Genomic DNA, 141,118 nt, shown 5'->3' with positions numbered 1-141,118 from the left:
ATGAGGCTGCTTGTGACTCTGCTTTTGCTGCTGCTGAGATTTTTGCTAATTAGTTAGTGACCCGAACACTTGCTCCCAAAGTGGTAAACTTACCTGCAAGCCCTGCTAAGACTGTAAAGTTCAAAACAATATCTTTAGCTTTCAAAGCCACTGCTCAAACTATTAAAACTGAGGACAACTGAAGGAAAACTGATGCATCCTTTATTCCTGTTGAGAAAGCTGCACTATTTTGCAAAAATATGGCATTAGGGCTGTGGTTTAGCAGTGGGTTTGCCTGTGCTAGATTTATGGTTGAACTCTATAAAGGTCTCTTCCAACCTTAATAATTCTATGAGGTTGGAATTAGATAATTTTTATGGTCCGTTCCACTATGATTATATGAAAAATAATTTAAAAGTTCAGTAAGATGAGAAATAATTGAGAAAAAATGTGGTCTTTTTCTTAACATCTTTTTCAAAAACAGTCCTAAAATGGGCAAGGTCATAACACAGTGTTAAAGAATGTAAATTTATTTCTGTCAATTTCAAATGATCATAGCACAAGTGGATGCAATCTACATGAGCCTGAGAATCCCTTGGGCCACCCACTGCACACTATTCTGTGGAAATTGTAACTACTACATTTTGGCTGAACTTCTTTATTTGGATGAACTTCTTTACTCACTTTTTATCCTCCTCTGAGTAAATTCGTTCTCTGAAACCTGGAAAGCAGTCATGGGTATGAAGCCAGTTTAGCTGGTATCTGTAGAAGATACTGCTGAAAATGTTTACTGATAAAGATCTTCTGATTAGCCAAGTGAGCCAGAAAAAGAAGGGCTAATCTTGCATACAGCACAGGAAAACACATTATATACTGCAAGTTAAATACTAAAAACATAAATAAAATCTCTTTAGATTACTTCATGAATGACTATATAAAACACAGATCCTTTTATGAATTCTTGTAGAGTCAAGTGATATTGATGCACTTGCACAATTTTTTTGCTTTTCCATGGCACATAAATAGCTCTTTGTTACTTACTCGGCCTTTGTTCCCTGCCCTCAATACCACTTGATTTCAAGAGGGGATTCTACATCAAGAACAAACAGGATCTCTACCAGCCTTTGAAATGGAAATGTAGAATTCTCAGTGTGAAATTGTAAAAGTCCTTGATATGCAATCTGCTTGACTGCAGACTGCATCTGAGAAGTGCCTGTGTTGGGAACCCTGGTGCCATATATACTGCCATAAAACAGCTCACTTCTACCACTGGTCTCTGCTGTAACAACTCACCATGTGTTTTAAAATAAGTGTTTTGCTCTGATGGTATAGATATGTGAGATTTATTTTAAGACAGCCATCTGGGAATTAAGTATTTATTGCATTTAATTATTCTGAATATTCATGAAATCTAGGTAAACACATTAAGGCAATAATATGCACTTAAAAATGTGTGAAACATCTTTTGGCCTCTCTGTGAACTCACTAGAGCAGGACTGATAGACAAAAGCATATTATTTCTTTTGTCCTATAAATTGTCCTGAGGAAGGTTTATTCCTATAAAACTATGAGTGCTTGCCAATGTTTTCAACTTAGGGATGAAAAAAGCAACAAAAATATGAACTAAAATTATAAAATCATTGCCTTTTTTTTTTTCCCTTGAAGACACTAAGGATATTCAGGAAAGAGGCATACCAAGGATCTTTGTGGATCAAATCCATAAAAGGATCTTTACACTGCAGGACTGGTCAGTATGGCCACACTGATGACCACCACAACCACAACCTATTTAAAGTCCTGTTTTAGCTTACAAAGGTGCTTTCTTTGCAGACTGAGGCACCAAGCAGCTTCATGCTCTCAAGACCAGCATGCTGCCCCTCAGCAGTCACAGCAGGAAGCAATTAATGACTTCTCAGAAAATGAGGTGCCTTCAGAGACGGCAGCTGCTGACTTGGAGCTTCAAGGCTATTACAGCAGGGGAGAAAGGCCTAAACCATAACTCAGCACCAGAAACAGTGTATGTCCTTAAACCAAAAATCTTTGACTTAATTCCAAATGTTACACTGAGATATAATCATTCTTTCTGTCCCTGTTAATTACTGGTTTTACGACAAGCTCACATTTCTAAGCAGCTCTGCAGATGAAGGTTGCAAAGAGGTATTAGACACACTTTTCACATTGTGCCAAAAAGAATAACTGCTGCTGGGCAAAAAGCCTGAAGGACTCGTTTGACATCCCAATTTTAACCAGGGTTTAAAGTTTTTGTGGCTAGAAAGAAGTATAATGTGCCAATACAGCAAATTAGCCTCGAAGACATTGGAGGACATAACATGAATTTTTACATTTTCCCTATTCAATTTTGCCCTACATCTAAATATAAAAGAAGTCCCATGCTGAGGGGGGAAAATATACAAAAAACCACAATGAATCGATCAAAATAAAAATTTTGGTTTTTAATGTTGAAAAGTTTTTTTTTTTTTTAATTTCCATATTATGATACGAAATAATTTAACGATAGAAATTTTGATTTATGCGAGACTAAGGTTTCGAACCAGGAGGAGGCAGGGGCTTGGCCGGGGGACAGGGGCCAGGCGGGACAGTCCGCGCTTCCAGCAGGTGCCGCCAGGGGGCGATGCGAGACAGGGGAGCGCTGCGGGCTTAGCTCGGGAATGAATATCTGAGAATGGGAAACGAGTGAGTTCTGAAGGGTTCCCACCCGAAAGTAATGATTGAAATGCATTTTAAAGTCTTTTATATAATGGCCTAGAATATAAACTTGTCATAACATTTTCGGACTTTGACAAACTGATCAACAATATTTTGTTTGGTTTTGCTTTTCCCATAAAAGTAAAGATAAATTGACAGGATGCCTGATTGGCTATCTATCAGCTTGGATTATCTACAAAATCAATCTGCTTTCAAAGACAGAGTTCATCTCAGAGAGTTAGTCCTTGTTTTTAACTCGTGCATCAGGAGTTCTGCATGTCACAGATCACAGAATAAGCTGAGTCGAAAGGGACCCTCAAGGATCATCAAGTCCAAGCCCTGGCTCAGCACAGGACACCCCAAGAGTCACATCATGTGACACATCAATGCCTGAGAACATTGTCTAAATGGTTCTTGAACTCTGTAATCTTGGTGCTGTGACCATTTCCCTGGGGAGTCTGTACCAGTGCCTAACCATCTTCTGGGTAAAGAACCATTTTCTAACATCCAACCTAAACCTTCCCTGACACAACTTGATTCCATTTTCTTCAGTCCTGTCACCACAGAGAAGAAATAAGTCCCTGCCCTTCCTTTTTCCCTCATGAGGAAGTTTAACTGCAGTGAGGTCTCCCCTCAGTCTCCTCTCCTCCAGGCTGAACAGACCAAGTGACCTCAGCTGCTCCTCATATAGCTTCCTCCTCAAGGATGCTATCTAGTGCTTTAATCTCTTTTTTATATTGTGGCACCCAAAACTGCCTCCAGCACTTGAGAAGAGGCCACCCCAGTGCAGAGCAGAGTATGACAATCTCCTGCCTTGCCTGGCTGGTGATGCTGTGCCTGATGCACCCCAGGACACATTCACCATTTACATGGTGTCGTGATTTGGCTAGTACCCCAGGGTTTTCAAGGTCTATTAGTACAACTAATAAATTGTCATTAATTGTTTTCTTGTTTTTTTCCTGTCATTCATATTACTCTATTAAAATGTTCTGGTTCTTCTGGGAACAACAGGTTGCATACTTTTGTCAATAAACCTACAACACAGACATTTTTCATTAAAAGTGTCAGTCAGTTGCACAGAAAGTGAGTGATTACTTGTAATTGATTTGGTCAACTCCTTCTGGGAAATATGACAGCAATTGTTTAAACAACAATTTCAATTTTAGAGACTGTATGTCAAGCCTTAGTGTTTTTCTCTGGAGATTACGTTTACTGGCAGAAAAAAAGAGTACTTAGATCACTTGAGATCTAATTATCTCTAGAAGCATTGAAATTCCTTTATAGTAAGTTAACAGCAAAAAAAGTCAACTGGTAATGATATTTGAGGACATGTTCCCATCTGATGTCACTTCTAGAAAGGGCACTGAATACATTTGGGAGAAAAAAACCCAAACAAGTTCTAAGGTAAATAACCATACATAATATGTGGAGTCACTGGTGGATGTAAGCATCAGGAGTTTAAACACTTTCTTATTGCTCTTTATAGGATAATCAAAGCACAGGAGGCTCTCCACTTGTACTGTAGATACAAGTTAATGTTGCAGTACATAAATTAACAAAAAGTCAAGAGTTCCATAAAAAAAAATAAGACTTCCATTACTCTTAAGTTGTTATAGCAGTCATGTAATAGTAAGTTATAACCATAGTAAATAGAATATCTAATTAATTTAGAAAATTCATTTAGATATTTACATTATATTTCCAGGCACAGTTTGCTAATAATAAAAGTATCCAGTATTCAACACTATCCATTTAAATATTTATATTAATGTATTTTAGGAATGTCTTGGGAATGGTCCTGTAACATGTAATTCCAATTCTTTATTTCCAGCATGGGTTATTTGTAAACTACAGTTTGTGGTTGCTATATTGATTGACTTCTTAAGCCCACAAAATACTTTCCAGAACATGTAGTCTGCCTGTTCATCCCCACAAAATAGACATGCACACGCCCATATTAATTTGTTTCTAATATTTGATTTTCAGAAAAAATCACTGATAATGAGACTTATCCTGAATGATTGTCCTGAAGGAAATGTGGAATACAGCATAAGATAGTAGACAAAACAGTGCAATCTAAACTCCAAGCTAGTAATACAAACAGAAATTAAGGATAGTGGTAAAGTTTGGGATTGTCTTGTTTGGCTGATTATTTGGTTTTGTGCAGGGAAGGTTAGAAAATACAGTAAGTGAAAATAAAAAATAAAAGATGCTCTTGAATGAAGGAAAATATTTTCCAACTGCCAGGGAATGGAAACTTCCTTTTGTTCTCAGTCTTTATATGGCCTAAGTTGTTTGTAACTAACTTGACATGAACACTCAAAAGACAACAATTTTGAAACAGCAAAACCATAGGTGAGAGGACATAATGAAGCCTATTTACAGCTCTAAATCTTTTGATTTTGTATTTCAACAACTGGGGTCTTCTCCTTCATTGTGTTGGGAGACTTGCAATATATGAAAATGAATGATGTCCTCTTCTTGTGTCCTCTTTGAAGGCTTTGAAGATCAGTCCCAATGAAGTGAACAGTATAAAGAGATATCACCAAAGGCATGGGTGATTTTTAAACATCAAATCACAGAAGATGAAACTATCTGTAAAAGAAACATAGTACAAAGAGATGAAAACTCCTTATTGGAAGTCATGCACTGCATGATGGATATGCACAAGCTTACCCAATATTGTTACAGAGATTTCTAGCAAACTGCTATCTCTTTAGAAAATACATTTTAGAATTTCCAGTAGCTGGAAGGAAGCCTCAACATGGAGTTGCTCTTAACAGAGGTGCATCCTTCAGAAGAGTGAGGGATTTTTTAAGCAAGAAAAATGCACATGGGTTTGTACAAAATATTAATGGTACAAAAGAGATAATGACGTGATTAATGCTTCAATATGGGTTATACTTCTGGAAATGTAATCTGATTTGTTCTTGAAACAACCATACTGAGGCTTTTTTTTTTTTTTTTTAATATGATCATTATACTGACATAGATTTTCAGTTCACCTTTTCAGTTTGGTTTTTTGTTTGTTTGCCTTTTTACCTTGTTTTCTATTTGCTCTCATAATAATCAGTGTCCCCTGCTCAGTATTAAAAACTTTTCTGGATCAACAGTTAATTAAGTCAAAATCAGATTTAGTACTGAAATAACCTAGACTTTAAATCATGGCTCAATGTGGAGCAAATAATGGATAAATGTAGGAAATGGGAATTATCTCAGTTGTAAGGGCTTCATTTGAAAGATAATATCTAAAAGTATCTAATTTATGTGAGATTTAATGTTTGGATGGACTCAATAAGAAGTGTACCTCTACTATTAATTTTGTGCAAAGTTATGGAGTGCACATATGCTGTGCTGCACCATTAGTAGTTTTGCTAGATCTTACTCTCATTTGTTTGCCTTTTTCACCAGTTTTTGGAAACTATTCTCTTTTTATCAAGCAGGGTTACCTTTGACACCTCTGGCAATCTATTTGAAGGAAGACATGGCTATGAAAGACTGTATTAAAAGACAGATTCAACTTTTCTCAATGTAAAACTTTGGTGTGTACCTGTATCTACTGAATCTGGGATGGATAGCCAGCCTTAAAACTCAAAATTAGGAAAATCAAAATAATTGACATCTTGTAAACCGGTGTAAACTTTTATTTGGAGGTGAAAGGTGAATAAGATAACCATTTGGGGACTATGATTACAACCATTTGGGGACTATGATTACTAAATACGGAATGATATTCCAGTCTGCAGGTCTCAGTGCTTCGTCCCAAAGCTGAAAGGTCCACAAGTCCTCCAGTTACCCCGATCTAATTTCTCCTATAGGTTTGCCCTTCCCGTGCTCCAGATTGTGAACCAGTAATTGCTTCCAAGGTTGAGCTTTTCCAGAGGTGGGTGCACTAGTGTGATTTGCCAAATGATCAACAGGTTTGTATCTTATTCCCATTTCTTAGTACCAAAAGTTCAAATTTTTTTTTCCACTTTCTGAGACCAAAACTGCCAATCTTGTGGAGACAGGGTTTTTCCTAGCAGTGATTCTCTGTGTGGTTCTAGGATCTGGTTGTCTTACCCTCATCTTTTCCTCCAGGCATATGAATTCTTGTCAGGTGGTTTTCAAAATAACTTGGCTATTGAAGGATTAGCATTCAATATCTGTTACATAGCGTTCTTCCATACAAAGCATAATTTGGCAAAGAATTTGAATTTTCTTTCTGTCTTCAATTGGCTGATTTATGCGTATTTTTTATTTTGGAGTTTAATTACTAAAATTCTCAAGATTTAAATTTGCTGAATTATTAAGTAATATTGCAGGGCAATGCAGTTTTTTATGGTCTGTCCATTAAAACAACATGATGGCAGTTTTATCAATGTTTTAAATAATTATTCATACTGAGACCCAAATAGCTAGCTATTAATGTGAACAATTCTGTCATACTGAAGCAAGGATATTGATGGCTGTGTATTTGTCGGAGTGCAGAACAAAATTTTATGGAACCATTTTTATACAAGGCACTTTCCCCTTCAGCAGGATTTTAGTTGAAGTTTTGTTCTATTATTTATTTGCATAATGTAATAATCTGTTGCAGTGCAATTAAAAAGACAGATTGGATTGAACCTATATTTGGAAAAATAGGATATATCACTTTCTACTGCTGTAAAAATTCTGTTTAATTACCACGGAAATTGGCAGCACTTACCTTTCTACCTAAATTACTGTAGCCAACTAAAGCGCAATGTTTCCATACCTGTAAAATGTTCAGTATAATCAGGAAGGAGCAAGCTGTGCTTTAGGGTTTTCAGACTCTCCTACAGATATAGCTGAATGCACTCACAAATAAAATCTATACCAGTATCAAAGTAGCAGATTACAGAACTGGCAAGAGTTTCAGATTTGTTAAAAGAGAACACAGCTATTCAACAATTAAGAGTTGAATCCATTACTTTCTTGTTCTGAAAACAAATCTGTTATTTTAATGTTCAGTGTGCTCAGTAGAGGCAGGCTGTGGTCTGCATGTGTTTACATAAGAGAAAGCAAGAGGAAGACTCGCTAAGCACAGAAACATTAAAGCTCACATGTTCTCAACAGCTGCACAAGATAGAAAATTGTCAGAAGATGGGAATTAGTCTAGCAATGTCACCTGCCTGAAAGCCCAGGGTGCATGGTTTTAATGTCATAGTCAAATTGCTGCATATGCTGCTGTCTCAGTGATTGTTGTGGACATGCAGCCTGTTCCACAAGCACCCTTCATCTTTCAAATGATTTTAATGAAATTAATAAGAACTTTCTGCTCAGGAAATCCTACAGAGTTTCAATGGGATTACTTTCAAGACAAGAGACTTCTTTGTTGAGAAAGGCTGGCAATCGTTGTGATGAAGAATTAATTTGGAGCAAAAAGATGGGAAAAGAGGGATAATATTTCTTTCCAAAAAATAGTAAAAGAGAAGGAATTGATTGTCTTCCACTTTCATTTGTTTAATTTCTGTGTTCACCACTCTGATTCCACATGCATTTACTGCCTAAGAGTTAAGGGGGATGAGTGCATTAGTGAAAAACAAATAGACTTAACTAACATGGTAGACCTCAGTGACAGGTATGGTTTCCTACATACACAGGATGTCGGAGCCTAAACAGAAATTAAGTAGAAGTTAAGGATAAAATCTAGTTGCATTAATTGCATATGGTGAGACTGCCTATATTTACAGGTGACTAGGGCCATTTTGTGCACTTAGTATATCATGGGACTGTGAGAAAGGACAGATATATAGGCAATGTGCAGCCCTTTGATAAGACTTTAAGTTAAACTAAAGTTTGTTCCTATGTTAGTTGGCTTAAATCCAGCTTCAGTTTAAGCTCACGTGAAAGTGAGCTTAAACTGGAGGATTGATTCAGCAGGCTCAAACAGACAGCTATTGCAATTTGGGATGCCTTAGGGCGTTTCAGACATATGCATGTTTCTGGCAGATGTGACACAGGACAAACAGGATGTCTACACTGTTTTGGAGCATCTGGATACCATGCACTGGGCCCGAGAATATCTCAAACTAAATGCCATTTATAGATAACTGAATTTGAAGCTTATTGTCCCACTAAAGCTTTGAAAACAATCACCCAAAATAATGTATTGTAATATAGCAAAAGAAGGCCACACTTAACCCAGGAATTTTCATGTGAATTGCTCTACAATAAAAACCGGATTTTGTTAACAGATGGATCATTTTCCCATTGTTATTTTATGTTGCTCCAAATCATGTTCCCTTCAATTTCAGGGTACTTTACAGTCCTCATTGCCAATGAAAACTCACAAATATCAAGTAAGATCGTTTTGCACTGCCCAGTTCTGCACAGCAGGGTGCTTCACATAGCTAACAGATCAACATTTGCCCACATGCTATTCCACCAGACAGGGATGGAAACAACTTTATGAGATTCCTTTGAGCTCACTAAACAGAATGTTTTAATCTACTGTCATTTGTACTTTCATTCTCAGCACTGATGATGTGGAAATTAATGACCCATACACAGAGCTGAAGCAAAGGCTGGTGGTTGCTGCAAGAGCCCCTGAACACTGGAGCACTTTTGCCACTTGCAGTATTTGAGGGAAAAGGGGTAAACAGTTACATTCCAAAGGAGGCCGCACAGAAAAGAACTTTAGCATAAAGTCTATGACTCCATGTCTTAACATGGACCTCACCTTAGCTAATTCAGTTTGTGTTTCCTTTGGGCTTCCATTTACGTGATTAGGGAGATTTTGAATGTCATTTTAGCCAGATCCTCCCATCACTTAGAATATTATAAATGGAGCATGACTTCTGACCAACTAACTTGGTGGTGCAAAATAAGCAAAAACAAGGAGAGAAATCAAATAATTCTAGATTGCCTGCATGCCTTCTATCCATTTACTCTGCCATTAAATCCCCTCTGATTTTGTTTTTTCTTCTAGTTTGCAATCTCTCAGTTAAAGAATTCATTTTGGCCTTGCTTGTTATTCTTAGGCTCTTGGAATAATCTAAAACAACTGACTTAAGTATTGTATAAATTAATTGGTTTATAATCCAGTTCCACTGAGTAATTTTCATTAATGTAAATATTTTATACAAATTAAGTGTTCTTCCCTTATAAGGTTTGAGATTTACAGTTCTAAATTACTTCAGATTTACCCAGCAGGATACTTAATAATAATAATAATACAAGAAGAATGGAAATCTATGAGTTTTCAGAGTTAAAATAGGTAAATAAAGAACATTGAAGGTTGAGAAAATAATGGGAAATATTAAATTGAAAAAATCAATACTAATAGTGTGACACTTTTGAAGAGGTGCTAAGTGTATACAAACATTTATAGGGCGAAATATGTACTATAGAGAAAGCTTTATAACAGTGCCAAGCTGGAAAGCACAGGACAAAGGTTGTGAGTGTATGGAGACAAATCCAGTTATGGTGAAAGAAAAAAAAATTAGAAAGTGTTATAATCTCACTTTTTTTTAGGAAACACAGCAAAACCTTAAACAGAAAAGATTCCACATTTCATCTAAGAATCACAGTGCTTTGTACTAACAAATATTAATCCATGCCACTCCCAACATGCATTGCAGGAGTCTGAAGAAAAACAGTAAATCAAATCAAAAGAACCTCAGAAGTTAAAAATCATACTGACTCAAAAAAAAGATGCCAAAGAAAAGAAAATGCCAGGGACTCTGGATTCCTTCAGGAACTTCTTTGCTGTTTTGTTTGTTTGTTTGTTTTTGTTTTTTGGTTTGGATTGGTTTGTTTTTTTGTTGTTGTTTTTTAGTCTGAAAGATGACCAGATATTATGCTAATGGAGTATAAAACTACATTAAGAGTTATTTTCAAAATAGTAGCAGTGAGAATGGCTAAACAAAATGAAAATCTGATTATCTGAACTTTCACAAAGGTTGCTGTTTCTGCCACATCAAAAACAAAACAAAACAAGTCAAGCATGTACTAGAAAACTCTCGAATATCTTGTAGGGGAAAATTCCTTGACAGACTTTAGGACTGAGAGCATGACCTTAAGAGCCAAATTTCAAAGGGCTTTCAGCTTTGGCTGTAAATTGAGTATGTTGCCTGCAGGCACAAACAGGATCTATGCTTGCAGATAAGATTTTGCAATGTTCTCAGATCACTGCTGGGTGAGTCACTCACTCGCATGCAGTAGATCTGCAAGAGACCATTAAGGGCTCTTGTAAAGTTGCTATGACAAGTCATTTCCTTCTCTAATTCAAGCATTTCTGCAACAGACCATGCTAATCTATGAACAGCTTATAGCATTAACATGTTCAGGAATGTCCCACCCTCTACATCCAGCAAAACACTGTTTTCTATCAGCAAGGGCAGATGGCATTAAGCACTGAGTTTATTCCACCAGCAGGCTCATAGCTTTGCGCTACTGGGAAAGTAATGTCATTATATAGTTCTAATGACAACTTTAATTTCACTGTGACTCTATTTTCAACTTACATCTTTCATTGTAGTTTCCCCAACCCTTTTTCTTTTTTTCTCCTGGTCTTTCATGCTGGTCCTTCTCTCTCTTTCTGCAAAAATCCTAGCTCCTGCTCCAGCCAAAAGTACCTGCTCTGAGTCTGCAAGAGGCTGCAGATTTTACTGTGCTTTCTGGCATCCTAATACTGAGGGTTTATTTTCAAAAGTAGTTGATCTGGAAGAATTCAAACTCTTTATTCAGCTTTCTTAAATAGAAACTTCAAATTTCAATTTCCTGCTGTTATGGACAAGCACTACAAGATAACTGGCACACTCGCCATTAGCTGGAGAGGAAGGGTGCATGAACAGAAGTTGGAATGCTTTATTCACAGAGGATATTCTTTCTTGTGATAACAAAGTGGCTCCTTTAATTAGTCTTGGAAGGCTTCAGCCATCACCTAGAACAGATGCAAGAAGGTAGCCTGAGATATTCAGCAGTGGGTGGCAGCAATGTGTGCAAAGGAGACACAAAGAAGATGTGCAGAGCATGAATACACAGCACTTCCTAAAAAGCATGCCCCACCAAAGTTTCCTGAAATATACTTAAACACCCCAAAAATCAACTATCTTTTCTGAAAAGTCTCATCACCACCTTTTAACATCTACACTGTGTGTTGCTCTGAATAAGCACTCAAAGGGAGCTCTGAGTAAGTACTTGGAGAGAGCTCTGAATGGCCACACCCTTTCTCCTCCTAGTAGCAACCTTCTTCTATACCCACCAAAGTTAGTCAAGTCACTTACACAGTGATCAAAACTAACACAAGAACCCCAGTGTGTTTTGTTGCACTAAAGGAGCTGCCACTATCACTTTAAATAACCAAATTCAGGCGGAGTTTTGTTTCAAGCCTCCAGCAACCACTGCCAAATCCATGCGGCAGAAAAAACCTCTCAATTCAAGCACATCTAGCCTCCTTGCCTTTCCTTTATCCTTCTTTCCTGCAACTCAACACATAGATCCTGTTTTCTTTGTATTCAGCCTTGTATCAAAATGCATTGAGAAATCACTGTGTAGCTATAATGAATTTTTTCTTCTCTTGCCCTCAAAAGACATGCTCAGGGTGCAGTGAGGGCTGAGTGCTCCTCAAGTGTTATAAATGCATGAAACAATGCCAAAACCTTAGAATTAAGAGGAAATCTTAGCTAGAAGCACAATGCAAAAATGACGGAAGTGTAGAAAAAAATCATCAAGTATCTGTGTTTCTGTGTTGAAGCAGACCTAATCATTACTACAGTATCTGTAAATTTTTTTTAATTAGCAAAGAAAAAGATTTTTTTCACAAGTTATTACACATAACATATCCAAATATGCTAGTGGTTTTTGTTTTTAAGCTAACACACAGCCCCACAAATTTTTCTCTTTTTTTTTATCACAATGGAAGATTTAATATGGAACAGAAACATCATCAGTAGACAGAGGGGAAGAGGAGGCTGCTATGACTTTTACTAAATCACACAGACACAGCACACATAGCAAAGTGTACAGCCAGTGTTTAATGAGTATGCAGCACTGGCCAAACACTGTCCTCCTTGGTGGAAAAAGTGTGAATTTTATGGCCAGTTCAAAAGTTCAGAGGTCCTTTTGGCTCACCGGACCCTGTGCAGCTGCCTGCTTGCTTTCTTCAGAGGGCTGTGGGTTTCTGTTCTTTGTATTTATCAGACACAGGTTGAATGGTCAATGGCAAGGAAGGTTTTATTGTTATACATTATTTATATATTGTAGGCATTATTTCTGACACATATAATGGAGAATTAAATTGTTTGCTGTATACTTGTATAGTGTCTGACTAGGAATATGAGGCACTATGCTGCTATGCTGAAGCAAAGGTCTAAAGCAGTGGAAATATTTCTTCACAGTATTTCTGCCACCATCATGTCATTATTGCTAGATAGACCTGCTATTGCTCCTGCTGGTAATGTCCAACTCAGTACATGCTTAAGAGTGGGTCTAATGATTTGTAGCTAGATCAGGGGCCACAGGCACTTGCATACAGACTGATGATGTTTCCTGTACTGTGCACTTTGTTGGGCAGAGCTCATTACCAAAGGAGAAAAGCTCCAGCCCTGCTGGGTGGGCAGGGATACTGTTCTGGTTTCCTGGGACCAGCTTCCTATTGCAGGCATCTTGCATCTAGAGAGCACACAGGATTTAAAATGGTGAATGGCTTAATTTATCCTTTGAGTAAATAATAAAGTTCCACAGTTTAAAACTCATATTGCTGACTCTTGGTTTTTTCCCGTTGAAAAAAATAGCAAGGAAAGGAATTCACTGTGCTCAGACCCATTGACTAGACTGAAAAGCAGCTAAGCTAATATTGCAGCACCATGTCCTCAGGTCCATCAGACTTGTTAAATACCATCTGAAGGTCTGCTCAGGAGCACTGAGAGCAGTAGCCTTTACAACTATCTGTTCCCACTGAAAATAACTGAAAAATATTTTGCAGCCTAGGCAGGAAAAAAAAAGTAGGGATATGAATGAAATTAACTCTGACTTGTCTAGCAGTAATTTAGTAATTCTAAAGAATAAGAATTTCTCTCAAAATTATTTTCCACTGTCCCCCCCTAGTCTGACTCAAACATTCATTAGCTAAATAACTGCTTTAGATTTAGTGTTTTGTCCTGAAAATCTAGGAAACTTTAGACTTTGTGTTTTTTTGGCCTCCAACTTTGTACAGACTAATTCAGTCCAATAATCTTCAAAATACTTTAAGTAACTCTTATTGACCACAGAGTAAGCTATATTTTCATGTAAAATTAGTTTCATTTTCCTGACTTTAATAAAATCATTTAAAGCAACCTTCAGTAATGTAGTGAAAACAGGTCTGTTGATTGATTTCCTGTAATTCAAGTTATCAACTGTCACACATGTGGAGAGGGAAAAAGATTACAGTAAAGAAAAATGCTTGATCAGGAGGAATACATCTAAGATTCAACAAGCAGAGTATCACTTTTACAAAGCACATCTATCCACAATTCTTCAATTGACTGTAAAGAATTAATAAACTTTTTCAAAATGCAGTTTCAGCCTTTTAAAAAGGAATTACTCAGTGAGCCACTTTGCCACTATACTGCAAACCTCTTGCTGCTTTGGTGCCTGCAGACACATTTTTCTGTCTGATTTTATGCTTTTCTCTTCTCCCTCACTTCAGCAGACCACCAGACCACAACCACAGGCACAATGGTGAAATGTTCCTATGATGTGGTTTCTGAAATTTGTCTCAGTTTTTTTTTTCTTGGCAAAGGCTTATTAATTTCCATGCGCTGAACCAATCCTGTTCCCAGTAAATGATAGCTGTGTGAATACATGTGAGTGCTGAATTTGGCTATTTGTGCTCAGCTGGCTTCACAACTACTTTTTCTGACTCAGCACTCATTCTGCAAATAAATTCAAATTCTACTAAGTAGGGTTGCCACTTAGCAAATATTTTTTATTAGCAAATGGATTTATTCCTACTACTTTGTTTCTGTTTTCTTTTTCTCTGACATTTAAAATCAAATCCTCATTTTTAAGAACTGTCTAAAATCTTCACTAGATTAAATTTTCAGGTGTAAGTAACATATTGTTCAATCTCAACCGAGCTCAGTTGTGCCTGGTGCCTACTGTAAGCAATTTAAAGAGTTACTTACAAGATAACAGTCTTTCAAAAGGAAAACAAATTCTAAACATATCCTTTACAGAATGCAGACACTGGCAGATGTACAAAGGCTATATGATAAAAATGATTGGGAGGTCCTTGCTGTAGCCCTGCTACAGAAGACTCAGTGCTGGGGTTGGACTGGGGTGCTCCTGTGATGTCAAACAGAAGAGGTCCCAGGGCAGATGCACTGGTGGCACTCCACTGCCACCAGCCTCCAGGTAAAAAAAATCCTCTAACTGCTCTCTGTCCTTTGAGCCCAACCATCCAACTACTTTTTAGCCAATTATCTCCACCCATTCACAGTGTAATGACTCAACTTATTTCCATGAAGTTTAAAGGAGACTCTGCTGGAAGACTTGCTAAAAGTCAAGGTAAATGGTACCCACTGCTGTCAGCTTGGTAAGGTATGATTGATCAATCCCCAGAAAATCCATGCTGTCTGTTGCCAGTCACTTCCTTCTTCACCTGTCCCAAAATGTTCTTCAAGAAAACTTGCTCCATGGTCTTCCCTGGGATCAGCATGCTGGAGACTACTCTAACTGGTAGAAATTGTTCCAACTTGCATATAAAATGGATTGTATTTAATGTCTTTCTCTACTAGTAATATATTTGAAACCTTCAGAGTGGATACAACATTAATTAATCACTGAATTTCATTTTAAGTTGGTGTCTTCAAGAGCTCCATTCATTAAATTCTACTTCTTTCATAAGATTTTTGTCCATTGCTTGACAGCAGATTTTAAGGCTTAGTTTATAAAATCCCATCAAAGCTACTGAAATCTATAACCATAGATGAAGAAAGCTTTTTTTTTTCCCCAGGAGATAAGTGATGATCATAATTAATTCATTTGAATTCCATATAAAACAATGCCTTTATTTTCATTCATTATTAGAATGATACATTTATTTTTACACTCTTAATTGTCTGTTGTTAAAGAGCCCTGAGTTATGGTTTGAAAAGTTAAACACAAAAAAGGTTAGAAAATACATTGCTTTGTGTATTAAACCTGTGTTTGGGGTTGTCATGGTTTGACACTGGCACAATGCCAGTGCCCCCATGAAAATGTGATCCCTCCCTTGAATGCTGTGAAGTGGAATCTAGAATAGAGCAAAGCAGGCCCAAGCTTAATAACAGAAAAAAACTTTATTAAACTACTACTACAAAAGAAAAGAGAAAACTAAAGAAGGGAAAAAAAAACCACAAAAAGACCCAAATGAAAACCTTGCAAAACATTCCTCCCCCCACCACCCGACTCCAACAAACCACAGTGAGACACAATATGGACCCCAATCAGGTTTCCACCCTCCAAACAATCGATACTCAGTCCATCGAGGGAACAGAGTCTCTCCTGTGCCACAGACCCCCCAAGAAAACACAGCTTCACATCCTGTGTTTCCATGTCACACATGGCACCGCCCGGAGAAAAAGTTTGCCATGGTGACCCTTCTCCTTTCCATGCACAGTGCTCTCACCACTAAATGCATGGATGGACAGACTGTTTTTAGAATTTTTCCTTTCAAGGATGCCCTGCCAGGAGGGGAGAAAACAACAGTTCAGTTTTTCATTGTTTGGGACCACAGTCCCCCCCCATTTTCCCCTGGGGCCGAGGGCTCAAGAACAGAGATCTTCTTCTCTTCTCTTTCCTTTCCAGGACAGGGGGCACTACCACAAACCCCCTAACCTTTTCTCCGTTCACTCCACTTTTGTCTTTTTTCCCAGCTGAAGCAGGTCTCTTGACTCACTGGCATCCTCCCAAAACACAGTCCCTCTTGAAGGAGAGAAGATTGGTTCAGGTTGTGGCTAACACGGAAAAGTCCAGCCAAAAGCCACTCCTTGTGCTCCTCCCATCCAGAATTCCTCCTTCCAACATCCCAGGGTCCAAGGTGTCCCTCTTCCTCTCTTTCAAACCGAGGAGGGGAAAGGAAAATTCACAAAGCTTTCATTTCTCAAGGAAGGGTTAAAAGTCCAAACTCCCAGGGATGGCTCGATGCCCGGATATCCAGCAACTCCCACACAACTGGGCACCTTGCAGCAGCTCCCCCCGCTCCTCCTTCCTCGCGGTGGAATTGCTGACAGGACAGGACCGCCGCCGTCTCTTTCTCCCCCTTGGGAGAGAAACCCCGGGGTGGGGGGGAGGCGGGGAATGGAGACATCCCAGATTTCTTCCACCCTTCCATCTGCAGGGGCCAGCCCGGTTCCAGTCCTTCCACCACCCTTGGGGCCTACCTTTCAGGCCATGGGGCTTCCCCTCCCCCACCCAGCTCGTGGCTGGGCGGGGGAAGGTCTGCACTGCACGCTGACCGGAACCAAAGAGAGCGAGTTCCCCTGGGAATTCTGCTTTCAACCCCTCTGTGTTCTCAGAGGCGTGTCTACTTTCAATTGGTCAATATCTAAATTGACCTCTTCCTTCCGGAAAAAATTCCCTTTCCGTGTCAAACCACGACAGGGGTACATGCCCAATCCTAGGATATGAGTGCCCACTAACATGTTCAAAAGTTGGTATTGCAAGAAAAGTTCACTTGACAATCCATAATCCCAACTCAGAAAACACATATTTTTTTTAAGCACATTGCTTCTTGTTTTCTCCTATTATTTTTCTTTTGTGATTGTAAACTGACAGGGACTGTTCTTTCTGTGTTTAGACAGCACCTGGGCACTGCAGCCCTGGTGAGTGACTGAGGCTCCTGGCAAGAGTGAAAGACAAGGATCTGTAACATATATCTAGTTGCTAGGTTCTAAGACACTTCCAGGTTGTGTGTCACTGCCAAAAACAGCTTTACCATAACCTTATTTCCTTCTTTCCCTTCTCCATACACATGTACTTTAATATGATGAAATGGGGATAGCAATCACCTGGTTTGTTTGGGAGACAATTAACAAGAACTCAGCTTTTCTTCTCTCTGTTCCTGCTGTCTATATCATACTCCAGGGAAACACAGAAAATTTGGGGGTACTGAAGCAGATATGGAGATAGAGATAATTCCAGTCTTGACTGTGTGTATTTTGGTATTGCATATTGATTCCATTAGAAAGAATAACTATTTTTTGCCTTGGCTTTTGAATAAGCCCAGCCACAGAGTTTCACAGTCTGTGAATATTTCAGCTTGCTATCATAGTCTTTTCTTGTGGCCCATGTGCTAAAGAAGATCAATGGCAGTATGAAGAATTTATATCTCAGCAGAGGCTTACCAAAATTTAACAGGACAAAAAAGAAATATTTCATCAACTATAAGTACTCCTCCTTTCAAAATCCTCCTGCAAATTTTATATATATATATATATAGATTCTTGTAGAAAAAATTGCAAGAATGCTATTAATGCAAAGTGTACAAAAGCCAAGATTTAGCTGAGTTTCAAGATATTAAAAGGGATGTAACTCTCAATTACATCTCTAAAGGCTATCTGCAGAGGTATCAGCCAACAAAACTGAGGATGTGCTTTAAGAACTGTGTCCAGTTTTCAGCTCCACAACTCAAAACAGACATGCACAGACTTGGGAAGATCCACGTGAGGGCCATAAAGATGATTCAGTTCCTGGAGAATCTGACTTACAAGGAAAACTGAAGGAATTAATTTCTCTCATGAGAAGACTCATGTGACCTCATCACAATTTTCTAGTACTTAAAGGGCAGTTAAAAAGCCAACAGAAGGTCACTTCACAAGGACACAAATGGAGAGGACAAGGGACAGTGGGCTCAAGCTTCATAAGAACAGGTTTCATCTTGATATAAGAAGTAAATTTTTCACTGTGAGAACAATCCGTAATTGGAACAATCTCCCAGTCATGCGATAGTCTCCATCATTGTAGGTTTTAAGATACCATTGGAAAGGGTACTAGATAACGTCATTAGGGCTCCCTTTCACATGAAAGTTTGAACCAGATGAACTTTCTGTCTTTTCCAACTACGACCAATCTACTACTTTTTGTTAGCATTTGGACATGCATTATTAATCAGTTTACTTTTGATGGATTCTTTTTTGTTTGGTTGCCTTTTGTTTTGTTCTGGGGAGGAGTGTTTTATTGGGATTTTTTGTTGTGGTTTTCTTTTTTATTTATTTATTCAAGAATTTCATCCAAGCCTGAAATTTAGAAGCAGATGGGACAAATTCCCATTTGCTTGCCAGAACATGATAACATCAGAGATCTCTCAAAAATGTTTTATTATCTCCTTCATCTTATTCTCCTTACAATTCTCCTGGATTGTAAATCAAATTTGATAAATTATTTGAGGATTTGGTTTTGACATGAACAATTGTCTTCTGCCATGGCTCCAATTTATAGTCAACACTGAACAAATGGCATATCTGCCTCACACTGTGATTTTTTGGCTGTCTAAAATAGCAGAATTATCAGTGTTGCAATGACCTCTTTTTTCCGTGAGAAGGATCATGATGACGTTTTTTAATAAACTAAATTGGCAGAGATAAGAAATTGGAAAAAAATTCTACAGTTGAGAAATCACATTAAAATGAGAGGAAAGGATTATAAATATCAGCCAACAAAATGTAATTTGTGGATCAGCTTGCATAGATTGTGTACTATCTTCATTTGATGTAACTTTAAAACACAAATACGGAACATAAATCCCAAGGATCTAAAAAGACAGTAAATTCTAGTTATCAAAAAAAAAAAAAACAAAAAAACCAAAAAACCAAAAAAACAAAACAAAAAAAAAAAAAAAAAACAAAAAAAACACTCCAGAGGATATTCTGACTTATTCCTAAAGGCTGGAAAAATTGGGAAAAATTGTAAATTGTATCCTGAGGTTAGAAGTAACTGTCAAAAAAAAAAAAAAAAAAAAAAAAGAAAATAATTACAGACAGAGAAAAGATCTTGTGTAACTTAAGCCAAGAACCCATTAATACTTGGGTATTCATAGTTAGGATATATATGCCAAGAAGAAAATTAGTAGTTCCAAGATATGTGAAGTAATTTCTTCAATAGCTCATTAAAAGTATTAATATACCATGACCACCTTGTTATACAAACTTACCAGTCAAATATTGAAATTTTAATAAGACAATTTGGCTAATAGGTTGAGAATTTTTAGACTACTTTCAAGAAGTAGAAAAGCATTACTAAATTAAGTTCAACGAAGAACAACAGAAATGGTCAGAATGTTTGGACTAATTATAAGATACAATTAAAAGTGTTGAATATCTCAAACTTAGCACGGGGCTAACTGAAGGGCAATGTAACTGGTTTTAAAGAAATGTCACAGACATTTCTTTAAAAATGTTAACCTCAATATGATATAAAGTAAAACTAGAAAAAACTGAGGAAGTATCACTAAAAATTAAGAATAAGCATTTTCTGGTTTTCTTTATGAAAAATTAAGGCAATTGCATTCCATAGGGCTATTTGGTACATGAATCATCATTGTAAAAGTTCAGATGTATTGTATGAATCAGTTGGCTACTTCCTTATTTAAAAAAAAGGTTTTTTTTGTGGAAAGGAAGCAAAAATTCATGATATTGTGATCACTGAAAAAGTAATATTTCCAATAGCTCAAGAAACAAGTCAAGAAAGAGTTTCTCACTGCTGCTGTAGTTACCACTTACTATAACAGTGAACAAGTGTTTTGGAGAATGAGGGTAAGCCATGACATTCTACTGAATACCTGGATAAGGTTGCTATGGAAAGAAATTCTGACCAACACAGCCATGGTCTCACGGCCAGTACCAAAACCTCCCTGAAATTACTGGAGTCTTTCCATGGACTTAAATAGACTCTGACATTTGCCAGAGTGAAGTGAACTTATGGATAGCACCCAAAGTTCAAGAAAGCCCAGAGGACAAGGTCCTTGTCCTTTCTATGCCTAACTGAGGGAAAGGAACAAAAAAAAAAGGGGAAAAAAAATTATAACAGTAAGGAAGGAGGGCAGGCAGAGGCATAAAGGGGAATAGGAACTCTGGGCTATGTACCTCTTGGAAAAACTGATGGGGAAGGGAAGAGACATGATCAAAGGAAGCTGGGTCAAGGAAGAAGGAGGAAGATGAACCTGGCACAGCAGAGGGAAATTAATAACACAGTTGGAAGCACCTTCATGGGCCTCTGATTAAAGCTGCAAGGGTTCAACATCCTCCAAGTACCTCTCCCACTTTGTTATTCTTACTGCAAATTCCAAGAAAACTGAAAGCAAAAAAGCAAAGAAGACAAAGAGGAAAGCTTTTGCACTGGTGGCAAGAAGCACGTATACTAGTAATGACAAAAAGAGAGAATGCAAATCACAGACCAATAAAATACAGTTTCTTGCATTCAGAATTTAACACTGAAGAGAAGGTTGTAGCTCAGAAAAAAACTTTGTGGTTAAAGTAAAAGACACATAATCCAAAAAGATCATTATCTACAGGTCTGGTAAAAATGGTCCTCTATTACTCATGAGCATGCATGAAGCAGAATGGGTGGCCTTAGAAAAGGATTATGAGATGGGAAAAAAAAGAACACCCACATCAGAAAACTGATGAAATCCATAATAAGACTAAGCCTACATTAAAAATATTTTAACCTAAGACTGCACTAAGAGAGCCTTAAAATTTTTCATCCTGGGAGATGGTAAGCAGACCAACTTTGACAATTGATGAAAACACAGTTCCTCACCCAGGCACAGGTCATAGTCCAGATGGCAGGTGCTTCTCAGAGCTTTCACCAGCAGTGACTTGAGTGAAAGGGTTTTGCCTCTCTTCCCCTGCCAGCCAGTCCAAGCACTAATATTTATTCAAATGGGATAAACAGTAGAAACAATTTTTGGAAGAAAAAAAAATTCAGTTTATTAAGACTATGGAAACTCAATGCTAGATATTTAAAAGCATAATCAAGCCACTTAAGTCCAGCCATAACATTTAGATTCTATTTAATCCTAATGTATTTTTGTAACTGATTTTTGATGAATCAGCCTTCTAATTTTTTTAATGTAAACTGTTCTTTAGACTTATATGCAAATACTATCCTTTGTAAACTGAAATGTTGGCATATATTCCTACCACAGTTTACAAGTAGCCTAACTATTTATCCTTCAGATTATTCCTGGATTTTTTGACTGTAAATAGCATTCAATGAAAAGAAAGTGCTACCTTTTGGTATATGCATACAATAAACACTTAGAGATCACAAAAATTCCCTCTGTTAACATTCTTGCAAGAAGGCTAATCTGAACCTGATGGGTTAGCTCAATTTTGTTCTGACTGTTTGCTTAATATATGCATTAAGAACAGTTTGGGAAATTATTTACATTATATGAGCTACTTCAAAGACTCCTAGAGTTTGTCAAAAGTCATGTCATTTTGCAATGTTCCTAGTTGATGAAAATGGTATTCTTACCTCCAGCTGAAGTGAGACACCTGAATAGCACAAAATTCAAAAGAGGCAACAAAGCAATCTTTTAAAGGCTTGCTGATCTCCTATAACAAGTCTGTTCTAGAAAAAGGGAAAGAACCTTTCATTTTCTCATGTGCCCTGCCTGCTACAGCAGTATGTACTTCCTAAACTTCAATACACTTGCTTCTATCTATTCCCATAAAAGCTTCCAAGCTTACATGTTTGCCCTTGCATACAGACATTTCCATCCCTGTCCGCTAAACTGGAGTAGTCAAAAAAGTCAGAGAGGCTACAGAAAACAAAAGTCACACTCTGTGTTAACAGGATAAACAGGGAGACAACGATTTGGCATAGCTTTAAATATACTGGAGTATCAAAAAAAGGTCTGTTAGAGCAAAAAGTCTCTAACATCACCTTTTAAGAGGACCAGAAATTCAAACTTTATCTTGCATCACCTCAGATTTCCAAGTGATCTTCCCACACTCTACATTGTGGGTGACAGTGAGAATGGTAATTTCAGTGAAATGTCGATAACGTTCATTCTGAATTTTGGTGCAGTCTATAATCACAAGTTCCTACAGCGGCTTTCAGGTCTACTTAACATCATTTATGTATTTTTCAAAGTAAAGAATCACAAAACACTTCCTTTGAGTATAACATCCTGCTCAACATACAGAAATACATGAACCCCTCCAACAACACATTGCTACATTAGGCACCACTCTGCAGGTCCAACATCACATCACACAATTTTTAGCTAGTACATTCTATATAAACACTCTGAAATATCACATTTGAAATTTAAACATACACGATATGGCATCATGAGATAATATACTATACTGTGTCTCTATCTAACATAATGTAACACAAAGCCAAAGCAATGCTTTATTTTTCTCATCAGGCAATTACATCTTGCTCAAACAGGCACTATACATAGCTAGGATTTAAGGAGTGAGACATTTTGAAGAGTTCAGACAAAGCTCTATACAATACTAAAATTTAGATAACAACTGTAACAAGGTTTACCTGGGGACATTTTTAGCTCATTCCCACATATGTTCCTTAAATGTACTTTGTCCCTTGGTGGTGCAGAAACAAATTAACAACATGGGAAATCTACTAAGGAAAACAGAAGGTGTACATTAATTTCACACCTAATTATTAACTAATTTGCTCAGGCTCTGTCAGTGTAATCAGCACTTGAACAGCTTCACTTGTTCCCAATGAGCCTCTGCAGTGCCTGCGTTTAAAATTCCAGTGGGGCACAGTTGCAGCAGGAAGAATAGTAATGACTGTAGGGAATTTGGGCCTGGTTTGTGTACTCTTTTCATGGGACCAGCACTACATTCCTTTATAGTACCAAGAATGACTAGGATGTAGAGCAGATAGATGTAATTTTTTTCTGGTAGATGTGCTACATTAGCATAAGACTGAAGGGGAGGATGATGCAGGTGAAGTAGCTCCATTGGTTTTGTATTGCTACAAAATTGTAACAGTAGTAAGACAAAGTCTGTGGTATTCACCCTGAAAAAACTATTTAAGACAAATAAATCTGCATGATGTACTATGAACCAAGGTTTTTGTGCTTTGATACAAACAGTATGTAGTGTTGGGATATGACAGGTTCAACTAGCATTAAATAAAACACAAATCACCTTTGACAGACAGATGATGTGAAAGGCTGAGAGGAATTTTTCTACATGCTGCCTTTTTTGCAGATAAAACTTCTAAACATACAGCATAGTTCCTTATATGTTTGATCCAGATTGTCATTCATTTCCTTCTGTACCCCATGCAGGTTTTAATTTGCTGTAACATCTGTCTGATAAAAAGTCTTACATTTATACAAAATAAGTGAAAAATTGAAAAAAAAAATATGCTTATATAAAGATACAAACATCTTCTACATCTTATCCTTATTATGTTATCCTAGGTAACAGAAATCGATAAATAATCTAGAAAATTGATATATAACCTATTGACCTGGAAAAAGAGGCACGTGTGAAAAATGGAAGGCATTTAGGACCAGATTAGGAAGGTCTGAGACTAAAAATTAGGATGCAGCCTCCTGTTTGGCTCTTTACACTTCAGAGTCACAGTGCCCACTGACAGTATCTAACTCAGCTTTAGAAATGGGGAATTCAAAACAAACCTGCTTCTAGAACTTTTTAGTGGCTGAGAAGCAGGCTAGGCTGAGTAGGGCTTTCCTCTTCTGCTGAAGATTTGTGAAGTAGGTAGTGATTTGCCAAAGAAGGAGGGAAATCCAACAAGTGGGAAATTGACTCTGGAGAGACACTTGGGTAGGAGTGAGTTGTGAGACTGTTTCTATTGTCAGGACTGATCATCCATTTTATATTAAACAGTGACTGGACTTAATAAAAAGAAAAGTACCAACACTCCCACATCAGTACTTAACCACAATGCTACAGTCAAGCTTCATAGTTGTGTAAGATTGCAAGGAATTTGTAATTCCTTTGGGAGAGGAATGCTTTCCTTCCCTTCCTTTCCCTTCTCTGTGGAGCTTACAAAATGGAAAGCTGAGAGAGGAAGGTTTGCCTAAAAAATGCAATTTCAATGGTTCCTTTTGGCTCTTAGGTCTATTCTGGAATTAAATCAACAAAATGAGAGCCATGCAGTCTATTTCTGCAGAGGCCAGCTCATCTCACTAACCTTAGGATCATATCATAGAACAACAGAAAATTTATTTAGTCCCTAGATTTACTCTCTTAGCTAAGTATTAAATCATTGATGGATAGGAATTGGGATGTAATGGTTAACATGCAAAAAAAAAAAAAAATAATCTGCATGGGGTAAGTAATAGAAAGAATAAACAGTTCTGGTCTGCAAATTGAGATTCTTGGCATTTATTGCCTTCAGAAATAATTGAGAATGTGCAATAACACTCAGGAGTGATCTTCAAGTAACCTTTGAGGCAAAACATTACAAATATAAACTAATTTTAAAAGACAAGTATAAAAACCATAAAATCCTAGCAGAGCTTATTTACAGTTTTATAACAAGATCTATGCTTCTATAAAACTTTGTGGAATTGCACCTAATTTACCACAGGTTATTTCTTGAATAAAAATTAAGAAGGGAGTAATAATTTCTCTATATTTTTATATTATTTTCATCACAGTAGGTAACCTACCTATACCAAATCTGTTTTGTAATATTATGTTTATTGTGTTGAGTTATATGCAATATAATACACATCAATACCATATGGTGCATAAACAGTAAAATAAAGAGTATGAAACACAATGGCATTACAATTATTTAGTGCAATAAACACTATAAAGCATCAGAGTAGCTAGCAAAATTATTCTAAAAACTAAGCAGGTATTTTTAAAGTGTTCTGAGAGCTTTGCCAAAAACTACTCATCAGTGAGTATATCCTCCTTCCTCCTTAAAACTGGGATTGAATATTCCATTGGTGTATTTTGATAGATCCATCAGAATAAATCAAGTTAATCAACCAAAGCAGCCTAGAGTCTACATCCACATTAATTTTTTCCTCCACCTCCTGCATTATTCTCCAATGCCAGCTCCAGAACCTCATTTAATCAGAAAAGAGTGCACTAAAAAGGAATCAGACTTTAAAATAATAATTATCACATTCTTAGCATACTTTTCATATTACAGAGTGCTCCAAGGATTCCAAGCAGAATAATCAGTCTCCAATCAAATCACAAGTCCACAAAGCCCATCTGACAGATTACAAAGGGATGAATATTACACTCAGCCTTATCAAAACAGAATATGCTCCCATTTGCTTCAACTGTAAAGCCAATTATGAAGTTCCATCCCCCATCAAGAGTTACTTTTACTCCAGAATCACAGCTCTTTCCACTTCAGTAGCACTGACTTGCACACTACACGTCTGGTATAGTAAACAAGGCCATTCACAAGTCCGGAAAAAAGACACCTTCTGAATCAAGAGATCTGAGTCATCTTGTGAATTCAAATAAACTAGATTGATGGATCAAGGCCAGTTGTCTGAGGTTCAACAAGGCCAAGTGCCATGTTGTGCCTTTGGCTTACAACAACCCAGCACTACAGCTGTATGATAAAATATACATTACAAAATTTGTAACAGTCAGTGAACAGGTGTATCAAAATACAGAAGTGTTTGTCTTATTCCTCAGTGAAAGAAATTCATCTGACAAAATCATATCTCTATTGGAATTCCACTGACATCATGAGGGCACTAAAAAAATACCAGTGAAAATATTAAATATTCTTCTTGTTACATGGAGATTATTTTTCATGTCAGAGAAATATACTTGCAGATTTACTGAATCAAATTCATCCTTAACAATAATATTCACGGAAATTATATTGAGATGATGGTGGCATATTGACTTCAATAATGCAAAACTATGACAGTTTTTTTTTAAAATAAATTAGATTAATTATCTTAAGGAACGTGTGTCACCAATAAGATTACATTGCACAACAGATTCTGTTACACAACAATCTTGAAATAAATTTTTTATTAAAAGACCATATTTTGTGTATGAAGGCATTCAGGACTGGTGTTTTTCTTCATCCATTTTTCTTTCAGACACTGTATTTGTTCACAGAATCGCTAAAAACTTTTCTCAGATGTAAAATTCTGTTAGGATCACAGACACTATCTAAGCGAAATAAAAGAAAAAAGTAAAAACAAGTGTTTTCTGTAATTTAAATAAACAGTGTTGTTACCAAGCAATGCTTTGACTATGTCTTTAAAACATCACTTTGAGGAAGAGGTTGCAGTTTGCTAGGACACAAAACATTTGAAAAACAAAGCACAGTTCATGTTACTGAAAGTACAGAAAGGAATAAAGCATGGCAAAGGATGGGCCAAATTCTGTCTTCCTGAGCCTGTCTTACAAAGAGTACAGCTTCAAGTGAACAGCAAAGGGCACAATTTGCTTGCTTACTTTTCAAGCATTTTACAACATTCCAAAAATGAACAGAACAAAGTTATCTGTGTGTCACATCTGGTCAGATTAATCTGTACTTGTAGAAGAGATTCTTACAAGAAGACTATAACTTATATTAACAAGAGAATATAAAACAGCAGCTTACACAGCAAATTCTCCAGTATTTGACTCCCTGCAAATATTAAGATTACAGACAGAACTGGGTTGATGATCCAGGAAGGAAACTGTATTGTGTTTGGTGCTGGGATTCAGAAGTATATCAGGATAAGCCATTGGGTAAGGAGAGCAGTAGTTTATCTGGACTGGTAAAATTTCCATAAGACAAATGGGAAACAGGAAAGAGAAGGTGGGGTCACTCAACACTTAAACCACAAGTAACAAAAACACTTTTGCTAGTAATTAGGCTTTGTAGTTAGTGCTAGGCTTTGTAGTAATAATGGTGTAATAAAGGAAGTGATACCAATGACATATTTTAGGGAAATCTAAGAGGGAGCAGAAATGCAAAGAGGAATACCAGCCAGTATCTGCAAAAGAATACCACATCAGCAGCTCAGAGAAGCTGATGAATGAATTCTGAAATGTCAATGTGACAAGCACAGGAATGAATGATGATCTTGAGAGGAAATCTTAAGGAAGTTACTTTAACAATACTTTACTAAGGATGAACATAAGTTGAGCAATTATGAAAATATTCAACTTCAGGATATCAAAGTACTGTTTTGAGGGGTAGCACAACAGTCATTGGTAAAGACAGGAAGAAAGACGGACAATTCTAAGGCACGGAAATATTAATATACAACTACTAAAAGGGCCACCAGGTTTTCCAAGCAAACTCCTTAAGAAGGACAGTGTAATAAATTCTGTCAGTATAATTTAAAATTGTAGCTTTTGTGTTCCATGCCTATTTAGGAATGGAGATTACTTTAAGGAAAAAAAAAATTTCTTCCTTACTTTTCTCTTGTGATGAAGCATGCAGATCTGAGGCATGCAAGGATTAGGGAGTTCATTTGGACAAGTGAAAACTCAAAAGGAAGCCCTGTTCTGCACTTTCTTTAGAAGCATGGCCATTGGCAGGTATGCAACTGACAGAGTCACAGAATAAGGATAGAAAGGACCACTGGAAGTCATCTGGTCTAACCTCCAAGCTCAAGTCAGGTCATCCTAGACCAAATGGCAGAGGATTGTGTCCAGATGGTTCTTGAACATCTTCAGTGGAATAGACTCCACAACCTCTCAGGGCAACTGGTTCCAGTGCATGGCCACCTGCACAGTAAAGAAGTTCTTCCTCATATTCAGGTGGAATTTTCTGTCCATCAGTTTCTGCCCATTGCCTCATCCTGTTGCTTGGCACCACCCAGCAGAGCCTGGCTCTATTGTCTTGACACCCCCCTTGAGATACTGACAGACATTGATGAGGTGCCTTCTCATCTATCTCTTCTTGAGGCTGAGCAGGCCCAGCTCCCTCGGCCTTTCCTCTTGAAAGAGATGTTCCAGTCCCCTCATCATCTTCATAGCCTTCTGCTGGATCTGATACAGGAGCTCCATGACTCTCTTGTACTGAGGAGACCTGCATCAAAGTAGCATTTCTGGGACAGCAGTACTGGTACTTGAGCCCTTGTCCTGGATGCATTGTGAGAGCAGCCCTGGAGCTGACAGAAGACTTGCAGGCAAAACAATCACCTGACATAATGCAGTTCTGTTAGCAAAAGACAAAGGGGAGGAAAGCCCTGCTGCAGAGACGTCTTTGTGGGCTTCCATGATCATCCATTTAAATTGGAGTGGGATCTACAACTACCTGACCAGGCAACTGCTAATGAAAGGAGACAAAAGTTCTCTAAATTATTTAATATTTTTAATGTTGATGCAACTACCTTGCCTCAGTAGCAGAAGCATTTCACAACAATGCATTTTACCACATCTGAAGCAAAAGGAGAAATGTTAAAGTTTATTTTTTAATTGAAACCCTGCAATGCTGAGATAGTTTGCCTGCTTGACTCCAGCAATGATTTTAAACGATTAAGGTCAATGAAGAAATGGAACTGAAAGAAACCCTACAGATAGGCTATAATCTTCCTTCAGAGATCACACATAACATTTGTAGTGTTTTGAACTGCTAATGTAGTGTCCCCAAATGAGGTTACAGTTCACTTCAGAAAAAGCATACAATACAGGCTTCAATGAAGACAATGAAATGGATAATTTTAACTACAAGCAATGGTAAATTTTTAATTAAAATATTTAATACTTTAGGAATCCACCTTTAGTTTATGAATTTCTACCAAACAAAAGAATAAGCAATTCTAACACTCCAGGTCAACATAGTTTCTTCATATTTTCTAGTGATATTGTATATACTGTGTCTACAACAACAATATCTATGTCATCAAATTTTGATTTAAACATATTATTAATATCCATAAATACAAATACATTTACATTGAAAGAAATGCTGTATTATTGGTCAATAGGTTCAAAAGTCAGACATTCTTGCAAGTCCTGAATATTGCTGCCACCTTCAGGAAAAACACAATAAAAAAGGACCAAAATATTAATTAGAAAAGAAATGGAAAATAAAGTCAAGATCTATGATGCCATTTGGTTATTATGTTGTGAGATTAATTTTCATAATGGCATATAAAGATAATTTTATTATCCTCAATTTCCAATAAAGACCTAATTCTGATGCTAAGAGATCTGCCTAAGGCCAGTCAGAGCTAATAATACATGTCCTTGGCTCCTTGAAGTTTCACAAAAAGAAAGTTGTGGATCAAAAAATTATTTTATTGGCATTTGGATATTTACATTGTCATTGAGGCTTATTTTGTCTTTGATTCTTTGAGGTAGTTACTTAGCATTGTGATATAAACTTTATCACCTCATTTCCAGCAGCTCCTTTTACAACTGCAAGCAGAGCATCTATTGAAAACTGCATCATAAAGTACAGATGGAAAAATCGGTACCTCTAAATTCACTGAGTTACATTTTTAATCAATAACATTCTTGATTGTTATTGGACAGGCTGGTTCAGAGCTGGTGCTTTACAATGTTATGCGAGAGTCCTATCGATTTCCTGTCAGTCTTTCACTTTTCAGAAAAAAAAGAGATCAGGAACAGCAGAGATCTTCAGTCTTTTTGAAATGTCAGCATAACTGAAGCTTAATCACCAAATAAGCAAACTGACCCAGTTTAGTTTTTTGATTCCTGTAATAGTTTACATGCATCTCATACCAGCTTAGCTCTCAACAGAACGTACAAAGTCATCTGATATAACTTTAGACCTGTCAGGACACTTTACATTTTCCCTGTTACGGAACTGATATGAATTCTGTTTGCATGTGTTTTAACTCAAAACTCCTAAGTGCAGCTGATCGCATCAGTGCTCCAGCCTGCAACCCTCGTGACCATTTACCCGCTAGTTCCTCAGTGTTTGTTTTAACAGAAACATCTATCCAGGGGTTAGTAGTTCCCCAGAGTGCACACGGAGGAAAGGACAGATGGTCTCCAAAACAGAAAATTTCCTTTGGAGATTACTTAAAACGATTTTCCCATCAGCTGTAATATTTTAAGCAGTTTCCTTTTTGATATCTATGATTAGATTATGATCTAATGATGTCTTAAAACATGTTCATTGTTTCTCCTAATTTTGGAAACTGCCATAAATGTGATGTGAGAGGGCAACAAATGCCACAACATTCATACAAGGGTTGATGATCTTTTATTTGGAGTTTCAAGAACTTCTCAGGGGAGGTCAGTGTGCAGAAAGGTGGTGATTTCTTGTTCTACCTCCAGACCAGAATTCAAACTTATTTCTCCTTTACTAACTTATTTATTCCTTTTCATATCTTAGTCCCAGTTTTGGAAACTCTAAAGTGAGGACACCATGGCTCCTTCTGATCTTGATTTAGCTCTGAAATGGGAGTATAGAAAGCTGCTTTTGTTTTGGTTTGGTTGGGTTTGTTGGTCAAGTGAAGTTTGCCTTCCCTTTTTGTTCTTTGGTATATAGTCCTTTAAAAACTGTATCAGCCAAGGAAAGGCTGATAAACTGAAATTTCAATAGATACTGGCTATGCTAAATTTTTTAATCATTTAAGATACTAACCTCCAATTTCTTTAGAAGGTCCTACATATAGAGTTGGTGAAAGTCATAGCTAAAGAGTCTTGGATAAACTAGCTACATAAAATAAAAATTTCTCCAAACTTTTATGTGTCATTCCAAAAAAAAAAAGAGTGGTCTTGTTGTAAGTTAGAGTGAAAGAGAAAACTCAGAAAGAGCAGAAAGAGGGAAGAGAAATTATGTCCCAGTTGTAATGACCCTGGCACCAACATAAGCTGTTTCCACTACTACCACCAGCTTGTAAAGAAGATCCTTCGTTTTTCACAGTTTTCTTTTTTTCTGGTCTGCCACATTGAAGACATTTTAGGAACATTTTAAATTTATGGAAATTTGCCATAAAATGATTTTTAGGACATGTTGAAGGTATGGGGAGAAAAGCATATCAATTAAACTCCTCTATAATACTTAAATTACTCACGTTCCTATAATGTTTCACAGTTTGAAACTCTGCTTACCTTATATGCTACACACTTTAAGAATTTGTGTATTGTTTCCTTTAAGTTTCTAAAATTACAGAAGTCAGCACTGTGACTTTCTAACAATGCTGAGATCTTATGAAGACTGTGCCTTCCTGAACTGGGGTTAGGAGCCAGGCTTTCCTGTTTGTACAACCGAGGGAGAACATCTCAATACCAAGGAGAAGGAATTCCTAGAGTGAGTGGAATTTCACCAGTGTGAAATCCATACAAACAATTTCACAATGATTGCAAACTCTCTCACATGACAGACAGCCATCCATGCAAACATACTGTACTTCAAAATGGTGTTCTTCAACTAGAGTATCACCCTCGGAGTGGTATCATCCTCTGCCTGGATGCATCCTAACAATCATGGCCAACGGCATCTCAGGTCTGCCAGCTTTGGTCACAAGAAAGGGCTCCAAGTTCCAATGGCTGCAAAATGTGGCTAAAGAAGCTGGATACAATACAGAAGGTGGGAGAGGGTAGAAAGAAATGGAAGGATTTCAGAACATGGGACATCTTTCAGTGATGCCACTACAAGTGCAATTTTCTTACAAGGTTTTTTAGAGAAGACTTGTTAAAGTGGAGGCTGTTTCAGTAAGGATTATTAATGCACTGATTTTTTTCTATTCCTTATTAGCTATGAAACTGAGATGCTGTCACTTGAATCAGCACTTGTGAAGTGATAAAGGAATTTGAATAGAAGTGTTGCACCACTGCACCTCTCTGCTGGTATGAGGACAGAAAAGCAAACCATTCTGTTGCCTGTGAAAGAAGAGCTTGGCATGGGTGTGGAATAAGCTGCTGTAACGTGCATCCCATTCCAAACAATGCACTTAGAAGATGGAGAGACTGCATGGCCAAGCTACCGGGACTCTGGTCAGTTTACTGGAGTTCCTTTGCAAGCAGTAGTAAACAGACAATTTTTCCTATTTTATTTTGCAGGTACCTAAGTGTACTGGCCACATCCAAGCACTGAAGAGCTCACTGCTAAAGCTATCACAGAAAGTTTGCTGCAACTGATCAAAATCCAGTTTCTGAGAACCAGCAGTAAGGGAGGTTTGTGTTTCTCCTGAATCGTCCCTTTTCAATAGAAATGCTGCAGTTTACAAGCTTAATTCTAACTGTGCAAGTGGATCCCCACAACTAAGTAGAGCTCTGTTAACCAGGGAGTACAGGTCCAGTTAAAGGAACAAGTCTTCATGGAAGGTTAGCATTACATGGAAGATTCACATTTAAAGGAAACATCATCATGGATGATTAGCATCACCTAACATCAGAATCATTAGAAAAATGTAGGAGGCAAGGATAATAATGCACTATGCAACACCTTGAAAAACATCATTATGAGTGTTTATGGTAAGTAAATTCTGGTTTATTGTAGCTGACCTAATAGAAATTATTTAATATCAAACTGCTTTTGCTGTTTTCGTGTTTTGCGTTTATTTGTTGGAGAGAAAAAGATACTATTTGATATTTTTTTAGTATCTCCTTCATCACAGGAGGGAATGGAGAGTCAAAGAGTACTGAAAAACTCCTTGCCTTTCATTATTTTATTTACTGAGTCAACCTGCTCCCACGCTGATGTAAACTGGGAATAACGGCATGACTGTATTCCTTTGATTTCAGCGGCAAACCTGGGGGCCACCACGCCGGGCTGAACAGCGGGGAGCCTGAAGCCGGGAAGCGCTGAGTGCTCCCGAGCTCTGCCCGGGTTGCCTGTATCGGCAAACAAGCCCCGGCTGCCGGCGGAGCGGCTGTCCCCGGCCGGAGCGGCTGTCCCCGGGCTCCCCCCGGGCTGTCCCCGGCCGGAGCGGCTGTCCCCGGGCTCTCCCCGGCCGGAGCGGCTGTCCCCGGGCTGTCCCCGGGCTGTCCCCGGGCTGTCCCCGGGCTGTCCCCGGGCTGTCCCCGGCCGGAGCCCTCACGGCGGCCCCACCACAGCACCGCCACCGCGGGCGGGCGGGGCGCGGGCGGCCCGCGCGGCCTCTCGCGATGTTTCCAACGCCCGGCGAGACTCGGCGGCGGCGGCGGCGGCGCGGTTGCCAAGGGCCGCGGCCGCCCCAGGTGAAGGGCGGCGGGCCGGGCGGCGGGAGGTGCGCGCAGGGACCGGGGGTGCGCGCAGGGACCGGGGATGCGCGCAGGGACCGGGGGTGCGCGCAGGGACCGGGGATGCGGGCAGGGACCGGGGATGCGGGCAGGGACCGGGGGTGCGGCATCCCGGGCCGTGGGCAGCAGGGCGGGGATGAGCGGCTGCGTGGGGCGAGCGCGTCCGAGGTGCCCGGGCAGAGCTCGCCCGCGCTGTGTGCGCTGAGGGAAGCAGCTGGGCAGGAGTAGGCTCTGCCGACGCTTGCGGACAGACCGGCTGCTCTCCCGGTGCGCGGGCTGCCCCAGGAGTCCCGCTTGCCGCCCCGCCGGAGAACGGGCGGTAAAGCGCCGGCAGGGGCAGGGATCCTCGCACGGCTCCTTCTGGGAGCTGCTCTCCTCGGCTGGTTGCTAAAATTGCCTCCCTGCCCAGGCGAAGGTTTGCGTAAGGATAAATGCTGGCAACAACAGGCCGCTTATGAATCGTTGCCTGAGTTGTGGGGCAGGATTCACATTTGCGATGGTGTCGGGACCTTGAAAAGACTGCCCAAACTGGGCTTTGGGTAAAGATGTAATTTAGTGTTGCCTGGAAACCGAATGGGGGCTCTGCCTGCTGGGAAATAACCCCCAAAGCAACAACCACCAAACAAGCAAGCACAGCAAACCGCAAACCTTTACAAATGAAATGTAAGATATGTATCTTTGTTAGTGATTACGTGTAAGTCAGTAAGACTTCTCCAGGGAAACTGGAGGTGAAGCTGCGATAGTCTCATGATTTCTCTCTATGAATAACCTGAGCAGGGCTTTGCACTGACTGCCAGCAAGCATGTGGATACCTTTAACTTCTAAAAAATCCTAGTTATACCAAAATACTTGGTGATTTTTTTTTTCCCCCCAGGGGTTTAGGATATTGTCTAATGTTTATATAGACCTAAAAGTGCATTGACTTTGAGTATCTTGAGATTCTGTAAGAAAAAGAGGGCTGCAAATCAGTGATTCAAGATTATTGCAAGGGATTTTGGGTGTTTTGTTTGTTTTCTCTAAGTTTAGTTTAATGAAATTTCTGGTAAAATGATTGAGTTAATATTGAATAATGATAGATCAAAGTAAAATGTTCAGCAACTGTGCTGGTTACCACAGAAGAGTGTTACCTTGATGAACTATTACCTTCCATAAAAGATAACTCTTCCAGCTGGTGCTATATGGCACTTTTTTTTTTTCCTCTGGTTGATGCTATTTGATTCTTAAACAGTAATTTGCTGTATTGTCTCTTCCAGGCATATATAGCTTCCAGGTGTATATTGTTTATTCACAGGTGTTTAGAGAGTCTTTAATTTTTAATTCAGAAAAGTCAAATATCTGTAAGTAATTTTTCCTTACATAGGCTAGAAATATATAAGCTAAAACTGCCACTGAGGTTTGAAAGTCTTCCATGGCATGTAAAGATTTTTAAGACATTGATTAATCAAGATCGAAAATGAGCTTGTGTATTTTTTTGCAGCTCTTGAAAATTTAATTATTTGTCTTTCTTCTGGACTTGGTAGATGTTTCCAGTTTCTCACTGTTTCTTCTCCTCCTCCCAGTTTTTCCCAGCAGTTTCCATTTAATTTGACAGAACTCTGTCAGGTCGCTGCTGTTAATTAGCACAGGGCAATTAAACTATTATGATAATTCCACCTGGCCCTTGCAAAAGCTGACAGCACTTTCAGTCATGGGCACAGTAATAGCTCTGAGTAGAGAAATTCTAAAGTCAGAACTGGGTGGTAATAGTGGACGAGAAGCAAGTGAGAGACTATTTATAAAGCTTTCTTATCAATATACAGTCATTACATCTGTTAAACCTATCCTCTTTTTTATTTTTTTAGCTTACCTTGTGGTCTTGTACCTCTGTCATGGGCAAGTACAAATAGGAATGTTCAAGCTTTTCTTAATATAATACCTCCTTTAAGAATATTATGCTACAATGTCAGGAGTTTTAGTGAAACTGATTTGATAGTTTTATTTTCAGTTTGTCTTAAGATCAGCTCTACCAAATATTTCTTATGATTGTGTCTTTTGATAGAAAATCCTGTTGATAATGGTAAAAAGTGGCAATTTAAGGGATTTGTGCTTTTCTTAGCATCTTTAGAAAAACAAGACTATGAGAGTTTCTTATTCTTTTATTTGTTTTCCACAGATGTCTCATTTTACCAGTGAAGATGAAGCTCTATTACAGTCTATGCTTAGACAGTTGCTGCAGAGTGTGAAGGAAAAAATCACTGGAGCCCCATCAGTAGAATGTGCAGAGGAAATTCTTTTGCATTTGGAGGAAACAGATGAGAATTTTCACAAGTAAAAATATTTTTGGCTATTTTTAGTCTTTTGAAGAAGTTGGTGTGTCTTAAACTGTACTGTTCCTGGGAAATGTCTGCTTTATATTGCTTTATGAATGTGTGTGTATTTATACATATATAGATATTCCTGTCACTAATCAACTTTCAGATGATGCTAATTCAAATAATAAAATTATAGTTGCCATTTTCTTGATTTCCTTTTTTCCCATCCACTCTTGCTAATATATTTTTGCCATAGTAGTAATTCATGAGCTGTTTGTGAGAGAGGAATTTACAAAGCTCTGATGCATATGCACATGTAATGTACTAAATGCACATGTGAAAAGGAGCTAGAAGAAGTAGTCACTGAAGACTCTTGGTATATTTGACACCTGCTAGACAGCATACTCTTGTTTTACAAAATAGAGTACTTTTTCAGAGGACCATTTGGCTTCTATATGTGATTGTTCTCTCTAGCCTATATTGCTGAACATGTCTATCTTATCTATCTATTCCAATAATTCTTTTAATGATTTATGTTTTAAGTAAAACAGAAATGTATCCCCATCACACTTCTGTTAAATAAGATTTGACAGTGTGACCTCACATGCAATCTAGATTTCCAGATCCCACATTCCTCTTTTGTTTCCATGATGCTATAACTTGATTATTTCTTTACTACATGGGAGATTTTTAGTACACAGTTTATCACAAGCCAAGACAATATCAGGCTGAAATAACCTGAGGACATTTTAATAAGAAACAGCTCTGTGACCTGATTTCTGAGAAAGCTGGTTCCCTATCAGTTTTTTTCAGAAGTGGCACTATTTACATTCTCTTAAATTGACCTAGGTTTTAGCATTCCTTTGTCAGTGGTAGGAACTAGGTAAAAGTAAGTATGTGAAATAGAACTGGGGTTTATCTAAAATTTCACTCTAATTTTAAAATCTTGACACTTGCACGTGTTCTGGAGATTCTTTGAAAAGCATTTTAGCTCAGGTTTAGTTTTTATTACAAATGTATTGAATTATACTGTTGCTTGTACACGTGCGAATTTTGAGTTGTAGGTTGCTGTTTGACAAGCATGAGAGCAAAATAATTTGTTTGTACACATATCAAAGTTGCAAGACATGTAATTCTGAAAGAAAAAATATTTAGAGAAAACATATACAATAAATCTCAGACAAAAAAATTTTGAATATATTTCTGTCATTTTTTTCTGAGAACCTAACAGGATACCCAGGGTTAAGGAGTAAGGTCTGTAAGTGGTTGAAGCAATGCCTATATAGCTTTTGCTTTTACAGCAGTGAAACCTTGACATCCATTACTCTTTCTTGTATGTTAGAAAATCTGTGATCCTAAAGATACTTTCTTTTCATGAGAACACTTTTAATTTACATTTAATGGAGAATCGAGTGATCTTTAAATTCAGAACATGAGGGTTACTATCTGGTTCTGGGAGGTATTCTTGTCTTGTTTGCGACCCATGGCAGTACAGACTGGTTTTTAGAGAGGTCATATGGTCATTTATAACTGAGACCATTAAAAAACTTTCTCCTTAACCTATCCATCCAGAGTGCAAGCTCTATTATCAGTAGTGTGTGCTTTTAGACTGTCCAGTGCTCTAGTTCAGCTCAGCATTTTGAGCAGTACTGTTTCTACCTCATGCTTATTTTGATGCAGTAATTTTACCAGTTTTTGAGACCTTGCTTTACCCTTTGTTCCCACTTGGATGTAGAAAAGACAGAAAACCAGGACCCTTAGAAAACTAATAAAAAGGAAAATTGAATCAAGTACAAAACTTCTGTGCACCAGTAGGCAACAGGATTTTAAACTGCATTAAGTAGCATGTTTTCTGTTACATTAGAGGTATTTTTAACACCCGAGTGGATTCCTTTATAAGTCCTTCCAGGTCAGTCTGGATTGATTCTGCTTGTGAAGAAGTAGTATTGTGTTTGCTGAAATGCATAATTGTTACAAAACATTATAAGGTGGAAGAATAATGCAGAAGATGAAGACTAGAACCTCTGACATAAAAGTAGTGGTGTGAATAGTGATGTGGCTACTGTATATTTCAGAGTGAAGGAGTCACTGCAAAAACATATACCCTGGAAGTGTTGCCCTTGTAAAACAGAGGGGAGACAGTTTTATGAAAGCTTTCATGCAGTGGAGAGTTGTGTGCAATTTCACAAATGAAAACCAAAATAAACATATTTCTTGAGATGTATTTCTATTACCTTCACTGAGAACAAGAACGAAGTGTAGGGGAAAAGAAAAATACTGATATACCTGATGGAGCCTGAGGTAGGCAATCCAGTGAGGAAGCATCTATCATGATATAATTTTGTGTGCTTTGTTGTTTGATTTTTGGGTTTTTTAATCCAAGTTATTGTTGATTTCTCGATTTTCTGTGGGTCAGGGTGACCCTGAGATTGTAAAGGGTCTTTTCTCCCTAGCCCAACACAGCCAAAGAAGGAGCCTGGAATGTGTCCAATTGCATTTTCAAGGTTGTTTATTTCTTCTTATCTATAACATTCTTTCTCTGACCTGCCAAGCTCCATCCAAAAAGGAAGCCATGACCATCTGCCCCCGAGCCTCGGGCGGCTCCCACCTTATATACTTGTGTGCTATGTTTACAATTTATTACCAATTCCCATCACCCATGTTAGACTGTGAATCTCTGCCTTAAACCAATAGAAAAGTGTTGCCATCACACCAAGACATGGAGGACAAGACGAAGGAGAAGAAGGCTAGGACATGCCCAAATTCCTTCATCTTTTATCTCCTGAATTATATTCTAAAAATCCCAAAATTTTACTTTTCCACCATGTGTTAGTTCAAATATCACACTACTAAAACACTTGTGGCTTGTAATTCCTCATACAAAATTGTCTATGGAAAAAGCTGTCTAAAATTGACGCCACAGATGTTTTTGACTTCATGCTAGGGTCTCTGAGACCCCTGCCAGAGTCTGGAGACAGCCAGGGCAGCCAGAGGGATGTCCTGGGCTCAAACAAGTTAACATGAAGTAGTTGCACATCTACTTTTGAATCAATGAAAATAAAATTACGCATGTATTGTTACTATATTATTACTTTTTTCTATGTTGCTGTTTGCCTTGCCCTTTTTACAAATCACAAAACTAGCCAAAAAGAAAAGTTGATTTATTCTGAGCACTACTCTAGCAATTTCTATAGCTAATATGAATTTGGAGAACCCAGGGAGAGTCTTTAGTTTGAGAGCTCCCTCTGATTATTCTATTCTGTTAGCAAGTGTCTGTGGGTATCTGATCATAAGACTGCAAACTGGTGGTGAATCCCTGAATTTTATATGGTTCTGTAATCACAGATGGCTATTTTATCAGTTTAACTGAGATCTGTGTATTGTTATAACACATAGAATTTCATAGGCCATAGGTGTCCTCATATGCTCTAATTTATAAACTGTATTTTTGCTGTATTTCCTCATTTTGTTTGTATAATGCATAAATAATATTACCAGACAGTTTATGCTACAAGGAATATTTCTTCTGGAATTTGAAATTTCTTGATACTCTTTGTTTTTTGTCTATGAAACCTTTACCTTTTTTCTGAGTGGATTTTTATGTTTAGAAGCAGCACAAAGTGAAAATGTGCATTTGGTAAACTAGCCATTGTTTTATTTCTTCTGTTTGGTATTGGTTGTCCCTACAGTATGCCGATACTGACCATACTGAAGAAAATAAAATTGTAATGTGTTATTTTACGCTCCTGAAGTTTATTTCTATGCAAGTCATAAACTCTTAACTCAGAGTAACAAATCTAGTGGGAGAAAAGATAGTGGTTGTTGATATAATGTCGAAAATGCTTCATGGTGAATTCAAAGAGATACAACATTTTAATTTTGAATATTTCTTTCAGCTATGAGTTTGTGAAATACCTTAGACAATACATAAGAAATACTGTGGGACCTGTGATTGAAGAAGAAACAGAAAAATGTACCTCTGCTCAAAGTCAGGGTGAAATATCTGGCTATGACACACTTGTCCAACATGTTACTAAGAAGGCCCGTGAATCAAAAGAGTGAGTATATACCTGTAATTCACACCTCTGTTTCTTCTATGTCTTTGTCTTCCTTTTGCTTTTCCATAATATGTTCTGCAAAAATAAGTTCTGAACCAATAACCATTTTGAACCTGTAACAGAAATTAGTGCTAAGAAATTCAGGTATTGCCACCTTACGTTGCAATTTTTCATGCTTTGTCTCACCCTGAAATTAAGGTTGAGAACAATTGCATAAAAAAATAGGTAGAAAATATGTGAAGATTTTAGCATCGGTGGTCATTTTTATGTGTTGCAAAATAAGAAAATAGGAAAATCGATGTTAGGATGAACATTTTTTAGACTATGCTCTCTGTAAAATTTTGTTTCAAGGATCAGGACCTTAGGGTTTTGTGCATATCAAGATTGGTAGAAGAACCAACAATGAACTAAATATGTATCTTATATTTTTAATGTGACATGTAGGATGATATTAAAGCACAATATAATATTCTGTATGTTTAATAACTGTAAAATCAATAATTGTAGCATTAAAAATAAATAAAAATAAAAAAAGAATTTGAAATAAAACATCAATGCTTTACAGTAGGATGCTTTTCTGGAGCATATTTTTTTTAATTGCTTCCCTATGGATATTATTTTTCAGTTTATGGAAATCAGAAAAACCTGTGTTTTGTTGAAAAAAAAATATTTTGTGTGCATGACCTATACTCAAGATCTTGAATCAGGATGATATGTTCAGTTCTACTGGTTCTGCTCAAGGTTTATAGCAAAAGAAAAATTGGATATTAAACTACAAGAAACAAACAGTAAAAAGGATGAGAACTGGCTTGTTTTCTCAGGGACAGATTCTCCTTTTTGGTGAACTAATGTTGTTCTTTCTTAAGAACATCCCAAAATAGAATTATGATAGTGGTATTTCATTGAATGGTTCTGGAAGAGAAAAAAAAGGAGTTTTGTTGTGATTTTAAAACATCATTAACTGAAATATGTAAGGTACATATATGCTTCCTTGCTCAGTTTGGATTTGGTATTAATTAATTTCTGTAAATTCAATGAGTTCAAGTCCAATTAGCATCATGTCATATTCAGTTATTCATGATGTAACGATTTCTTTTTTTTACATAGTGATGTTTATGTTCTTATATATTAAAATCATCTTTACTTTGAAGATACAGAGAAATGATACATGCCTTGAAGAATGTCATGATGGTTGTGGTAGAATCTTTGATTAACAAGTTTGAAGAAGATCGGATGCATGATAAGGAGCTGGCTAGTAAAGCAAAGAAAGAACGTCAGAGTGGCTATTACACAGACAACTGTTCTGACAGTGACTCCTCCTTCAACCAAGTACAATGGGTTTTCTCTCTCTGTTATGAAATAAGCATGATACTGCAAAATTGTTAACTCTCTGACAGTGGAATGGCCCTGGAGAAAGATCAATTTTTGCCATCTTTGTTATATCTTAAACCCAAATTATTTGCTTTTCTTTCAGTTTTAAGTACTAAGCTTATACTAGGTACCTTAAGGATCTATGCTAGATATGATGCCCATGTGCTCCAAAGTACCTATCCAAGTGTGGTATGGAAAGATAAAATCATTACATCATCTAACTTTTGTGATTTTACTTTAGAAGCCAAATAACATACAGTTCATTTCCAGACTACTGTACTTGGCTACATTTCTTGCTGAATAAATTATTATAAGGGTTCTTTTGAAGATACAGAAAACTTTGAAGTAAAGCAAGCAAAATATGTCATAGTGATTATTGCAAGCTTAACTTTGGGCAAACAGCAGAAAACATTTGGATTGTTGACTTTACAGTAAAATTAGTATAAATTTTGAAGTCCTAATTATTAAAAGTTAATTAGGTATCAGAAAGACTGATGATTTTAACCTTCTGCTGTTCAGTTTAATAAAATATACTAATGATCATTTTATAATGTGTATTACAGAGTTATGCATTCATGAGTCAAGAACAATTGCAGCTGCTTGCAGAAAAGCTTGACCCTAGTCAGCCCAAGGAAGTAAGTTTAAAAACAGAAATGAAATGTTTATACAAATGAATGTTTATGGCATATTGTAGAGTAGCCTGTATGTACGTAAGAGTTCCTATGTACCTAACTGGAAACTTGTCTTTGTTGGTTCATTTATCTTTCCTTCAATGCAGAAACTACTCTGCAGTGCAGTATTTCATTGTTTGTAACCATCTGGTTCAAAAACTAGTATTGCAACAAGTATATATTTTTTTAAGAGATCTGTGTGCTATAGATTGGTATTTTTAGTTAAAAAAAAAAGTTGTTCCATGATAAATAAAGCTACTGAACATTATTTATCCTGTATTCATGTCCCTTGCCCTTCTTGGTAACTTTTGTGTTGCCCTTTGAATTACACCTGTCAAAGAGAGAGATGCCTGCCAACAACCTGCTGCCAAATGGAAAATATAAATCCAAGTTAGATTTGTTGTCATGTCAGTGGCAGTACTAATTTGTGTCTCTAACCAACAACCAGCATCAGCTGCTGGTATTTTTGAAGGTTGGAGAAATACCAGTTTGAGTGTGCTGTCTTGATAAGACTTGTTAGGGCTTGTCTGGCAGGCATGGAACAGACATGGTAGGTAGAAGATGGTGCTAACCATTTTTTTATTAGAAAACCAGGTAAAAAGTCTGATGTTATTAAATGTTATTAAAGTGTCCTACTGTTTCTTTCAGTAAGATGAAATAAATTGTTAGAGGTAACAGTTGTCTATGAATTGAAAAAAAAGTTACTTGAAATGACTTAGAATGCTGACAAAAATTCAGCAGTATAACACAATGTCTAATGACTGTATCTGCTTCTCCTAGCTGAGAGCTTTAGAGAGCTATATTCCCCAGTTTCAAAATATTTGATTACAGGCAAAAAATAGAATATAAATCTTGCATCCAGTATTGAAAACCCATTTAAAATGGTTTTATTACTTCTTTGAATGCACATATTTTCCCCATTCAGTAATGTAGTGTTTTGTCTAAATAGCCATAAAAAATTTAGCAGGAGATAAGTATTTGTTATTCCTTATCTGTTCTACAGCCAGGTTCTGTTCCTTCCTGTCCTCCCTCCCTCTAACTTGTAAATTACGTATTTCAGAGGCTGCTGTGAATGGATTTTTGGTGTTTATCTTTTTGACTGCTCTAGGTTCGCCAAGAAGCTTTGCAGATGCTGTGCTTGGCCCCTGTCTCTGATATCCTAAACTCTGAGAGTTGGCCAAGTCTGAGTAAGCATCTGACAATCTCTCTGGCAGATCCTGATGCAACATTCAGTGTAAGGGAATGTTTTGTATCTATTTATCAGATTTGTATCTGAAGAAAGGGCTACGAAAGAGGTTTAAGAAGTTACACCTCTTACCTATTATAAGTAGTCCAGCAGGGTTCAAGACATTTTATTACTTATCTGTGAATCACATAAACTATTTTTTGAAGTAACAGAAATACAGGATTCCAGTAAATTTTGGTTTAAAGGACTGCAACAGGCTTTCAATAGGATTTTGAGACACCAAAGTAGTCATTTGCATTTCTTTTAATGTCAATGAAGACATTTTAATTTCTTTTAGCATAAATGCACGTAAAAAGAATGGACAAAACTGCTCTGTACACGTTAATATTTCCTGTTCAAATCAGGTTTATGCCCCATGATGATGAGTAAATGGTACATAGTAATATGACACAGACAGTGATGAGGAAAGAAATTACAGATGCTTAAATGGCTTTTAGATTATTTATTATGTCAATTAAACTTGCTTGCTTCTTCAAAATTTAAAGTGATTACCACATAAACAGGAAAGTTGCCCCAGCTGCTGTCATATATTTCTCTTTCACCTGAGTTCTAAAATTTCTTTTAAAACAGTGGTAATTACAAGTTACTGATTCTTAACGGAAAAGTAATGTTCCTTGCTCTGCTTTGTAACTCAGTGAGGCTTTGCACTGGTACTGTAGTTCAAGTATTTGAATAAAATTTCCTTTGAACTGGAGATGTCTGTGATCAGAAACTATATTTTTATAAAACATACTTAACATCTGCACAGATGTCTAGATTAATAATATGTATATTAAGAATAAATTATATATTGATTATTTTGCAATTATGATACACAGTTAATGCCTACTTAATACTTTGATTGCTTTTTTCACTCTTAGGAGAAAATTCTTAGGTTCTATGCAAAAACCTTTTCTTCTTCTCCATTTAATATGACAAGAGAAGTCTATACAAGTTTAGGTATGTGCATTTAATTACATTTCAAACTTCATGGGTCATGTACTTTTTGAAAAACTAAATTTTATATTGAAGACTGTATAGGACAGTCTGTTTTGTCACTGTTGTCATGGAGGCAAAGTGTTTTTTGTTGGGTTTCTCTTTTTTTTTTAGCAAGACACTTGGAGTCGTACTTTCTTTCTGGAGAATATTCTCTTCATATTTCAGCTGGTCTGGATGTATCTAACACAGATGTAAATCGTTTACTTAAAAAGGTATAAAGAACTTTCTGTACCTTTTCTGTCAGTACTGAAACATTATGCATTAATTATTTTTTAATTTCAATAATTTATGTTTTTAGGTTCGTCTTTTAAATGAGTACCAAAAGGAAGCACCATCTTCCTGGATTCGACATCCAGAAAAGTATGTCACCTTCAAAACCCTGTAACCGTTTCTTAATTTAATAATTTTTGACATAAAATAAGATACATGTAATTTTAGCAAAGGCTTGATGATAGGATTCACAGTGGCTGGTCAGCAACAACAGGGGAAATAAAAGTAGAGGGTAGGAAAAGTAAAATGAGGAAGTTGCTTAGTAGTCATATTAAAATGCTTACTTAGCTTTTGGAGTGTTCTAAGTACTTTTGAACAAATAAGAATTTGGATGCAAGTGTAGCAAGTGTAATACACTTAGAAGATGTAATTACTTAGGAGAGTATAGATGCATATTAGTTTTATTTGTGGTGTTACAAACAATGCCCACACTAGAGCAAGTTAAAGATAATGCTTTATGATTTATCTGAACAAGGTTTTATGAGGAGATTGTTCTTGGGTATTACTGGTGGAAGGACTTAAGTGGTATTTTTCTTTCCCGTCCATTTTTTCGTATTTGTGTCATAAGGTACATGGAAGAAGTAGTGGAGAGTACCTTGTCACTTTTGTCATTAAAACAGAAGCTTAATCATCCTGCCTCTCCAGATTTCTTGAGTCCAATGCACTTCTTGGCTCTGCTAGATATCAAAGCAATGTGGTTTAAGAAGTGGACGGTAAGCAAATAACCTGCAACCCAACAACACATAACTTGTTCATGTCAGACATTTATTTTGAAAAGTTATGGTTCTGACATCATGGTCCTATTGTGTCCTATAACAGCCTATACTGAGAACTGTAATTAAGGAAGTGTAGTGGTTTTTTTAGACTTCTATGTGCACTGCTTTTCAGTATTACTCTCCACCTCAATTTCTGTTCAGTTACTTGTTTTCATGAAATTTAGGAGCATTTTCTGTGCTTTGTGTCTTCACTCCCTTTGGAAGAATTGACTAACAGCCATCAAAAGATGCAAGTATTTTTTTGGAAGAAGTGATGAGCATGGAAGAATACATATATATTACACATTACACACAATTTGCTAACTTCAGTGGACATCAGAACTTCTTCCAACCTACCATATATAAATTTAGGATTTATTTGGCAATTTCAAATTGCATAGTTTAGCATTTCAGTGTACTTAATGGTTTTCTTTTTTAACTACATATTCTACTACACTTTTTTCTAATGATGTAGGGTTTTTTGTCATAAATGTACTGCAAACAAAAGTCTCAGTTGAGTATAATACTGGCTTACTCAAGCTGGAGTTCAATACATTGAATATATACTGTATATGGGATCTCTACTAGAACAGAGTCAGAGATAATTTCTACTTTTTAATTAAAAACCAGAACATTTCTTTGTAGTTGACATTACATCTTCTTTGTCATTCAAGCATGCATATTACAGCAGAAGAGTGGTATTTAGGCTTCTGGAAAATAAGTATAAATCCTTGGTAAGTACTTCTATTAATATACTTTATTGATTATATATGTAATAATAGTCTGTAAATAAAATTTATTGATGGAACACAGGGTAATGGCTGAAAGAGGGTAGATTTAGATTAGATACTAGGAGGAACTTATTTTTTCTGTTAAGGGTTGTGAGACATTGGAAAAGATTGCCCAGAGAAGTTGTGGATGCCTCTCCCCTGGAAGTGTTCAAGGCCAGGTTGAATGGGGGTGCAGATGTCCCTGCCTATGTCCCTGTTCCATTACATTGTTTGGAACTAAATGATCTTTAAGGTCCCTTTCAGCCCAGGCCATTCTACGATTCTATGAATTACCAAGGCAAGTTTACTTGCAACTAGTCTTTTTTTGCACATAGTGGTTTGGACAATTTTTTTTTTTTTTTGGTAGCTATTCCATGTTCTTCAGCTAGATAAGCCTTTTGAATTTTTGATTTTTTTTTTTAATTTCTCTTTGCTTAAATGGATTAATAAATGCAAAGAAGCATATATGGCCAGCTCTTTGTAAGGGGAATTTGGATATTTTATTGCAGGTGTTTACTTAGGATTGTAAGTTGTTAATTTTTTATGTATCATATTTAGAATTATTTCCAAAAAAGCATAAAAATGACAAATGGTGCATGATAAATACGATAAATATGCTGAGCTAAATTGGGATTTCTGTTGAAAAGAGGCTAAAAGAACTGCCATTGGGTTCTCTGAAGAATAAAGTGTTCAATTCAGCAAGATAAATCAAACCGGGAAAATGCATTTAGTAATACTGATATTAATGCTATCATATATTTTCTATGGGCAGATTTCTTTACTAGGGTAGAATTTTCATTGTTCCTAATAAGACCACTGTAGATGTGAGATCCGTTAATATAAACAGGACTTGGCTATGTTTTATAAAATCTTGTCATACAAATGAAATCAAATGTAAAATATATGGGACCAATAAAATCTTAAGATGGAGAAAAAGGCACAGGCAACTATAAGAGTCCTTTATCTTTTCTATCTGTGTGCATAGAACAGGACATAGAATAAAGCATGATCTGTGCAGCAAAGAGTTTGTAATAGAAAGTCCATAAGCAGGGTAGTCTAATCTAATTTATAAGCAAGGGTAAACATCAGATTAAGGTTGGGGTTTTTTTAATTGTGTATATCTGCATATTTACACTTGTGAATAAATTGTGGCAACTCCAAGCTGTAATAAATCTAATTAATCTTTTCAGATCATAAGAAAATAGAAGCAATTAACTCTATCTCACCTGAAACCAGGACAATGTGCTTTATGTTTCCTTGCTACAACAATGCTTATAGCTTTTAAATTTTTATATAACTTGATTAAACTATAAAAGTAAAGTGCTATGACAATGATACACCACCAGGAACAGTAATAGTACTGACAGCACCCGGCAACCAAACCTACAGTTTAGTAAGTGTATTCAAGACAAAGGTTTTCACATGTGGAAATTTAAAATCTTCTGTAGTAGTGACAATAGGGCATCCACAGATTGCTGTTGACTTCTCAAAACACTTCCATGTTCTCTGTATTGTTTTTCATAGACTGTCTTTATGTGTATAGAACTGGTTTTGTGGTAATGTAATAATAATGGTGATATATTTTAATAGCCTTATAAAATTTTGCCTGCCCTTGGTTAATATATCCAAAGCACTGAAAAATTAAGCCATTTAAGTGAAGTGGATATTTAAGTTTTTGTGTTAAGGGACAGTACTTGGATACAAGAGAGAATGTGTTTATTGTGAAATATCAGATTTATTACTTCGTGTTTTATTCCACAGATTAATGCAGCAGTCCAGCAATGTCTTGATTATTTTGAATTTTGCAAGGCAGCAGTTAATAAAAATTCCAAAGTCGTTGACTTTGCCCAGCAGCATTGTAGTGAGTATCTTTGCTTGTCTCAGATTATATGTTTATACAGCCACATTCTTTAGGGTTTTGAGCATGCTACCTCAAGAGAGAGACATTCTATCTATTCTCTTCCCCAAATGTTGTATGACTGTATTTTTAGAGAAAATTAATAGCAGCAGTTAATTACTTAAGCTGTCTTTATATCCAAAATTATCTGCTTGTATTGCAGGAAGCAGCTAGGTACTGTAAACTAAACTACAAGAGTAAAGTTCTATTCTAAATTTTTTGCTTTACTGTTATAGGTGATATGCAGAATTTTTCTTACACTGGACCAGAATTACAGTACATCTATTTTGTTCATTCACTGTGCCTCTTAGGAAGACTGTTGATCTATAAGGAAGGCCAGAAACTCTTTCCAGTACAGCTGAAAAATGAAAAAGGTAGGGGGAGAATTGAGGAAAATGGAACCTGCTCAGAAAAACTGTATCTATTCTTGATATATATTTATATATTTTCACTGAAATATTGTGGATATTGAAGAACAATACTTTGTTCACCAATTCTGAGCCTGGAAACTTTCATAAACGTAGTGTGTGTGTGTATATCTATAAACGAGCATCTACACACAGTTCTTTATTCTTTGATTAATGTAGTTGAATGGATTGCTTATGTGTTTTACTTTTAATACATTAATTTTGTGTCAAAGGACAGTTGGATCAGTGTGCAAGTGAATCAGTTTTTCTAGGTGTGAGTAATAGCTTCAGTCAAACCATTTGATGTAATTGGTTGGGAGAGAGACATGCAGGGGCCAAAACTGTTTTTCAGGTGTGAAAGAAAAAAATCAGTATTTCAGGCTAAATGCAAATTGAAAACAAGTGCTCTGAGTTTAATTTGTTAATTAAGATAAAATAAAAGTAGAAGGAAAGTTTCATAGCTGTGGAACAGAGGTGTTAGTAGGGACACAAGATATGAGATGGAAAAGTTCTTTAAGACAGAGAAATCTATATGGTGCAGGGTTGACAAGCAGAAGTGTGTGAGGGCAATTGTAGCGTTCCATTGCTTTAGTGTCTCTGTTAATTTGTTGTAGAATTCCAAACGTTACTGGATACTCATTCTGTGACTTGTCTTTTGTCCCTTTGGTTAGAGGATCAAGATTTGATAGATCCAGTGTAGAACAGCTGTGAGTAAGAAATGTCTACTAATAAAGTGCTTTTGTCATTTATACATTACCTGAGTAACACCCACCCAGCAGAGATCCGAGGATAGTAGTTGCTTATTACTTTCCCATAAAATGTAATAATCTTGCCATTTCTTTTCTTAATAGTGTCCTTCTCAGCTTCATATATGGCAACTCTTTCCTCACAAATTGGCTGATTAATTTACATAACTACATTAAACTTGGAGCAATTTTTCCCATCTTGCATTTAGCTACATTTGTTACTTTTGTTTCAGACCTGAAAAAGAGTTGTGTGACACTTTATCTCTTTTCCAGTTGTTTCACTTAATCTAATAGTAAGGTAATGCTTTTTTTCTACAGCCAGTATTTTCAAATTTTGGCTTCTGTTTGTTACAGTGAAAGACATTGTAAAATTTCAATTGGCTAAATTGAGAGCAAGATCAAGTCTTATAAGTTGATCTTGAAATACTTAGTACTGAGTCACAAGGACGTGTATGTCCTTTGCTTTATAACTTGTATATAATTGATTTCCTCTATACAGCAAAGCATTCTTTATATATATTTACAAAATCCATTTTTTATTTGGAAAATTAAACTTAGTCTTTAATTTACAAAGTGCTTTTTTTTTTTTTTTCTTAATAGATACTGTATCCATAACTGATATCTTGGTATTATTTGTTCAACTTATTTATTACTGTCCAAGTTACCCAAAGACAGCTTTGGCAGCACATACAGGTAAATGTTTTTTTTATCTTATACGCTAATGTGTTTACTTACAATGAGGCATACAATAACTTCTTTTGCTATTTTTAATTTGTGTCTGTTATTAGCATAGTTTTTCTCTTCCCTTCCATGCTTACCCTTTCTTCCACTCTCTATGTTGAATCAGGACTTAACAAAATTAATAATAATTCAGAAGCAACTATATAAATCATATAGATATTTGTATAAGTTAAAATATAAATAAATATTTCTTATGTTCACCAGAAAATTATTCTCCAGAAAGTCTTGTTATGGAGATTCTGCAGATTTTTTGTGATCAAATAGGATGTGCTGCTGTGTGTTTGTATACGGACAGAGTGATAGATGCCCTGCTTCATCCTGTTCAAAGTTTACTGAATGGCACAGAGGTTTGTCATAATTTTCCAAATTATTTTTATATGTATAGAATATTATACTTTTCCCATATTTTCTATATAGAAGGTTTATTTACTCACATAGTATGGTAGCTTCTGTGGTATTTTATACATTGCCTATCATAGTGTTCATTGAATCATTTAGTCCATTACTATATTGGTCTGACACGGAAGTCTTGTGAATAGTAACAAAACTTATGCTGTAGTGAGACTGTTTCCTTGGAAAAAAACACACTTTTAAATTTTTTTCTTTGGTTTTGGCTTTTTTCTGTGGTCACTTGCCTATTTCCTCAATGAATATTTTCTCTACTTTATATTTGAAAGGCAATCCACTTTTATTTTTTAATTAAACTGGCAACTTGTAAGTTAGGTGTTCTCAATAACTAGAGTAAATAAAGGGGTTTTTGTCTTCTTTATTTTTTGGTTTTTTTTCCTTGTAAGAATTTTTATAAGGATTATGAAAGTATTGGGAATTAGTGCCCTTTGTGATGAAGATTTCTGTGTAATGACATTTGAACATAAGCTGTTAACTTACTGTGTTTAAGACATTAATAAATCATCAGAAAGGTGACCTTCAAATTCTGCATACCTAAGACAGACTTGAAAAAACAGCTTTCACAAAACCATTGAACTTAAAGCTTCCTTTTTTCCCCTCTTCCAAATAGGTGTATATAAACTGCCTTGAAACCACTTTACTTGATGTAGCTGATATTTTGGCAAGGATTGCTGCTTCAGAAGATGGTCTTTCTCTTCTTCTTTATGTCAAAACCGAAAAAAATGCCAAAGACAGGTAATAGTGCATTAATGTATGGCATTAGTGAGCAGTTCAGTGAATTACATTGTTCTTATGAGACTCATTTGCTCATCTTTCATTTACCTATAACGTGATACATTTTGGTTTTGTTTGAGTAAAATATCTGATTATAAATTTAGTGTTTTATAGAATGTATGAGAGAGATCTTTATGTGTAGAACCAGGTAAAATGACAATGTAAAGAAATACTAATAATAAGGGAGATTTTCATGTTTTCCTTCTTTTCCTAATTAATGTGAGAGCTTTCCTTTCTCTGAATATAGTTCCATTATATTTGTAGTGTTATGTTTCAGACCAAAGGCCTCTCTTCTTCAACTTATTTTGTTTGATTTTAGAGTAAGTATTTAAACTAACCAAATTTATTGAAAGAATGGATTTAATGTAGCATTCATATTTCAGTAAACCTAGTAGAGACAGATCTTGTATAAGAAGCTGCCATGTGTAACACTACCTAACTTAGGATCAGTGTGTTCCTGTGAGAGGAATATAGTTAGCTGATGCTAAAACTTGTAACAGCAGTGAAACTGATATGAGCCTTAGAAAATAGCTAAGCCGCAGGTCATGAAAATGTTTGGAATGTACGTCTTCTAAGTGGAGAAATCTCCGAATTGTCTTCCCAACTGGACTCCTATAAAACATAGAGTCTGTGTAGTTCATGGTCCTATGGGTTGTGTGGAAGGCAATGGATATATTTTTGCATTGCATAGAACTATTTGCCAAGGTGACATCACTTGCTGTAAGTTTCTTCTGACTGGTGTTACAAGTTGTAATATAGTTTGTCCCTGCATAATGGGTCTTAATCTTTTTCCATAGCTTCTTTCCCCCTACAAAATTTAAATAAGTTTAGTCAGAGGATTTGTTTCAAGGCATACTATGAAACAAAATTTTAAATGTATTATTTTATTTTCAGTCCTACAGCTGCTCATGTACTTGTTCAGTTCACAAAGAAACTTCTTCGTGATGACATTTCTCTTTTATCTGGATCTGAGTTAATGCCAGTTAAAGGAGCTTTTGTTTTTGTATGCCGTCAAATGTACAAAACTTGTGAAGGCTTACAGATGCTAATTCCTTATGGCTTGCATGAATCTATTGCAGAGGCCTGGAGAAAGGTAAACTTTGCTTTTGGATTGGGAAAAATCTTACTGTGAGATGTTCAGCTTGTGTAGTAGTTGTTCTTATAGATTAATTTTTTTTAAGTAGTTAAATAGTATTTGAAAATGTTATAAACATGAAGTTCTACTTGCAAATTTTCCTTCTGAACGTGAACCTAGAAGAAATTTAATTTGAGACTTATATGCTTAAGATTAAAACAGGAACTATTGATGCATTGGTAGACCTGTCATTCATTGTCCTTGATGGTCAAAGTCACTCAATATCATGATAACCACTGACCATCACAGATCTTGCCTTCACTCTTGGTCAGGATATTTTAAAAGAAAATACTCCTGAGATGTGTTGTTATTAATTTTTTAGTTAAACTGATTTGTGTCAGGTGGGTGGTACAGAGAAAAAAAATAGCAGATTGCAATTATTTGTTCAATTCCTTTTGCCCCATAGATCCTGCCCTATAGGTCCCCTGTGCCCCATAGATCCTGTCTGTCCCATGGATCCTGAAATCCTTCCTCAAATAGTGAGGTGACATTGAAATATTCTCAAGAAACCATAGTGAAAAGTGCCAGGCAGGAGTTTTTGTCTTACCTGTGTACATGGATTTGTTATGAAGTTTGGATTCTGTACTTTAACTTCAGTTTGATTTCTGATACAGTGTTTTTTCTATGTGAAGGAAAGAGCTTGGATCCAACAGTTCTTTGTATTTTGCTTTCTCTTATGACAGAATGGGTAAGATGGGAAGGAACCACAGTGGGTCTACTGGTCCAACCTCCCTACTCAAGCAGGATAATCCTATAGCACATGGCACAGGATTATGTCCAGAGGGTTCTTGAGTATCTCCAGTGGGGAGACTCCACAGCCTCTCTGGGGAATCTGGTCTAGTGCTTGTTCACTTGCACAGTAAAGAACTTTGTCATGTTCAGGTGGAACTTTTTGTACATCAGTTTCTGCCCATTGCCTCTTGTCCTGTTGCTTGTCACCACTGAGAAGAGCCTGAGTTCCTCCTTTTGACACTCTCTTTTCAGATACTGACAGATATTGATGAGGTCCCCTCTCAGTTGTGTCTTCTCAAGACTGAACACACCCATCTCTCTCAGCCTTGCTTCATAAATGATGATGCTTCAGTCACTTATCATCATTTCTGTTTTCATTGTTCTGAAAGTCACATACAGTGTGAAAATCCTTGTGTATTGTAAAAAATTACTTAAGATAGAGAAATGATGGCAGATCTTGCAAATGCAGTTTTTAAAAAGTTCACAGGGAAGCGAATTCCAACATTTGAATCATTAAAATAACATGAGCACAATTAAGGTAAAGGTAGCATGCAAATCTTCAACTTTGGCTTCCAGCTTAACTGCAAGCATATTTAAACTGTAGGAGTTAGGACTTGTAGTGGAAAACCAAAGTCCAGCTGTGTTACTCATTTTACCCTGAAAAATGGGACTATCTTTTTGTATCTTAGAGAAGGATCAGATCAAGCTGGAACAAAGAATGGACTAAAAGAATAAATTTGTTTTTTTTCTGGAGGTGTGGGAAAATGAATGCAAGGGAAAAAGAATGGAAAATTTTTTCTTCCTTCTTCTTGTATGTTTGTACTGTATGCTTTTATTATTATGAGGTATTTTAAAAATACAGTCACAATGTAAACTAAGGCAGAAAAATACCAGAAAGGAGTACATGAATAGAAGGTACTTAAATCACCAATTTGAGGGTATTTCTCACTGTTTCATATATTAATATTGCCACAAAGCCATCTATTGTCTTGAAAATAAAATATATTATTACTGAAAATCATATCACAGTAAATTCTGTTTCTCATCAAAGAATATTGATTTTGAAACTTATGTTATTTCTTGCATTGAAAACTTGAGGATTTTTATTGAATAAGGGAGTTTAGTTCACTTGATCCATACTGTAATTTACATAACTCAGCAATCTTTTTTTTGATGCTTTCCTATTGTGTAACTTGTCGGTCTCTTTCCAACTAGCCTGTTACTCTATTTAATCTTTATCACAGGCAGTGTTGAAAGCTTTTGATGGACTGAAAGCTTTTTTCCAGTTCTTTCCTCTAAAAAACAGCATTTAAACTTTTTACAAAAGACCTCTTTCCACATTAAAATCCCTTATTATGGTATAGAACATAATTTAGACAAATTGTCTTGATATGTACAAGATAAGTAGCCTGAATGTGTTGATTGAAAACAAAGTTTACCCTACAAAATGCTACTTCTTCACTTATATAGTCAAATTTAAACTGATGCAGAATCAACCTATTCTTGACTTCAAGAATCAACAAGCTATTACAGGAAAGTCAACTCCATCATCTTACTACTTTTAAAATTATTTTCTGGCATTTTTCCATTTTAAAACACCTGAAATTTATAAAATATATAGTCTAGCAAAAACAGTGGACTATGGCGGATTCTATCCAAGGAGTAGTGTCAATTTTTCGATGTTGGAACTGGTAATTTGCATCCTTTTCTTTTACATGTCTCCTGGAGTTTTAAGACTGATGGAGAAAGAAATTACTTTTTTTCTTGGCAGATTCTGATAAAATTCTGAGGCAGAATTTATAAATATCATAATAAAAGGGGAACAACAGATCCAGTATGTTTGACTAGTTCAATAGAATAATCTTTTGTTGATTTTTTACATCACATTTATAAAGTAGTAAATTAATAACTTCTCACTTTTATTTCAATGGTGTAATTTTCTTTTTATCCCATAAACTTAAAACAACTGAAATAATTATTTTTTGAATATGCATTCTTTCATGCCTGTTATTTCCAAATATAATATAAATGATGAAATATAAAAATATTTATATATTTATGTCTGTAACTCCAATGACATCCATACCAATATAGATAAATTTATATAATTTATAAATAAATAAAACAAAAAGTGGCAGAATTAATCAATAAGTTTGGCATAGTGATTCCAGAGGCTGTTATTTTTATTACTTTTGACAGAAATTGAATAAAGGGCTGTGTTACAATTTTTCCAATTTTCCCTTTTTTCATTTTTTTTCTTTTAATGTTTTTTGATTTGGGAGTCTCCACTTGGAAAATAAAGAGGTTCATTTAAGAATTCTAATTTAAAAAAAATTAAATTGTACTAGCTTTAAAATTGTTTATACCCAAGGAAGAAGTAAAAAATAAACTTTTCTGGAATAAAAACAATATAAAGGAATAGTGTGTTCTGTACCGAAGACTGGACTATAACTAAATAACTGTGGTTTTTTCTTTTGTATATAACAAGAGAATGAGGAAGATATCTTGTTTTAAAATGCTGTAAATAAACATTAAGGAGGTGTTTATTTATTTTTGTTTTACAGACAAGTTTGATTTCAGAAAGAGTACCTACTCCTGTAACTGATGCAGACTCCTCTTCATCAATAAGTCAAGAATCAAAATCCAGGTAACTTGATACTTCATTTATGCACGCATATAAGTGTGAACAAACACTGCTGCTTTAACGACAATTGAGACATCTTGTAATCCCATTACTTTCTTGTAGTTTGATTCCAGCTGGCAACTAAAAACTGCACAGCCATTTGCATCCCAATAGCATGGAGAGGCAAATCAGGAGAAAAAAAAAATATGGGTTGAGATACGAACAGTCTAATAATTTAAACAAAGTAAAGTATAGTAATACTAATAATAGTAATGCTATGAATGGTAATAATAACATTAATAGTAATGAAAAGGAGAGAGAGAAGCAGCACACAAGAGAAACAAGTGACACACAACTCAGTTGATCATCATCCTCTGACTGATGCCCAGCTCATCTCTTAACAATGATTTTTGGCCAGCTTTTTGGCCAACTCCCTGCAGTACTAAGCATGACTTCCAGTGCTATGGAATATCCTCTTGGCCAGTTTGGATCAGCTCTCCTGGTTGTGCTCTCTTACAGTTTCTTGTGTAACTGCTCACTTGCGCAGCATGGGAAACTGGGAAGTTCTTGACTTTGATAAGTGCTACTTGGCAGCAACTAAAATATTAGTATGTTTACCAAGATTATTCTCATCCTAAATCCAAAAAACAGCACTTTGCCAGCTGCTTAGAAGAAAACACACTCTATCCTAGCCAAACCCAGGACAGTCTTTTTTGCCAAAAGGATAGAGGTAGAGAAACTATCCTAGCATAGGTCTCAGTTGAGCTATAAAATTCTTCCTGACCTTTGATAACTTTCTTGGCTTAGAGAATGGTGTCTGATCTATGTAAAATTGACTTACAGTTTATTCTCTCTGACTAAAGAATTTGAGGTTTGAGAGAAATGTGAATTAGAAAACACAGAGAAAATAGCTGTCTATCTTATGCCTTTGATGTGGTGCTAATTTAAAATGCTGTTCTGCTGAATCATATTTACACCTTCAAAATATAATGTAGCAAGATTGGCAACATTTTGGCTGATACCAATTACAAGGTATCCTTCCTTTTTTACTGAAACTTAATGTCACTTCTTAGAATTTATATTCATTAAGATGAGAAATACACAAGTTGGCAGTCTGAAAATTCAGGACAATGTTGATTTTCCATTTACTGCTCTTAGTAGGTGAAGCTGTTGTATAAATATAGCACCTTTATGCGTAATTCTATACCAATTTCTTGCAGAAACCTTTAGCTCCTCAAATGTGAGTCCCTCGTTTTACATTCTTGAGAAATTCTGTGCCTGTTTTGCCAACATGTAACTGCCACGTTAATATCTTAAGATGGCATAGAGTCAGATTGTAAGTTATACATATGTTTAAGGATATCACAGGTCTTTTGGGTTCTGTCTTCTGTGCTCCTAACTAACCTTAGTTTTGCCACGCTGAGTTTGAATGTTGACACAAGATGCAGTCTAGTATATTATCTTTTTTCCCAAGTGCTTTTTTCAGTCTAACATAAGCTAATAAATTAAGCATAGACTCCAATGAGTAAAGTACTGTTGTTTTTCAAAGTTAGGAATTGTACTTTTTCTTTTTTCCCATGCTATTTTGCAAACAGTTTTTAATTACTATTTTGTTACTCTTGCAGCTTATTATGGGAAGAGACTTTGTTAGATGCCTTGTTAAGTTTTTCTACAACACCCAAAGGGCTATTTCTGCTTCATAGTACAGATGCCATGAATGACTGCGTAAACTTTATGTTTAACAGTTTATCAAAAAAAATCCAGGTAAGCATTGGGGTCTTCATAGTTCACTTTTTACTGTAAAATTTGAAATGCTAGAAAAAAAAAATTAGACATTTTTGTTAGGTCATGTTGAAATCTAAATATGCTAGACAAAGGTTGAAATATAAAAAAACTCAGATAATGTGCATTTTTAGGACAAAAAAAGTAATGTCAAAGGCACCCTACTGAATGTGTACAAAAACATTGTATAATACTAATGGTTTTATTTGCTCATATTGCATGTCTCAACCACAGTATGTTGTGTTTAAATTTTTATAAGATATTTATTTGATAAAGATGTTTGGTTAGGAATCTGACCCTGGTATGTCTATAGAGGATAATATCTATGAACTGTTCAAGTCTAAAGGTAAAGTGGATTAAATTCTGTAAACAAGTGTAAGAAAGATCAATATTTAAGAGATCATTTTAGAGTTTCATGTCTTCTGAACAACTAACACTGCATTTTTATACTTCTTATCAACAGACAAATGAATATGAAGATTTTGGTAATAGAATCATTGTTACACAAATGGCAACAACACCAATGGCTGCAGTGGCTCTGCAGAATTCAGGTAAATTGAAGGATGATGTTTTATGAATAATTGCATGCTGTAGTCCTTCATTTTGGAAACAGACAGTGAGAAAGATGTTAGAAAAAGATCAACTGTGTAAAATAATTACACAGTATTAACAAAAACTCCTAAATGTTTGTTAATTATTTCTTGATGGAAATGAATTCTCTCCAGCTTTCAAGTCATTCATTAATCTTGATGCAGCACTATAGGGTTTGTTTTATTTTTTTCTTCTGATATTATGCAAAATCTTTACTTTGCTCACTAGTTTGGATTTCCAGAAATTTCCTGTGTGTGAAAGCATCTGTACTGTTTAAAAATAAGTTTGCAGGAGCTTCTTATTTGTCTACAGACCAGAATTAATAACTGTTTATGTCTGTAATGTTTTTTGAACATTTCTTTGGTTACTGACTGCTCAAAGGGTGAGGAGCTGCAAGGGCCTGACTGTCATTGGTGCAGTTACACATTAGTGAGATATAAAAGAGATTGTGGTGCAAGAAGAATTGTCAATTCAGATGAAATCAATCTCAGATAACCCAACTGTTGTCATATCATCAACAGTCCAGCCATTCTATTAAAACTAGAATCTCATCAATAAAATGAAGGTAATGTCTTAGGCTGCTAAGGAAGTCCATGAGGTACAAAAGTTGCACATAGTCTCTCTGAGAATCTAGAAGTGGCTGGTGTGACTAAAAGACTGGCAAAAGACTAAAAGGCAGGCAAATTCTGTCAGTCAAGGAAACTGATCCATTTCTTAGTTAGTTACTATTTATGCCTCTGGGATTTTTCACAAAGCAGGGAGCAGATCCACTGACGAGTTGCCCATCTGTCCTGTTGTAAGGTTTTCAGTCAAATTGCTTCTTATGGCCCTTTTATGCCCTTTGGCGTCAGAGACAAATGATATACCAAAAAAAAGCAGCATTGATTTTCAAACCCAATTTGAAGATTTCAGATTTAGATGGCTCTTTCCCCTTCTATTTAAATACTTAATGTTTTACATTTTAACAATTTAAATTCAGCTGGTAATGCTTCTCTTAACGTTGGGGTTTTTCTTGTCCTTTTCACTGTGGTATGGTATAATTTATTAATGAGTTATAGTGAATCTATATTTTTAGAACCACAGAGACAATACTAGCTAAGCCTTGATCCATTGCAGTTAACTTTTTAAAGAAGGTCAGAAGCTCATTTACATAGAAGATATATAAATGTAATCCTACTCTAGTGTAATAGTCTTTGGAAACCATTGTTGCAGACTGTAGATTGAACATAAGCAGACTGCTCTAGAAAGGTAGTTTTGCCTGAAGGATTGAGAATAGCAGGGATAGTAACTAAGAAAATCTGTGTTGTGAAATTTCAGCTTTCAGTATAGAGAATTCTGCAAATCTTGCTTAGAATAGTGCTGTAAAATATTTTTAATATAAAACTCATGATTAGAACAAACATTTGTTTTAGGCTTCATAAAGGCACTTGTGACTGAATTATGGGCTCTTTTGGAGTGTGGTAAAGATGATTTGAGAATAACCGAACCGAAATCTACTCCAGTTGACCCTATTGACCAAAGTTGTCAGAAGGTGAGAAATTATTTAATCCTATGGTTTTGTATGAAAAGAAACAGTGCTGTGGTTCAGACAGGATGATGCATACCTTTCTGTAAACTTTTACTACAGCTATACCTGCTTCTTGGCACATGTGTCAAAAATTGGTATAATACACTAGTTAAATGATGACTGATACAGGATTCTTCTGTTGCATGACAGTTCACAATGCCAAGGATTAACTATGAAATAATCAATAAAAATCATGACAAAACCAAGTCTTAAGTGTTGGCCATCAGTTTATGTCCAGATTACTGTAATAAAATCAGGAAGGGTAACATTTTAGATTATTCTTTGTCTCAAGATTTTAGAATTAAGTGGTAGTTTTCAAAATTGTATGTACAATTTGATATATAATAGATATTTCAGACACTATTGCCCTTTTAGATTATAGAGATGCCTGCCAGGGTATGCAGTCTTGTTTTGGACAGGTCTGTTTATGTTAAGTTCAGCCTGTAAATGGCAAATAATTGCTAACACTTACTTGGTTGCACTTAACTGATTAATATCCCCTGTTGTCCCTCCTTCTTTTCTTTCTCTAGTCATTTTTGTTTCTGGTAAACTTGCTCACTTACCCAGCAGTTTTTGAGCTCCTGAGTAAACGACATATACCAAATAAACCCATGTACTCATTCCGTGAAGTACCCACAGATATAATTGTAAGTATTTTGAAGGAAAAATAATTCTGTGGAGACATTTTTACCTGAGAAAGTGTTATTGTTATAAAAGAGTAAGTTTTTTTCCTATTGAAAGATTTTTAATTTTTCTGCATTTTGTATTATATACAGCATGAGGGCAGTATATGCACATATCACTTCATCTAAATTTTCATTTTGAAATCTTAAAAGGTAATATAGATTTTGATGCCTAATTTAAAGATCATCTTTCCTTACTTGTGTTAGAATTGTGTTTTTTCACAGAAAAAAGTAATATAAATAATCACGTTTGTATGTGCATACAGTTACATATGGGAGAATATGTGTACTTGTACTTTATACAGCATTGCTCTATCACACTATCTGTGGATTTAAAAAGAATAAAAGAAAAAAGCCAAGACAATGAAAATACAAAAGTGCCATACCTCAGGCAATTTTTTCAATAGGACACATAATTCACACAAAGGGAAAAATCAGTAATTGGAAAGCTACTGATTAAGACATAGTTCTGAGAAATAGCTTCACCATTTCTGTATTTAGTATTATTTTGTATTCAATCATTCTACTGCAGTCAATTACAGCTTTTTTCTCATCTACAAAGCACAAACAATTTATGACCTTGTGTGGCAGTTAAAATCGGATTCTTTTTCTAATGAGTTAGCACTTTAAATTGCTTTTATGTTGAAGTGTTTGTCTAGCACAGGCTCCGGATTGGTGATATTTTAAGTTGTTTAGACAGATTTTATCATAATAGTATATGTTATGTTTGGAAGGGATTTTTGAGTTCTTTTTTGCAATATGGTTTGATGATTTCAAGAGGAAATTGCATGATAAATTTCATTTTTCCAATCTACTCAATGCTAGTGTGTTTACTGATGGATAGCTTTGTTCAGTTATCATTTTTTTTAAGGAATTTGGAGTAAGATAGATGTGTGCTGAAGATGGTAAGTATTTGAGAGAACTCAAATTGTGGTAGAGCTCAAGAATGATTTTTGCAACTTTTGAAAGCCAGTGTTACTTTAGCTTTAGAGGTGCTTGAGTATTTTTATGAAATTTTCTAGGTTTCTAGAAACGCCATACTGATACAATTGTTCAAAGTTCCCCGAGGAGATGTTTTGGATGAGATTGTCTCACTTAACTGCTGTTCAGCAGTGTGTTTTGTAAGCCTAGCCATCCAGTATACACCTAGCTGTGTAAGATAGGCATCCAAGATTATGTATTTAACAGAAAGGAAATAGTCAGATCCTCTAATGTTAATTCATTGTATAATGGCTGAGTCTAAATACTCAGAAAACTTCTGAAGTTAAGAAGAGATACATGTTTTTGGGCAGTGATTCCAGAAAGCAAACTGTAGTAGATTTTGACTGGATATGACTACAAGAAGCAAAGTAAAAGCAACTTCTGTGCCACTAGAAGATGTGATTGGAAGACTTAACTTATTTGTGTGCCTTATTTTTTCTCTATTTCTGAATTGTGTCACATTGCCACAGAATGTCACTTGTTTATGCTAAACTATATTTGCTAATGCACAGAATTTAATAATTTTTGTATAGCCTTTCTTGAATACCCAGGATTTAAACATTTCTACCTCCTTTATATTTTTATCTGACTTGCTGTATCATTGACTGAACAGATTATCAGTTGATAACAACTGATAATTTTGACAGTTGATAACTTTTGCAACTTTTAATTGTAGACTAATCAGATTTTAATTTGTGCTCTTAGAAAAGCTTTTCTTAATACATGCAAGATTTCTCTTTACTGTGTTTGACATGTAAAATTATTTTAGAGAATGGAACACATAATTGAGGGCTTTCTGCCTGCCTCCAGTCTTAGAGGGTTTCTGCAGTGTATATATTCAGGGGAATCTAATTCAGAAGGTACCCTCTAGACCTGTAGCTTTGAAAGACATTAGAACAGGTGATTTTCTTCAGTGATTCTGGTGAATCTTAGATGGTTTGTCTTAGGTATGCAAAGTAGATGACATCTGACCTGTAATATTTAAGCTATGCTCTGTAGCTGAGCAGTGCAGATCTATCCACACATTTTTTGGATGTAATCTTATGTTAGACCTTGTTCATTATCTTCCTTCCTAAAAACCAAAATTAGAGCTTACACTCCTTTCTCAGTAGTCCTCTCACTGTGCCTGCTCTTTGTACTCTTTGCAGCTCCAGGCTTTGATTTATAAATAAGAGAAGGAAGTTGGTGCCAGAGAAATATCCCTTAGCATTTAAGCGTTTGTATGTAAAAATATCTGAAAAATCTTAATTCCCAAACAAATCAATCGCTTGCATTATCAATTTTATGAACGGCCTTGAGGTCCAAGTTGAGTTTTTTAATTGAGAATTTTATTGTAAATATACTATGTGGAAAAAGCTGCCTCCTCCACTGCCCCAAAAAATCTAATAGGAAAAGTATGTATTTTAAATAAGAGTACATTTTATAAAGACAGTTTACTATGAAAAGTTCTAGACTTTTTTTTATTATTGTGAGTTTTACTCATGACTTTTACTTTTCTCTGTTGAAAACCGGAGCTTTTGTTGATTTCATTGAAGTATAAGTCTTAACTTTCCCTTCGTATCTTATTGAAATGACTCATTGATCTAATTAGGTGAATGATAACTCCCTCTTCTGTCTCTGAAACTGTATTTCTAAAATGTGGAGAAAATAAAACTTTGTATTTAATTCAGATGAAATAAAGCTCATAAGGATTTTTTAATCTGTTTCTTGTGACCATAGCACAGCAATCTCTCTCTGACATGATAACATCAGTGAATGTTTTTGTTCATTCCTTAGTTTTTTTTAATAAAATAATTTTTTTCAGAAGCAGTTTGCAAATGCAGTGAGCCAGAGGGGAAGATAATTGGGTTGTCTTTGTGGAAGAAGTGGGAAGCAGCCACAAGTCATTGTCTGTTACATGAGATGCTCCAAGATGAAAGGTGTATGCCTCAACATCTGAGCCAAGCCTTGTTAAACCAAGACTAAATGGCTGTGTCTCGAAGCATGTAGTACTAACCAGTGTGAGAAAAGGTTATTATTCTAAAAGAGTTGCTATTCTCTTCATTAAAATAGTCATGTACACACTTCAAACATACAAAAAACATTTTAATTTTTTTTTGTGGCTTAATACTGAAGAACTAGGATAGTCGATATGCAAGGATACTTTTGTATGTTTATATTCTTAATAGATTTCTTTTTCTAACCTTCTATGTGGTTAGGAAACTTTTGCCATTTTTGCATACAGTTTTGCTGTTGACTTTTGTGAGGAAAACACCTCCTGTTACAGAAATAATTTTAGTGTGTGTTTTAATAATAGCTTTCATTCAACAGTAGATATCCCTGTGAAACTATGATGTGCATAAATTATAAAAGCCTATATGGTTTTTCTCTTTCTTTGACAGGATATCATTGACAGGCTTATAATTTTGAACTCAGAAGCTAAAATTCATTCCTTATTCAATTATGAACAATCCCATATATTTGGTCTGAGGTAAGATGCATTTTTTTTTATTCTCCGGTCACATTAACTAAATAGGGTATAATATGCTTGGATGTGTTACTTCTGACAAGATAACATTGTTTGGGTTTTATTATGTATGAAGGTGAAATTCCCCCCTTTTTTACCATAAGAAGATTGAATGAAAAATGACCTACCAAATGAGAACAATGATGTATCTAATCTTATTATCTGTAAATGGATATATTGTAATATGAGAAGCATGGATAGAAACTGCATGTTATTTTGCCTACTTGACTGTAAAAAACAAGTTGTACACCAAAAATACTAAAATTATTTTTTCTATGTTTATGTAATTTTGGTTTATGTAGTCTCCCTATACTTTAAATTGTTTTTTAAGTATTTGTTTAATTATCACCTATTTCATAAAAAATTAGCATTTGATTCCAAATATTTCTAGGAACTAAAGGTACAGTTAAAAGATGCTCACACTGTTATACTCATGTATTGTAATATTCAGTGCTTTATAATTTTAACATAGAAATTAGTTTCTGCATTTTTATTCTGTTTTCCAAGGATGACTATATAAATCCTTGAATTCACTTTTTTTTTAGGAACTTATTTTAGACAATTGATATAAATATCTATTGGATTGTACTTCATGATATGAAAAACTTTGATTTGTTTTTTTGATTGCCTTGCTTAAGCAAGATATAGCCCAACTGATTAGTTCTGAAATACTAGCTTTTTGCAGCCATATTTGTATTTTAATATCACAGTAAAATTATTTCAAACTATATATGAATAACCAAAACAAGTGGTAGAATTTGTTGATAAGGATGAGCATAGAGCAGATGAACAATGGCAGAGATTGGAGTTGGGAGATACATGATTTTGACATACAAATCAAAAGTTATAAATGCTGCTTTGGAGAAAATCACTAGTTTGTATAGGAATGAGAAGTCTTAAGATGAAATTTGAAAAATAAAATATTGTTCTTCATTTGGGATTAGACTGACTCCATAGAAAACTTGATAGAACATCCATTGATTTAATTAGGATCAAGAGAAAATGAGATGTTTTATGGTTTAAAATAAAGGGTGGTTGGGCACTGGAGCAGGCTCCCCAGGGAAGTGATAAAAGCACCAAGCGTGGCAGAGTTCAAAAAAGCATTTGGACAGCACTCACAAGCACGTGGTGTGATTCTTGGGGTGTCCTTGGGGTGCAGGGCCAGGAGTTGGACTAGATCCTGAGGGGTTCCTTCTAACTCAGGATTTACAGTATTAGGACTTGCAAGTAACCATGGCCTATGTTACCTGAACATTGGGGGTACACAATTCCTTTCAAAGTTCCACGATCTTTCCTGTGAATGCTACAGACTGCAGACATCCATGTTCTCTAAAATGAATCTTACCTCGTAGTTTATTTGCTCCTTGACCAAATTCCATCAAGAAATCTAAGTTCAGCGGAGTTAGACCAAATAATATTAGATGCTTAACAGATCTGAAAATGTGGAAATTATATATTATAAGCAAAATATTATAATATAAGCAAATTATCTAATTTATCTTTGCTGTTACATAAAAATTAAATATCTAGGTGATAATTGCAGCATTGAAAAACAGTATGATTTTGTGAACCAATTGTCTTGAAACATTACTGCTGGACTTAATACCAATAGTACAGCCAAACCCACATTCTTATAATTGTTCACAGGTCTACACAGCCATACACTATGTGTGGCCCACCCAGAGTTGAGTGCTGAACTTCAGATCTGTTTAACTTACAGGTTATACTGTGAGGTCCTGATTTTCTTGTTCAAAACAGTTACACATTTGCTTGTTAAACAACTTCTGCAATTTAGAATTACAATTTTCTTCATGTGTATACTAAGCTTTAGTGTCTTAAATTATTTTGGTTATCAGCTGTATTATTGTATATAAAGCATAAAATACATAGGTATTTTCATAATCTGTTTAATCCAAAATGCACAGGTGTGTATTTTTATATTTTAGTGTTATTATTGCATTTTCTAGTGGATAGTTTTCTTAATTTTGAATAAGTATGAATTCTGAATTAGAATTTTGAAGCACAGTCTCTGTCCTTCAACTCTGCTGTCAACTTCACTTTTCAAGCTTAGCCACTGTAAAGTGGTGAGCATGCATTAGAAAGCAAAGGGAAAACATAGAGAAGCTAGATATGGTGTTATTATGATATGTTATGATATTAGCCAATATCTCTTAGTCTTTAAAGAATACTCCCTATGGTTCATATATATTCCTATAGATTAGGGTTTGTGTGGTCAAGGGTGAAATATTCAGTTCCACCTCAAGCTCTAGCTAATTTTAATACTGTGGTTCCTTTGGTTTTCTTCTTGTTGTTATTGTTTGGTTTTGTTAGGGGGTTTTGTTTGTTTGGGTTTTCATTTTGGTTTGGTTTTTGGGTTTTTTTGTTTGTTTGTTTTTAAGTTCTTGGAAGTATCTTGGCCTAGGATGGTTCTTTAGTAGTTTTGGACAATTGTCCAGTATTCCATTAATTGAATTTATTATGTGTTTCTGTGATGAGATTTTTTTCACTTGAAGGTCCTTTTAAGCTAACTGGAGGAATAAAAAGGTGTTATTATAATTATTATTATTATTATTTATTTATTAATAAATAAATTCAGACCAGTAATTAAAGCAATATTTTGTAAGATACTAAACAGAGAGTATTTTCTTAGTTTAATGATCAGCTTTATTTCTCTGATACAAGTATACCCATCATCTGATTTTAAAAGATACTGCATTTGAGAAATAACACATTTCTTAAAATGTGACACTAGAAGTCTTCACCACCTTCCTGTTAAGGCCAAGCTCTGAATAGCTCTCTAACTCTAACTTATATTAATAAAGGAATCTTTCATATTAATGGTATTATATATTATCAACAATTTTTTTCTAGTATTTCAGTACAGTAAATGCATTCATGGGTTTTGAGTTTTTACAGCCTGCTAAGAAAATATATGCATTATATATATATATATATTTATATATATATATATATGTTTATTTATGTATATATAGTATATATATATATATATATATATAATATATTTATATATTTTCAAAGTCTTTGCCTGAAGCATTATTCAGGCATCTATATATTGCTGTTCTCTCTATTCAGAAAACAGGTTTTCTGTGAATGTTACTGACACTGTTTTGTTAGTGTGGCAGAGTAAAAATTTCTAGCTTTGATAATTAGGTTCCTGTCTAAATAGTATCAATACCCCAAAATAAATTAGAAGATACTCAATTAGTGTTGTCTTGACTGAAAAACAGAAGGAGAAACAACATTACTGGAATATGTGTAGACTGTGGGCAGTAGAAGAGGATAAGAGTTGGTGGCTTTGCAAAAATTCCCTTTACTTAATCGTACTTTTGTAACACACTATTCCTGGAATCTCTTTTTTGTGGATATATGGTAAAATGGCAGTAAGGGGCATTTAAATACTTTAAAGAGGAAAATTAGACCTTTTCTTTCTTTGGCTATCTTATTTTTTCCCCAGTGGCTTATTTTGAGCATAAGTCAATACAACTCCTAAATATTGTGAAGTCAAAAATCTTTTGTATGTACATTCTGAATCAGAAAGACCTTTGTTAGCTCCATGCATGAGGTGCCTCCTGCTAATGAGCATCAAGTGACAAGAAGAGCACTCTGTTAAAGCATTTTTGCCTTCTGCAGGGAAATACCTGGAAAATTCTGAGGGTAAACCCTTTTCCTTTAGATATGCAAATTGTGACTGTTTAATTTTAAAGATTCAATATTTTTGCCTATCATTAGAGATATTTGAAGATAACCCATTTGTTAGAAGTGTAATTTGAACTGCAATGGAAAATAGATTTATTTTAGGCTTCTGTAAGGCAAGGCTCAAAACCCAGTATTTGTTACAATGCTCTGTGTGAATAAATGCATTTCCGTTTCTGTGGAATTATAGAAAATTGTAAATATTAGTCTAAGTCATATGCTCATCTGAATCAGCCTCAGGATTGTAAAGCTACTGCCTGCTGCAAATAGAAAAATAATATTGGCTTGTTATTTTCAGGTTTGTGTAATAAAGATTTTGACATTGTTAGGTCACATTTTCTTGGTTATATAAAATACAATGGTGAATCTGTTTTTGTTTATGTTTCCTTGCTTACCAAGTAAGTGCAGAGAATAATAAAAATACATTGTATCTATTTCTGTTGCCCTATAAAACTAGCAGAGAAAGATTTAGGAGAGAAAATTTAAATTTTTAAATGGCTTATATTATACTGACAGCAAAAGCAATCAGCATCTTTAAATTTGCCTTAAAGCAGTACATATCTGTCAAAATTTCATCTAAAGCACTCCAGTGAAGTTCAGGTGAATGAATTAAATGAAAAAATGTGATAGGCAAAGGATAACTTTGGGAATTTAGGAAATACAAATAATAAACACCCCTTCATTCTTCTCCATTACTTTTGTCAACTGTATTGTAAACACCCCCCTTATATAATTGCATTTTAATAGTGAGGTAGCCTCAGCCTATGAAATAGGTCATTACTTAATTCCATGTACTTGCATTATGTGTATTGTTAATTAAGAGAATGTGTGATTTCAATGATTGCAACAATGCTGTTTATATTTAGTCTCTCTTTTCCTTTTTCTTTATTTAAAAAGCATTATGAGTAGCAGAATCCAAAGGTAAAAGGGGACAGGGTCTGGATTAGCAGTGGCTACTAGTGATGGGGATTTGCAACAGGATTATGTGAGAATGCTTCCACCTTATCTGTGATCATGTAGTTACTAATTCAATTTTTTGCTAACATATACTTTAATAGAAGTTTGTTAGGTTTATTCATTTAAAACAAGTAATTATTAATCAAATAAGAAGAGTAGATTCTGTGATCAGATGTCACTTGTTTGTTGACCTTTTTTTTCTTTACTTAACTGAGGGAAATTAAAACTTCACTTTCTGAGTCCTCTAGGCTGGCAGGTGATGCTCATGAAAATATTTTTGTTTAGCTGAGAAAACTGTTTATCATTAGCAATTACATTACATGTCATTTGTAGGTATGCTGGGTAGTTGAAATGGTGTAGGTGCTCTTTTGAAAATCTTTTCCTGTGGAAAATATTGTAAGGAATATATTAGTCTCTGAGTTTTCTTTCTGGGAGAAACATGACTGCCCTGAGGTAGTAGCTTCCAGAGTCCCAGGCACCAAAAGTGTAACTCCTGTATCCAGAAAATTGTATTTTTTTTCAAACCACACATTGCCCTCAGTGGAACAATTAGAAGACTCAATCTTTTAGCTAGACCAAGTGCAGAGGCATGTTCTGTCTGCTCATTGCTAATGCCTTTTGTTCAGTTTCCAAAGGCAGTGTGCAAAGCTTTGCTTGGCTGAAGCTTCCAGATGCCCTTTGAGTTTCAACACTGAGTGAATTTTGACTTCTTTAGGGTATTTTTATTAACCATTGCCTCTGTCTACCGGTCTGGCACTTGATAGTAATTGCCATTCACTATTCGGATCTACATTCTCATTGAAGCTTACTCAAAGCATAGTAAAGAATAAATCAAATTGTTATGGTAAGTTCTGATGTTAAATATTTTGAGACTGTCCCCTATGATGATACTGGAATTGTTTAATGCAAGTTTGGCTTTGGATTTCACTTTTGTTGTACATAGTCATTTAGTGAAAAGAAAGTCCTGCTACAGCAAAGAGGTTCCAGATTTTGTTTTATTGCTCTTCAGTTTTCATTATTTATTCCTGAGAGATAAAAAAAAGTATCTTACACTGTCCCACAGCTGAGCTCTCTGTGAATGTCATGCTATTTATTTTGCACTGGCCTGATTCAGCCATGTGTATATCTGTAGAAGGCAGTAACCACAAGCCAAAAGAAATCCTTTTCCTAAAGACTAATTTAGTCCTCTATTTCAGCATCATGTCGCTGTCTATAGCAGAGATGTAAGCATTTTGTGTTTAGTTGGCCATTTTATGCTGCATGCAAACATCTATTACTGATATTGTAGTACAGTTTACTTTGGATGAGTTGATTTCTTTTTTTCTATATAGTGGAAATTTTGTGCTGCTTATAGCATAAGATTTTATCTTGTTTCTCTGGACTGTGTAGAGATTGGGGTTATGTTTTTTAATAGCACCCCACATGGGGGGCTGTATTTTGAATTTTGGGACAAAAAGAGTCTTGATAGCACAGCATGTTTCCACTGACATTGTGCAAGCAATGGCTCAGCAACAGGGCTTTCTTTTTTATTAACATTACCCAGCAAGTAGGCTAGGAATGTACAAGAGGTTGGAAATGAAAACAGCTGGGACAGCTGACCTGAACTGACCAGAGGAATGTTTTATACCCTATAGCATCCCTCTCAGTAATAAAAACTGAGGGGCTTGGAGGTTGGTCTTGCAGGTCTCATTAGTTGGAGACTGGCCAGGCATGAGCAGCGAGGGAGTGAGCAGCAGGGTTGGGTGCTTAGTTGCTGACTGGTGTCAACCCATCACAGACTGTTACCGCTGCTGTGTTCAAGAATAGTATCTTGCATCTTTCACCACCACCTGAACATTAGCTAGCAGATATTCCTGAAGTGAGGACAGAACATCAGAGTGGCCTTGGAAAGAGCATATATTATGACAGGAAGGAAGAATAGTGTATGGCGGTGTAGTGGGAACTGCAGAAAAATAGAATTGGGTTTACTATAATAAAGGTCCTGTTCGAGAGAAACGTGGTTTGACATTGGGAAAAAGAACAATGAACATACTCTTTTGTGCTATTAAAAGGAACTCCTAGAAAAAATATTGAGATGTTAATAAGTTATCCCCATAATATGTGTTTTTAGCAACTCTGAGTAAATCACGGGCAGTTTATTATATTATTTTCAGCCAATAAAATTTAGAGAGACAGCATAAAAATTAGCAAGATTTATTTACTAAGTGATTTATACCTCATAAGGGACCTTTTGTTGTGTCATAATTAAGTAAGTCATTATGATTCCACATACCAAAACCAAGGAGATAGCCTGTGGAACAAAATACTAGTCAGAATGCTTTCTTTTATATTAGGGATTTCTGCAATGAAATGTTGTGAAATTGTAGTTGAAGGGGTAGAATCCAGGAGCACCTTTCAAGAAAAACGGATAGGGCAGGAAATGCAGAATTCAGAACAAAATTACTTATTCCTAGCATATTTTCACAACTGTGATATTTATTTTGATATTTCTGAATTTATTTGAAATTACCTTTCTGTAAAGGACTGCCTTCAGATAATCTTTTATTTTATATGCATTGCAGTTTGTTCCTGGGTGTATGGTATATCTTACTGGTAGTGAACACAGAATTATATAATCAGAATTGAAAGGGAGATGGAAGATTCTATAGTACAATTGCTCTCCTCAAAGTGGGCTCAACTAAAGAGCATTACTAAGGGCTGTGTCCAGTCTGGCTTGGAATATTGCCAAGGCTGGTGATCCTGCAGCATCTTTGGGCAGTTTGTACCACTGTTTTACCACCATCATAGTATATTTCAATTCATGCCCTTTGCATCTAGTCCTTTCACTGGGTATCACTGAGAAGAGTCTGACTCAATTTTCAAACCATCCTGTTTGATGTTTATACACATTGACAGGACCCAGGCTGAGCAGTCATAGCTCTCTCAGCTTTTCCCTACGTCAGATGGCCCAAGCCTTAATCGTCCTCTTGACCTTTTGCTGGACCTGCTCCAGTGCATCCATGTCATGCTGTTACTGGGGAGCTCAGAACTAGACCCAGCACTCCAGGTATGACTTTACCAGAACCAGCAGAAGGGCAGGGTTACCTCCCTCAAGCGACTTTTGGCAGCACTCTTCATTACACAGCCCAGGATGGTGTTGGCCCTCACAGGCATGTTTCTGGCTCGTGTTCAAACTGTTGACCATCAGGATCCCCAGGTTCTTGTCTGCAAAGCTGATTTCTGACTGATTGATCCCCAGCCTGTACTGTTGCATTGGATTCTTCCCAAGTACAAGAACCTCATCAAAGTGTATCTTCCAATTTTCAGCATTATTCAGGTTGGGAATTCTGTCTTCTGCTTTCTAAAGAAAATTTAAAAACATATCTCAAAAATATATGCTTTAATCTTATTGTGTTATATCTGTAATGTTTTATAGATTCTCATAAGCATGTACTTCTTATAGATGAGATATTGAAATAGGGAGTATGATCCAATTCTTATGTTCCAAAAACAAACAAAAAAAGAAGAAAAACTCCATAGCTGTATTCAAACATGGTTACAAATATACTTACTATAAAATGTATTTTTCTATTTTTTTTTTTTTTAAATTGGAACCTTTAGTCTGCACATTTATGACTTTGGAAGGTAATTAATGGAATATTACAATTAACCAAATAACCTGTACGTCAGTAATAGCATTTTTAATGTATTTTTCTATATAGGTGGAAATTTCATTTGAATGCCCAAGCAGCAGCTGCTCACACTAGATCTTGTATATTTCATCATTTATTTTACCACTATTCCATCTACCTAATTTTATTTGCTCATGGTTGGTCGGTCTTGGTTTCTTTTTTTTCACTCTGTCTTGCCTACAAGAAGAGATGATGTCATAAAGCATTCTTAGATACTAGTCTTCTCCCAAGTGGTTTTAAGCTGCTAGAAACAGGTCTTTGCCATTTATTGTACTTCACAGAAAGAATTATCCATCTTCATAATGGTTTCAGTGCTCTTTTCTGGGTTTTTTTCTTCTAAATAATAAAAATTATAGTTGAACTGGCATTTCTTCTTCGATTTAGAAACGTACTGAGAACAAATTGATGTCACAAAATAGTTAATGTAAAAGAAATGAAGCTGAAGAGATCAAATTGTTTAAAAAACAACAGGAAAAAACTGAGACGTATTCTCATCTTGGCTATTTAATCCTTGGCCACAACTGTATGAATTTGCAGATATTAAATTATTGAGAGAATGGCTTATGAATTTTTGCTATTGTCAATAGAAACATATTAGGAATTACACGGACGAAAATAAGCTTTAACTAACAGACTATGAATTTAAAACAGTATATTTTCTAGTTCATATAAAATCTTATGTGAATGCAAAATATAATGCTGATCAGCCTTAATATATGTTGCATTTTATGACTGAGTTAAAACAGGAAATAAAACCAGTAACAAGAATGTTTAGTTACATTGTTTTCCTTGAACTGGAATCCCTCAATGAAATTATTCTGTTGTGGTCTTAGAGTGAATAGATTAGTTAAAAGAAAAAGTAATATTATTTGGATTGCTTTATTTCAGATTTATATGAAAATATATAGGAGTACTTGCCCTGTTAATTTGCCCCAAAGTTATGAAAGAAAATTGTATATAATGTACTGTCTTCTGCACTTGTTATTGTATTCATTTAATTTACCATTTTTGTTTCTCTGAAAAAACCCAACCCAGCAGATTTGTTGGTTATTTTACATGTTAAATCTTTTATTGCTTTTGAACTGTGTTAAATGTGATTATACAGAAGGGCTTAAAAGCCTCTTTTCTAAATGAAAGATATTTTTTACCTCCCTGCCTTCCTCCCCCTTCAGACAACCTAATTCTGAGTTGCTTTACCAGCTTATTATTGTATAATTCCCTTACATTTCACATGGAATGTCTTAGCAAGCCTGTATAATTTTTGTTACACTGTGATGTAAACTCAAAAGCAGACTGAGCTGACCAGTGGGTATTTTCTCTGGTTGTTCAGTGCCCACACACAAAAAAAAAAAGCCTGTTGGGGACCATTCCCTGTTTGCTTAAGGTTGTGCCACTTGAGTGGTTAAAAAGGATATAAATGAGTGTTCCTGACCTAGTTGTGTCTGAGTTTTTGCAGACACTTCAAGTGGGTTTTTTTGTTGTTTTTTCATCCTCTCCCTTTCCATTGCAAGATCTCATAAAAATGTTCACCCTTGTCTTTCTGTCCATTACTGGAGTCCTGACTGATGTGCTACCATTTCGATGTGTCCTTCTGCAGGCTGTTAAATGTGCTGTGCTGTGAGCTCAATACCCTTTTACTCTTGGAGACTCAGTATAAAGTGTCACAAGTTTTACTAACTGCTCAGGAGGAAAATGTCACAGAAACTTCAGAAGGACCAGGGTAAGAAGTGATTGATGTAAATGTTATTTTAACTAGCAAACTTTTCTTCTGAGAACAAATTAGTGAATGCCTTATTAGCTTTAAATATACAAATGCTGTCACTTAAGCTGGTTTCTAATGTCCATAAGTTTCCTTACATGCAGGTTGGTCAGCAGTTTTGAATTATGAAAAGATACAATAGGCAAGATACAATAGCCTTCTCTTTCTCCCATATTCACCCCAAAAGTATAAAAAATAAAAAAGCAATTCTTTTTTTAGTCATCAAAACAACTCTTGTGTTATTTCTAAAACAAAAAGTGTTTAAAACTTGTGAATGTAAGTATGTCTTTTAATGTTATATATTTTTAAAATGCATTTAATATAAAATCAGGGTATTGATTTAATGTTCAAGCATCATCAGTACTTTGAGTTTTTTATGGGGGAGCATTTTGTTGTTGTTATTATTATTTTGTTGTTGTTGTTGTTTGGTCCATCAACTTTCTAGCAGTTTATTTGTAGCTTAGTCAACTCTCCAGCTTCTGTGACTTTCCACTGCTGTCTTCTAAGTAAAATTACAGCATATCCTTTCAAAAGAAAAAAAAGTATTTTTGGGACAGAAGTGGACATTCATTTAGTTACTGGCATTTTTTCCTTTCTCACAGTATGCTGTGTTTTAAGTATTTTCCTCTTACTCTTTTTAATATGGGACCATTACAGAATGTAAGTCAAACAGTATGGGTGAAAATGGTAGTTATTTACTATTTGAAGATGAAAGCTGCTATTTCCCTACTAAGGCAAAACTTTTATTAAGAAACTTAGTGAATAAAAACTGGATGTTACTGCTTTCAGAAATTTTGTACCTTGGGCTGCACAGTGACTTCAGACAGCAAGTTGTCTCGGTTTCAAGTAATGAATAACTCTGCTTATTTGTGACAGCAGAAATATACTGGTAGGCCAAATAAGGAGCAAATTTTTATTGTCCATTAACTGTCACTGCCCTAATGATATAATTTTTATGTGACATAAAAAAAATGTTGAGATTTTCTACTCTTTTTGGTCCAGTAATGGCTCAAATTTTTCTAATCAGTAGTAGATAGGGTAGCACAAAGTTAGAGTAATGCTTGGAGATATCTCAAAATGCATCATGTTGCTGTTTATTTATGCCTATATGTATTCCGGGCTGTGTTTTAACTCTGCTTGCTTCTTTAAGTTTTCTGAATTAAGCAGTCAGTAAATCAAAGCTTCTAATTTTTGAGGTTTGTTGTGTTTTGTTTGGTTTTTTTGCACAGAGTTTTTATAATTGATGGTCTGTCAGTGGAGAGAAACCATGTTCTTGTAAGGATTAATCTGATCGGAGGACCACAGGAAAGGATTTTGCCTTTGAGAGAATTAGATAAGGTTAGAACTTAAAGTTTACCAGGTTCTTTCTGTAACTTCTGCCTTCATTAACTGAACATTTTTGCTGATAATTCAGCATGTGAAAAATTATTTAACACCAGACCACCTTTATCTTTATGAAGTGTTAATATTTTAAAGAAGTGATACACTGAGCAAACATATTGCTCCTACTATCTGGTGATTGTCATGTACCTAGGACATACTACATTCAGACAACATATTTATTTTGCTCCACTTTAATGTTACTTTTAAGCAAATGCAATTTGTTTGCTTTTTTTTTACTTTTATATTCCTGTGTATTCTTTACTAGCTTTACATTTATCTTGGTATTATTTGATATTTTGTCCATTCTTGGGTTTTCATATGCAGTATCTAACACCTGGAGCTTTCATCAATGTTCTAGCAAAGGAGTGTTTGTTAAGCAACTTCTTTAAATGTTCTACTTCTCACTGGCTGTCCATCTCATAAAGATGAAATGCAGATTACTGTCAGCACAACAAAGACACCTAAATCAATGTTTAAAGTTGGAAATATAATTTAGTGGGTTTTTGGGCTTTCTTTTTTTATATTTTTTATATTTTTTATAAACCTTGCAATTTCCTTTGTGGTTGAAAAAAGGAACTGTAAAATCAAAACTGTCAGTGGTATATACACCATAAAAAAATTATATTCTCAAATGCTTTTTGAGTTTTCTATCCTTTTTTTTAGTTATAGCATATCTCATTGGAAATTGTAGTATCAAACAATTTTGGTGCATAGGCAGTAATTCTGGGAGCTGTACTTTTGTGCGTTAATTGAGAAAAACCTATTAATGTTTCTGCTAAATTAATTTATTTCTGATTCTGTTTCTAGGGCAGTGGGCTATATCCTTGGCCAATGTTTTCATCGTTCCCTGTGCCAAAGTGCTATCTTGCAAAAATTCCTAGGAAAGCTGAATTCAGACAAGGTATGTAGAAAGCGTGCAAGCAGTGTAGATTGCATACAAGTATCTCAGTCAATTTTAAAAATGTCTTTTTCCTTCCTCCCTGTACCCTGCTCCCCACTCTCACATCCAAGTGATCTAATCTCATTAAGTACTTAAGGTTATTTCAGTGCTGGCTGCAACTGTAGCTAAATAAGTTGGTTTGGTTTTGCTTGTCTGGCTTTGTGCAACTGTCAATCTACAAACCTGTTTGGTAATCTAATTCTTATGCACAGTTCAAGATTAACCTCCTGGCTCGTCTCTGGTGGGTGCCTCATAAGGTACATTTATATCATCTCTCTAGTAACTGAAGCAAGACAGTTTGCTTAAACTGCAAAGTTCTTTGTACACTATTTTTGTGATTCACATCCCTATGTTTACTGAGCTTGGTGGTGTGTGAAATAGACAGCGTTTAGGATAGTTGGTTTCCACATTGAACATCAATTTGGAATGTGAGCAGACTGAAGAATCCTTTGAAGAACTACCTAGGCACAGCAGTTTAATTCACACAGAGAAACTGTTTTAAGGTTTTAGTTTGCAGAGACAATGCAAAAGAATTTGATGAATGGCTTGGTAAATAAATAATTCATTGTATTTGTTCATGCTTACTGTATCCCTGAGATGAACTTACTAGAAATTGTGAATTTCCTTATCAGAGACAGATTTACAGAAGTGATAGAAATTCTGCATAAACTGTGAACTGTAAAATAGTCTGTATATATCTGGGGGAAAAAAAATTTGAAAGGTGATTTCCCACTCTGACCATAGGAAAGGCCATATAGTTATAAAAGAAGGAATTTTCTGTATCTTAACTTTTGTAATACTATTCCAGGCTTCCCAAGGTAAGTTTCATAAAACAGTAATCTGGTAATGGTAAAGTGGGTGTCTTCAAGGAGGCAATAGTGTCAATCTTGGGTTGGAAAAACGTATTTTTATTATTATTCTCAGAACATGTTCAAAGGATCCCTCGGTTCTCTTGTTCAGAATAATTCTGTTGCTTATCATTACCCAGTGGGCTAATGAAATAGATGTTACAGTTGTCACATTTGTGGATGACAGCTAACTAAGAAAACCTGGGTAAAACTTTGGCTAACAGTAAATTTGCTGAGATGAAGTTTCAAAGGTTTACAAATGAGTTTGATAAAGAATTTAAATCAAATAAATATTTTGATTTGGAATAGCATTTTTGATGTTAAAGGTAACTGAAGTAAAAGATTATATACTTGCAAAATGAACAGAACATTTAGTAGTGGAGTCAAAATATTTAGTGTTTGTTGTTTGAAAATAAAAGGGAAATAAACCACTGAAAGTGTTCTATTTCAGTGCTAGGTTAAAAAAATAACAAACCACTGAACTTTCCAGACTGAAGCTTTCAGGATGTGTAAATTATTTTGAAAGAAAGCATTAGAATAAATAGATCAAAAATTAAAATAATGACGTTCATAAATTTCTGTTGTAGTGCTTGCAAAAAAAGAAATCAAGAGCAAGAATAGAAAATGGAGAATAGCTGAACTGTATTTTTAAGCGCTATGATATGGCAGTGATAGAAGTTTTCTTTCACAAGAGAGGTTAAAAATACAAGATGGATCTGTGAGTTACATTTATACAAGATCTCATAACTTCTTTGTTGGGAGTATTCAGAATTCATGTTGTGTGTTACTCAGATTGCTTGGAGTTTAGAAAAATACTTGTTAAATTTTCATTCTGCTTAGTCCAAGGAGATGGATAGGATTCACATAGACTTTTGACTGGCAAGAGTTCTGCAGCCATTGTGGGAGTGGGAATGCATGACTGCTTCATTGTATCTGTTTGACAAAGATTGATTGAAGGCCAAGACAATGTCTCTGGTTCCCTGAACCTGTGTTCAGATTTCATGCTGTAGTGTTTCATTATGTAACTTGTGAGGTATCATTCTGCTCTTCTTATTTTGCATATTTCTATGACAAGAATAATTAAGACTAGTAGATTTTTAGCATTATTAAAGACTGTATAATTTCTTTGGCTGAAAAGGCTGTAACTGTAGGTTTTATTCTGTCTGTCCTGACCACTTATTTATGTCCTCTTTTATTGCTCAAGAGATACGGACACCTCAAGAGAAGCTTACCTTTTCTTTGTACTTTGAAAATATATCCTATTTCCATCACATAATTGTGATGGCAGATGTAAAAACATAACCTGAGTTGATTTTTTAATCTATCTATATACTAGATGGAGATGGCTTGTGAGCATTAAAAAAAAAAAAAAATTACAGGTGTGCCTTGAATATGATACTGCTAATAGTTCTGTTTATAACCCTCCTTTCAGATGGAGTTGAATGACAGATGCTGTAACAGCACATTTTACAACTAGTGTGGCCAAACTGAGGTCAGGGAAAAAGAAGCTTCATTTCCAGATCTCTGGACTTCATTTATCCTGTATCTGGTACAATGGAAACCATGGATAAAACTGAAAGTAGCTTAAGAGGGGTGGTTACTTAAAAGGACTCGTTCACACTGCATTTTCCAGCATGAAAACCCAAGAAGTGGGTAGGGTTTTTATTCTATAAATTCTTTTGAAGGACAGTGCTAAATGTGCAATACTAACACCTTTTAGTTCAGCTGTAATAAAAAGCAGAGCAGTGGTAAGTCTGACAGTATATGGAACATGTTTCCCAGCACCAAGGCCTGAAGGCTGTGTGTAGCAGAGGATTTTTTATCATTCTTGCTTTTATTCTGTGCTATTATAGTGATCACAGACACTAGCAAGTGGATATTTTGACTCACTAAATAAAAAAGGACTCTATTGCAATTTAGTAACTGCATTGGAGTAGTGGAGTATCTCTTCCATTTTATGAAGACACTTTGAGTAGGCAGACTCTCCCAACAAATATGTTTGTATTTGAGGAAAACTTGTAGTGCATCAATGTTTACAAATACCTGTCCTGGTTTTGCAGATGTTAGGTCTTCGTTTGTGTGGTATATGGGTCTCAGGAAAGGATTTATGGAAAAATAAATTTGGTTGATTGTATATTAATATGCTCTAATAATTTCAGCCAGTAGTTAGAGTTTGAAAACTGTTGGATAACAGTATATTAATTATTCACTTCTGTTAAAAATAATTTATAGTGAAACTTCCAATGATTTATGTGTATCGTATTTATATGTGAAAATCAATTATGCCATTTCTACTTGTTTGCACTCCAGCAAGATACCCTGTTGCTTATCTTGTCTTAATTATTCAATTATTATTTCATTAAGGTATTTGAGGAAGAACTATTAAGTAATTTTCAGATACTGATATAGTCCTTTTATATTCAGGATACAACTGTGAAAAGTTTTGGTTTTTTTTTTTTACTTTTAATATTAACTAGAGTGTAGATTATTAGAAGTTAAACTCTTTAGAAGACTATTAAACTGTAATATTCACTCTGCTATTTTACAGAATATGATTTTCTTTTCTAGTCCTAGCTCTGCAGTTATGACAGTTGGTAATGACTGTGGCTGAAATATTGTCCGTAAATGTCCTGCAATGATGCATTCACTGCTTAACGTTTCCTTAAACTTGGGTACCCCACTATTCATTAATCTTATTTTCTTCTGAACTCAGACATTCCAGAATTGGAACAAAAAAAATCTGTGGTTATATCTTATCAAAAGTATTTAGATAATTTATCTCAGCCATGGTTCTCTGAGTTCTTTGCTTTAAACTTCTAACTTGAATGGGAACTTGCTGCCATGTTTCAGGTTTGGTTTTATTGAGGGTTTCTTGTTTGTTTATTTGCTTGTTTGTTTTGTTTTGTTTTCTATCTGATTTCATTCTTCCTTTTTTGTAATACCTGGTATTACAGAGTCTTTAAGTTTTTTTAAAATTTTCTCTGTCAAAGAGTTAGCCATATTATCTTTCCTGTTGTCCCTTATAATGTCACATAAATGCCTTAATAACCTACACTTCTTTGACTTGTACTGCTTTTTATATTTGTCATGGTATTCATATATAAGTCTGTTGCCTTTTGCTTTAAAGTCCACTCAATTAAAAGAATATGAAAGAGTAGTAAGGTCTATGAGAAATGCACATGAGGTTTCCTAAATTATATATCTCTAAATGGATTTGGTTTTATGTACTAGTCAAATAAATTGTAGTCAGGTTATTCATCTCTCAATTTAGATTTTTGAATAAGATATGCTTGGATTTACAGATCTTAGCTATTAATCACAGAAAACACTTGTGCCACAAAGCACAGTCAGATGAGAAGTGACTTGTTATATTTCTTATGTTTTATGAAACATTAATGAATTTTTCTGGGTCTTACTTGCTTTAGAAGATCTAAACAAGCTAGCTGAAGAATTAGTTGAAGAATTATAAAGCAGCATCTTTTAGAAAAGGGAGATCAATTTAAACTTGCTATTATGAGGTAGTGGTTCAGATTCCATACATGTGTAGAACTGTAGCTTATTTATAGTGCAATTTCATAGCTTCATAAACTAGTAAATGTGGGGTGTTTGGTTTTTTTTCCATGGGATTACACAGAACAACCAATGCTAGCACAAAGTAACTGCAAGTAAGGGATGGGATGGCAAGATATAAATCTATATGAAGAAGAGAGTAGAAGTGCAGCAGATTAATCAAATTCACATTAGCTTCTTTTCAATCATGACCATATTTAAAAGCTTGCTAGCATAGTAGAGGAAGGCCTTAGTCATTCTCTTCCTCATATTTTCTCTTCTTTATATTTTTTTCCTCCTTCCTCTGTTCCCTCACCTTCATCCTTCACGTCATTCAGCAGGTCTAGTATTTTTCCAGGAAAAAAATAAAATTCAGGTTGTGACAAACAAGAAAAGAGAAGAAATAAAAGCAGGACTTCTGTTTCTTAGTGTTAGTGTGTTTAGAATACCTCTAGTGGTAGTGTGACAGCCTGCCTTCAGTAACACATAGCCCAGAACTGTGTCATTGCTTAAGTTTCAGCTACAGGGTAATACTGTTGGGCAAGTTATAGTTGCCTATTAAATTGTGAAAGCAAGCTGGTATTTTTTGATATCGTGAGTTTTTAGATGCAATTGTCATTCAAAAAAACCCCCAAAGTTCTGCTTGCTTTTTTTTTTTTTTTTGGTACTGTAATGACCTGCTGGCAGAAGTGGTAGTCCACATTTAATGACAAGTTAAGGGAAGCAAGTGTTTTCCCTGGAAGAAAATAAGCCACAGTAAGCTTCCACAGTATGATACCAGTTTCAGTTTGTACTGGATATATTAAATACATGACTGCACTGCAGTATCTTGGTTGCATGGGTCTCTGGTACGTTGACTGATTAAGTCTCAGCTTGTAGTCTCTGATCCTTGTCTGCCAAACTGAATTACAACAATCCTTGAGGAAGTAAAATAACTATTTAACTTGTACCGAGGAGTGTGCCTTGCAATTCTAGGATTTTCTTCAATACTCAACTGTTTCAGAAATCACAAAGTGCAGAGAAAGAACTAGAAATCATACTGATAATACTGTAAGAGTTAAATTCTTCTTCACATTATATTTTCATAAGTGAACTGTTCTAAGCATCACTGCATGTTATTTGGGAAGATAATGAAGACTTATTTATTTGAGGATAACAAAGAAATCTCAGGTTAATTAATTTGGAGTCATTACTAATGATAATAATTAAGTTACTATAATAAGATTGTTTTGAAATGCTATGTATCATATAATAAATTCCAATGACAGGGATACAATCTACTAATTAGAAATCATTAAGGTCTTTAGATGTGCTTAAAATAAATTAAATGCAAAATCATAATTCTGTTGAAAATATTCTAATAATCTTAAAATAATAAGATCATTTGAAAATAGTGTTTTGACATAGAATAGCTGTAAAGAAGTAGAAGTAACAGCAAATATCCATAGACTGGGTCAAACTATTGTTTGATGCTTGTCCTAGTTTAGGGCAAATTTAGGGAGGAACTCTCCAAAGGGTCCCTCTAGAAAGCAGATTTGAGTGGCCCTCCCCCCACCAATTCAGGAGAAAAAAATCTCCTTTGAGAAAAATGGAAAAAACTTTATTTAATGAGCAAAGTACTCAGAAATTTGAAAAATTAATAATATTAATGGTCCAAGAGCGTAGAGATGGTACACAGCTGGAGTGCATGCACATGCATTTGCTTTGTGTCAGGTATCATCTTTTTTTTTTCTCCTTCCAGATGGCCAAAAAGTATTTCATAGCAGCATCAAATACTGTGGGAGCCAAGTTACCTGGTAGTTGCCAAGTGCCCTGGCAGCCAGGAGGGCAAATTGTGTCCTAGGGGGCATCAGGCACAGCATTGTCAGCTGGGCAAAGGAGGGGATTATCTTGCTCTGCTCTGCACTGCGGTGGCCTCGCCTCGAGTGCTGGGGGCAGTTTTGGGCACCACAACATAAAAAAGACATTAAGCTATTAGAGAGTGTCCAGAAGAGGGCAGCAAGGATGGTGAAGATCTGAAGAGGGAGCCTTATGTGGAGTGGTTGAGGTCACTTGGTCTGTTCAGCCTAGAGAAAAGGAGACTGAGGGGAGACCACACTATTGTCTTCAACATCCTTATGAGTGGAAGCAGAGGGGCAGGCACTGATCTTTACACTCTAGTGATCAATGACAGGACTTGGGGAAATGGTATGATGCTGAGTCAAGGGAGATTAAGGAAAATGCAATTCATCCAGAGGGTGGTGGGGTACTGGTACAGGGGAATGGTCACAGCAACAAGCCTTCATGAGTTCAAGAAGTGTTTGGACAACACTTTCAGGCACATGGCATGACTTGGGGTGCTCTGCATAGGGCCAGGAGTTGAACTTTATGATCCTGATGGGTCCCTTCCAACTCGGCTTATTCTGTAATTGTATAATAGAAAAGCAAAAGACATGCACACAGACAAAGCAAAACAAGGAATTATTTCACTGCATCTGGGTGTCAGGAAGGTGTTCAGCCCATCTGCAGGAAAGCAGGACCCCATCACCTGTAATGGTTACTTAGGGAGACAAATGCAATCACAGAATCAATTAGGTTTGAAAAGACATCAGATGTCATTGAGTCCAGCCTTTGACTGAACACCACCATGTCAACTGTCATGTCAGCATCACTCAGAATGTTCCTCCCCTTCCTCTTTCTTCCCCCCACTTTATATACTGAGCATATTGTATGGTGTAAGATAGCCCTTTGGTCAGTTTGGGTCACCTGTTTCAGTGGTGTTTCCTCCCAGTTTCCCACGCACCACCAGCCCCCTTGCCAGGGTAGCAGTATGAAAGCAGAAAAGGAAGCTCTGCTTACACAGATCTCTAGAACATCTCTAGATTAACAGTTCTGTGTTTGGTATATCCAAAAGCATAGCCCCATACCAGTCACTCTGAAGAAAATTAATTTTACTCCAGCCAAAATAAGCGCAAAATCCCATCAGTAAGTAGAATGTTTTGTATAAAGCAGAATGTCATCAGCTTTATCACTGTTTTTCCAGTTCAATTGTCTTAGGAAGAGGCATATTTATGTGTTCTTTTCTTATGAGGTCTGCCAAAATTACATGTAGCAATGGAGTTGGGGCTGTGTGATCTTTGAGGTCCCTTTCAACTCAAACTACTCTGTCAGTGATCATTATCGAATAACACTAGCTTTTTTCATTTCTTCTAGATAAAGATCTCAACAAGCTCTTAAAACTCTTAAAAAGTCCAGAGAAGCCAACTGAGTGGGCCGAAATTTGTAGAAAACAGTTCCGCAAAGTGATGAAAGCCAGACCAGACAGCATCAGTGGACCAAGTGAGTATGACTTAAGAAGTTTAACAAAGAAAGCAGACAAAGAACCACTAACAAGCAACTCTTCTTATTTTTTTATTGAGGAGTATATTATCTATACAAGTAGTCCATAATTTTGTGTTGATTATGAAAACTATTTCAATGTGATTTTCACAAAAAAGGAAGGTTTATGCATTTTTTGTCCTATTTTTGTCTTTACCACCATTTTCCCTTTATGTTGTCAGTGAAATTCGACAGAAAAAGAGGACTCAAATACAAGTCTTTGTTCCAGATCTCTAAAGGGTCCATTATTGATGGAATACTGAGAAAATGAAAGTCTGAAAAAAACCAGATGTTTCTTAGAGATTAGTGATTGAGTCAACTGGGGTTGGGAAATTATATTAATGGGCAATTTCTGTAAAAAAATGTCATAATTAAGCCATACTAAACATCAAAGAACCTGTTCATTGAGGTTTTTCTTAATTTTTATATGCATTTCTAATGAACAGTGTGATCATGCAGGAGCATTGCTATAGTTCAGTTAAAAAGCCAAAGCAGCCAAAGCTAAATCACAGATCACTATATGACATAAATTATCAGAAGACATAATAATTCCCTTGTGAATATAAGTTTGTGTAGCCATAAAGAAGCAAGGTATTCTCAGAAATTGCTGGATTCCATTCCCATAGGGATTCTGATTATGGTCAGTATGTAGTCTAACTTGTTGTTTACAGGTGCCCAAGGTTTCCCTTTATGTTATATAAATAAGCATTTAATATAACTGGCTGTTGCAAAGCTCTTCAGATGTTCTGTATCTGCTTGGAGATATTTCAGAAGCGGCAAAATATCTGCAGCTCTCTGGTTTGAGACAACATCATGTTCACTGAATCCATTTTGAAAGAGACAGCTGTGCTGCTGTGTCTTTTGCAGCATGTGAAGCTCTCCCAAATTTCAGAGGAATAAGAGACTTCAGTCCAGATGCCCAGAGATCAAAGCTTTCTCCATAATTACAGATGAAGCAATCTCCATGGTTTACAGAACAAAGATTGTGCTTCCTGTGCTTGGCCCATTCTAAGGGAGACTGACATTAACAAAAATCAAACCAGAATATAATGAGCAAAGATAACATTAGATTCAAGGATTGTATAGTGTAATGTGTATTGATTTATTAAAAATAATCTGTGATATGGTGTCAGGATTACCAGATGCTGAATCTATAGAACCTACTTGAGCTCCATCAAAAAATTCTTGAGCAAACTGTACAGTATCAACATCTCTAATTCACCCTTCCCACGTTGATTACTCTCCCATTGACTTGGTCAATAATTTTATGCTAAATGCTCTGGTAATGCATTGCTTTTTGGCTGTCCTTAGACTGGTGTTTTCACTGCTAAAACATCACCTCTGAGTGTAGCTTTTAAGTAATTTCTGTGCTCAAACATCAAGATCTGGTTTTTGAAGGGCTTTATTGAACTGCTAAAAGGAGATAAAAACCTTCCTCAGGCTAGCATGTCTTTTAGTGCATCAAGACTGAAAGTCTGGGATTTTTCTTGGTCTCCTAAAAGCAAAACATTATAGACAACCAGCTCGTACAGTGTGTTGTTCTAAGCATAATAAGCTATGACAAAGACATTCTGCCAGTCATTCCTTCCATAAGGATGCCACAGATCTGTGGGTGTTAGTGTGTATAACTCCTTGTTTTCTTTGGGTCACTTATCAGCTAGAGAACCATGGGGAGAATCTTTGATCAGGTTATGTCTTGGCTTCTTTGGACTACTCATTGCCATACTTGTGGCCTCCCTCAAGTGTCTTTAGTACATCTAAAAAAGAGCTTTCTGTGTGTTGGCATCTAAGCTTTGGCAGAAAAAGAAGCAGGCAAATCAAATCCTCTGAACAATAGTTTAGATTTATATAGAAAGTTATTACTCTGTATGAATCTAGGCTTAGCATAGCTCATGTTCAGATAGTTCACATCACTGAGAGGTGGTTTGTGGTTTTGTTTGTTTGTTTTTTTTTTTCCTCTTGGACCAGAATTGTCCAATTGTCTTTTCCTTTTTGTCCTTCAGGTGCAGTAGAAGGCATTTCTGTTATTTTCCATTCCAGCAACTTCTTTTTTCATCTGTTCCCAGTTAACATTGTATCAACATCTGACTTCTGGGTAGATTCATCCTTATTCCTCTCCCCTTTCAGGAGACTTTAAACCCAAAGCAAAATAAATTAAGGGTGTTGCAGAGATCATATCAATTATATGCTCACATTCTTCTCTTCATAATGAGATACTCTGTCCCCAAATCCTATTCTTCTCAAGCTTTATATTCATATGTGATGTGGATAGGGATAGTAAATTCAGCTAAAATTACTTGCTCCTAGAGTCTTTCAGATTTTCTATCACCTATCTCCCTGAGGATCTGGATTTAGATCTCCAGTATTCTTTAGGGCCTGTTAATTTACCTCCAAATCATTTTTTCTTAATAAAAACCAACCAACCAAGAAGAGAAAAGATAGCAGCTCTTGAACTTGCATGTGAGAACTTACTGTAGAACATAGGAATTTTCTCCACCTTTTATAAGTGAAATGTTTGATGGAAGCAGAGTGGTTACAGTCAACAGTGTTCTGGAATCCTTTAATGTTTTGTGAGTGCTGCATCATCTAATATAGCTCTATCAAAACATGTTGACAAAAAATACAATGAGCCTTTAGGGCAGTGTCATTGTTTGTGATGTATGTGTGCTGCAACCTTTAGCAATTGCAACAAAAAATTGAAACTAACTTCAGGACTTTCCCCATAGGATAAAGAACCCATAACTGTTATATGCTGTAGTAGTGTTTTTAGTTCAGGATAACAAAATGCTGATATTGTATTTTCAAAAGAAGTTTCTAGAATAATACAAATTAGATGTTTGTGTTTTTATCTTTATGTCCTTGATTTTCCAAGAAAGCTTGTGTTAGAATTTGAGTGAAACAGTGGGTCTTTATGTCATGCAGAAAGAACAATTGCAGATCAGAAATTCCTTCTTCTGACCCCCAAATCAGTTTTGAGCCACAGTAAGCAGTGGCACATGAGTGCATGTGAATGTGTGTGCAGGTGTATAAAGATTTGGTTTGGATTTGAAGGGCTGTTTTTTCCGTTAATAAAGAAAATACTTGTATATTGATATAACATATGTGGTGTTCATCTCTAATGGAAGCACTATCAGAATTTTTATTATCCTGTTTTCTTCTTTTCAGAGAAAATGTAGGTTGTTCATTTGTCATTTTAATGTACAATAATTGAAAGTCCTACTTCTTGTTGCCATCAATAATGGAATTGCTAACTCTATTTTTCATTATCTTATTAAACTGAAGTATGGTTGATGGAGTTGAAAATTTCTGACACTACTGTTGCAAAAAAGTAATCTGTCCAAGATTTTCACTCTTGAATTTTTAGCCTCTAACAGAAGTCACAGAATCACAGAATACCTTCCACTCAGCTGAGTTGGAAGAGACCATCAAGGATCATTGAGCCCAGCTCCTGACCCTGCACAGGATTATCCCCAAGAGTTACACCTTGTGCCTGAGAGCAGAACTGCTGTTAAAAAAATCCTTTGTATTTTCTTTTAAACTTCTCTGAAACATCTGGATCATAGAATATGACCCAGTAAAAGTAGTTATATTAGAGGATTTTAAAAGGTCTGATGCTTTTTTTTTCATTTTTTTACCTTTTTGGCTTAAAACTTTCAGAGTAGGAATTAGGTTAGTGATCATGGTTGCTACCTATTAAAACAATTTTAACCACATGCTTTTTTTAAAGCAGTGTTCTTGTGCAGTTTTGAAGCTGTTGTAATTACCTTCCTTTTGTACACTACTTCTTCAAGGAAAAAGAAAACCCTGGAGGAAAGTAGGTGTTTTATAATCATACTGCAGTAATTTAAGAAATTTAAAAACATTTCTGTTTATTTCATGTATGATTAAACACACCGAAATTAAAATTCTCTTTATTTTTTGTGTAAGAATTAAATTTCCAAGAGATTATTTCTAGACTCTTAAAAACTTCAATACTAATACAGCCAAGCTCCCATAATTTAAGAAAATCAACATTTTCACTTTGTTGGTAGGCCACATAAACTTTACTTGAAAATTTGGACTTTTACAGCAATACTGACTGTACTGTACAATGAACCTGCCTAAATGTTTTTTGTCTAGTTTTCCAGTTAAATGAAGAATCACGAACCAGTTTCTACAGTGGTGTCCAAATAGCAGCTAAATGATGTAGTATTAAAAGAAAAAAATTAAAATAGCTACTTGTCATTTCACATGGACATTCCTTTGGAAAAGGCAGTGTCCTGTGACAACCATTTATTTATGTATTAACCATATGTGTTTTGAGACACATTCTTGTGTGTCTTCATCTCTCAAACTTGGTGAAAATATTTTCAAAGATCCTTATAGGCACTTAGATAAATACTTTCAAATGGTGGAAATCCATTTAGTGCTTGAGTTTCAAAATATCGCTTGGCAGTTGAACTCTCACTTCTGTTAATTCAAGCACTGAATTGAAGTATTCACCTGCTAGGTCAAGCATGTGGCTGCCTTATGACAAAAAGAGAAGAAATGTACAATGTCCCAACTTGGTTTTAAATTTTCTGAATTATGGGATATTTTAGTCTTAGCTACTTAAATAATTCCCATTTATTATTATAGTATGGCATATTTCGGTAATCACTGTACTAATAGTCATACAGTAAATATATATCTAGTCACAAATTTAAAGTCTAATTTTTGCTTTTTGCTTTCTACAGATTCAGGAATATACACATTTGCTCATTTTACACAAGTATTTGTAATATTGTTTGTGGGCCAAATTCCACTAAGCATATTAGTGAGGATTAGTGAGTTTGTATATTATTTAAAAAAGAATAAATTTTTACTCTTCTGTAGAGTAAATTGCTTTTTTTTTATTCCCATGTATTTTATTAACCATGATTAAAAGTAGCTATCTTATATTTAATTAGCAGGTTTTTTTTCACTATAAGAGTGTATAAGAATATAAATTATATGTGTAGGTTTTTAGTCTTAATTTAGTAGTCCTTTGCAATGCAAAATTAATTTTGTTACTATTGGAGTTGGAACTCTAACTGTAAATTCATGTTTAGCTGTTGTAGTGAGACTTCTTTAGCATTACCAAAACACAACCTTTTAAAAACTTTTTTTTGGACTCATTCAGTGTAATTTCTGTAAATATTTTAAGCAATTAATCAAGACAAAAAAAATGTGATTTAATGTCATTATGTTAGCTTAAAATAATTGTAAGAAGAATTATCTTTATTATGTCTTTTTCTTCATTATTTTTCTGGCATAACAAGCATCAGAGTGGAGTGGGTGGAGGTTCTGTCTTTCTGCTCCTCCCCATTCCCAAAAGAGCTCGCATTGCTCTTTAACTGCTTGTGTCAGTTTTCCTTGTATCATGGCTAGCTCAGGAGGTTTCTAGCTTTCTCTGGTGCCGCCTCCAGCATGTGTCCTTGCTCTGCCTCACTTGTGCTGCTTCAGCTGCTCCTGCCACTGTCTGCTTAACAGTGTAGTGGTACTGGGGTGTTCTTTATGGTCCCTCCCAACCCCTGCCATTCTATGACTCATTGAACTCTTGAGTTTAAAACCAGCAAATCCACCTGGGCAGTGGGTGCCTGGAGTTATGCGCAAGAATGAGGGAACAGGAGCTGAAGCTTCATTGCTATTAACTGGAAGGACTGCCAGGGATGGTAACATGGTCTTTAAACAGGAAATCCCACAGACGGCAGCAGTTGTTACTCTCTGAATAACTTCTTTGCTTTGCATTCTTGTGAGAAGTGTCAGTATGTGTATTTGTATGTTTATATCCTATTTAAGGAGCTAACAGCAGTTGTTTTAGGATAGCATTTACTTACAAAAGAAATTCATTGTTGCTATCTTAAATTCCTATTACGGCTTACCTCATATAGGCCTCCTCTGTGCAGTTTGTGTAAAGGCTTCCTCGTAATCTTTGTTTAAACTTGTATGGTGTCATGTGTTCAGTTGCCATAGCCTCAGACTTGCAGAACTGAGGAGTCAGGGACAGTTTGGGTAATGATTTGTCACTGAGAGGCCTTGGTAACTTCCTGGCTAATATCCTGTCAAGGTGGGAGATAAGATTTCCTCCACAGTGAACAGATGTTAGCATCAGACTCAGCTATGCAGTATCTGCATACTCAAAGTTCCATACCAAGAACTGAAGAAGAATATTATGGTCATCACTAAATACAGAATTTCCCAAATTAAGTACTCCTATTGCATAAATTTAAGTGAACAATTTTTATCTTGTGATGACATAGGGAGTTTTATATTGAGATTTTTTGGAAACAGCCCTTAAACTTATGTGCTTTTGTTAGCATAATTTTGGGATGATGTCAGCTTTTTATTCTATGTGGGTTGTTGGGTTTATTTGGGGTATTTGGCTGGCTGATTTGTTTTGTGGTTTGTTTGTTTTATTGTTTTCCTTTCCTGTCTCCATACACAGAAAAATGTGGTAAGATATTATAGTTTAATTGTAGTTAATTTTCATTTCATATTGTAACCATGTAACAAATTCTGAAGTAATCCTTGGAGGATATAAAGATAATATGAGATTCTCTTTCTGTTTACACTGAATATATTCTCAGTAAAGCTATTAAAATTTAATTTAAGTTAGGAATGGTGTTAGGAATGCAAAAGTGCAATGCATGTTTTGAGTTGTTCCCCCATAAAAATATGAATAAATATGCAGGAATGTAAATAGCTTTACTTTCCCACATATTGTCATTTAGTTAGGTGATGTAGTTCCATATTTTGTTTGTTGCCTCTAATTTTTTAATGGGTTTTTATTTCTTGCAGTTTTGGCAGAATTAATAGAAAAGTTCGTGTCATATCTTTCTGAATGCAGAACAGATTGTTATTTCAGCATGGGAAGCTATAAAGGTCAGTCTCCTAATAATTTCTATGCAGGTTCTTAATATTTAAATTGCCTTTCTTTTAAATATATGTGTATCATTTTGGGGGTTGTTTAAAATGTTCTGTAATGTCTCAGAAACTCATTACTTCACTGGTGGGAAATATCTCACTTTGGAGAAGAAAATTTTGTGCTCGAATGAACAGAACAGATAATTATTAGTGATGGGTTTTCATATTTCTGTGTGTATAATGGAAAGATGAAGATGCAGAACAGGTGAAGGTGTGATTCAGAGTATTTGTTGACACCTATTATACATGATTTTCAAAGCTGGTGGCATAAATATTTAAGATGGTATAAGCAATCTGGCTCACCTTTTGAAAGCCCCACAAAGGTATACACTTTATATTGTATTAAGGGATATGTATTAAAGAACTGCTATTGTTGCCAGATAAATCTGAATGTTGGTTTTGTACGGATGTCATGCTTACAGCCAAGAATAAAGGATGAATGATAAAGTTGATTTATTCTGAGTGTAAAGTAATGTGTTTTAATACTTTGAAGCACTGGTAAAATTAGAAGATTTAGAACCAATGTTAATATCTGCTGGAAAATGCACTTTAATTCTTCACTGTTTGTCCACAACTCTTCTCTCAGGTGTAGTTCAGCCATTTAGAGTACTTATTCTATTCTATTATTCTATTACTAGCTGTGGAGAATCAAGCCTGCTTTGGGGAGAGTCTGTTATTTATACTGACATTTTATTCTCCTATCCATAGGATGCAAATATAGTATCCTTGGAGACTTGGGGCCTGCCTTTGAAGTTTCAAAGCATAAAACCCATTTAGAAATTTTAGAAGCTGGTTTTTTTTATATTTAATGGCTTTTACCTTCCAAAAGCTTGATAACAGGATACCCTTAATTTCATTTGAGAATCTGTCTCTTTGCTTTATGAAGAGAGCTGTTGATGGGGCGGTTATTTCATCCCATCATTTTATTTCACCCCACAATTTTATTTTTTCTTAAAAGAAACAGAAAAAGATATGTTTTTGTCTTGTCCTGTATTATTTTTCAAGTTCTCATGAGGCATAATGAGCAATAAAATAATTCTATGGACTCACAAGGCTTGCTAATTAATTATTTCTGAGACTTCCTAATTCAGATTGCAATTTTGGTTGTTCCTTTAAAAGCTAAAAATGCAAAATAGCTAGAGGAAGAACAAACATCTGACTGTGCATCCTCCGAATAGATGCCTTGCCCAGCAAAGACAGCAATCCTGCTCTTCCTTCATTATGATAGCTAAGTGCTTCCATCCAATGTGAAAGATCTCTAAAGACAAGCAGTAGGCCTTACTCCAGTCACTCAGTCATCAAATACATTACTTTTAATCCATTCCTTTCAACCTTCTAGTCAAAGTTGGGTGCCGCGCTCCCGCCCCAGATCCCTTTTCTCTCAGCCCTGGCTAGCTCTTGTGGGGCGAGGGTGGGCGATGGAGGCACCCTCCACCGCTCCCAGCTGGGGTTTGGAGAGTGCCTTTGTGGGTTCCGGGCAGCGCTAGCAAGCCTCGCGGTGGTAAATGAAGAGCGGATCCTGCTGGGGGCTAAGTCCGAGTTTATTGTAGCCCAACGGGGCCAAATATCCTAGAACGATGCCAGCCAACAGGAACAAGCACAAGGTGCTTGCACTGGCTTATAAACTGTAAGGGAGGGGTATCCAACGACCAATGGGGATAGGGATAGGGGGTGGCTCTGGGATGGGGTGATACAGCGTGGTCCAATGGGGGAAGGATATGGGGGGAGCCCCAGGTCCTTGCCCAATCACCCAGTGCCCAAGGTGGAAGCTTCTGGATGGATGGGAAGGAACACCGAGTGATAGACAAGGCACCAGGGAGGGGTAAAACGCCTCTTTCAGGGTGATGGATAGATACTGGAAAGGCGGGAAGGGAGGACAAGGCGGGAAAACTGGGGATAAACCAAGTTGTACATGGGGGTACAAAGGAATAAACCAATACATAATGCAGGGATAATAAAACATACAAATAACGCAACTCCACAGTTGGGATTTAAAATACATTCAGGAAGGTTGAACCTAGATCTTTTATTTAATTGATTTCACTATGAACCACTGATTCGATGAAGGTGACATGAACACTGCATTATTTGTCTAAAATTTAATGTCAACTTTGAAGAAAACCAAGTTTGAAACTCCTATGACAATTGCATATATTCAATTAATGATCTAGAATGAAAAAGCCAAAAGAATAGATGCAGAAACAAAGACAACATAGTGAAAACCTCAGTTCTTGGTTTTTGTGAGCCTTAAAGATTTTCTTCTAATGATAAACCAACTCTGTCTAATATTTATTTTTGTATTTTCTGAATGAGGGGTTCTTTTGGGTCTTACACAGGCTCTGTTGGACATTAATTCTGGATAAGTTTGCCTGTTCAGTTATCAAATAAAGGCTCCAACATTTTAACAGGTTATCTAATGAACAGTTTTCATGTGCAAATGCTTCTGATATTCCATGTGCTTTAATGAAGAAAAGCTTGGAAATTAGATAATAAGAAGTCTTCTCAAAGATAGTCAGAAATCTGGTGGTAAGAGGTAGGCAGAGGACCGAGTTCTTTCCCTGTCAGCAGCAACATTATCACAGACTTCTTCTGTGAAGAGTTCTTCAGCTTAGGAAAGAGTGATGCTCAGGCAAACAACATGTTTCATCAAAGGTTTCCTTTAACTTTTATAGGAAAATAGTTATTCGAACTTCATAGCACCTTTTTCAAATGGGTATAGCAATAAGGGTTAGCCAGGGAAGTTAGTTTAGGCCAATAAATCTATGTTGCTTGACATGAAACAAAAGTCTGGCTCTAAAAACTGAATCTGTGATCATATTCTAATTCTATTCTGAAACAGTAAAAGGGCATGATTTTAAGAATTGGTTATATAGCTAAAATTATGTTAATTTTGTATTTTTTTTATATCATAAAATAAACAGGATGGCCTTCCTATGAAGGGAGGGTAATGCACATTGAGAATCCAGAATGAATTGTTTCCTATGTTTGTACCAAAGGGATAACAAATTACACTCAAATCTTTATCAGACCTTATTTGTTTAAAATTAGATTTCTCACTGATTGAATAACAATTGGCCAGATTTCTTTTAATTTCCCAAGGTTTTCTGGTGGTCTTTTTGAAGCATTGCAATTTCTTCAAGGGGAATTATTGAATGCCATGTTATTTCACAGTGTGTTTTTCATATACTCCTGTAAGAGCCATCTAACCTAAATCCTAAAACTAGTTGCAGTAGAGACATTTTTCTGTATTAGGTAAAGCTAATGAGCTGTTAGAAGGAAACATCTTTCTAGTTCCACATCTAAGTAAGCCAATACGAATTTGGCAATTGTATGTATGTATCCACCTTCTCTTAAATAAATTTTGGTCTGAGGAATTGAAAGCCAATTTCTAATAGTTGTTTCATTTCAATGAAGAAAAGTCACATTTTTCATGAAGGTGGATTCAGCAGAGCACATAGATATTCAGTATTTATCATGTTTCCTAAAATTAGAATTTGATTATCTTAAAAAACTGACAGCCTTGTAAACCTGTAGCTAGTTGTAATTAGAATAACACAGTCATCCATCTGCCATGAAACCCCTCAGGATTCCAATCTCCTATAAAATTTGCAAATATGGAAAAATTAAATTAGATTGGGTTGTTACCATTCTCAAGATAAGAGAGAAGGAAAAAATATCTGATAAAACACTATGCAGTTGCAATGTTCAATTATAAACAGTAACACAAATCCTACATGAAGTTTACTTTCTGCTAACAGCAATGATGCTGCTGTTATGTTTATTCAGATGATTGAATATGTGAATATGTTTTGTCTGTTCCCCTTTCCTAGAATTAATAATTTCTAGTTTGATTTTATTTTTTCTTTCTCCTTTATAAACCCTAAAATACTGACAACCAAATCATTGGTGTCTAGCTGTAATAGGTAGTAAAATGGCAAGAAACTGAAATTTACTGTAGTAGTAAAATACAATGCATTATATATTAGGGATACGAAGTTCCTAAAATAGCCTCTTGCTCTTTCTGTTAGCAAATTCCAGTTCAGTATAACAGAAACACTTTGTGAAAATGTCATCATTTTTAAAAGGTTTCAACAAACCCATTTATCAGAGAAATATGAAGTCATCTAATGTATTGATATCTCTGCTTCTTAATTGATCCCCATGATATGTTGCAGACTCCCCAGACTTGGGAGTGCCGCAATGTTTTGTGATCTGCAGGTTGTTTGGTTTTTTTTGGGAGCTCTGCTTTTCCAGGTGACCTTGCAGTCAAATCCTCTGTTTCCACTGGACTTTGTCTCTGAAACAGCTCTGCCCTATATTGCCAAAGGGACAGAACCTCAGGGATTTCAGGTCTTGGCCATAAAACTCAAATGTCATGGTGTGTTCCTTCTCCTAGATGAGCCTAAGTTCTCTGACTGAACAAAATCTTACAGGAGCTTTTTGCCATTTAATGAGATCTTAATCTTTGAAGGGTCAGGTGGGTCAGGTAACAAACTAAGAAATTTTAAATACACCAGTAGGAAGGTATCAGTATAGAGTTGTTCAGAAGGAGCAGCAAATGCAAAATGCAGGATTACAACCTGAAATTGGGCTGAAAGGGAAGGAGAAGCAAGGAAATTTTTCCATTCTTTCTGCATCATTTAATAAATTCACTTCTTCAAACTGTGCACCATTTTGAGGATGATGTTATCAAAAAGCATTTTACCCATTGCCAATTTAGGTAACTGGACAGAAAATGTGGTTCATTCTTAAGCTATTGCCAGAAACAGCTTGAGTGTTTGTGATGATCATTATATAACTAAATTCTAGATATTAATATTTTTGCCATATATTGTTATGACAAGAGTACTGATGACATAACAGGTACTTTCGATAGTGTAGAATTGCACATGAGATTACCTCTGAGAAGCCAGCAACATTCTCCAGTAATCACTCTTGGATCTTGTTTACATTGTCTCCATTCCCAGTTCAAATCCAACAAAAGTGATGCTTTTCTTTGGAAAAAGATTATTTGTGAAGAAACAGTAGCAAAATGGTGGAACAGATTATGGAGAAAAACTCGTAAATTTTGCTCTGCCACAAGTCCAAATAATGTTTAAAATAGAAAACTTTCATAAGAACATCACAATGAGAAAGGATAGTTACTGACAAAGCATAAAAATTAATATTGTCTGCTTGAGTATCTGTCAATGGAGAGGGTCAGTGTTTAGATACCTGTTGCAGAGTAAGTGAAATCCTGCTGGTTTCTTAATAGAAATAATAAATCATAGGATAAAAAATATGAGTTCCATAATTTCAGTTTGTATGGACAAAGCCATGGACTAGAAATCTGATCGCAAATATACCTATATATTTCTAAGTATTTTAAAGCAGTTTTGGAATTACACAAGTGGTTCTGGCTATCAAGGTATTTTCAGCTGTTTGCAGAACCTTTACTTAAATATTTTCTTTGAGTCAAAAGTCTTTTTCATCCATCACAAGAAACCTAATTTTTCTTATTGTCACTAAAGTTAAAATTTAGCATCCATTAGTATATTCCAAAGATTATTTATATAGACATAAAACCATTTGGCCTGGGCACCAGGAAGTGAAAGAGCTTAACCAATAATGTGAGTAACAGCTTTAGTAATATTTTTTACTTAAGACAAAAGGGAAGCCAGTGTTGTCTTTGCCATAAAAGCACTTTAAACAGGGAAATAATTAAATTGTATCTAAATACCATACAAGTTACATGACATATACCGTAAAGCTGTTTCAGCTTGGTCTCCTGTCATTTCAGTATGAATGAGATGTAGCCCACTTTCTGACTTAAACACATAAAAGCTTTGTCATGGTAAGAGGAAAAATTAATAAGAAAGCAATTTTTCCTATAAATTGTAAACTTAATTGAAGTGTAGGCTGATCAGAAAGAATGCCACAGAACTATGCATGGCAGTTAACTTATGCTGGAGTGCGTATAGCTATAGACTGAGTTCAGTAATTTAAAAAATCATGCCTCATGGGAGTCTCTTTTTGTGCTCCTGAATGCTACATAGCATTTTGAAAAGTGCTGCCCATTGGGGTGATTTCTAAGAATTTTCTTAAATTGTTAACTAGCTCCTAGAGAATTCCAATATCCTTCAAGTCACTAGTTTAGTTTTGGCTTCTGTTTAACAGTGTTTTTCAGTTTAAAAAAAAAATTGTGAAATGTCTGTTCAACATAGATTTTTTTTTTCTTTAAGATAAATAAAAAGGAAGCTGCCAAAATATATTGTTCATTCCATTTAGTAATAGCCAGAGTGCTGTATCATATTATTAATTCACAGTTCAGAGAGGTGATCTGGCCTTTGACAATGAATGGCATTCTTATTTAGAGAACTGACTTTTCTCCATGCCTTTTTGTTATGAAACCTTTTGTGTTTCAAGACAGTTATATCAGGTGTATTGAAAAATATTTGTCAACGAAATTTAGTATAAAATTAACTCACTGCATTAAATCAGATGTATGGGCATCATCACAATAGTACAGTCACAAGCAGCAAGTTTTTTGTCCATGGATTGCAAGATACAGTATTTAAATATTCCACTTGTTTTTCATAGCATTTTTCTAAGTTTAAGGGAGCATTTAAGGTTTCTAGGTCCAGTTTTTAATCAGTGGAAAGTAGTCCTTTTTGTATTCTAAATTATTTTATAGTGTTCCTAGGCCTAGTCTTCCCAGTTTGTTAAGTAATAAACAAAAGGGAAAATAAAAACTTTTGACCGAGCACAAAGAAGCACAATTTTTGGATTAGCAGGATACTGAGCTGTGATTATGTTGAATACAGTGGTGTCTGAAAGCAAAAGGTTTTGCCTTGATAAGGTACTGTGTGATAGAGAATTATTATTCAGTCCAGACTTCAAGTTAATTTTATCTTCCTTCAAAATACAGAGAAAAATATCAGGAGGAAATGTGGTGAGGAAAAAAAAGCCCTTTCCAGCCACTAGGAAATTGTTACAACAGAGAAGAAAAGTCAATGAAAATCAGTGAAGTCATTTGTGTTCTTTTATTGTTAATGGACAATGAGCCTTCAGTACTTGCAGTAAACTGTTACAGAGTGGACACTGGGCTCACACAGGGGGCTGTGATACAGCTTTTTTAGTTACACCCTTGCTGGAGTGGGATTCCTGCACTGCCACCCACAAGAGGATCCACCTCAAAATGGAAGCAGGACTGCACTGGAGCTTAGAGGTCATTGCTTTACTTTCCCTCTGCTGCCATTAAACATGGTGGTGTTAGGACTGAATTAGTCATTAGCCACAGCCAACTCATTTAAATTCCCCCTATTATCTAGGATGGATGTATGCCTCTTGCCTTCCCACTTGTACACACAAACTTGAAAATATATTGACTTAGTATGGCAATTGCAGCCTGAGTAAACAGGTAACTTGGAACAGGAGCTGTAAAAAGTTGTGAAAAAAAAAGTCTGTCGGGTTTTAAATGAAATGCCCTGTGAACTTATATGTATACTTCCAAAGATTGCACTGCTGGTATGCTGTGCAAAAGATATTTGAACTCCTGTTGTTTGGCTTGCAGAAAACCTCTCTGATGTGCATTTAGTGTTTCAGTCCCATCAGATTATTGAATCAGATAATTTTACTCAAAGAGCAGTTGATATTTATTATGTATAAATATATTGTCAAAGGTACAAGGTTAACTTCTCACAACCCTAACACTTAAATTACTGTTCTCTGTGAAAGTTACAAAACACAGTGGGATTTTATTCTTGCCATACATCTCATATGATATGAGCAGATGGAATCTTATTTTTGGTTTTTTGAGGGATTTTTGTGTTTTCTTTTGTTTTGTTTGTTTATTTTTTGTTTTCCCTTTGAGTCCTTTCCTCCCTGAACTTGTAACTATTTAATCTTTAAACCTTAGTTTCTGTTTGTTTGCTAGGAACAAAGAGCGTTTACCTACATGAATAGCCAGGGAATCCTTCACTTTGATTTCTCTGTCTGAGGATATAGAAAAAAATACATAAATTACTGTGTGATCTGCTTAATTATATTTTTACATCTATCATTTACATGAATATACTTTAACTTCTGCTGCCATATCTATTATTTACATTTTTAATAAATGTTGTCAGTTAATAAGGATTTTAATTTGTTTCATTTCTTGCTGTTTTTAAGTAGAACTTTCAAAGAAGTATATTCAAGGTTTATTCCTTCAGCTTTGTAACTCATAATATTATTAGACTGCAATTTTTATCTCAGGTATAGTTATCTTACATGATAACATATGTCTGATCGGGAAAATGCCCATTTAAAATTTAATTTAGAATTTAAAATTTTCAGGAAATGCTAAAACAGTGGTTGCTTTAAATCCTTATTTATTAATTTTTTCTAGCTTGGATTTTTAATTTAAACAGCTGCAGAAAATAGGGTATATTTTACTGTATGAAAAAATGCATGTAAATATGGAATTTAAATAATCTATTAAATCTATCAGTTTTAAAGTTCTCTGTGATTGATACCAGAATAGAATTTTTGTTAATAAAGTTGGAATTACAGCTAGGAAATTTTAAGACCTCTGTAATGGAAGAAAGTGGATCAGAATAGGTTGTCTTCTGTGATTTCTAGGCCAGAAAGGATAAAGTTCTACTAAGATATGGGGCTGAAAAATATGTTACTTGCTGGAAATCTAATGGTAACTATACCAACCATGAAGATTTTCTTATAAAGATGGTGATTTTCATTTTAAAAAAAAGTTTGTGAAGAATGTGGATTCTTTATGAATACTTTCCAAACACTACCAAAATAATTTTGAATAGAAGACAGTTTTACAGAATTGGTGTTCATACACAGAAAGAGCTTTACATTAGTATTCAGTTCAAATCATATTTCTTATAATAGTTTATTTAATTTATTTTCTTTTGTTTTAGCCATGGATGTAGATGTTAAGAAAGAAAACCTTTCATCTGTGCAGCAGCTTGGTGTTGAAATGACAGTCAGGTACATGGTATTAAAATATTTCTCTAGAGTATTTCTAGGATTTGTTTGATTTTCACAGAATAACTTTAATAATACTTAATCCATCAACTCATTGCTTTATAGCATTTAAATCTAAGATAAACTTTAGGAAAATGAATTCTAACTGGAATTGGAAAAGGTATTAGTACATAATTAAATTATCTTTACAGTTGATGTATGTTATTATCCTCTGTTTTTGTAAAGACTAACTGTAACGTGCTAGTAAGATTTACCATAAAATTGCATTATCCTGAATTATGTGCCTTTTTTTCCCTTCACATTACTTTGTTATATGATTCTGTTTAGCTAAGCTTAGTTATATGCCATTTAAACATTTTATTTGGCTGGTAATTTGCAGAGCTGTGATGAAGGAGAAGCTTAGATATCTGTACTTGCACGATTGCTATCTTTAGCATTTATGTTTGAATTCTGATTATAATAATTACACGTACAATAATTATATTGAAATATAAATATTGTATGTGAAGAAACTGAGTCATGTGTGTTAGAATACTCGCTTTCCCCCACCACCATCTCTAAAACTGAACTAAAGGGAATTTGGGTGAGGATTTGTAACAATGAGCAGCAGATGTTTGCTGTGTACCCTTTCTAGGAAGAGCACAGAAGGTTTTATTTGATTATTTATGTGTATATCTGCAGCATCATTTTAGTGATGAACAACTTTATGACAGCTTAACTAAAGAGGGTTTTTTTTAACTTCTTGAAACAGATATGGAAAATACTTAAACTTGCTAAAAGAAGATGCTGAAAATGGGTTGTGTTTCGTGTTAGTGAATTGTGAGGAGTTTCTGAAACAACAGCAAAGAACTGTGGTGTCTTCACTTTGTATCCTTTCCTGATGGTATAAGTTATATAGTCTAAAAATTTCGTGGAATTTGAAATCCTAGTTTGGACTTTCAATAGAGGTGTAGGTGTGTTATATTTATGGAAAGAAAAAAAAAATTAAAAGAGCACTTTTATTTTGTAATTTTATTAAGTTAAACACATTCCCAATGCACTTAAGAAAATGCTGACCCTTTTGTTCCCATACTTTGTTAGAAGTGCAAATCTCTTTCACTTTTCATTCTCATTACTCACATTTCTCATTCATCAACTATTTTGGAGTGGGATCACATGTTTTTGATTGTGATAAAGAGCCTGCAGCAATGCACCTTTGAACATTAATGAGTATGTGTGGTACTCCCACAATACCAACACTGTTAATGATACTGCCCATGTAGTGGTAAGTGTGATAAGTAGTAGTCAGATCAATAGAAGTGGTTAGACTTTTGGTTATTTTGGATCTACTGTGGAACTTCCTGTAAAAAAAAAATAAATAAAACAGATAACAGCTTTTCAACCAGCTTTGCTATATTATTCTCTGTTTTGCATACCACTATTAAATTTGCATAGCACTATTAAAATATACTTCAGGTGTATATCAGAATATGCTGAATCTCATTTTTAAGGCTTTTCTTTTACTTTTTTTTAAATATAATTTTAACTCCTGTTTTATTCCTCCACTATTCTCTTTTCTTGCACTTTACAAACACACTCACTTTGGTGCAGATTTTTTTGCATTTACTTGCTTTTTGTTTACTTTTACTGATTTAGCTTGACTATGTATTGACTAAAAAAAATAGTATAAGGGGAAAACAGCTTAAACTGTTTCTCTTAATTCAGTTTGAGAGCCAACTGTGCCTCGATGCTGCCCTCAGTGCAGCTCTGTTCCCCTTGGCCATGTCGAACAACCCCAACTCCTGGCTCTGTGTTTGTGGATATCGGAAGGAGGAGAGCTGTGGTTGCTGCAGGAGAGTGAGGAGTAGATCTCTGCCTAAGTTCCTTAACCTCCCTGTTCAGGCTGCTTGCAGGAGCACTATGCTGGTTATGACTGGTTTGCATCTTCCATCTTCCTCATAATGTCAGGAGACAGGGGGAGGACACTGACGTTTCTTCAGCAATTTTCATGTCTTCTTGTTTCAGCATTTCTCTGGCTACCAAGACTGCATTTATCCGTAAGAATTTATAACCTGTTTCATTCTGAAAGGCTCCTTTGAACATTCACAAATGAGACTTTATTAATCTCCTTTGTTTTGTTTTTTCTTAACTTTTTTTTTATTATTTGTTTTTTTTTTCCTAATGCATTATATTTTCCTTAAGCTCCCGTATCTAAATACATGACCCTGAAAAATTCATGGAAAAATGTAGATCTGATATTTGCTCAAATTTTTGTTTGAAAAGAGAGAAGTACCAGGTGGTCTGAAGACAATGTTAATGAATTTTAAAGCTGGCAGTAAAACAAACTTTGTTAGTGGCATTAAATTCTGTGTGAAGGCTGTGATACTGCTGAATGAACTTTTTTTTAATTATCAGATTCCAGTAAGAGAGCAAGTCCATTGATCTGATTTTTTGGGTATTTTTGGTGACAGTTTTGAAATTTGCTTAATACATTTGACTATATTTAGTAAATTTTAAAAATTATTACTGCATAAATACTGTATGATTGACAATTTTAAATTGTCAGTATCTGGACTGAGGTTGTAATATAGGAAGCATAATTTCTATCTTTCATTATGGGAGTTCCCAGCTATTTAAAATTTTGGACATTTATTTAATATATATTTAATATTTTGGACATTGTCATGTTGTGTTTTGAACATAAACTCTAAACTTGTAGTCTCTACCAGAGAACTGTGAGGTACAAGAAACGCAGATTAGATTCTGTGCTTCTTCTGCATGGAGGCTTCTGTAGTAATACCAAGTGATTTGTCTTGTCACTAGAAGGGATGATGGTATCAGTTCATTCAGCACTGAGTCTGGCCTGAGGTTGTTCCAGCATAATGAAATTTGTGCTGAAATTTACTCTATTCTGTGAGTGCACAAAAAACCCAAAAAAACCCACTGGTGCTAAGGATTCAGTACCTGGAACTGGGAATTAATATCCAGAGCCTTCCATAGTGATAAAACCTCTGCTCCTTTTGCTGCACATAATAGAATTTCACTCACACTCTCCACACATGCTGCAAAGATATGTGCACACAAAAAAACAACTCCAAATATCATGGAAGTTCCACTCCACTACTAAATAGAGGAAAAAAAATCAGCAGAAATCAATCTTTTTTCTCTTCTTCAATTTTCCTGTTTAAAATATAACAACAATTTCTCCATCCCTGTTTTGACAATTAAAGCCTGTATACAATAAGGAAATAGACTACTAATGTACAGTAATAATTAGGATATATTTATTAACACTTTTCTTTAGTTACCTACATGTTTTTCTTGATGAAAATACAATCTATTTTGTTTATCCTGTTTTCTGTCTCTAAAATAATCAGAATTACTTATCTTACATATAAAAGTGTGTATGTTTATATATTGTTCTCAGCAAGGCATTAAAAAACAATACATTTCTGTAATCCTGTTCCTGAGTTTCATTGTTGATGATGATGTTGTTGTTGTTAACCAGATGCACCTGCCTGTTACAACAGTGGAATATGGCATCCATCCAGTCTATTTTTGCAGTGCTCACTACGTTGAAATGTTGCTGAAAGCTGAGTTGCCCCTTGTCTGCTCAGCCTTCCACATGTCTGGTTTCACTCCATCCCAGGTAACTGATCAAAGTGTATTAAATTATCATCAACCTATTAACTTAAATCTACAAAATCAAGAACACTGAGGAACTACTGGCCATTTTTTCTAAATGGCACTTGTGTGGTTGTTATAATACTGAGGGTAAGAGGTAAGAACACAGTGACTTAGAGCGTCTGAAAATAGAAAGTGACTAACTCATAGAATAATACCAGTGTATGGGAGCTGATGACCTTTTATTACATGTTCATGCAGAAAAATTGATAAAAATAATAAATACTAAATCCTGAGATTTAGCATTTAAACAAAATACCTTATTCCCTGGAATAATTATCTAAATTTTCCATAGGAGAGAAATGGGTAATTTACCATGGGTTATATACTAGGAAGCAATTCCTGTGATATTAGAGAAAAATTAATTTTATATGAGCTACTGTAATTATTACAATCAGGTAACACACTATTCTTTCATATTAAAGAGGTGTTACAACAGAAGAATATTTATCTGTAACACCAGCTTTCATTTTGCCTACTTAAAACAATTGTTTGATAGTATGGACAGCTATGTATGAACCATTGTTTCTAAAGATTGCAGTCATGATGAAGGCTAAAAAGCCCCAGGCAGTGAGTTAGATTGTCCATGCAAAGGACACCTTGCCAGAGTGAGAAAGTGTATTGCTGTGCCAAGGCAAGGAAAATATTTTTCATCGTATGCCTTCAAAATTCATTTTTTTCCTGCAAGATATACAGCTGAAAAGACTCTTTAATGGGGGCAGATGCCACTGTGGTACAAACATTGCTCAAATTAGTCAGCTTGGTGTTTGGTTTTTGAGGCAAGAAGAATAGCAGATGAAGGAATTTATCTCAGCATAGGAATAAGGTGCTTGTAATAAGGTTCCTATTTTAGGATGAAGAAAATACATGGGGACAGTCACTCCTTCAGCTATTCTTGTGCAAGTTACACTATTTTCTTTTTTTAATTGTGTGCACTCAGTAATACATAGATACTGTTCTAAACTGCTAATAATTTTTTTTTCATTTATTTAACAAGTTACTGAAATGCCTTTCATGGGTGCCACTGTATCTTCTGCATGATTTTGCAGTTCTACTGCAGTATTTAAAACAAACTCTGAACTGTGGAAACAGTTCTGATGTATTTAAGAGATTGTGTGCCTCAGTAAATATCTCAAAACAGATTTACTACCAGACTATGGTTATTGTCATCTAATTGGAATTGTGGTAATTCTGCTGGATATTTTTAAACACTTTAAGGAATGATTAGCAGAAGATTTGTGGTCTAGAACCAAATTAAATGTACATTATACCTCTTAATACATTGTAATTTAGAACAGGGCAAAGGAGTCACTGTGTTCATACTCTCTTCATTAAATGAAAATGTGTTTTAGGGAAGGACCTAGCATTCATTTATAATGCAGAGAACTACTTTAATTGAAAGGAAAGCCCTCATTGAACATGTCTTCATCACTATCATTATCCTTTAAGCCACATTTAAAACAAAATCTTAAAAAAAAATCATTTTTGCTTTCATTGGACTTCAAGTCTCAAACTTAGGAGGTGCTGGAATACACTTGTACAAGTGTGGATTGCATGGATACAGTGTATTATCTTTAGTCAAACTCACTAGGAGTCTATTCAGAGGCTGTGCATTAAAAATTGTGAATCTTGGCTTCTTTTTGTACTTTAGCCCTTTTATTTTCATAGCTGGGGTAATGTTATAGGGAAAAGGTTCTGTAGTATAGAAAAGAGATAAAGCTGATCAATTATGACAGAATGTATAGAATTACTTAATTATATATAATTTCATTCTCATCTAGATCTGTCTGCAATGGATAACTCAATGTTTCTGGAATTACATGGACTGGAGTGAGATCTGTCACTACATTGCCATATGCATTTTACTTGGTCCTGATTATCAAATATATGTATGTATTTCTCTGTTCAGACACCTACAGCAAGACATCCTGAAGCACACAGAAGCCCGAGATCTTCAGGTTTTTCTGAAAGTAAGGGTTTCTTAATTTTTCAACTGTTGAGGAGAAGCAAAGCTCTGATTACTGAGGATATATACTTTATATATATATATATATATATATAATGTATGTATGTGTGTATATATATATATATATATATATATATTTAATCTGAAACTCTTACTGAATTTCACTTAGTCCTTTTAAACAAGTAAAATAATATTTTAATTTTATTTATTCCCTGGCAGGAAGTTGTGTATAGTGTTTTCCAGAAAATAGCTTTCCTGTATTTTTCACTGAGCAATTTCCTTCATGAGCAATGAAAATAGGCACATGAAGTCAGGAGAGCATTTGATTCAGTTCTCTGTATGTGGGCTCAATCTCATTGAACAAGGTGCTCTCCAGAAAAGTGGGTTTGCACAGTTGTTGCTTGCTGAAACTTGTAGAGATGTAGCACAAAGCTGATCAAGCTAGTAGTTTGAAGAAATGCAAATTACTATATAACCAACCTCACAATTTCATATTCTTTCCCAATTATAAACTATGTTTGGGGTTGGGGCTTTTTGCAGGGTAGTGCATATCTGTAGCTGCAGTTGTAAATTTATACATTATCTTACTCTTCTTCACAGGGACATTTTTGTCTTTTTTGCTAGCTTTTTCACCTGTCAAAATTTTTGAGAACTAGATATCTGCATCTTAGTCTGTCCTAAGAATAATAGTTTTCTGACTGGTTTACATCCAACTTACATGTGCTTAAATATGGAAACGTAGCTCAGCACAATCTGCTTCCTTGAAAATATTTGGTACACAGTCTAATGAATGTGTTTTATTGTTTTATTTTCCCTGGTTTTGGAGTAGGTATCTTTAAAGCTGTATCTTGATGGCATTGTTGGATAGAATATGTAAAATATAGAAGAAAGAATTCATACATTGCTACATGCAGTATAATCAGACTAAAGGTTTGGCATGGTACTATTAAATTAATGAGAAAAAAATGTAAATTAATGCAGTACTGGAACATCAGCAATTTACTGAGTAACCACTACTGAAAAAAAAGGAGCATACTTGTACTCCTGCTATTGATAAGTCTTAATTGAAACTCTAGAATGGTTTGAATTGAAAGGAACCTTAAACATCATCTAGTTCCAATCCATCTTCCACTATACCGTTGAACCTGGCCTTGAACACTCCCAGTGTTGAAGAACTTAGTTTCAGCCTCACCATCCTCACAGTAAAGCTCTTCCTCATACCTAATCTAAAACTACCCTCTTTGAGTTTGAAGCTGTTTCCACTTGTCCTATCACTACATGCCATTTAGTTCCAGATATATGTTTGTGTGTGTGTGTATATATATATATATATATATATATATATATATATATATATATATATATATATAATTATATGTTCCACTATAGTCAGCTTTCTTATAGTGCATGAGGAGCAACTTGGAAGGTAAAATTTTACTTTCACTTTGCTTCTGTGTAGAGGAGAAGAAATATAAAGACTATTTTGAGTTCCTGTTCAGATGCCCAAGTGCAGTTTTCCAAGCCTGAGTAAATGTTCTCAGGAGAATTCTACTTAGCAGAGATTCACAATTAATACACCAGAGGTGCAACTTATGTCCACAGAGACTGGCTCCAGAACTTTTTTTGCAGCACATGCTGCCAACAGTGGTAATACTTAGTAGATTATGAGTACACAACAGTACTCATACCTTTTTACACTAAACCATTCTTCAGGATCCTGTGTTCTCTGGGGCATCCTCCTTATCCCTCCAGTATAGTAGCTATGAGAAGGAACATTATCTGTTTGTTTTCTGAGGGCACTTTCTTTTAGTCTGTGTTTTGGAATTCGTAAGAATTAATCACTTTTAGTGGTGCAGAACAGTTTTTTCTGGTTTTATTTAAGCACATTATGAAGATCTTCTTTTGTCTTTGCTTTAAAAAATATTCACATCTCCTGTTTTCTCTTTAGAATCTAGCTGGATATAAAAGCCACACTTATAAACTTGTGCCATGTGCTGGTGTAGAAATCTTCTTTCAAAAGAATACTTTAGTACCTGGCTTTCCCTTCTTAAACCTTACTTTGTTTACCTTAAAAATCTTCAATAAGATATTCTCCAAAAATGAGGTAAACAACATCCCAGTGAAATGAACTTCCCTGATACCAAGTGTGTAATTAGAAAAAAAAAAAAACTGTCTGAAAGCAGATATTGCCAAATCTGTATTTCTAAATAAAACATAATACGATCTATTGTAAACAGCCAGGCTCTGACAATCAGAACAAAATGAGCTATCTTTAGAAGCTTGGAATTCATTAAATTGGAGTTGCACTTTTTTTTCCCTAGCTAATAAATGCTTTCTCTGTGTATCTGTGCAGGAGGAAGCACTGCATGGATTTCGAGTGAGTGATTATTTAGACTACATGGAAAGCTTGCAGGACATCTACAGACCAATGCTGATGAAAGACATGAGGACCATAAAAGCACAGAACACATAGCTGAAGCAAACAAGCACTTTGTTTTGATTACATCCTTTAAAAGGATGCTGATTGATTGACTGAGACCTCAGTCTCACCTAAAATCAGCCACGCTGTTGAAATGTACATACTGTAAAATAAATAAGTGCTTTCAGAATATAGTTTTTCAATAAGATATAACCTACTTTTGATAATGAGATTTTCCCAGACAGGTTATGTGCACAGTCTCATTTTCAGTTAGCAGAAGGCAGCTTCAGAAGTCACCTGTAGGATGCTGAAGTTTCTTCCTTCTAAAGCCTTGAACTTGTTCTCAACTCATTGTCTCTTTATCATCTGCTTGTAGCACCATCCTAAGCCTTCATATTTTGCTTGGGTCTGACAAAGGGATTTTTTTTTTAAATTTAGAAACAACTGCTATTGTGTATTCATGTACATGAAAAGTCAACAAATGGAAACCAAATTCTTTGTTCTAACTTTGTGGATTATGTTGAGAAAATGAGAAGTTTGAATACATGCAATGAAAAAAGACTTGATATTCTTGTCTTTAAAAAACCCAAATAAATAGTTTTATGTAATAAAGCATTATTAACTTTTGTTGTGAGTAAAATTAGAATATTTAAAATTATTATTTGGCTAAAGAAGAAGGGAAAATACTATATTTTGTCAACACATGGAACAACATTTTCTTTACAGAATATCCATAATCTCAAATATTTTTATTATAGATTAATGTTATAGTGTTTTGGAAGTCCAATGGAAACCATGCATGTTGAATTCCAATTTATCCACTATTGTTACCATATTCCTGGGAGACAAACTAAATATTACTGCATAGTTCCTTAAAAACAATTTTGCTAGATAAAGTGGATATATATACACTAATTGAGCACATACTGAAATTCAAATTATAAAGCACATTAGAACCTGCAGTGAAACCTCTGAAATTATATGCAACCCTAAGAGTGAACACTGACAAAGGTTTTGCCACTAATTTCTACTTTCCTGACTGTGCATTTCATAAATTCACAAGTTTAGCTTCTTTTCCTGTCTAGTAAAGATATGTTTTTAATATTTTTGCACTTTTGTGAACTGTGTTAGCTCGCCTACATTAATAAAAGACGCTGGCAAATATGAGGAAGGAATTATGACAAGAACTGATAGAAGCAAGTGTTTGCCTGACACTGAGGCCAATGAATGTTACAACTCGCAAGATACCTATTCTTTTAACCTTAATAGCAGTTTTTCTTTTCTTAAATATCCTTATTTAGGCATATATCTCAAACTAAGAAACAATTAATAACAAACATCCAAGTGGTGAATAACACTCAAACACTAATATATACATTTCTAGACAGACCCTGGGTGATTAAATACCCATTATGAAGTAAGTCATTAATTCCTTTAGCAGCAGCAGAAATTTTTCAGGAAAATAGCCTTTGTGATAGGCATATGAGTAACCCAGGGACTCTTGCCATATAAATAGCTGTCATTTTGTATTCCTTGTCCCCCAGCAAAGAAGAGAGAGATACTGCAGAGGTCACCCTTAATATTAACAATTTTCATCACTATTGCATCAAATTAATCCAAAGAGATCCAGTACACAATAACCAGAAAGAAGAGTCAGATACAAATAGTAGAAAGCAAACAGCTTGACTACCAAGCAGTGCTACTGATAGAAGCAATTTTTGCATTGTTTCCAGCAATTCAATTGACTGCAGTTTCCCCATCTGCAAAACATCTACATTTTCATACAGTCCGTATGTGCTGAGATGATTAATTAGAGAACCATAAAATAGTTATTACACAAAAATCTTATGTAAATGCTAAATCTTAATGCCTGCTAATAACTGAACATTCTGTTGTGCCCTATGACAGAAACAGGACATTGACACCTATTACAAGTAGACTGAAATAAAGCTTGAAGTGATTGAGAAAACAATGGTACCTTCTTTAGATCAATGACAGTCTGAAAACAAATGACCATTTTAGCAACAGATACTTGAAGACATGCTCACATGCTATATTACCTCCAGACTGAAGACTCCCTTATCCAGCTTTGCTGGTTTATATATAAATTTCTACATTCAGCTTCCTATTTTCTTTCAGGGAGCTATTCTACTGAGATGTAGACAGTTTCTATCTCTAAGTCCATTAGTATTTTTCTGGTTTCCTCTTCCAGCTGCTCTTTCCATCATGATTGTATTTACCTCTGTCAGGCTTTTTCTCTCTGTTATTTTCAGCTGTCTCATTGTTCCAAATCCCCAGTGACAGCCCAAGCACTAAAGGATAAGAAGTATTTCCTTTCTTGTGCCTAAAATGTGTAACTAAACTTGATTTAAAATAAACATAATGGTGCAAAACCCCCAAAACAAGACACTAAATAAATCCCCAACTTGGAAAAACTGAGAAGCCAGTTGTAGGAAGACATGACCCACCCAAATATGCTGTCAGCATTCCTGACCCAGGCTCCTACTGGAGGAAATGGAGTCTGCTACCACTGTCTGTCTGTCATATTCCCCTGACCATCAGCTGGGATGCCATGCTGGATAGAAACACATCTGTGTTATTTTTAAAAGATATATAGTTTCCAAACTACCTCCTTTAGTCTTTGCAGCATGAGTCAGTCTTTTGGGATAAAAAAACAGTAATATCCAAAAGTACTTTTCACCTCTTCATGTCTGCCCAGTTGCCTTTTGCCAATTTTTTTTTTTTAATGACTGTTCTGCAGGTACAAAGTTTCTTCATTGCTATATGTAGCGTTCATGCAACAAGAGAAATACTGACAGTGAAAGCAACTAGAAACTTTAAAACAAAATATTTTAGATGTGGTAAGGGAAAAAGCAGATCAGTGGCAAATAGTAAAAACCCAAACTCAAAATTTGGGTTTGACTGTTTTAATATGTCCTGCTCAATTGCTAGGATAACAGATAAAAAGTCTCAGCTTTTCTAAATCATTTTGTGTTGTCTTAAAGTACTTTTTAGCTAATCCATAGCAATGGAACATAGCAGTTGTCCATAGATTCAAGAATAGGTGGTAATTTCAGCATACATTTTCCCTTTCAAATTATAATATCTACCTATCGATCACATGGGACTAGAACAGAAGATAAATTTTATGTAGTTTGAACAGATAAAAATTAAGAACTTGTTTGAAATGTAGCAGTCTATTTGTGCCATCAGAAGTAACTATCATTTATTTCCCAGGAGGAAGTCATTTGGAGAGCTGCAGTGTTTGTACTGTTTCTGCGAATCTGTGGGCTATATTTATGACACTTCTACTGGCATTTTGTTTATTAACTGATCATACATAAGTAGACAGAGATATGAGTCTTCTGAGCTAGATTCCTCAAGGTAGTTTCAAGTAATTTAAAATGGTGTTTCCATTTACACAGATCCTGTCCTTATAGAGTTAATGCTTATTGAACATCTAAGCTAAAGGAGAACAATTCTTTACATTTCAGATTGTGAATAAGGTACCAGTTTTATTACTTCACCTAGCACGAACTGATTCAAAAAGTTTTGTATACTCAGCAGTGTATAGGGAAAAAACATCTTCCCTGTTCCTCTGATACCAAAACACCAGTAAATTAAAAAATCCCCACAGCTCCAGAGCATAATGTTGTTTGATTCTTTGATCACAAAAACCAAAAGGCCTTAAAGCATAATATACAGAGCAGTGGTGCATAGGGAGGTTTCAACATGGTTTGAAAAATTAGTTTAGATGGTGTTAAATCAGGAACTGATACCTGGCTAATATTTCATACAGTCAGTTTCCTGTTCAGAAATAGAACAAGACAAGGAGAATACATGGAATTCACTTAAAATGATGAATGAGGAAAGCAAGCTTTTTTGCAGTAGGTTTTTAAGGAAACAAACACCACAGGAATGAAAACTCCAAGGGAAATTAACCAATTAAAAGAAATTAGTGTTTACTCTCTCAAAAGATTTCATCTGCTCTTGGTATTTTCTCTGCTCTAACTCAAAGCCTGTAATGGAATCAGATTCATCCATGTTGTGGGAATTAACTCCTTTAAAATTTGACTCAGCTTTTAAAATGCTGCTTTAGTTTTAATACAGAATTTCACAAGCACAGCAATCCAATTAAACTTCCCTCTCCTCAAAATTTTTGATGGCTTAGATGCATTTTTTTTTTTTAATTTTTCTAGGCTATCTATTGCCACACAGTTTTCATTTAGGAGGCATATTTACAAGTGGGTTTTTTTCAGATCAACCTTTTCTTGATTTGTAAAAGCACTGTCGTGAACACTGCCATAATGTGTATACTGTCACAATTTCTGCAATGGATTTTCTAGGGAAAGATTTCTTCTCCAAAAAATCTTATTCCCCATGCTGATACAGGATGGTGTTTGGTTATACTGCCCTTTTTCCTCTAGCTCTAAATCAACAGAGAAAAGCCTCCTGCTAGGAAATAGGAAACCAAAGTTTGGAAAAAATACAATTTTGGCAAGGAATCCCTTCTGAGGGAAACTACAGACCCATTAAGCCAGTTAGACCATCTGTCTAAATCACTTTGGAGTCATTCAGATATTTGTAGGAGATTAATTTTGTACAGAATTTGGAAGTGAGAGGAAACCATGGTCTCTATATATCCCAACACTTTCAGACTCCCATGAAAATTAAATTTGATTAATTTTCAGCCAAGTCACTTGGAGCCATGCAACTGTGTCTCTTAGAGAAACTAATTTTATATCCTGAATAATTGCCTTGACCTTCAACATGCAGTAGACTTGAAGCTTCCAAAACATCCTGAACTGAATGAATGGGAGGATTATCAGTGTACTGTTTAACAACCATTGTTCTGTTTTTAGCCTGCAGCACTGCTGCAGCTACCACTCTGGCTATTCTTGGTGCCAGCTGTTTCATACAGCTATGGACAACATCATGCAACTAACTTGCTATGTTACCGTCCACCCTGAGTCAGCTAGTTCATCCTCTCTGGTGAATAATAAGACAGTTTGCCTCAACATAATATTGACAACAGATTTCATAAAATATTTTCCAAAAGCACAGTGATTATTTTCAGAGTGGCAAATCCTTTTAAGTGTCTCTCATAAAAAAACAGTCCACCTCTCCATCAGCACTGCCCCCCAAAATTACAAGGAACTATAATACTCATTACAGAAAAATGGTAATACAGAACTCCTGGAACGTGCTGTTTCAGGCAGCTAAAAAATCTTAACAAGCTGCTACCTTCTGTAATTCCTGCCTCAGTGGTAAATACTCTCCACTTAGTGCTTAGTGCTTGCACCACTCTGATTCCTATCAGATCCTTCCACTAGCTGCTTTATATAATTAAAACAGCAGAGGGACATAATCTTATTTTGTAAGGGTTGTTTTTCTACATGCTCAGGTGGAGTGTGGAAGCCCCATCAGGGCTGCAAGGTGAGCTTGTAACATGAGTAATAGTGTGCACAAGGAAAAGTGTCTCCTCCACTTGTGTCACAAGCACTTAACCTGTTATTCATTGCAGTAGAGAAGATGAAAGTGTCAAAATCCCAAAGTAAGAATATTTTCCCCCAACATGAACTTATTTCTAATGTAAATTTTGGCCACTGAAGAAGTTTGAAAGATTTACAGAAATACATTAACATTCTTTATGGTACATCATGGTCTGGATTGGGAGCAGCCAGTTTGACTTGACTTTGAAGAACAGAGGGAGTAAATGTCAGAACTGGTCTTCCAAACGACCCTTTCAGAAGATAAAAATGGGCCAGAAACTTGAGAAACCCCCAAATATTTCTGATTCTAAGTGTCCTGGTTTAGGGCAAATTTAGGGAGGAAATCTCCAAAGGGGTCCCTCTAGAAAGCAAATTCAAGCAGCCCCACCCCAGCCCAGTTTGGGAGACAAAAACCTGCTTAGAGAAAACTGGACAAAAACCTGTTTGTTTATTTATTTAACAGTAAAGTACTCACAAAACATGGAAACAACAAGAATATTAAACAGTACAACCTCTCTGGGTGTTCTCTGGTGTTCTGGGTTTTCAGTCCAGAGCAGGTTTTGAACAATTCTAAGAAAATCAGGGAACTTCACTGCCTCAGCTAGCTAACAAAAACTAACTTAAAAGCAAAGGAGAGCTTTCTCCCGCTGTCCAAACATGCTGCAGACAGCACAGTCTGTGAGAAGGAAAACTGTTTTCAAAAACAGAGATAAAAGCTTCAACCACCTCAGACATTCCACTGCTTCTCCTTCTCCCCCTCTTCACTGTCAGATCTAGTTTTAAAGGTGCCAAAACTAATTTCTGGGCTAAACAGATAGATAGGGATACAATTCAGCATCAAAAATTCAACCCAGGACACTAAGAAAACAAGCTCAGCACCTACAACAAAAGTTTTCCTTCAGGAAACAAACTGGTTAAGACTCACAGCAGATTTTCTTTGGCACACAGCTTTTATTTCAGCTTGCTGATTGAATTGTCCTTTTCTTCCACTATATACCACAGCTGCCAGTGTCTATCTCTAAGGTCCTTGTATACCCATGTCACCTACAGCTTTAAAAAACAACAGTGAAGTTACACAACAATTGCAAAAGTAGAAGATAACACTCAGAGGTTATTCGGGGTACAAACTGCAGAAGGGTACTTCAACAATTACTTGCACATTCCAGATTGATGACAATACAGTCAACTCAGATTGATTTTGTACTCTCACAATGTGGTTTTGGATCAACCAACTTTTTTTTTCAGCCTTTTTCAGCCTTTTCTCCAGCCTCTCTGACATTAACCACAGCCTCTTCACACAAGGGTTTGTTCAACTTGCTACTCTTTAAAACTTGTCACAGCTCCTAACAGAAATCTGAAATCTGTCATCAATTGAATACTCTGTTACTTAAAAGAATGAGCAGTATGGAGAACTCCCCATATATGTCTTCAAATATCTTTTGCCAGGAAATGTTGTGCTTAGCTCCTCATTCCACATCCCTCCTCAAGGACAATGGCATGCAAATCAAGTTCTCCATGCTGTGATTCAGAGCTGAAGGATGTGGGGAAGAATGTTTGGTCCCTCTTCATCTTACCCCATGCAAGATCTTCAGGAAGGAGCCTTCTCTTTTGTATTTGTACCAGCAGTTTCTATTGCAATTTCAAAAAATTTCAGGTCATGGGATAGAATGTATGAAGAATTATTTGAAATGCAGTAGCAATTTCATGGTTTGTATTTATGAAAAAAACATTATTCACAAAAAGAAAGAATGTGCTGCTCACAAAGACCAAGGGACGTAACTGCACATTATCACTGTAACAACACATTCAACTTTACTTCATTGGCCATGTAGTAAAGGCCAATGTTGACACATTTTTGTTTTATTTAATCACAATGACAATTTCATTAAGATTATATTATTTGCAAATTCTACCTCAAAAGTTTCATCTATGAATAGAGAAAGCAATGCTAACATTTACTACATCTTTTTCACAAGAAAGGTAAATTAAGTAATTTAGGCTAGATGTGATGGGTGCATTAATATATAGCTTTAGACATTTAACTTGTTTGAAGAAATTAAAGCTTTGTGTGTTCTGCTTGCAAATATAATTTTAGTGTCATAAGCTCAGTGCACAAAGCAAAGCACTCAGTTTAAAACTATAGCTGGGAAAAGTACAAGCTTTCCTCTGTTGGCCTCAAACTAACATTATATTAAGATACATCATTACCTATACAAAGAACAGTATTGGGAATTTTTTTAGAAAGATCTTACTTTTATTAACTCCAGAGCAACTGACCTAATAAGATCACAGTTTTTGTTCTGATAGAGCTGAATGTTAGGCAGTTTCTAGCTGGGTATCAATATGTAGAGTGAGAGCTCATCAATTTCAGCAGAACTTTGAGCAAACATACTTTGATCATTTGTGAGGTGACTGTGCAGTTTCATAGATTGCAATTATTATCAGTTAAAAGTTCAATTCTTTCCACAAAGTAATCAGCCAACAAAGATTAGCTCATTATGCAAATACAGGCAGTGAATACTGTGTGCACAGTGGTGTAGCAAAGATGCACCAGCAGCAAGCTACTTAAGGTACAGAGAGAAACCAAAGCTTAAAACAGTAAATGTAATAATAAAAAACAATTAGAAGGAGCATAAAGATTAGGTCTGAGACTAAGAAATTAGAAAAGAAATAACTATCAAATTAGTATGCCAGCATGGAGCTGGAAAGCAAGGCCCTTCATAAAATAATCAGAGCACAACAGAGACCATCTGAATTTAAAATTGCAGTTTCAATGGATATGAAAGCATCATCTGCCTGCAACAACAATCAGCCCCTAGGGGTACAAGAGCTCTTACCCTACTGTAGAATGGTGTTTTCTGTGCAATGCCTTGCTATGTTTGCACAACCACAAATTTCTTGACAAAACTCTTATTTTTAGAAGTACCAGTGTATTGACCTGAGGCAGTTATTTTGAAATATCTTACAGTGAAAGTTCTCTATAAACACATGGCAAATATTTAGAAAACCTTCTTTACCTTACCCAAGATCAAGCTCTTCCTACCCTCCCAGTCTGGCTGTTCTGGAAGTGGTGGCAACTATACCAAGAGCAAATTTTCAGGCAAGAGTGATCATCTTTGAACTAGCAAGTCTTTTCCCATATCCGTGTTTGCTTAGCCAGTAAAAATCTCACCAAAAAACTGCAAACTCTGAACACCTTCATATAAAATGGAAGTGCTCAAATAATTTCAGTTTTTTAAACTAGAAAAAATAAATCTACTGGAAGTCCCAACTCTCCACATTTGCTTAGAGATATTTATTCCAATAGCACTACAACAAATAGTAGTTCTTGGAAACTAGCTCAAACAAGCATAATTCTTTCAAAGTTTGGGGCCCCCTCAACACCTGGCATTCAATTCCTGATGTAGGTATTCAAATTGACTTATGTACTCAGATCCTTCTAAAGGTATTGTTCATATCTTCAGAAGGATCAAAGCCTTTAAAAATGGTGTTTGGATGTTTCATGGCCAACCATGGGTGTGTAACATAAGAATTTATTCAGTTTTGCCTTACATTATTTTGGTCATTCAGTCAGTTCAAATATACATCACCGATACATTGCCATTCAATATCTAACTGCAAATTGTTCACTGCTTTACAATGTGATCTTCAGGCTTTATCCACAAGCTACCAATAATTCCCATCTCAACTACTTTTTGGAAAGCAGAAAGCAATAATGGATTTTAATTAGCCACATACAGTAGGAAAGCATTCATTCAGAAGACTGCTTTGTTTCTGACTCTCTTCAAATTGTGACTAATCCCATATCATTCTGCACGAGCTATTCATTTCTTTGTGAAGAGAGAATACTCTTAAAGAAAATGTGTTCAGAAATGCAGCAATGCAGCACTTCACCTGGTCTAGAGATGAAAGGTACAAAAGCTCTTAAGGAGCAAAGGCTGTTTGTTCATTGAAGAGAAAGAGTTCAGACTGGAAAAAAAAATTAATGTCCTTCACTAACAAAAATGTAGGGATTAAGCACATGCACAGTTTGATAGAAAACACATTCCTTGCTGTATGTTAGACTGAAAGTGAAAGACAAGTATTAAAATCTGATATAGATGAGAAGTTTGCAAAAGAAGAATTACAGAGGAATTAATGACAAAATATTTTGGTTTCTCAGATTTCCAAGTAAACACCAAAAGTTAATTGGAGAAGGAAGAAGTGAAAGAAAAAACCCAAAAAATCCTCAAACCACTACAACTTAAAAATGGGGCTAGATATTGATCTTTTGCTGATTATCTTCAAAGACATAAAGTTTCAGTTCCATACATCTGTCAAATGCCAATAGAGGAATGTATTTATAATCTTGATAGAAAATTATGATACAGGTCACTTCCCATAACACCAAAAGAATTAAGCCCCAACTACTTAAGCGTATTTTGGCTAATCTGCCTTTGATATTTCAAAATTCACTGCTGTTTTCTGATCTAACTCTGTAGATATTTCAGCCTGTGAAACTTCAGGCAGGGAGATCACCAAACTAAATTCAAACTAAAATTTACACATGGCTGTTCTATAATTGCTAGATCTATACCAAATAATACCTAAATCTGGGGTATAATCTCAGCCTTCCTGCCTGTGCACCAAAGAGGTCAGTAAAAGAAATTTATACCAGCTACTAGTGCTACATTTATAACATTTTTAAAGAAACTGTAAGGATCTGTTATTCCACAACTAAGGCCTCTGTGTTTACTAGGGACACCTTTTCAACCTCACCTCCTTTTCTGTACTGTTCATGCACATGACAGTGATCCTTATTTGTACTGCTTCCGTTCGCCTCAAGTCCAGTTTGTCCATGACACCAGAGCTGCAGCAGGCTCAAAAACAGCTGTGGATTAAAGCAATAGAGATTAATAAATTACAGGCCAGAGTTCTTCAGCATAAACTTGATAGCTAGTGACCCACCCCAAATTACATCAGAACTTAGACAAGCACTTATTTGTGTAGCATTTCTCCTCATTCTCCTTCTGCTTTATCTCCAGGAGCCAGGCAGGAGCACGCAGGCTGTGTGAGTTTGTCCATGGCTCCATGATGACATGTGCCACTTCCAACATGGGTTCAGACCTGCTGAGTTCCCAGCAGATCCTTTGAAAGACAGAAGTCTTTAGGTTTTTTAATATAATCTCTTTATGAGCCTTTGCTAAAAACTGAGTTTGTATTTTGCATTCAAAGCTAATACTTTAAAAATTAAAAGAGCAGTAAGACAGGTGCTCCAGCAGCCTAGTGTGGGAAGCACACCAAGAACAAAGGAGTAAGGATATTTTGGCCATCCTTTCCAGGTGTCTGGATAAATTATTAGTACAGTTTCTTTCTTTCTTTTTTTCCTTCTCTTTTCTACAGCATATGCTAAAAAGTCTTATTTTCTTCCCTTTTTTTTTTCTTTTGTACTCCCAACACCTGTTTTGTGACAGAGTGAAACAGTGGCAACTCAATAGTCTGGCAGCTGGCCAATGTCAGCCTCACGCAGACTGGTTTCTTCTGATATTGCTAATCACATATTTTCTGCATTTTAAGAGGAAATCAAATACATTGTCTCCAATTCTTACAGTGTCTTTGCTTTTCTTCCATACAGAAAACAAACAACTATTTTTGGTATTGTCCAAATTTTTGTAACACTGGAGTAAATAATGTAAATGTTTGGGTTTTGTTGCCTTTTTTTTTTTTTTAACAGATAACATTTACCTCATTCCCATCCTTTCAGATGTTACTTTCCCAGTGTAGTGATGAATGGCGCCATGCAACTTTCACCATTTCCACAGCATCATCAATAGCCAAGTTCAGCTTAAGGCAATTTAAGAATTCAGCTGTGGAGAAAATCTCATTTATTCTAACCCACTTGAAAGGATAAACCAAATCATAATGCGTGATCAGCTGAACAGATAGAAGGATTTGCTACATGGCTGTATTATAAGAGGGCATTATTTCCAAATGCAGAGAGAAAAAATATCTATGGCAGTGAATACAGACAAATTTTGAAGCCCTTCCCAAAGTCCTGTTGCATTCATATTTAATATCCAGTTTTCAAAACACAATCAACCAAACCTTAACCAAACACCTGGGTATAATTTTCTTTAGTGATGATAATCGTAAGTGCATTATTACAGCAGAGGATATCACAGTGATCAATTCTGCATGTTCTTTTCTGAAGTATAGAAACAGTTAACTCAGCAACTTGTCTTGCAGACTTCAAAAACAATCCAAAGACACCTGTATAATAAATTATAGTCAATTTTCACAGGCTGATGTACAAATCTATTTATGATTAAGCGACCTGAACCCTGCATACAGAACTTGGCAAAAGAATTAACAGACGTTTGCAGATTTTCCTTACCAATTTTCACAACATACAGATTTTTCTAGCAGGAGGTTCCTGTTTTAAACACTGTTCAGGATACTCACCTCAATTCCACTACTGCTTCTTCAGTGAGCACAGGTAAGTCAAACTTCTTATTATACCCTAAAACAAGTTTCTCTCCATATTGCATACAGACTGATCAATAACTACTCATTTGTGCTTATGGTCTTAGGGCCCCTCATGATCCTGTGTCTATACTTTCAAGACTTTTGTTACCATCTCAGGACTGCCATTTGATTTCCTTAATGGTTCTAAATTATCTGTGCTCTGAAGTGCAAACTCAGCAGACCTTATTTCTGACTGGTATGCACATTTATTACAGGGTGGCTGAAAATGTGTTCTTTATAGCTGTGTTTCACTAAGAGAATCTATCAGTACAAAGCATGTATTTATTATCCTTTATTTTATCATGGAAAGATATATATTCTCAAAGATAAAAACTTTCCCAGCCCATGAACAGTTAATGACTTTCAGCAACAGTTGATGTTCCTGACCAAAAAAGTACTTGGAGAGGAAATATGCCATTGGTATTTTTGTTTCACAAAACACCCAGAAAAAAACCCTACCTTGACCCAAAAGGTTTTCATTATATTTCCTCTCCCCTGTTCAGCTGAGGGGAGGAGTTATAAAGAAGTCTTGGTGGGCACTTGATATCCATCTGGGGTGAATCCAACCATACTGGTCTGAAAAAAATAAAAGTATCTTACAAATGTTGTCTCATTGGATGCTGATTTTCTGTTTTAAAGGTATTTTACTGGTACAAACTCTTCTATCTATCTTAAGCAAAGCAATATTGGCTTCACCACAGCAGACCTGAATGCTGTCTACAAACAACCCCAGGGGAGTCATTACCACCATCCATTGCCATAGGCCAGAGATTGCAGTTCAGGAAGATTCTTTCCCTGTTGATGCATCATGCCAGGTATTGAAGTAAGACTGAGTAGAAGCAAATTGAGCTATCTGCCAGCATGGGGGGAATTTTAATGAGAACAGAAGCTCCTTTTGCATCAGCAATATTCCTAGTAAATTTTCTCTTTTTCCATGGGTATCAGAGCAGTAGACAAACTTACCCAGTTATATTCTTTAACAGAAACAAACAGGTTCTTCTTTCAGACCTCACAAGGAGTTTATCATCCATTAAGCACTACATTTCCTGTTTCCCTTTAGAAAAAGAAAATTCAGAAGGTTTTGATCCCTCCATTTTTAATTCTGCTTTCCCTTCCCCACTGTCCTCACACAAATAGCAAATGAGTGGGATGTTCCTCAGGAACTGACCCTACCCAAGCTCATTACCCCTGTACCACCATCACCTGAGCCATGACTGCAAGTTAGAGGCAAGATTCTCACTCTGCCTGTCAGTCAGCCAGCCATGCTTTCTGCACCTACTGCCAGAACTGAACTTTTAGTCACTTAAGGGTTTATTTTAAGTTCACACTGGCCTCTGATGGGCTCAGGGTAATTCTCCCATCTACTTAAACTGCATTGATAACTTGTTCTTCCACTTTTATTTATGTGTGAGATGGGAGATTTGGTGGCATATCTTTCACATGCTCAGCAGTACTCACTATGGGGAAAGCACTGAAAAAACAACAAAAAGGAATAATCACCTTACTTGTTATCATCTTGCTGTTTGAGCAGCATGCTAAGAGCTATACGTGTAAAAAGATTACAAGAGTGCATTGCACAGCTCTAACATTTAATTTTGCTTCAAAATATCCAAGCAACCTTTACTAATTGCATTGATGGTTACAAAAATGATATCCCTAAATTAGCAATGGATTATTACCAATATTTTTTCTCCTTCCCAAGAAAAGCAAAGTGGTTATTCCAAAAGATTTAATTAAAGGTGCATTAAGCAAGAAGCATCAGAAAGAAATACTTATGCTATTAACATTCCAGTTCCACTTTAATGGTACTGGCTTTAACAGCAGGTCAGTAACAAACTCAAATTTTTCATTACAAGGTAATAACAAAGAACCTAGCCAATTATTTATTCCTTCCTTACTTAGCACAATTTTCTTTCACTCAATTTGTATGTCACTGTTTGTTCTCTCTATCCTGCTATGCTGACTGCAGTGATTAGCTCTAATTCAGTCCTAAGCTCTGAACCAGACATTAACATGCCATACCTGCACCTACCTGGGGCAAGGTCAGCTCTGCCAGCAGTTGGATTTCTGAAGGTCCCAGATGATTAGCTCATTCCAGGCTTTTTAATGCCACGCTTCCTAAGTTTTCTAACACACTATGATGTGGCATAAAATGGTCCATTTTTTTTCTTTGAGGATGCCTGTTAATCTAATAGCAGCTGTGAGATAGAAGGGAGACTTTGCAAGCAGGTATCAATTTTGTGTGTGTGGTGCATCAGGAAAAACTGACGTTTGGTTCTTGATCAAGAATTGATCACTCTCCAACTCATAGAGAGTGACTTGTTGTCTGAGCCTCTTTGAGATATTTAGGATCATTCTCTGGGCTCTCAGAAATATCAGAAACATAATCCCTTCTATGAAAATAACAGCCACCATCAGAATTTCATAAACTGAGAAAGAAGGGAAATATAATATGTCCATTTTGCCTGGCATTGTGGTCTTGAGCAATAGAAAGCTATTGCTTTCTCTGATAGGCAGTGAGACACTTCCTACAGAATGCCATTGCTGATGAATTCATGCAAAAGTAACACAGACAGCTAAAGAGGCAGACAAGGAAAACAAGGAAGTGTTCATATTGCTTCCCCTGTCATGCAAGAACGGATGCTATGCTTCCAGGACCTTTCAACAAGTTGTCCCTTATTTGCTGTCAACGTAACTGACACTCATCTGATCAACCCTCCTATCCTCATACAAAATCAAATTGTTCTATACCAAATATGTAGGAAGATTATATTTCTGTAAATAGAAGCAAAAATTTGTGATCAGTGCATGGAGAAATCATTACAATATGTGGATAAATGATTCAAAAATTTAAAAATTTTCTACCCTCCTCAATTCTAACAGAAGTTGCAAGGCAAAATTTCTATAAATTTTTTGCATTTTGGGAAGAATGAGAAATCATACCTTTTTCCTTTATTGTTAAATTCTCATTTATTTGTAATAACATTGAGGCTTCATGTTTATCTCATTACAAGAGCTGATTCTGTGCAAACCTATAAAAGACTCTCAGACACTTAAAAATCTTTGTGAATCACCATTTAAGGATCCAACTTGCATAGCTGAGACATTTCCTGACTTTTCAGCAATGCTTACATCACTTATGCAAAAGTCATATTCCACAGTAGACAGCATTTAAAGGAGACTGTGGGTTTCAAATGTTAGATTGTTGTACTCTTAAAAACTAGTCAGAGATATAAATAGACAATGAAAAAATCCTCAGCCAATGCTTCTTCCAAGAAGCTGTGAAGATTTCTGCATACTTCATATGATTCTGTAACTTTTGTAATCTTTAACTGAAGTAAATAAAACTATTTATCTTCCACATTTTATTTATTTCTGCATGCATCCCAGCTGACAATGGAGATGCATGCAGTCCCCTCACTATTCATTCAGCAGAGACTGGAGAGTAAGACATATATAAGATCCTGTCAAAGACCTACAGCAGAAAAATATTTCCTTTAATTTTTTCTTTCCTTACTTTAGCTTCCATAAAATCAAGATAAATCCTCCAAACACAGCCTACTGGGTGTCCTGGAGTCCGTTCAAAAGCCTTCCCTGAGGCTGTTTAGGTTGTTGCTTCCTGCTGTAGGCATTAGAGTATGAGGCCACCCTCAAGAGCTCCTTAGCAAATATTACTATATTAAAACTCTCCTACTTCCTCAGATAAGTATGAAAAAAAAAAAATAAAAAAAACCAACTTTTGGTTCACTGATCTTCAAGTATCACAACTTTTCAGAAAGCATAAAGCTCAAAGGTGTATTTCAACAGAGCCCTTTGGAACAATTTAATTTCCATTCTACAGCAGCACACAAGGAATGATGTGTCTATGCTGTCTCCTGGCAGCACTGATTATACTACTTCATTTAAACCTATTATCAGCTCAGACTGAATACTGATACCTTTCTGTATAGGTTGGCACAATTTGATGAGAAAATCACATTTTCCTGAATTTAAGTCAACCACTGGCATTTTCTAGTGCATTGAGCTCTCACTGTATCCCCAAGGGTACATTTGGGGGCAGAATATTTGTAGCAGATAGGTCTAAGTGCAACTCCTCCCCACAGTTTCCTCACCCACTGCAGTACCTGCAGGCTGGACATGTACAAACTCTTACAGATGCCAACTTTGTGTGAGAAAGATCTTTTCTGAAAGAGGCAATATAGGGTACTGCACTGCAAAAAATTCCCATTTTGTCTGCCTGTTATGGCCAAATATCTTACTTCTTATACCTTTATACCACTGTCTCCCCATCTCGTCCTCCCTCCAAAATCAATCCTACAATGATTTACAGTTGCAGAGGATATTGTCTCTTTCTTATAACTCCATTTTTCCTTCAAGAAGAGATGAGAAAACTCCCAGCAGGATGAATGGAATATTAAACCTGAGAAGAGACAATGCTCTCCTGACAAAGTTGTCAGTGCTTCTTCAAAATATCTGCCAACTACAGAAATTAACCTATATGAGGCTCTGCTACTAAGACTGCAAAATAAGAATTAAATTTGAAGAGTGGCTTTAGCAATAAAAAATGTGAATTTACACAAATAAGTAAAAGCTGTGGTACTCTAACAAAAAAAATAAAGCCTTAGGTTAAAAAAAAAAAAAAAAAAAAAAAAGGAAAAAAAAAAAGGCAACAAAGAAACCCAAAGCAGATATTTCATCTGCCTTCCCCTGAAACACAGATATATGGAGTTTCTGGCTATAGCAATGCAGGAGTGGAATAAAAGCAGAAGTGCTAGATAAAAGCTGAAATAGGCTTCAACTTGAAAAACATCCAGAATAGGTATTTTAAAAGCCCATTAAGAAGACTAGACTATTCAAAATATCCTGAAATATTGTTCTGCACCTTTGTAAAAGTTCAGACGTTTCAGTCCCAGAAATTAGTAGCAAAAAGAGCAAAGTGGTTATCTTTTCTTTTCTTAGTCTCACTACAAGCTTTATTAGGAAAAGCCTAATCTCCATTATAGAATCACAAACTGAATTCAGTTGAAAAGATGTAATGCATTTGGCCTGTAGCTCCTTTACACTCAATAAATAGACACTTCAACTGCTAAGAAAATTATTTCAAGCCGCATCTAGAAAGCACAGCCCACACAGCAAATGACCTTTAATTATAAAAGCAAGTGATTTTCTTCAGTTTTTAGGGCAAGCAATGTCATGACTACATATTTCTGATGTAGCTAACAAGGGCAGTATAAATCCAGATGCTGCTAGCATTGGAAGGAAGAGAATCTGACTTATTCATTTCTTCTGTTTTCCTTTGAAACAGATAGTCCACCTTGGGGTGTATTGGGATGATCAGATCTGCAAGAAATTAATCTTACTAGGGTGAGTAAAGATGGCACAGACTGTTTAGTTCTTACCACCTCAAAAGTCATTCTTCCCTGCTGGGTTTTAAGTCAGAAACAAAATGCACAGCTTTCTTCTATTTGTAGTGCAGTTAAAAAATTTCCACATTGGAACAAAAAGTAGCCAAATTTCTTCATTTGGAAACTAAATTAAATTATTATAGAGACTGTGCTAGATGAAATCAAATTATGATAGCAATTTTTGACTGTCACTAAATCTGTGATCTACCAGGCCCACAATGACTCCATAGATGGCCAGACATACTGTATACAAAAATGTGGCAATGTCCTTGCTAAGGTGAAACCCTCAATAATAGGTATAAGACAAACCCACCTTGACAGAAAACTGTCTGCAATCACTTTTGTTGTTGCTGTTGTTGTTGAGCAATAAGTAAATCAATCAAAGAATATGGTTTTGTCCTCTTTATGATACAGATTGTATCATTTGTATGGACAAAACATGGCATATGAGGACAAATGTGTGTTAGCATTACTTGTCAGTCCATATGCTCTGCATATGGATTACCATCCACAAAGTTCCCCTTCTATTCCATGTTGATAGCAAAGGGATGGACTATGATGCATATGGCCCACAGGCATGCATAGTAAGAAGAGATCTACTTACTGCTACCCAAGATCCAAACTGCAGATATGGCACCAAACACCTTGGCAGTAAACATTTGCTCAGGGTAAATGCACTGCTTCTGGACATCCAGGCAACCCTTGTCTCCTTACTGCTTCTCTGAGAGGGCTCTTCCTTGTTTCTACCCCAAAACAAAACCACTACATAGTCAAAGAGCCATGCAACTTGATCCCAAATCCATCCCAACTCCAGCTAGCAATACACAGAATATAGTCTTACTTCATAACTGCCAAGGAGATGGATGGATGATTTTCAGGGAATTAAAATGTAAGTGTTCAAGGATTCCTAAAAAGCATTAATTCTCTTAACAAACTAGCTGTAGGTAAATTGAGGATTAAGTAACCTTTGGCAGTATGGATTAAAGCACCAGTAAGAAAACAGCTTTTACAGAAAAGCCATAAATCTTCATGCTAAACAAGTGATTTGTGATCAAGCACTTGACCATAACACAGGCCACACACCTCACCCAGCTGTCCAACCTTGCTCTGTTTGATCTATGAATCTTCACATAAGGCTCAAGCATTAAAGGCTTCTCATGCTTCTTGATGGCCTTATTTAATTGCCTGCCTTAAGAAAACTGAAAAGCAGCAATGTATTCCTTGTTATGTGTCTTGGTTCGACAAGACAGGAGTCTGTGAAAGAGGGCAAAGCCTCCTGTGCAATGGAGAACGGCAAACCCCCCTCCCTCTGAATTACCAGGATCTTTAAATTAGAAGGCTCTCAGGCAAAGATATGGGAATGGGAGTAACAATTCTTTACTAGGAGAAAGCTAGACAACAATTTAAAAAGGCAAATGCAATCGGTACAAACAAAACCAGTGAAAAAGTCCAGAACCTGAGGAGTCGGGTTGCCAGTATCAGTTCTGCTGGGACAATTGCTTCCCTTGCAGTGATTGATGAATTGCAGCTGCAGTGGTGATCTTTAGAAGGGCATAGTTTTCCTCTGAAGATCTGGTGGCAGTGGGGCCGGTCTTCCTCTGTGCCGGGGTTGCCTCCGAGCTCCGCCGCCGTCGCCTCAGCGCGCGCCGGCTGCTTCGCTGCGAGTGCCGCCGAAGAGAGCTGCTTCTCCGGGAATCCCGCGAAGAGCGAGAGCCAGCTGCCTCTCTCCCCAAAAAGCTACCCCTTTATACAATAATAGAGTGCTTGGCTTCCCCCTCTGGGTGGGACCCCCTCACGGTGTTACATTTACCAGCCCAGCAGTGAGTCAGTCAATAGTGTATAAACAAACCATTGCCTCTACGGGGCAAAACATTGTCTTTGGGAGAGATAACAAAACCTGCCCAACAGGTTTGCCTTCAACAGATGGCAAATAGAATACAAGCTTATCTTACAACCCAGGACATTATGGAAACACATCTGCTTGAATTCTGCCTTTCTTTTGTAGTTTACATTTTTCTGCTACTTTAATAAGATACTTAGTTTCAGAAATCTCAATTGCTAGGTACTTCTGTATTGTAATCTATTTACCTTTTAATTTGCTTCATCTTAAAATAAACATCAAATTGTCTGGGTTTCTTAAAATCTCTCGCTAAAGTGGAAAAAAAATTATTGTTGAGTTTTACTTTTCTCCCCCGTGTTTCTCTAGAGTTAAATTGTTCTTTTTTCTTATTGAACCAATTTTTTAGTGTGCTCCATTGTAGCCATTTAATTGATAGATCCCTGCTTTTGCACCCACAGAGTCTGTTCTAGCACAGGAGGGAGCCAATAGTTCAAAGTGGACTGATAACCTACATGACACATTCTCATCTCCAGATGCATTTTGCAGAAGTAACCTCATTTTTTGTTAGTTCTTTTCGAATTTATTTATAAATAACTGGACTTAAAAGAGGAAAACTTCAACATGCAATTGTTAAATGTAATAGCATAAAATGAAAATCATTGTCCAAACTGAAATCCTTTTTTTAGCCCTAACAAGAAGAGAATTCTCTTTAAGAAAAGTACCCATTTTGCACTTTTTTTTTCTTATTTCTACTCATGTGTCAGAAAGGTTGGCCTATGGTCCTCGGTTTGTTCTTTTTATTTTTGTTTTTCTTTTTTCAAAATGGTCTTTCTTCTATGAAAAGAAGACTTTTACATGAATGATCACTGGTTGGAATTAGTCAGAGGATTCCTGCTATGCCAAACATCTTGTTTGGTTGTTGTACAGGACAAAAATATAATCTTCTTCCTTTCAGCCTTCACAATGAAGCAAAATGCCCCACTGTATACATATTTTTGTCATAATTTCATCTACCACTTATGAGTTGACAAACCTTCCCACCTGACATGTCAGGTGACAGTAAGTATTTTTTTGTTGTTTAAGAAAAAATTCCAGCAGCTTACCAGAAAGTCATTTTATGCAGTGTAGTCAAGGTTTTCTTTTGACAAAATCTTCTGCAGTAAACATTCCTCCCTAAGATTTTGCTCTGTTAAAATACATACTGAAATTCTCCCTAGAGCATTTCTTGCAACAAAGAGGAGTAACAGCTAATATTTTGCTTCTCCAAATAAAAAAGAGTTGAGACTCTCCCCCACATTTGTAAGTGGTGAAAAACAGATAATTAGCTAGTTGGATTAGAGAAATTAGACATGAGCAGATGAGGATTTTCTAATATTTACTTGTTACAGGCTTGGTCTTTCTGTACAGTTGTTCCAGAGTTATATTCCATTGTAAGAGGTAAGTCCAAGGCTTTGGCACACAACATATGACCTGCATTCAAATGAAATGTAAATTACCGTTCTGATTCATTCTGCATTCTTGCACAGTTATTAAGAAAAGTCTGAAAGAGAAGATAAAAGCAAAGTCACAACCTTTCTTTTGTATTCAAATGGTATCTCACATAGATTACAGGTTCCCCTTTTAGTGTTCATGACTTTCCAACCTACAAAACTGAATTAGATCCAAGATTCTTTGAAGGCACATCAAGGTTTCTGCAGGACCCAATCAGACTATTTCCCATCATTATTATATGAACTCACTCTGCCATGTTTTCTGAGTAGTATTTTAATTAATTCCCATTTCTTTCATTCCTAAGATCCCTAATAAAAAGTTCTTACTAAAATTCAAAACTCTTGAACTTCAGGACATAGGAATCATTTATACAGCACCTACCTTATTTTAAAGGCTGTCTCCTGTCATTTAGATGAACATCTGCATACTAAAAGAGTTTTTGCACTTCCAACCCAAGAAAGTCCACAATATGCATGTTCTGCTAGTTTCTGTGAGTGCAAGAGTTTTAAAGTTCTCCATAATTTTCACTTTTTTATTTAAAATGTGTAGAGGGGGGAAAAGAAACAAAAACACCTTCAGTAAAAACCCAAATAAATTCAAAACAAAAATCCACAAGAGAGGTCAACAATATTTCACCTATAATACTAATACCTTCTGAAAAGCAAGTACATCATCTGTACCTATACTTAAAAACTTGAGAGATTTAAAAAGGTAGGCTTTTATTCCCTGTGAGATTCCCACTCGATTGCTGCAGAGGGAAGCTCTAGTGTGGTGCACATGGGTGTGTTAGGGGAATGCCAGGGGAGCAGACACACCTGCCAGGAGCTCCCAGCTTGTGCCACAGTGGCAAATGAGACCAGGGTGAGGTCAGAAGCCATATCAACCAAGCACCCCAACCCTATAAAAGAAATCTTTGGGGAGTGCCCAGAGCCAGGGTGTGGTGTGTCTGCAGGGGAATGGATTGACACCTTGAGCAGAAAGGGGCACAGGAAGGGCACTGAAGCCCAGACAGCTCAACTAAGGATCACTGTTACCCACGGAGGAGAAAGCCACTGCCTCCCCAAGCTCTGCACCCACTATGATTGATCCAGCTGCCCAAACAGTGCTCCAATGGGGAACACACTATCATCCAGGTTTATATTGGATAATATGAAAAAATTATTTATCAAGCTGCACAAGGAAGTGGTGGAGTCACCATTCCTTAATGTATTTAAAAAATGTGTAGATGGCACCCAGGGATATCATTTAGAGATATACTTTGGGATGCTATGATAACAGTGGGACTGAATGATCTTAAAGGTCTTTTCCAACTTAAATGACTCTATTCTTTGTAGCCTTTTGAAATGCAGCATTTCTCAGCAGCTAATAAATAAATTATCTTTCATATAATTCTCTGCCTTCAGATTTTGCAGGTTAGGATGTAAATCTTCAGGGATGAGGATAGAGTAGTTCCATGTATCAGTTCAAATCTGCATAGCCTATACTGAAATGACATCTTTTCCATGGACCTGTAAAAACACAGTTCATTGTAGCATCCAAGCATTTTTCACATTCCCTGAATTTATAGACCATTAGTTGCATAAACAGCACCCAATCTTTCGCTCACTTTCCAGAGGAATGGCTACAGAATATTTTATTTTAGTGGTGCTTGGATTTGGATTTTCTTTAGTGAGTGGTGCTGAACTTTAAGCCCTGCTCATGACTAGTTCAAAATATTCCTGCACTGCACTGGGACAGAGCCAATCTTCCTCCCCTACTCTCTTGTAGAAACCTCTGTTGTATCTGAGCCAACTTCCGGGACAAGGTTTCCACCTTGAAACACAGGGTGTCAAGGAATGGCTTTGAGAACACAGTCTAGACAGTGCTGAATGCCAGCTTTGTCTTGACATTCTGTGGGAAGCCAATGATCACATAAAAAAGCTGATCTGATGTGGACTTGGAGAGCTAACTCCTTCACAAACATAAATGCTATTACCTCAGCTGGGTAATCCATTCCTCCCGATGGGAAGAGGTGGGGGGTGCTGGAAGAGACTCATGACAGAAAGCATTAAACACTATTTTACAACATCTGCAGAGCCACAAATGTGTCTGCTACCAGATTCAATTACAGTAATCATCCTGAAACACCCCGCACTGGAAAAGCAAAACACACCATCTCCTGTTCGAATGAGCCAGGGAAGAGAGATATTCTGCTGTCACTGTGCCTGTTGTCTAGCCAGCCTTTTCATAAGTAATTTACCAAGAGCATTTTATGCATCCTAGGATAAGGGCCAAGCACTATGAATGTCAGTTTCTACTGACAAGGTAGATAATGCAATGCCTTTTATTGGGCCAAAATAAAATATTATGCTTTAGCTTTCAGGTCAAAAAAGCTCTGTCTTTTGGATGTTGTATTTCCAGGGTATAGCATTTAAATGAGGCAACTGATTTAAGGCATTTCAGCAGTTCAACATCAATCACATCTTAGGTCTGCATCAAAAAAAAAAAAAAAAAAAAGCCTGCTAGGAGAAAAAAACAAGCAACATGTCTGCAGGCCCTATTTCCTCTTTTAGAGAACCTGTCCTGATATCTCTAACCTAAAATAAGTCTATGCTTTTATTCAAAAGTGTTACACAGCCTGTGTAAAAATTGTCAAACTAAGGATCAGGTGTGGAGATACACAAGGAGAAATGACACTCCCTAATTCATTTGAAAGTGGCTCAGGAAACCTGAAAAAAAAGCAGAAGATTCTTAGAACATCTTCCAGTGAAACTGATGAGCATTAAGAGAAACAAAGTAGAGACAGAAAGAAGCACTAGAGCCCCATTTAATTTAATATAAATTCATAATTCATCAGAAAAAACAAAATCAAAGACAAAATTCCTGTGGGCCTATTGCCCTGATCTAAGCAATTAGTTGCCTGAGTAACATGACAAATTTCTTATGCATAACTAGCTTTTTTAGTGAAGATGCATTAAAGATCAGATCACACTGTCAGTAAAGATTCAAGGATGGGAAATGCAAGAGTAAAATTTTAAAATTTTCAAAATGGTGCTAAAAGTATCTTGCTTGCTGCCATTGATTGAAACTTTGAAAACTATAATCATCACAAGTATAGATGAAGTTTTTACCTGTCTTATTCAGAAGAGTAAAATAAAATGGTAAATTGCCTTCTGAAACAGTGTATAAGAACTGCAGAACCTGAAAATAGAGACCTTCTGTTAAGAGGCTGAGCTAGACAAAGAAGCCGAGACAAAATGCTGACAAGGGCCCCCCGTAACCTCTCAGCAAAGCTGTAGCTAGCCAGGAAAACTGGATCAAGGGCTTACATTCCTCCTTTGTCTGAAATCCCTCAGCCTGGAAATAAATAGCTTCCCTTAGGAAAGGATTGCTCTTAGGCCTCCAGTTAGTAAGATGTCTCAGGCTGTTTTTCCAGATAATTTCATTCACTGATGCATCTTTGGAGAGATAAAAAAAATCATTTTGTTATTAAAAACTCTTGATTCTACATGTGAAAAAACAAGATTATTCTCATCCTACTTCATAGTGACCAGTAAGTCTCATATATAACTTTCACCACTTTATGATCCATTTAATGCTTTTACATCTCTTGCAGTATTGTCCCCAAATCCCTTTCTCTTCTTACAAGACTTAAATTAACTGCTAACCCCAAGATGATGACAAATCACTGTACTTTTTAATCCTTTTTTCAATGGCAAATTTGTACTCTCTATGCTAAAAGATGGTAGTAAGCTTTCTTTAAATAAGTTTCTTTAGTTCCCAGTGTAATGAAAGAATTACAGCTAGCAATATGCAGTAGCTTTAAAACAATCATGTCAGGACACTGGCTCACCACTACCTTGGCTTAAAAAGATTTATGGAACCCTCAAAATCAGGAAACTGCTTAACCTATGCTATACAAAGGGCAATTTTGTACCTTGAATACACAAGAACATTCTATTTCTTTACAACGAAAGCAGGAGATGTAGTTAACTAACTTCTTCAACTTGAAAGTCTGTCACTAAATTAGAACACATTAAGAAATGTAATGCATCTAAACAATAGTTGGTTTTTGCAATTTGTAGATTAAACTTTCCTATTATTTGAAATAAGTTACAAAATACTTTAATACTAGCAAATTAGCAGACATTTTTTTTCTTATTTTCTTATAATAGTCCCTCTGGTATTACCTAAACATTTTCTAATATATTACTCATGTTGTCAAAGTGTTGATAACAATTAGCAAAGCAGCATTGCAAACACTATTCTCTGTTTTGGTGTTTTTTTGGTAGATTTTTTCACCCAGTTGTTCTCAATCTTTTAAAAGACAAAAGTAAAAATCATAATCTGATAAAATGAAAATTTCAAAAGTAGAAAAAGAAACAACATCTTCAGGTTAGACAGACAGATTTTCAAATAGAACAGCTAACTCTCTGGGAGATCAGATGGTCCCAATGATTTTGGTAAGGCTGCCCTTGATCTAACTGAGAATCTGCTCCACTTAGCACTGGGTTATACATGAGGACATGCAATATCCTGTTATAAAGAGGTGAAATATTTCTTAGTCCACATGAAGAAGTTTTATTGCATTAAAAGAAGAAGCATTTCCAATGTAGTCTCTTCTAATGGTGGCATAGAAACATTTCTGAATTTCTTCATAAAACAACATGTTTATGTACTTGCACAGGGGTTCAGTGCCAGAATTTAGGATCAAGTTTAGATACTCTGCAAAGATAATCTACACCCCTGCAGACCCAGCTCTCAAAATTTCTCATCCTCATCCAAATATCCAACTCTTTTTTCGGGGATGCCTTTTAGAAAGATCATCCTTAACTTCCTCAGCACTTTGAGCATTCAGTGTTGATATAGTCTTGAGGAACATATCAAAGTATTTCAATTTAGAAGTAAGCATCTTTTAAATCAGACATGGATAGGACTTGAAACAAGTTAAATAAATAAGTGGCAAATGCCGATTTCTTAGCATTTTCACATCATATTTTATGCCTTCTTATGATCAGACGTCTATCAAATACTGATTTACAGAGTTTAGTAAATTTCTGTCAGTCAGTGACCTGTGAAATACAAATGAACAGATGGGATCCTGTCATCTGTTGTTACACACCATGAATCTCATTATCAATTATGTTCCTAGTCCTAACTTTAGATGTCTACAAAGTGGGTTTAAAGCTAAATTTCAGGATCCCATGTTTGAACCTTTTTTGTATACATGAAATTATCAGCTGTATTCAGTTGCTCTTCCTGAAAGTCTGACATATCTTTCGTTGGTAACAGTGAAGCACTGAAGTTTTGAAAACAGCAGAGACAAAGCCAGTGTGAAAGTTCCTCAAGGAGCAATAGAGTTTTGCACCAAGTGCTGTACTTGATTAAATTCAAGCCCATTATACTTTGGAAAGCAAATGTTTTCCTATTAAATGGTTTAGATTAAGATTATACCAGTCTGTAAAATTCAATAGATGTTACTACTTCCTGGCAAATTATTTTTAAAAACAGTTTCAATCTGCTCCAACTACTAAGATAAAGTGGCAAAAGTTTGCATTTCTTAAAATAAATTGTACAAATACTCAGATTCACTGAAAGCTTCATCTGTCATAAAAGCAACAGTTTTCTACAGGATATTTGATAGTTTATTAAAATTACTGAAACTCACCTTGAAGACAAAGATATTTTTACTTTTATATGACTGTTCAGTCCTTGCTACTAAAACTTTTGAGAAAGGAAAACAAAATAATAGATATTCCAATCTGTTGAAGGTCTCAGATTTGGCTGAGGACCTGATCTGAAACTTACTGTCTTTTTCTGAACCATCCTTCCCTGGCTTATGATAAATTTGTATCCTTCCACACACAGATTCAAAAGGTCTTCCAAAATTACTTTGGCTGTATAGTATTCCAACTCCTCTATCCCATGTGTCTGCAACTCACATTTCTGAACTCAGCACCGGATGGACATAAAAATCTGTTTGATGAAGTCAGAAACACAACTCTTCACCTTCATGAATGTGTGACAGCAGCTTTCAAGATAATGCAACACAGCTCACTTGACAGACATCATAGTTCTGGTACTCACATTGAAAAGCGATTTAGCTTCCATATTTTCAGAAAGCAAACATATGCTTCTAGTCTGAACAAAAATAAGTTTGCTTTTGGAGAAACATTTAAAAAGACTGAAGATTCCACTGTTTATCCAATTCCTCTTGTGACAGTGCAAGGATGCTGAAAAGAGGAAGGAGAGAGGGAAATACTCTGCTCTGTAGTATCAGCAGTGCCACTTGGTTCTTCCTGAGACAATTCAGTCTTTTCATCTTTTAGAGATGTAACTGTAAATAAAGCTCTCTCTCTTATGCAACTAAGTATCCTACCTAAGAGGAGTCTGGAGATCACTCATCCATGCAAGGTTCATAGAAAAAACTGGGTGTACAATGTGTACCGTTTGTCAATACTAAGAATAAGAAAAAATCAAAAATAGCTGTGGAAAATGTTTATCTGCTAATAAGTTGTATCTATCTCCACAGAGAAGACTTCTGGTTGTCTAAAAAAATAGGCTTTTTATTTCTGTAGAGACTTTAAGTCATGGGACATACATAAACATTTCATAGGTTTAAGGCTATTTTAAAAGTCAGACTATGCACACATTTCAGAAATGTTCCTTAAAACAGCTCCATAGTCACAAGTCTCAGAGCACACTAACTCTTCTTAAAGTAGCACTCTTCTACAACATGTTAAAAATAATTAACAAATAGAATATGCAAATGCAATATTTACTACTATTTGCTTTTTATATGCCCAAATACACTCTTATGTCTTATCTGTTCAGTACACTTCTGTATTCTCACTCTCACAAATTTTGTTGAGTTCATATTCTCAATATTAAGTAGCACTCAATGCATAAAGTGCATGAAGTAGAGCAGTGGAAAGGCAATAAGATGAATGAAGAGGCAATACAAATAGAAGGAGCATGCCAGGAATTTTGCTGCCTCCTTCAGATATAGTTGTTTACTGTTAATGTGCTCAACAGCAGTTTTTCAGCTGTGACATAAAAGCAAAATCTTGATGACTTTGTTCTACTGGTAACAGATGCAATGTGCAGCAATTACTAAATTTAACTGAAATTTTCTACTGCTTGACTATCCAGTGAGCAGGTCAACAAGTGAATTATGTTTGGAAAAGTCTGCAATACTCAGAAATACATATTTTAACTGTTGCATGCCTATGTAAACAAATGCACTGATGGACAATTTTTTCCATTCTGTAATTTAAATGGTTTCTGGTATAGTCTGGTTTTTTTTTTTTTAACCTTAATAATTTTTTAGATTAAAGGCTTTATACCTATTTGGTGTTCTGTTAAGAGCTTTTGGAATGGAGAAAAGGTGGCTGTAGGCATCAAATTGATTCAAAGATGCAACTATTGATTTGAACACAGGCCAAGAATACACAGAGGCTTGTAAATTATTATGCAGAGGCTCAAAAGAATTATACAGTTGGTGATGATACTCACTAATACTATACAGAAATAAAAAGAAAACACTACATAAGTGTTTCAACTGTAAAACTGATATTTTTAAATTATTATAAAGAAAACCAATCCTTGTATCAGTTAGATACCATGAGAGAAATTTTGACTCTTAATTGAAGGAAATATGTTCTCTTAACCACAACATGCAGAAATTTAAAATTGTTTAGATGGTTTGTTTTGTTTTTAGACTACAAATTATGAGAAAAAAATTTACATATAGCACAAGCACTTTTAAAGTGTCTCTAAAGTAGATTAATATAATTAATTTTCATCTATGGAGCAGCAGTAAATCTTCCACTTAGAGAACCATGACCCAAGAAACATAAAAGCACGGATCCATTCTAGATGAAAGAAAGACCACTGCAATTCCCTGTTCTGCCTTTTTCAAAGGGAGAAATAGTATTTAAAATTCTTGTGGCTGAAGAGTAAATTTTTTAATCAGAAAATAAAATCTGAAGAGTAGATTCTGTAGCAGGATGAACTATTGCCATGCTTAACGTGCAAACATCCTTTACATGCAAGTGTTTTATACATAAAAGGTGGTTACAAATTGGGTGACAGAATAATAAATTACCTATTTTAAACTAGGGCAATCACAGTGGAATTTGAATTATATAAACATATAGTGTTTATAAACATATAATAGTGTTACATTAGCCAGCTGGGTACTTTCTTATTAGTTAATAGTTATAGGAGCTCACAGATATTAGATTACCTCTAAGAAAATAAATTCTTTTTGCATGACTTCAATAAAAATGAATTAAGAATTGCAAAGAAGAACTAATAAAGATGCTGAATACCAATGCTTCGACATTTTTAAGCCAGTACTTTCAGCAGTTTTTTCCCTTAACCAGATTTTTAGAAGTCCCAGGGATTTGTTATGACATACTTTGCACTTCTTACAAATAGAAAGAGAAAATGAAGGTTAAAAAGTCAGCTTTATAAACACATTCTACATAAATTATATAAACTAAATTTATGCAAGAAAAAAAAGTTAAAATGGTTAATCTACCTGGTAATATTGTCTGGATACAACTGAAGTTTTCCTTATACATAACCTGATACCAATTGAAGGTAAATATGAAAACTCACATTGATTTCAAGGAACAGTTGAGAAATAAGAAATCAACTTGCAATTTGGCTTGAATTATCATCAAGACATTGAATATATGCATGGAAATGAATGAGGGTTAAAAAAAATACCTTGAGTTTTTGCAGGTAATTCAAACCAAAATCATAATGTCTTAAAAGTCTACAACTAATGGAGAAAACCTGATGAAAGTGAGATTTTGATTCATCTGAAAGGAAAAAGAAATAGTCACCTATTGCAATCTGTGGCCAGGAATTCACAGCATATTCTTAGGTGGCAGTGCTAACAATATTAAAAATGCTGAATACTTAAAATACAACAGGCATACTTTTTGTGTTTTCTTATATTGCTATTAGTTTTTGACACTGAAAGACATTCTTTAAAATGTCAAAGTAGGATATTAATGAGCATAGGAGGCTTTTTATTTCAAAATAATCATTTGGGATTGGTGAGTCAACAACTGGAGTCATATCATAGTCACCAGCTCTCTTATAGCTCCTGCCTTCCCTGTTAAGCCTTCTGATAAGGGAAAAAAAACCCAACCTATTAAAATTCACCAAAGGAAAAACAGTCATCACCTAACTTCCAATATTCCCCTTCTAGCAAGTGCTAAAAGAAAATACAGTTCCTATTCTTTAATTATACACAGTTCTATATCTCAAAATCCCAGTCTATGTTTTTGTCTGAGAGTGGCATCCAAGTCAAAATCTCTTCCTATCTCTCTCCTCCCAGAGTGTGGGATATCTTCTGTTCAAGCATTTCACTCTCAAGATCTAAATATCCAATCTCATTTGTATCTATGTCTGACAGGAGTTTGTTAGAAACATAAGATTTCATGTTCCCTCCATCTTGAAGTTTTAAAACCTCAAATTCCCATCTGAGCACTGCCATCAGAGATTTCATTAGCAAATGAAGTTTAAGAGAATTTAAAACTTCATCACTGGCTTATTTTACTTCCCTTTTCAACACTAACAAGCATATTTTAAATCCATGGGTAAGATTGCTTTTCTTCCCTTGGTTTTGAAATACATATTGTAAAGAGAATTTCTTTCACGTACTCATCCAAGCAACGATGCCTGAATGTAAATGGAGGCCTTTTATATGTAACTGCTTTTATCTTCCAAATCATACTTGCCTTCTGCAAAGCAACAGAATGTGCTGATTCCTTTTCAAAGAAAACTTTGTGACAAAATGGCTCATGCACCTGCCAGGGTAATAAAGAATGTTTTTTGTTAAACAAAATCAGAGTTTTTCTCCCCTTCCCCACATTATCACTGTTAATGGCTGTATTGTTTTGAGAAACAAAAATTCACAGAGAAAATAGCAACTGCATATACAGCACTGTGTAGCTACAAATTGTTGGAAGCTAATTGGAAGAAGCTTAAGCCAGTTGTTCCAGCACTTGTATTTCACAGTACAGAGGCTTCACAAAAACTAATTCTTTCATCTTTCTGGCTTTTGAAACCTTGATTTTCTTATCAGTTTACGTCACATGCAGTCACTGTTGATTTTCAGTAAGTACCACAGCACAAACTGTTATTTGAATTAGAAGAGTCACTGATTTGGGCAAAAATAAACTTTGAGAAATTTTGGGGCTGCAACAACATCCACACCCTTGTGGTTTCACACCAGGTGTGCTGCAAGGCACCAGGTGCAGTAGTTCCCTCTCCTATCCCTTCCTTCAGACCAGAACCCCTCCTGCAAACAGATTTTTATAAGCAATTGGAATAAGCTTCTGTTCAGTTATGATTGAACACTTTGGGTAAAGGTGGGACATGACAAAATAGAGGACAGGAAAAAGCCTAACAACCACAGCAAAACCCCAAAAGGAACCCTAAAACTGGTGTTCTGTGAGACAACACTCATTTGCAGGAAGGCAGAGCCTTAGCATCTTTTTTACCTGCAAATAATGTTATTTCTGCAAATTAAGAATAATCCCTATAAAAATTGGAATACCACTGTAGTTTTATTGCCCGATTAATTTAAAATCCCATGTTTCCAAATCAAAGAAATAGAACTCAACTGTGAATTAAAAATAACTCCTTAAGGTCAAAGACACACCTAGCTTCTCCATGTAACAGAAAAAATGGTTTTATGGTGTTTTTACTAAAACAGACTAATCATCAGTGCTGCCCCACCAACCTGAACTAGGAATCGTTGCCAAGAATCATGCAAACCTAACACAAAGACCTTACAGGAGCACTATCTGGTCCTCAAGAACTTCTTCCTACAAAAATATCTGTGGTAAAGTCCCATCAACATGAACAGGCCCAAAACCTCACTCACAGATCCATTCTCAAACAGTACCCCAAATGTGTCTCCCAAATTCAGAACTTAGTTTCAACCTTAACTGCAACAGATTTGATGTACAAATCTTTCTGTATCCAGCTCACAGAGATGAGGTTGAGTGTTTTTATTTTTTTTTAAAGAAAATAACAGCTCATAAATGGGTGTAGGTATATATGTTTGATTAAATATCAATATCTGAATCATTCACCAGAGACAACCTTTAGAGTCAGAAGTGAGCAAGTCAGAGTTAATTCCATCTCAAAACAAATGTTCAGCAACATTAAAATCAGCTGAATTGAAAGTCCTCCTAAGGCATCCAATTCTCTCTACTTGATGAAGAACAGAAAACTTATACTGTTTCAAAGAGCTAGAATTTTATCTTAGGAACTCTTAGCCCATATTTAAAGTAAAGCAATGCCCTTAAAGCTACATTTCAAAACATCTTAATTTTTATAGATCATATCAAATTTAATGAGCTTTCTTAAAAAGTAAAAATCAAATGATAATACTTTCACTGTACCCTTAATGGGTTTACTTAATTCACATTTTTAAGTGGACAAATTTTTAAGGATATTAAAGTATTAATTTCCCCTGCTTCTATGTTAGAAACTTATTTCTAGGGAGAAAATATTTTTTTTTTTTTTTTTTTTTTGGTAATGGAAAATCAGAAAGAGCTCAGTCCAAATCTTTTCCAAGGGGAAAAAGCAACATACAGGAAGAAAAAAAAACTCCTTTGGCAGGTGCACAGCTCTAGACAAGCTACAGTCCTGCTGTAGTGGTTGCATACGAGTGTGGGCTGGTGTGGAAGGACTGGTGACAATAGGAAAGCAAGTTTCATTAGTTCTGCTACTAATGAAACAGTTTGTTTTAGCTTATAAACTTTCTGGAAAAATTTAATGGCTATTAGAACCTTTGAAGATTACATTTGATCATTAAAGTGTGAAATAGAGAAATTTATGTCTGTTTTAATTGAAAAGCTTAATGTAACCTTTATGGCAGAATTACCTCCTGATATATCTTCAAATGTCTGCAGAAGTTTCCTCTGCTGTGCATATTTTACATACACCAGGAGGTTCTAACTAGGAGAATTAGATGGTGAGGACAGAGAAAAATTAATGGAGATTCAATTAAGATGTTCATAATTAACACCTGAGAGTGATCACTTTGTCCTTTCTACCATGTCTAGTGGTATAAAACACAGGGGGAAAAAAGGTGCAATCCTAAAGAGGTTGTTTTAGTTCTCAGGGGAGTACCTCTCCACATAACGTATACTCGAAGTGTCGACTCAATGGAGTATAGGCCATCTCCTCAAAACTTCACCTGCAGCATTCTAAACAGAATTACTCTACTGCAACTAGTCAAGTTTGTACTTATGTGAAATAAAACAAAGCTATTGAAGATGCATCAAGACAATTCTGCTCTTTGGTGCATCTGATGTCATGTAAACCTTGTGCACAAGCCACCTTGCCCCTGGAGACTATCGGTCATAGGGTCAACACAAGAGCCTAAAACCATTGCCCCTTGTCCTGCCACTTCAGCCCTTGGAAAGAAGTCTCTCTCCCTCTTTTTTATAAGCTCCCTTAAGGCCACAATCAGGTCTCCCTAGAGCCTTCTCTTCTTCAGGCTGAACAGCCCCAACTTTTTCA

General features: G+C 35.7%; 1 protein-coding gene and 1 long non-coding RNA gene across 14 annotated transcripts; one reads left to right on the top strand and one right to left on the bottom strand.

Moving 5' to 3' along the window:
• The first annotated feature begins 33,632 nt into the window (after positions 1–33,632).
• Positions 33,633–108,476, top strand: TBC1D32 (TBC1 domain family member 32). 13 transcript variants are annotated; one of them, XM_021547178.4, is made up of 34 exons: positions 33,633–33,704; positions 35,899–36,053; positions 39,934–40,095; positions 41,247–41,424; positions 42,030–42,101; positions 43,246–43,371; positions 44,244–44,322; positions 44,473–44,573; positions 44,660–44,721; positions 45,200–45,344; positions 46,061–46,120; positions 47,918–48,017; positions 48,290–48,427; positions 49,807–49,899; positions 50,152–50,294; positions 50,966–51,090; positions 52,024–52,222; positions 55,561–55,643; positions 57,245–57,383; positions 57,865–57,952; positions 59,405–59,523; positions 60,090–60,206; positions 63,605–63,693; positions 73,669–73,791; positions 75,060–75,168; positions 76,021–76,114; positions 83,743–83,868; positions 90,706–90,789; positions 99,735–99,804; positions 100,553–100,668; positions 101,683–101,837; positions 103,289–103,429; positions 105,246–105,434; positions 107,784–108,476. In XM_021547178.4, exons 1-34 carry the CDS (start codon positions 33,633–33,635, stop codon positions 107,901–107,903), a joined length of 3,972 nt encoding a protein of 1,323 aa, XP_021402853.4. In that variant the 3' UTR covers positions 107,904–108,476. The 13 variants fall into 13 exon arrangements, with proteins under 13 accessions (XP_021402853.4, XP_077638378.2, XP_021402852.2 ...); XM_077782252.2 differs by having other exon boundaries at positions 33,641–33,733; positions 105,374–105,434; XM_021547177.4 differs by having other exon boundaries at positions 33,641–33,733.
• Positions 107,779–125,752, bottom strand: LOC146767890 (uncharacterized). The gene is made up of 4 exons (XR_014953732.1): positions 120,809–125,752; positions 120,305–120,421; positions 118,100–118,211; positions 107,779–114,970 (listed from the first exon to the last, which is right to left on the bottom strand). It is a non-coding gene; the product is annotated as an uncharacterized LOC146767890 (long non-coding RNA).
• Between the last annotated feature and the right edge of the window lie 15,366 nt (positions 125,753–141,118).

Source organism: Lonchura striata, chromosome 3 (genome assembly GCF_050655825.1).
Source record: "Lonchura striata isolate lonStrDom1 chromosome 3, ASM5065582v1, whole genome shotgun sequence".
Classification (NCBI taxonomy): domain Eukaryota; kingdom Metazoa; phylum Chordata; class Aves; order Passeriformes; family Estrildidae; genus Lonchura; species Lonchura striata.
Note: the sequence above shows the minus strand (reverse complement) of the source record. Positions and strands in the feature narration are given on the sequence as shown.

Bases quoted from the DNA above. Each gene is read 5' to 3' on its own strand.
- TBC1D32 (XM_021547178.4), top strand. From the start codon at position 33,633: ATGTTTCCAACGCCCGGCGAGACTCGGCGGCGGCGGCGGCGGCGCGGT. The intron at 50,295-50,965 runs GTTTGTCATAAT...TCTTCCAAATAG, and splicing joins GTTTACTGAATGGCACAGAG to GTGTATATAAACTGCCTTGA. The intron at 73,792-75,059 runs GTAAGAAGTGAT...TTTTTTGCACAG, and splicing joins GAAACTTCAGAAGGACCAGG to AGTTTTTATAATTGATGGTC.